The 119,628-nt window shown below is 49.3% G+C and overlaps 2 protein-coding genes across 7 annotated transcripts; one reads left to right on the top strand and one right to left on the bottom strand.

Moving 5' to 3' along the window:
- The first annotated feature begins 244 nt into the window (after window positions 1-244).
- On the top strand, window positions 245-16,380 carry SLC25A29 (solute carrier family 25 member 29). Of its 6 annotated transcripts, none has more exons than XM_030804145.1 (6): window positions 267-593; window positions 6,793-6,836; window positions 10,009-10,183; window positions 10,304-11,304; window positions 12,617-12,700; window positions 12,962-14,885. In XM_030804145.1, the coding sequence occupies exons 5-6, from the start codon at window positions 12,638-12,640 to the stop codon at window positions 13,709-13,711; spliced, it is 813 nt and encodes a 270-aa protein (XP_030660005.1). In that variant the 5' UTR covers window positions 267-593; window positions 6,793-6,836; window positions 10,009-10,183; window positions 10,304-11,304; window positions 12,617-12,637; the 3' UTR covers window positions 13,712-14,885. The 6 variants fall into 6 exon arrangements, 5 of the variants coding, with proteins under 5 accessions (XP_030660006.1, XP_030660005.1, XP_030660007.1 ...); XM_030804147.1 differs by having other exon boundaries at window positions 10,304-11,086; XM_030804146.1 differs by lacking the exon at window positions 10,009-10,183 and having other exon boundaries at window positions 245-593; window positions 10,304-10,375.
- Window positions 16,381-23,257: 6,877 nt separating this feature from the next.
- On the bottom strand, window positions 23,258-68,942 carry YY1 (YY1 transcription factor). The gene is made up of 5 exons (XM_030804148.1): window positions 66,302-68,942; window positions 43,912-44,074; window positions 31,305-31,365; window positions 29,405-29,563; window positions 23,258-28,612 (listed from the first exon to the last, which is right to left on the bottom strand). Exons 1-5 carry the CDS (start codon window positions 66,978-66,980, stop codon window positions 28,430-28,432), a joined length of 1,245 nt encoding a protein of 414 aa, XP_030660008.1. The 5' UTR covers window positions 66,981-68,942; the 3' UTR covers window positions 23,258-28,429.
- Between the last annotated feature and the right edge of the window lie 50,686 nt (window positions 68,943-119,628).

Here is a 119,628-nt window from a genome sequence, read left to right on the forward strand (position 1 = left end):
TCCGGTTCCCGGTCCGGTCCAGAACAGAGCCACCCCGCGTACTCCCGGGGGTCCTCTGCCCAAACCCGCCGCCCCGCGCGTCCCCTCCCGCCGGACCTGCGCACCCAGCGCGCTCTTTGTCTGAGGCGCCCCCGCGCCCCGCCCGCGCGCCCACCACGTCCCCCGCGCCCCGCCCTCCCGCGCACGCCCGGCCAATGAGGCGCGGCGGCGAAACGCAGTGCCCGGGGTGTTGTCCGCGCCGCGCCCGCCCATTGGCCTCGCTCGGCGCCCCCGCCCGGGCGCTGCCGGCAGGCACGAGGGGCGGGGCGCGCGGCCCGAGGTGAGGGACCGCGGGCAGGAGGGGATCCAGCGAGTCCGCCACCGCCGAGGGACCAGCGCGGGCCTCGCCGCTGCCGCCGTCCCCACGATCCCTGACCGCGCCTGCCCGGGCTCCGCGCCAGGAGGGGCGGCCAGACCCAGCCCCGGCACCGCGAGCTCAGGGACCCCGACGGCGCTCAGCCCGGCGAGGGGCCTCAGGGGGAGGACGAGGAGGAAAGGCGGCCTCGCCGGGGACCCGGCCATGGCGCTGGACTTTTTGGCTGGATGCGCGGGGGGTAAGGAGGCGGCGGGCCGGGCCGGGGCGAGGCGTCCGGGGAGGGAGGTCGGCCCACCAGCACGCCCTGGCCTCGCGGCTTACCGCTAGCGGGGGTCGCCGCGCCTGCGAATGGGGACCACAGTTCTCTTGCCTCGGGCGGCTCTCGTGGGCGTAAATTGTCTTCTGGCCCGGGCTGTCCGCGAGGGCAGGTGTCTTTATTCTCTCTGGGCACGCTCGGACGGGAGGTCTGGGGCGCCGGGGCAGCACCGTGGCTAGGCGGAGGCCAGGACTGCCGGGAGGATGCCCCACTGCCCCCCCGCGCTGAGGTCTCGGGCTCATCTCCCTCCCCTCCCCCATCCCCATCCGTTGCGCACTGGGAGCAGGGTCCCCTCCCCCGGCCGTATATTTCGGGGCTGACTCCACCCGGTCCCGCGCAGCCGTCCAGCGGGATTGGGGCTACGGGGCCGACCCCCTACTCGGCTGGCCTTGGAGGGCACTGAACCGCTCTGGCTCCGAGTCACGCCTTGGAACGCCGCCCCTTCCTACGCGGTTTTGTGAGCTGTTGGGGGCAGAAGGGGGGTGGTGAGTGGGTCGGGCGAGCCGGTGTGGGGCACCTTCTCCGAGGCGCAGTCGCGGCTCTGGGGTTCCTCCCATGCAGTTGTCCTCGGAAGGGCCCGGGCGGGCGTGCAGTCCAGGCTCTCCCGTGCCCCGACCGTGGGCATCGGGCACGGCCTTCCCTGTTGGGCCTCTGGCTTCTCTGCTTTTACCTTGAGGGTTAATTTATTCACCAGGATTCATCGGGAGGCTAGGTTAGATATCGGGGGCGGGGGAGGGTGGTTGGCGGCGGGAGTTGCAGAGAGGGCCGGCCGGTTATCCCTGTTTGGTCCCACTTTTCTCCCAGCACCTGCCCTTGTTCTCCGCTCTTCATCTACTTCAGTTTGGCTCGAGTAAACCCTCAGCTCCCGGCTAGCGCTGAGAGCCCTGGCGGAAGAGTGGCTAGCGGTGGCCTTAAGTATTTAAACCTGTGGCGTCGGAGCCTGCTTCTTGGGCGAGGGACTCGTTGAAAAGGGAGTGTGTTGGGGAGGTGATGTGCGCTGAAGGGAGTTAGAACTTCCCGGTCGGTTACCTAGTCGGAAGCTGCGGGGCGCAAAGCCCAGAGTTTGCTGCTAATCGCTGGGGAGTTTGTCCCTAGCGCTGGGTGCCCTGGAGACAGAGGGGGCGTGTCCTCTGCGGATTCCATTCTCACCTTCCCCTCCCGCTTGTGATCTCGCTGTTTGCTCCACCCTTGCTCCCCACCGACTACCAGCTCCAGCAGGTGGGGGTGAGGGGCTGTCCCCAGGCCAACACCTCCTTCCAGCCTTTGGGGAGTGGGGATTCTTTCCCCGGATGGTCAGAGTTCCTTCTGCAGTGGCTCTACCGTCGGTGCTGCTCTCCTGGAAACACCGGGGTTTGGGGCAGGAACACTTCCCCTGAAGGCAGGCCTGCTTGGCGCCTCCCGGCACATCTGTGGTCTCCTCTGCACTTCGCTCGCGCAGGCCTCCTTGCCTGGAATGTCCTTCGCTGTCCATCCTCATAGGCCCACCTGGGAGAGATTATATCCATGCCCCCTGCCCCAGGTTTGTGGGTCAAGGACTGGCACTGTCTGGTGCTGTAGCACTGGGGCACAGGCCACCCCCCTGCCCCCAGGCCCTGCTTTTCGTGCAACCCCCAGGCACATAATGGCCACCCAGCTAAGGCTCTGCAAGCGTAAGCCTGAGCCTCCTAGGTGGACAAGGACAGAAGTCACCTGGGGGCTCACTCCTGGTCTCATCGGAGAAACCTTGGCCCAGAGAGGTGGGGGTACTAGAGCAAAGTCACACCATGTGCTCCTCTGATGGCCAGAGGACGCAGTCTGGCCTCTGATGCAGTCCTCTCTCCCCCTTCCTCCAGGGTGCTGAGGTGGGCCCTCAGGACAGTGAACTGACTGTGTCCCAGACTCCAGGTCCCTGGCACAGCTGGGGTCACACTGACAGCCTGCCCAGAGGCACCCCACCTTGGGACCTGTACCCCAGCAGCCCCTGCCTGGCTCTTTCTTGGGGTGTCCCCAACCTACAGGCTCAGGGCAGATAATGCCAGTGCTTCTCCTTGGTGGCCGGGGAGGGGGACTGTCCACCCCCTACTATTCGCCTAGTGTGGGTTGCGTGTTTTAACTTCTCAGGGAGGCGGGGCCCGCATCTTGACTGACAGCATCCTTGGGGCCTTGCATGGTGGAAGGTTTGGAATGCCTCCCCCTCTCCCCTACTGGGGGATCAACCCAAATCTTGAGGCCACATAGACACTGGGCTCTAGATGGACAGAAACAGGCACAGAGAGAAAAGCTCAGCCAGGGAGTGGGAGAACCCGGGAGGAGAGGTAAACCCCGAGAGGGAGGGGTGCCTCTTTCCACCACCTCTGCTACCAGCCATCCCCAGGACAGTGGTTCCTCCCCACCCCGCCCAGCCCTGAGGACTGTTGGGTGGGGATTGCCCCCGGAGCCTAGCTTAGGGAGGACAGTAGACGGTGGCTTTGGAGTTGGGAGACAGGGTTCTGCTTCTGCTGGTGTGACTGGAGGCCTCCTCGTGCGCTCAGGAAGGTGGTGAGGAGGCTCCTCCAATGGAGGCCAGCCCCACAGCCCACGCTGTTCCTGAGGATGGGTTCTTTGGGGTGAAGGAGACCAAGCCCCTCGCCGACGGGTGCTGAAACAAGTCAGAAGAGAAAGTGGGAACCAGTGCCTCTCCTGGGAGACTTGAGTGGGGCCTCCCACCAGAGGCAAGTGGCGTAAGGGTCTTTCTGCCCTCTCCCTCCCTTGCCCTGTTGCTGTTGCTGTCACCTGGGCAGGTCTGGGGCCAGAGGCGTGACCATGCACCCACAGGAAGGGGACCCCACAGCTGGACCTAGCTTCAGGCGACATGGAGGGGCCTCGAGGGGCCGCCCGCTGGAGGGAGAAGTAAAGTCCAGTGGCACATCCTGGGCAAGTGTTCAGTTTCCAAAACCCAGGGAAATCCAGAAACTTCCCAAGAAAAGAGGTTCTAGAACTAGGATTTTCAGATTTAGAAAATTAAAAAGCTGAAGTGGAAAAGAGGATGGATTTCCTGTTTCCAGGATACAGAGGCCTCCCAGAAAACTCCCAAATGGAAGTCTCCCAAATGGAAGTCACGAAAGAAAAGGTAGGCTTGGTGGTTGCTTCTTCATCCACCTGTGAATGTTAGAGGCTCTGGAGGAAGAAGGAACAGGTCTGGAGATGATTAATATGATGAATAAATAATAGTGGAAATTTTCCCTGATCAGAAGAGGCATGAGTCTGCACAGTGAAAGTGTTGATAGAGCACCAGGCAGGGTTACTTTAAAGAAAAAGACACACCCTTGGCATCTCCTGGTGACATTCTTGAAATCCACAGATAAAATCTCAGCGACCTCCCCCAGAATAAATAAATCATTGACAAAGGAGAAAAAAAAAAAAAAAAATTGGCAGCAGATTTCTCATCTGCAGCACTGAAAGCCAGAGGAACAAGGCTGGCCTGGGCCCAGGATTCTCCACCAGAGCGTTCATACTGTTCCCCAGCCAGATTAAGAAATAGATTTTGAGCCAGGCTTGGTGACTTACACCTGTAATCCCAGCAATTTGGGAGGCTGAGATGGGTGGATCACGAGGTCAAGAGATTGAGACCCTCCTGGCCAACATGGTGAAACCCCATCTCTAAAAATACAAAAATTAACTGGGTGTGGTGGTGCGCACCTGTAGTCCCAGCTACACAGGAGGCTGAGGCAGGAGAATCACCTAAACCCGGGAGACAGAGGTTGCAGTGAGCCGAGATCGCACCATTGCACTCCAGCGTCGGTGACAGAGCAAGACTATCTCAAAAAAAAAAAAAAAAGAAATAGATTTTGGGCCAAGCTTGGTGGCTCAAGCCTGTAATCCCAGCACTCTGGGAGGCCGAGGCAGGTGGCTCACTTGAGGTCAGGAGTTCAAGACCAGCCTGGCCAACATGGCGAAACCCCGCCTCTACTGAAAATACAAAAATTAGCCGGGCGTGGTGGCAGGAACCTGTAGTTCCAGCTGTTTGGGAGGCTGAAACACAAAAATCACTTGAACCTGGGAGGTGGAGGTTTCAGTGAACCGAGATCGCACCATTGCATTCCAGCCTGGGTGACAGAGTGAGACTCTCAAAAAAAGAAAGGGAATAAATAGTAATTTTTCCCAAACCATCAAAAATATGCAAAAGGGAGTAAAATAAACCATTTACATAAAATAAAGTGGCATAAAAATGGCAGATCCCTCAGTTGTTCCAGCAAAATCAGACTGCTTTAGACTGGGTTAGAAAACAAAATCCAGTTATAGTTGCTTACAACAAACATCTAAAAACAAGTTAGTAAGAAAAGGTTCAAAACTACACATTGGGCACGGTGGCTCACGTCTGTAATCCCAGCACTTTGGGAGGCTTGGGTTTTTTTGAACCCAGGAGTTTGCGTTTTCTTGAACCCAGCCTGGGCAGCATGGCAAGACCCGTCTCTGCCAAAATTACAAAAATTAGCTGGGTGTGGTAGCTCATGCCTGTTGTCTCAGCTACTTGGGAGGCTAAGGCAGGAGGGTCGCTTGAGCCCAGGAGGTGGAGGTTGCAGTGAGCCAAGATTATGCCACTGCACTCCAGTTTGGGTGACAGAGTGAGATCTTGTCTCAAAAAACAAAAACACCAAAATTACAAGTTGGACAAAACCATACCAGTCACATGTAACCAAAGAGAAAGCAGAATTGGCAAAGTTAAAGTTAGTATCAAGTGGGTATTAGGGTCCAAAGTTTTTTTTTTTTTTTTTTTTTGAAACAGAGTCTCGCTCTGTGGGTCACTGGAGTGCAGTAGCGCGATCTCAGCTCACTGCAACCTCTGCCTCCTGGGTTCAAGCAATTCTTCCACCTCAGCCTCCTGAGTAGCTGGAACTACAGGCACCTACCACCACACCCGGCTAATTTTTGTATTTTTAGGAGAGACGGAGTTTCACCATGTTGGCCAGGCTGGTTTTGAACTCCTGACCTCAAGTGATCCGCCCACCTTGGCCTCTCTCAGTGCTGGGATTACAGGCGTGAGTCACCACACTTGTCCAGGTCCAAAGTATTAAAGGATGGAGAGGACGTGAGGTAAAGATACAAAGTTCAATTTATGGAGATGCATAGTAACTGCCACAGGCATTAAGTGGAAGAGTAAGAATGGGTTGTAATGTTAGTTTGTTACTCAGCAGATGCCAGCTGTGTTAATTATACATAAACATTACTGGCAGTAAAGGGAGAGCTTGAACAGATGTCCACGTGAAACTCCAGGAGAGGAACATGGGAGTCAGAGTCAGTTACCTGACCTCACTGAGCCTGTTTCTCCTGTGAAATGGGTAATGAGGCTGCCTTACTCACAGTGGTGGCAAGACTCAGAGATGGTTACCACCTGCACAGCGTTTAGGACTCTTGAGAAGTGTTTGTGAGCCATTTTGGCGGAGTGAACCTTTGTCCTTCAAGAGGGGCTGGATTTTTGGCAGGACCTGAAACAATAACCAAGGATGACCCCACAGTCACAAGCTGTCTCCCTGGGCTCAAGGTGGCTCCCACTCAGGGAAGGGGACGGAGGTGTCAGCCAGTGCATCAGGACCTGGGGTCGTCACTCCCAAGGGGCCATTACCCTGTTCGGTCTCCATGGCCACCCTGGGGGAGGGAGGTAAACCTTTACAGGTAAGGAGAGTGAGGCCCAGAGACAGAGTCATTTGTGAGCATGCCAGGCTGATGAGCGGCAGGGGGAAAATTCAAATCTGGGGAGGGTCTGACCCCAAAGTCCAACATCCCTGGAGCCTCCTGCCCATGTCAGGTGTTTGGATTAGTGGGACATCCCAGAAATAGTGTGTGTAGCCTCCCAGGGGACAACTTCTGCTGTCAGCCACCCAGACCAGTCATCCGTGGAGAGCAGCAGCCCGCAGATGAGACACCAGCGCTGAGTGGGACAGATGCTGGCTTGGCCTTGTGATGTCACATGCGTACCCCCACACTGGACGTGAGGATTCCAGGGGTTCATGGGATCTGCCTGCTGCACCCACAGGTGCTTGGTCAATGTCCTTTCCCTGGCAGCAGCTCCTGCCAGTCTTCCTTGTCAGAACCCCCTCCTGCCCAGCACTCTGCACTGTGTTTCTGAGGTATGTGGGTCACAAGTCCCCCTCTCCTCCTCCAGGTGTGGCAGGCGTGCTTGTGGGACACCCGTTTGACACAGTCAAGGTGAGTCTCATCGCTGCTTTTTTTTCCTCGGCGCATACATTGGAGAGAGGCTCACAGGGTTGGGGTGGCTGGAAGCCTGTTTCCGTGTACAGCCCCAGGTGGGCAGCTGCTTTTACACCAGGCCGGGTTGAACCTTCCTCGCTGCTTTGTCCTGGCATCTCCCAGCTGGGGCTGATCCACAAGCTGGGTTCGTGGCCAAGTCCATCCTGAGCTTGGCCAGCTGGGACCGAGGTGCTGAGGTTTTCTCCCACCCAGAGCAAGGGGCACCCACATCGTTCCCATGCAGAATTCCCCCAAACAGTTCCTTGAAAGAAAGAAAAGCTCAGAGAGAAAATACAAAAAAAAAAAAAAAAAAAACTCGTATCTCCCATGAACATGATCTTCACGGAGTGGTGATCATCCTTACAGAGAATCCGAGTGATGGTTTCCCACGTGCCTGGGGGCCTGAGGGAAGGGCCCTGTTAGCCGGTTCCTTGATAACACCCCACACCTCCATGAACCGGACTTCCAGGTTCTCAGACCCCCCAGAACAGAAACCAAGGAAATCTATGTCCTCCAGCTGGAAATTCTCAAATAAATCCCCACCCTCCACTTGTGGTTGGGCTGTATGTCCTGAAAGTAGCCCAGTGGGGCCCTTCTTCGCCCTTTTCCCTGGGCCCCAGGGCAAGCTGTGAGTGGCGCGCACCAGACCAGCCTCGTGCTTGTTGGCAACGCTACATGTGGCCCCTCTTCCCACTGAGGGAAGGCACAGCTGATGGCAAGGCAGGATGTGCACCCTGAGCTAGGTTTGAGGGAGGCTTCTGGTCTCCTTTTCTAGTGAGCCCAGGTGTGTGTTGGCAGAGACAGTGACTTACCATAGGGCTGAGTTGCATCCAGCACAAGAGTGAGGGCCCGGCCTTATGCATTGGCTGTGACCTTAAAAAGCTCTGTTCCTGGGCCTTGTGCAGGTCCGGGTCCCTCTGCCAGCCGGTTTTCTGCATGACCTTGGGCAGGTCCCTGTATCTTTGGGCTCAAACGTTGTCATCGTGCCAGTGCCCAACAGCATAATTTATGTTGGATTAAATACTAGCTCTGAAAAGCACAACTCTTCTATCCACTGTGGGCCAATTTGGGGAGGAGGCTGAAGGGCCAGGCTTTCTTGGCAGGCAGCGGCCCCACGTTTGCTGCACCTGCCTGCCGAGAGTGAGGCTGTGCAGAGCCTGCCCACACAGCCCCCGGCCCCAGCCATGCCCACGCGCTGCCTAGCCAGGCCACCCGTGAAGCCTCCCCCAGGCCAGAGCAGCCCAGGACAGCCTGGCAGTGTCCACGTTGCACTGTGTTTATATCTCGTGGTCATGTGTTGTGAATGTCTCTTGCAGCCAAGAAGTGCTTCACATTCACTTCCTCTTTCCAGCTCCGTGGAGGCCTGGGCTCTCTGAGCTATGAATCGGCCAGACCTGCTGGGCTCCTGCCTGGCCCCCTCAGGCAGCCCCTGGCAGGCCTGGGAGCACTTTCTTTTTTTTTTTTTGAGACAGAGTCTCGCTCAGTCGCACAGGCTGGAGTGCAATGGCGCGGTCTTGGCTCACAGCAAGCTCCGCCTCCCGGGTTCACGCCATTCTCCTGCCTCAGCCTCCCAAGTAGCTGGGACTACAGGCGCCTGCCACCACACCCGGCTAATTTTTTGTACTTTTTTTGGTAGAGACAGGGTTTCACCATGTTAGCCAGGATGGTCTCGATCTCCTGACCTTGTGATCTGCCCGCCTCGGCCTCCCAAAGTGCTGGGATTACAGGCGTGAGCCACCATGCCCGGCCAGGCCTGGGAGCACTTTCGTCCTGGTGCTCCGCCGTCCTGAGCCACTGAGCCCGCGAGCAGCACCCCTGAAGTGACGCAGGGACGGGAGTTTCTCCAGCCCGTGAGGTTTTACTCCCCAGACCCTCCTTCCCCGCGTCTGGAGGGTGGTCTTTGAGAAGATCTATATGTGATCCTTTTTTTTTTTTTTTTTTTTTTTGCCACTGTCGCTCCAGCAGTATCACATCTGGACATACCTACCTTAAAAAGCTGAACTGTTTTTCTTTGAGACGGAGTCTGTGCCTGTCACTCAGGCTGGAGTGCAGTGGCGCGACCTTGGCTCACTGCAACTTCCTCCTCCTGGGTTCAAGTGATTCTCCTGCCTCAGTTCCCGCCCCCCAACCCCCCGGGTAGCTGGAATTACAGGCACGTGCCACCACGCCTGGCTACTGTTTGTTTTTAGTTGAGGTCCAGCACATATAGAAAGTGCACACATCTGGCCAGGCAAGTGGCTCACGCCTGTAATCCCAGCACTTCTGGAGGCCGAGGCGGGTGGATCCCAAGGTCAGGAGATCAAGACCATCCTGGCTAACACAGTGAAACTCTGTCTCTACTAAACATACAAAAAATTAGCCGGGCGTGGTGGTGGGTGCCTGTAGTCCCAGCTACTTGGGAGGCTGAGGCAGGAGAATGGCGTGAACCCGGGAGGCGGAGCTTGCAGTGAGCCAAGATCGCATCACTACACTCCAGCCTGGGCAACAGAATGAGACTCCGTCTCAAAAAAAAAAAAAAAGAAAGAAAGTGCACACATCCTAGGTGTACAAGTCATTGCAAAACACATGTGTGGGGAGCTGCCACCCAGGAGAAACAGAACATGGCCAGCCCTCTGGAAGTCTTCCCTCCTGCTCCTATCAACTCCTCCCTCCCTTTCTTCTGAGGCTTCCACTGGCCTAACTTCCTCCTTTTTTTTGAGACATGGTCTTGCTCTGTCACCCCAGGTGGAGTGCAATGGTGCAATCATAGCCCACTGCAGCCTTGATTTCCCAGGCTCAAGCAATCCTCTCACTGCAGCCTCTCAAGTAGCTGAAACTACAGGCACACACCACCATGCCTAGCTCATTTTTTTTTTAAGTTATTAGTAGAGATGGGGTCTTGATATGTTGCCCAGCTAGTCTGAAACTCCTGGGCTCAAGTGATCCTCCTGCCTTGGCCTCCTGAAGTGCTGGGATGACAGGCCTGGCCCACTGTCCTCACTTCCAACACCACGGGTCCCTTTTGCCTGGTTGAATATAACTGCAGCTGTACCCTAGAATCATCAGGGGCTACCCGAGTCTGTGTCAGTCCGTACTGTCACATGGCCACAGACTATCTCATGGCTGGGACAGTCACAGTTTATTCCCCCAGGCCCTTGGGACTGAAATAATCCAAGATCTGGATCTCCTCTATAGCGCCCAGAACCACAGCCACCGTCCTGAAGCACACGGCCTTCACACATGTTTCTGCATGAAGGGAGTTTTCTGTCCTGCTTCCTTGGACACAACAATAATCAGGGAGCAGTCGTCTTGAACTGTGATGAGGGGTGACCGGCCATCCCTGGGCATGGGATGGGGAGGGTGGGTGGGGGCTGGCTGTGGGGGCTCCGCGCCTGGATGTCATGTTGAAATTTTGTTGCTTTAACCGCCTTTACTTTCTGAGCTAGGGGCTGTCTCCATCCATAGCAAAAGTGTAACTTTGTTGTAGATGGGCGTAAGCCTCACCCTGGAGAGCGCTAGTAAGTACAGACCAGGTGAACCCGACCCCAGCCTGGACCCCACCCTGTCATGCCCATCTCCCCTACCCCAGAGTTCCCTCCGTAGCAGGGGACAGGGAGGGTGTGAGGCAAGCCTGGGCTCAGCACAGGTCCTGGGGTGGGGGCTCGGACTGGTCAAAAACAATCAGCCCCCTCTGGATTGGGGGTCCTCATGTGGGGGTCTCTCGGCCCTATGGGGAGCTGGGAGCTTCCTAAACTTGTGTCCAAATGACTAGTTTCTCAGGGGTGGGTCCATTCCCATCAATCCTCAAAGGAGAGCCTGGCACCCCAAGATTTTAAGAGCCTGAGCTGTAGATGACAAGACTTGGGACACTGGGCCACAGTTCCTCTCCCAGAGAGCGAGGGCTCGTCACAGACTGAGGGGTACTGAGGGGTCAGAAACAAAGTGGGGAGAGGCCTCTGCCCACGTTGGTGGGACAAGCTGAGTTGACCTAAGCCTGACATTCCCCAGCCGGCTGGACTTGGGCATTCACCAGTGTCTGTGACCTGCAAAGACTTCACAACACTACCCAGGTGGCATTGAGTATCCAACCTGGGAAGGGACAGCTCCATGTCACATCAGTTGTACTCACACAGGCCTCTTAGTGCCAGTGTTGGGGCTGCAGGAGGAACAGAGAGATCCCCCCAGAGACCCCAGAACATTGAAGGGAAAGCAGCAAACCTCGCATCAAGGTGCTGGCCAAGAACTGGGCCTCCAGGGTGGGAGGGGTGCTTCGGGCCAGTCTTGAAGCATTGGCTTCCAGCTGTTGAGGTCCTGGGGGTGCTGAGATGGTACTTGTTTCCTAACAAAACATTTTTTGTAAGTGCATTCACCAATAGAGGGCCCACCTATTCTGGTGGAGAGAATTGGAAAAGGTTCCAGAATCCGGGCAGAAGCCTGGCTCTTCCCGGTGAGGGCTCTCCCTTGCCAGCACTCCCTCCCACCCTCACTCTGACCAACACAGCTGCTCATGTCCCTGGAGAGGACAGCTTTGGCCAAGTTGTTAAACATCTCTGAGCCTCAGTCTTCCCATCTTGGAAATGGGGGCAGTTGTCCCAATGCCGAGATAATTGAGTGTGAAGCCCTCCCCTGTCCCATGCTGCCTAGTACCGAAGGTTGTGTGGCCCTGGCTGTAAGAATGATCATTTCTGAGTCAGACCTAGGGAACCAGCCCCTGAGAATGTGACTTGACCTAGTTTACTCCCACCCCCTGCTCTGCAACTCTGAGCCTCCTATTGAGCGATAAGCTCATAGGCAACAAAGAGTGCTTTGACATGGAAGAGGTTCTGGGCCACTGGGCTGGGAGGCGGCGGGGCCTGACCAGCGTCCCAGGCCCCAGAGCTGCTGACGTGGGTCCCCAAGGAGGTTGTTGGCTGTTCTCTTGCCACCACTCTATTATAAACTCATAACTGCTGTTCTCACGAGAGGCTACTGGCAGAGACCAGGCAGGAGCTCCTGGAGCCAAGGTCATTGCTTTTGTTTTTATTTATTTATTGAGACGGAGTGTTCCTTTCTCGCCCAGGCTGGAGTGCAGTGGCATGACGTCACTGCATCCTCTGCCTCACGGGTTCAAGCAATTCTCCCACCTCAGCCTCCTGAGTAGCTGGGATTACAGGCGTATGCCACCACGCTAGGCTAATTTTTTTTACAGACACGATTTTGCCATGTTGGCCAGGCTGGTCTTGAACTCCTGACCTCAAGTGATCCACCCACCTCGGCCTCCCAAAGTGTTGGGATTACAGGCGTGAGCCACTGCACCTGGCCAGGCTTATCACTTTTTGTGCCTATTGCCTCGAAGCCAGTCTCTGATGGGACATTAGGGCAGGGGCCCTTCAGCCTAGTCTGGGACATGGGCCGCTCACTCAGCAGTATGACAAGCATCACCTGGAGAACAGGCCGGTCTCAGGAGGCCCTTCATGCCCCACCGGCAATGCACTCTGCAGCCATAGTGTACACAAGAGGCTTAACCGCAACTGGTCTGAGCTCTTGGGGACCCCCTACCCTGTCTCCAGCAGCCTCTCCCTGTAGCCGTTTGCCTACTGGCACCCCATCCTGAGAAGGCATAGATACCCGGCCCGCCCTGCCCTGGAATTACAAAAGTCTTAGACTGCCTGAGTGCCCGGCCTCCTTGGGAGACCCTCCCAGGCAGCCCGAGCGCCAGACCCGGGAGCTGGGTGCCCTGGCCCTGCCTTCCTGCCTCTCACTGGACGCTCTCCTTCCAGGTGCGGCTTCAGGTCCAGAGCATGGAGAAGCCTCAGTACCGTGGGACGTTGCACTGCTTCAAGTCCATCATCAAGCAAGAGAGCGTGAGTGGCCTGGGCTGGTGGGGCTCGGGAGGCACAGGATGGGGAACTAGCTTCCGGGCTGCCACCACCCCAGACCAGAGAGCCAGGAAGGAAGGTGTCAGGACGGCCAGGAGGCCAGTCAGGACCTAGGTTCTAACGAAATTCTGCTTGGTCCTCAGGAGCCCCTGGGGTGGGCTGGGGCTGCCATCCCCCGACCCCCTTCCGCGTGGAGGGCCCGGGAGGTGCGCGTTGCCGGCTCTGATGGCGTCTCTGTCCCCGCAGGTGCTGGGCCTGTACAAGGGCCTGGGGTCACCACTCATGGGGCTCACCTTCATCAACGCGCTGGTGTTCGGGGTGCAGGGCAACACCCTTCGGGCCCTGGGCCACGACTCGCCGCTCAACCAGTTCCTGGCAGGTGCGGCGGCGGGCGCCATCCAGTGCGTCATCTGCTGCCCCATGGAGCTCGCCAAGACGCGGCTGCAGCTGCAGGACACGGGCCTAGCGCGCACCTACAAGGGCTCGCTGGACTGCCTCGTGCAGATCTACGGGCACGAGGGTCTGCGTGGCGTCAACCGGGGCATGGTGTCCACGCTGCTGCGTGAGACGCCCAGCTTCGGCGTCTACTTCCTCACCTATGACGCTCTCACGCGGGCGCTGAGCTGCGAGCCGGGCGACCGCCTGCTGGTGCCCAAGCTGCTGTTGGCGGGCGGTACGTCGGGCATCATGTCCTGGCTCTCGACCTACCCTGTGGACGTGGTCAAGTCGCGGCTGCAGGCGGACGGACTGCGGGGCGCCCCGCGCTACCGCGGCATCCTGGACTGCGTGCACCAGAGCTACCGCGCCGAGGGCTGGCGCGTCTTCACGCGGGGGCTGGCGTCCACGCTGCTGCGCGCCTTCCCCGTCAACGCTGCCACCTTCGCCACCGTCACCGTGGTGCTCACCTATGCGCGCGGCGAGGAGGCCGGGCCTGAGGGCGAGGCTGTGCCCGCTTCCCCTGCGGGGCCTTCCCTGGCGCAGCCCTCCAGCCTGTGACGCTCACCCCGCCCTCCTTCCCCAGGGCTCCTTCTCAGAAACCCGGGACATAAATTGGCCCCTGAGTCGATTGCCCTGCTTCCTGCTCGGATGCTGGGGGCTGTGGAGTCTATCAGACTTGGGCTGAATTTTGCTGATAAGCTGGGTAGTTTTGGCCAAGAACTTCACTTGCCTCAGTATTCTCATCTATGAAATAAGGACCCTCATACCCACGCTGTAGAGTCACGAAGGTCAGAGATTATTCCCAGCAGCAGCCGGCACCTGGCCTGGCCGAGGCCATTGCACCATTATCCTGGAAACTGAGGCAGACACTCCAGCCCCTTTCCCGGATCCTGGCCACGCCATTGTGCTCCTGCCCTGCAGGCTGGCTCCTGGGGGTCTCTGATGGCCAACCAAGGGGCCACCCAGGGACCTGCACTCCACACATCCTCCACCCGGGAGGGTGGTGGGCCACCCCTCTGGTCTGTGTTAGGGACAGGAAAACTTGGTGTGCCTCCTGGTGTCACAGAACTGGATACTCTGCATACCCCAGCTTCTCCACATGCCACTGCTAGGGGTACCCCAGCTGCTGCCACTCCTGCTGGAGGGTGAACTGGGGACCCTGCACCCTCTGGGAAGCCATGGAGTCTGTTGGAGGCACCATATCAGCCTACGGGACTAGGGTGGGGAGCAAACAGGCCAGCGGTGGAGGTCTCGACAGTTCAAGTGTGACGCAGCTGTGGCAAGGAGAAAAGGAGAAATCCTTCCACCTCTGGGCCTCAGGCTGCCTGTCCGTAAAATGGGGACATGGCCAGCTGATGGACAGCTGAGTCTCTGGCCCACCTACCACCGCCAGCCAGGATCCCCCAAGGTGTGCAGAGGGCTCAGCAGAGAACAGTATGGGACCCCCCCTCACCAGGGCTGGAACACCTCCAGCCACAAAGAAGCCAAAGGTCAGTCCCTCTGCTCCCCAGTAAACAGTGCCTCCCAGGCATTCTCAGTGCCAGGGCTTCATCCCTATGAAGGCACAGGGCCCGCTAGTGGGCACAGGGGTAGCTAGTTGGGGCCTGGGGCAGAAGAGTGCCGCACCAGGCGTCCTGGGGAATGTGCTCAGTGAGGATGACACTGGGCTTTGCACAGCCTGGCGTCGCTGTACAGAAACTGTCAAGGGAATAAAGTGTTCTTTGTTTTTTAAGTGGTGAGGCTGCCTTTGCATATGGTGGAGGAAAGGGCTTCATTCAGCACCCTTGCCCTGGAGTCGAAGGGGCCAGCTCAGGGATGTGGATCCTGACAGCAGCCTTGGCCATGTGACCTGGGCAGTCGCGGATACATCTGAGAGCCTGTTTTCTCATCTGCAAGGCAAGCTAATGAAGGGCTCGAGGATTGGAATGTAAAGCTTATGAACACGCTGGTGCAGCCTGGCCATTCAGCAGATGCCCCTCTGCTATCATCATCCCAGCAATGAGAAAGAGGCCTGTGGTGAGGGGCACTGGCGGGCGGGGCAGCAGGGGCAGGGCGTGTCCCAAAAACAGCTTCCTGGAAGAGGGGAGGTCTGAGTGGAGCTGACCATTTCAGCCACCTGGGCAACTTGGGCACAATTGTACTTAACCCAGCCTAGGAGGTCAGAGAGGGCTTCCTGGAAGAGGGCATCCTGGAGCTTTGCCAAAGGTGTGATGCGGGGGTCTCACTGCCCACCTCACCTGCAGTTCTGTTCAGCCTCCTGGAGTCAGCCCTTGGCATCCTGAGCCTCTGCAGCCACCAGCCCTGGAGGTTCTCCCTCCCAGCTGCTGAGCCAAGAAACTCTGCCCACTGACGAGGGAGAGTCCGGGAGGGGCCCCCATTCATGTGCCTGTTTAATCCTAGTGCTAGCCTGTGAAGTTGGGCTTTACAGGGAGGCAGGAGGCGGGGAGGAAGCTGGCTGTTGACCCCTGGGGTCTCCTGGCCTCTCTCACTTCTCTTTACTCTGAAATAAACCAGGGGAAGCTCCCAGGGGTGGGGGACACACCCTGGCCATGGGCACAGAGAGGGACCCCTTCCTTAGCTCCTCCATGTCCAGCTGTGGCAGCCCCTTTGCCTCTCTAGGCCTGGGTGGCTGAACCTCAGGGCAGCTTGAGTGTGGCCTGCGGCTGTGGTCCCCATCACCCTGGATCTCTCCACACACCTGCACTCTCTGGAAAGGCCCCCATGTGACCCTTGTCAGGAACTGATTTGAGCACAAACCTTTCTCCAGCCCTGCTCACCGTGGGGCTTCTCCACGAACCCTGCGGCTATCTGCCCTCTGGGGACAGCACACAGACAGGCCAGCCCTTCAGAAGTGAGGGGTGGTGCGGCAAGGAGCAAGGTTGAAGGGGTGGGGGGCTTCCAGCTCCCTCCCACTTCCCAGTTCAGCGGCCTCACATGACCAACACATCTGCTAGGCAGGGAGTGGAGTTGTTGTTTTTAATGAATTTATTTTACATTTTCTTTTCTCCCTGATTTGAACTTTTTTTTTTTTTTGAGATGGAGTCTTGCTCTGTTGCCCAGGCTGGAGTGCAGTGGTGCTCTCTCAGCTCACTGCAACCTCTACCTCCCAGGTTCAAGTGATTCTCCTGCCTCAGCCTCCGAGTAACTAGGATTACAGGCGTGCGCCACCACACCTGGCTAATGTTTCTATTTTTATTAGAGACAGGGTTTCACCATGTTGACCAGGCTGGTCTCAAAACTCCTGACCTCAAGTGATCCACCCACCTGAGCCTCCCAAAGTGCTGGGATTACAGGTGTGAGCCACTGCGCCCAGCCTCTGATTTGAATTTATTTGGAATAAGTGACATATGAAGGTGCTAAAAACTAAAAATACTACCAGAACCCAGGCTTGTGCAGTGAAGAGGAAAACCTCCTTCCGGGTCCAGCCTCTCCTCCTGAGTCAAGGACAGTCTCCAGTTCCCAGAGGGCATCCAACACATCTTGGGCAAGTGCCAGCATGGAGTGGCGGAGGGACATCTGCACCCCCCACAAAGTGTGGCCGAGGTCCTGACTGTTCTGTTCTTTGCTGTCTTCCCTTGACAGTGATCCTGGAGATTGCATCCTTCACCTAGGGCTGCTGTAACAAAACACCACACACTGTGGCTAAACAATAGCCAAGTGTCTTCTGGGAGTTCTGAGGGCCACACTCCAGCTGCAGGCAGGGTTTGTTCCTTCTGGGGGCTCTGAGGGACGAACTGTTCCCTGCTTCTTCCAAGCTTCTGGGGGCGGCTGGCAATCCTTGGCTCCCTAGGCTCACAAGCGCATCACTCCGATCGCTGCCACCATCTCTTGCTGCCTTCTGTGTGTCTGTGTCTCCATGTCTTCTCTTTGTATAAGGGCACCAGTCATATGGGATTAAGGGCCCACCCTACTCTAGTATGACCTCATCTTAACTAAAAACATCTGCAGAGACCAGGTTCCAAATCAGGCCAGATTCAGTTGCCTGGAGTTAGTACTTGAACGGATCTTTTTGGGGCCACAATCCAACCCTCAACAGGGCTCTGTATCAGTGTGTTTGAACTGTCCTCCTTCCTGCTGACAGCTGCATGGCATATTTCATCAGATAAACTTTGCTTGATTTGCTTTTCCAGTCAGGTTTGGGAGAGTAACTGGGGGACACGTCTGAGCAGAGTCCTAGAGGAAGAGCAGCAGCGGACGGGGCCGCAGAGACCACTAGGCTATAGCTGGAAGGGCACATGTAGCCAAGGTCTCAAGGTGGAAGGGGTCGGTGGGGGCTGGGGAGCGGGGTGAGGCAGGGCCTGGAGGACAGTAGGGCCAGACATTCGAGAGGGCCACCAGGGTGGGTCACATGGCAGTGCCTTGGGGACAGTGGCAGATTCTCCTAAGTGCCAACTGCTCTTGAAATCTCAACTTGATCTGGGCTTCAGTATGTCCAATCAAAACACCTTCCCAAACTGTCTTTTTTTTTTTTTTTTTTAATAGAGTTTCACTCTTGTCGCCCAGGCTGGAGTGCAATGGCACAATCTTGGCTCGCTGCAACCGCCACCTCCCAGGTTCAAGTGATTCTCCTGCCTCAGCCTCCTGAGTATCTGGGATTACAGGCGCAGCAACCACGCCCTGCTAATTTTTTGTATTTTTAGTAGAGATGGGGTTTCACCATGTTGGCCAGGATGGTCTCAAACTCCTGACCTCAGGTGATCCGCCCGCCTCGGCCTCCCAAAGTGCTGAGATTACAGGCGTGAGCCACCGCGCCCGGCCCCCAGACTGTCTTGCGGCTGGAGCTGGCCATATGTCCGACAGCTTCTGAGAAAGCTGTGAAACAGGTAAAACACACTGTGGCACACCCCTTGACCTCTGATCTCTGACCTTGCTCTCTGCTTCCCACTGAAAAGGGAATAGGATGCCTGGAGGTGCAGTGGGAGAGACCACAGCCGTGAGCCACTGAGCCAGCCTGGCCTTGGAAGGCTGGTCACATCCCTCTCATTCAGCACACTGTTCCTGTCATTTGCAGCCAAATGCACCACCAGCTGCCATGCAGAGCTGAGTTTATTTTGTTGCATCAGCAGCTGTGAGCAGGTTTTACCAAGGGGAGTGACAGGATCCAATTTATGCTTTGAAGACCCCACTGGAGGTTAGGAGGCAATAAGAGGCAGGCCAGGGTGGGGGGCAGAGGCCATGAGGGTGTCCAAGCCAGAGGACATCTTGAGGCCAGGAATGGGGGGGGGGGCGCTCCAGTGGCAGGTGGGCGAGACCACTGGGGAATAAACGGCAGAAGAAGCCCTTGCAGGTGTTGAGGGTACAGTCAAGGGAGGCGAAACTATGTGGCAGGAGCTAGAGTCTGAACTCCGCAGGGATCTGGAGTTTATAGCTCCTTCCTTGACCCCTTAAGGGAAAGGGCAACGAAATGGCACTGCCAAGGCATTTGTCTCTGGGATGGGAAAGGAGGAGGGAGGCTTAAAGCGTGGAAGGGCAGAGAGAAGCGGACAGGTCCCGTGAGGGCTGGTGCTCAGGTCCTTGGTGCAGAGTTCAGGCAAAGCAGTGGCAGTTTGGGGAGTCCAAATCTGAGAAACTGTTTTTCCAATCTCAGAACCCACACCGGGTTCACACACAGACTTCCCCTTCCCTTTTCTTTTGATCCCTTTGGACATCAGGTGCCTGGATCGAATGGAGCATAAGCCTCCTTGTGCCCTTCTCATCACTGGCCTGGGCCTTTAGTGAGTAATTCTCATAAAAAGCACCTGTGAGGCCACACTGACCTGGGACCTTCACCAGCCCTCCTTGTGCTGGGTGGGTTCTTGTGACTGTAGGGACGGCTCGGCCCTTTGCACACCCATCCCTTCATTCTCCCAGCAGCCATACAAGGTCGGTGCTGGCACCCCCATTTTGCAGTGCAGGATACCAGTTGGGGAGGGTCCCTGTCCAAGGCCACACAGCTAGTTGGTGCTGGAGCCAGCGCCGGGAGCCGGTCAGCCCATCCTTTGCCCTTCAGCAGGATCAGATGGGGCGGGCAACCCTGGAGCGGCAGTGCAAGAACCAGAGGGGGCCTGGCCAGGGCAAGTGTCCAGGTCCCATGCTCCTGGGTCTCAGCTTCCTTGCTGCTTCTTGCTTACACACCCCTGACCTCATGGTACCCACCTACCCACGGAGAAGCAGATGCATTGCTAGGTCCAGAGGCCACTTCCCAGGGAACTGGGAAAGGCTTGGTGGGGCCAGTGTCCACCTTGATCAGGGCACAGCAGAGACAGGGCAGAAGCTGAGGGGAATGCGCCTGTGCCCCAGGGGCTCCTTGCTCAGCCTCGCTCTCCTCCGACTTGACCTCCCCCTCCTCCGACTTGACCTCCCCCAGGCCCGTGGGGAATGCCAGACCCCCCGACCAGCGCCCCTCTGCAAGCAACACCCTCCCCCCCCCCCACCAGCCATGCTCTGCCAGGCCAGCCGACACCACACCAGCTGTAATGATGTCCCACAAAGTTTGGGTGAATGAGTAAGTTCAGATCTGGCTTGAATGTCCTCGGGGATGGTGAGGACACAGGACAAAGAGCAGACCTAGGGGAACATGGTGAGCTCTGGTGTGGTGACAGTACTGGCTGGTTTCTTGTTTATCTCCCCAACCTCTACCTCAGCTCCATGAGGGCCAGGGGTGCAAAGTCAGCATGCTGAATGAATGAGCCAATGAATGGGTGAGAGCAGAGGCTGCTGACTACAGAGCCAGGTTGGGTTTTGCCAGGCAATACAGAGACGGGCCAGGGAAGACAGAAGGTACACTGTGAGGCCAGAACATGCTTGGGGACAGAGGGTGAAACGGTGATGGGCTGGAGAGGGGCTGGGGCGGCAGGAGTGGCTCCAGCACCTACAGGCAGGGTGATGGTAGGAGCCCCCGCCACGCCCGTGGTGGAGCTCTCTGTGGGGAGAGGAAAAGCATCCCCAGCTTGGAGGGCTCCAGGACGTCCCTTCGGGCCGGCACCCCAAGGCCCTGTCTCCCCGCTTCCCGGGCCGGCCCTCTAATCCCAGGACCGCAGCCTCTCCCACCCCGCCCTCTAGGGGGCGCTGCTCCACAGGGAGGGAGGCGGCGCGTCCCAGGGCCTTGCTCAGTTGGGGCTCCCTGGTATGTGGCCCCTCCCTCCTCGGGCGTCGCCGCCGCACCGCCCTGCCCCGTGTCCCTGCGGCCCCGGCGGCGGGAGTCTCCTCCGCCCGAGGCCTTGGGCAGGTGGGGTGCACGCAGCCTCCTTCCGCGTCCTTCGGGCTCTGAATCTCCGCCCCCCGTGGCCCTGGGCTCACTTCGCGCGGGGGACGCTCGTAAGCGGCGGCGGCTCGCGGACACCCGACACTCAGGACTTGTGGACAGCCCCCACAGCGCCTCTGGTCCCCGCGAGGTCCGGGCCGCTCCGCGCTGCGCACGCGCAGCCCCTCCCCACAGCGGACGCGGCCCAGCCCCGGGGCCCGCTGGCACAGCGCCCCCCTGCGGCCGGCGGCGGCAGCGCACCCTGAGGGTGGGGGCCCAGGAGCGGGTCTAGAAGCCCCCGGGGCCTCCCGCCGCCCGCCAGAGCAGCGTGGGGGACAGGCCCCTGGAGCACTGCAGGATGGCAGGGAAGTGCTGGGGCAAAGGTGCGGCCCAAGCCCCCAGAAGGGTCTGGGGGCGGGCGGGGCTGCCCGCGCTAAGTGCTGGCCAAAGGCCAGGCGGGCAGGGGCTACGGCTGGCCACCAGCTCCCGGGATATTCCTAGGGTCCGGTACAGACGCACGTGGCAGGCCAAGAAGAAGCCATGCAAACACCTCAGGAGCGTGCTCAGACCCCGTCCTGCCTCCTCTCCCTCCCTAGCCCCCCTCCCACCCCTTTTTTTAGACGGAGTCTCGCTCTGTCGTCAGGCTAGAGTGCAGTGGCGCGATCTCGGCTCACTGCAACCTCCACCTCCCAGGTCCAAGCGATTCTCCTGCCTCAGCCTCAGCTGGGATTAGAAGCATGCGCCACCACGCCACCACGCCCGACTAATTTTGTATTTTTAGTAGGGAGGGGTTTCTCCATTTTGGTCAGGCTGGTCTCAAACTCCCGACCTCAGGTGATCTGCCCGCCTCGGCCTCCAGAAGTGCTGGGATTACAGGCATGAGCCACCGCGCCCAGGCCCCTAGCCCCCATTTATCACAGCCTTTTCCTCCTTCCTCCAGATGTCATGCCAGTGCCAGTAGGGCAATGCCATTCCTGCCTAAAACAGGGCCTGGCACATAATTGCATGGATGGAATCAGTGCCCCTGGAGGTGGAGCGGTAAGCTTTGGAAACGAAAACTCCGAGAGGGAGGGGAGGGAAAGGACAAGAAGTGATCGATTAGGAAAGGCTGAAAAATGAGATAAAGCCAGGACTAGGCTCCGAGGGTCGGTGGGACTGGATTTTTCGGTAGGAAGTGGGGAACCGCTGCAGTTCAAATCAAGTGCTGAGAGACCGTTAGCAGAAAGGCCCAGTGTGGGGAGGTCAGCAAGGACCGAGGGGAACGGCCGCAATGGCGGGCAGTCGGGGAGCCCTGAGGACCCTTCCAAGGCCAGGAGGCACCAGTGCGCCGGAACAGAAAGGGCCGCACACCAGGGAGGCCGATGCACTGCTCCATAAACAAGGGCCAGGGCGTTTTTGAAAGGGGACTGGAGGAGAATTCAGGCTAAGGAGCCAGTGGCAAGCAGAGTACCTTGGAAGCCAGGCAGAATTGGGCTTTGAATTCTGGCTGCCTGGACTTTGCAAATAAATCTGAGCCTGTTCCTCTCTTACAGCATGGTGATACTGCTAGCTAATTCATCAAAGGGTGGTTTGGAGGAGGCCACTGGGTACATCTGTGTTCTCAACAAATGTTATGGGCTGCGCATGGTGGCTCACTGTAATCGCAGCTACTTGGGAGGCCAAGGCAGGAGGACCACTGGAGTCCAGGAATTGAAGGCAGCAGTAAGCTATGATCGTGCCACTGCACTCCGGCCTAGGTGATAGCAAGACCCTGTCTCTTAAAAAAAAACAAACAAACAAACAAAAAAAAACACTTATAGCCAGGCAGAGACACCGGCAAGTACAAAGGAGAGATGCTGGTTTCATCTGTATCTAGGGGTTTCTAAAGAAAGCAATTCCAGGCCGGGCGCGGTGGCTCACGCCTGTAATCTCAGCACTTTGGAAGGCCGAGGCGGGTGGATTGTGAGGTCAGAAGTTCGACACCAGCCTGGCCAACATAGTGAAATCCCTGTCTCTACTAAAAATACAAAATTAGCCGGGTGTGGTGGCACACACCTCTACACCTGTAATCCCAGCTATTCAGGAGGCTGAGGCAGGAGAATCGCTTGATCCCAGGAGGCAGAGGCTGCAGTGAGCTGAGATTGCACACCACTGCACTCCAGCCTGGGAGACAGAGCAATACTCCATCTAAAAAAAAAAAAAAAGCAATTCCAAAGCTTTAGTTCTTTCCCATGTAAAATCTACAGATTTTCCACCCTGACTCTTGCTCGGCTCAGCCCTACTTAGGGCCTTCACTCAGCAGTTCTGGGCTTGCACAGGCCTGCGACTTGCCACCTCAGTAGCATTCTGTCAGCAGCCCCTTCTGTCACACTAGCAAAAAGGGAAAGTCACATGTATTCACGTAATAATGAACTTCACGCCTCACTCGGAACCTTGCTCTGCAGAACATCAGACACCAAGGCCCCAGCCAGGGGGTGGAAGCTCTGCTCTGCATTTTGCTTTTGGCTGAATCCTAAGTAGCTCTCAGTGTATTTGGTCAAGTTCTTCTGAGTCCATCCCAGTTAGCTCCAGAGCTTCCAGGGCTGACATGGGCTCATAGGTCCGGCTGCATGGGCATTTCACTGGGCTGTGCTTTCTGAACAGTGGGTGAGCTCTCTTTAAAATGCCTCCTGCTCCTGAGCCCACCTTGGAGCTGAAAGGTTACAGAAGCATTTCTTGCTGGTGTGAGACCAAATCCTGGGAGTTCCCATTCCTGTGTGTGAGAAAGGAAGCCACAAGAACTGCCCCGGGCAGTTCAGGCAACTCTTAGACCAGGAAGGGCTCATGGCCTGGTTTCATGTGCAATGAAACACTAAAGAAGTGGCTTAAAGGACTGAGGAACAAACAAGAACCACAGGCATTAAAAAGCTTAACATTATGCATTTATTATATTTTATAGAGCCATATTACACATGCTTGGTGCTTCAAACTGAGTTATCAATGTTTTTCTGGATGCAAAGCCATCTGATGCTGGATGCGGATGCCTTAAATACTATATTTCTGCATCTATGACCTATGAGCTAAGGAAAGACCAAGGACAATTCCAGAAATGGCAAAGAACACTTAAGAAAAAGATGTACATGAGACGAAATGCTAAGTCCTTGAGCCAGGGCCTACGAAGTTACCAGAAAGCGAATAAAAACAGAATTTTTCTCACCACCTGTTGATAATAGAGCCTCACATGTCCGGATATGGACTCTGTAGAAAAAAGAGGTTATTCCGTTTGTTATGATGCCTTTCTCCCCTCTGTGATGTGTGTGGACATTGTGCGGCCCCCAGAGAGAGCAGCAGACAGAACAGAGCACAGCAAACTGCCCCCTCCTCAACACATCCTAGTGCTGTTTTTTTTTTTTACAGCGTCTGGGTGTCTCATGAAAAGCGGTCAATTTGATCGAACTTGCCACCTTGTGGAAAATCAATCAGTGTGCTTCAGATGAATGTGATGCCATCACACACACCCTCCTCTGACATCCAGAATGCTGGCGGGGGACATGGGGCTGGGTGCCTGCTCGGCCAGGACCAAGCTCTCCATGTGTCACCTCCCGCCTTACGGCACCCAGTTTGTGGGAGGTTTGCTTTGCCTGCTGACCTGATGCTAACGCTCAGCTTAAAGGCTCCGTTCCAGATTTTATAAGGGGACTGGGTGATACGTGTCAAGTACGTGCTGCCCATACTTCCCATCAAGCCTCAGTACAGTCCCAGCTTAAAGATCCTCTCTGGCATCACACTGATCCCTTGGGCCTGGAGGTGGATGCCAGGAAGCCTCTTGGCCACAAGTCTGTCCTCTTGTGGGTTAGAGGCCAGCCCTCTCCTGCCTGACGTGACTTGTCTGAAGGGCCTGCACTTAAACCATCTTCAGGCAACCAGGGCATCTGAGCATAACCTGAGCCGTAACAACATAAATCAAGGGTCAGTAATTTGGGATGGATGAGACCTAGCCAGCCATCCAGTCAGATGCTGCCGTGCAGGTAAGCATGATTCTGAAGGCGAGGGGTACCTTTTGTCCTGTAAAGTCAGAGAGAAGGCTAAGAAGTGCATGGCCAGAACCCCAAGAAAGTGCAGCTTGGAGTTTTGGCTTCCTTCCCCACTGCTTGGGTTAAAAGTTCGGGTGGAATGCACTTGCCAGGACTTGCTGGGTCTGAACTCTGAAGAAGTGCTGCACTCACATTACTGTCAGTGTATCCAGGACAAAGGTCCCGGAGCCAGACAGGTGCCCCCTACAGCTGAGGGTCCAAGGCAACCCTGTGACTCAGAGCTGGCTTCAGCAAGCCAGAAGAGCAGCTGGGAGGAAGCCTCATGGCATGGCTGTGACATCAAATGGGTGTCTGTGAGCAGCTTGGCTCTCACCACTGTTTTGACCTCTGGGATCCTTACTCTTGCTGGGGGTCAGATGTCAAGAAAATAGAAGGATTATTAAAGAATAATTAAATAATTAAAGATCAACAACATGAATTTCCCAAGCCAAGCTGATTTCCAGGTCGCAGAAGTCAGAGACCCTGGAAGTGATCAACTCTCTCTGCCTATAGTGGGGGTGGGAGGTGGGTAGAATTATCAGGTTTCCTTCTTTTTTTGGAGACGGAGTCTCGCTCTGTCACCCAGGCTGGAGTGCAGTGGTGCGATCTCGGCTCACTGCAAGCTCCGCCTCCCGGGTTCACACCATTCTCCTGCCTCAGCCTCCCGAAATTATCAGGTTTCCAATTCCAAAACTTCTTTCAGGGGGCCAGGTTTTCCTGTGCCACAAACATAAACTCTGGTCTGCGACCAATCTGGGGCACGTCTCCATAGTGTTTTGCAAGGCAGAGTGCAAACGGACATGGGGCAGTTCTCCAATGTATGCACTCTCAAAACACTGCTCAGGCCGGCTTCCCCCGACTAGAAGTGACTCTCATCTACTTGTGAAGACATGAACTTGAACTCTGCTTAGAAACAGGGACAGGTATTGCGCACACTATCCTGTGAAAGGGTCTTATTTAGCAAAATAAGTGACATTTAGAACTTTTACATGAAAACCAAATAGGAAAAAAAAAAAAAAATCCCGATTTTCCTCAAATCCTCAGGCCTTGAATCTAGGCAAAGCACACAAACACCATATGAAACCAATAGCATGAGTTCAGGGTCATCTTGGAAAATAAATGTCACTCTGGGGTGACAGTTCTTTATACAAATAGTATGCTCCCCCTCTCAACCCCACTACCAAAAAGGGGGAAATAATAAGAAATTCAAAAATAGAAAACAACATCTTGTTAAGTGTAAACTTGTCCTCTGGAGTTTTTATATTACATATGCTAGAAACATGCATTTATTTCTGCTCAGATGTACGAAAATATGTCTATCAGTATTACTTATAAATCAGATTAATCCTCAAGACAATGGACTCACTGTTAGAACACCATTTCAAACCTTAGTAAATTACGCCGTTAGCAAAATTATAAATTCTAACCACAAGCAGAATGGGTTGAAGTTACACCCAATGAGAACTACCTCTACTCTTTATATTGTTGCTCATTTGCTAGTTTTCTATTGTTGCAAAGTCAGTGCTATGTTAACAAGGAACTTGTTTTCTTGGAACCCCAGATTAAACTCCTTACAGAAGTTAACGCTGCAGACTGAGAAGACGTGAACAGAGAGAGTCAAGGGGAGTGATGACTATTTCAGAGACAGGAAAGGACAGAAGAGATGACCAAAGGCACCCCTAAGGGATCAAGGCACAGAGGAAGAGGGACTTCATCCACACAGGAGCCTGGCTCCTGCAGGCCATGGCATGGCTCTTGGGGCTGCCAGCAGGGCTCCCCATAGCATAGGTGTGCTCTGCGGTGGGCTCTTGGGCAGAGTCCTGAGGACAGTGCCAGGGCCAGGCTCCAGTGCGGCACAATGCTGGGCAAAGGACTCCTAACACAGCCACGCTGGGGCTACTCAACCCGACAGTGGGGAGGGAAGGTGTGGGTGCTCACAAGGCAGGCATCCATAGAAGACCCTGCCCAGGTCCAAGTCAAAGAACTACACGTTCTCATCGGCACTGAAGACCTCCACCATGGGCTGACCTCTCTCCTGACTGCCAGATACAGCAAAGCCTGGCTTACCCAGAAAACAGCTGGGGTCTTCTGCTTAACTCAGTTCCATCAAACTACCCAAGAGGTAACAGATTCTGGATGAATTTTTTAAAGGGTCTCAAGTTAAATGTTTCATTCATGATTCACAAAAGGCACTTCAAAATTCCACAGAGCCACAGGGTCACTGTTAGTAGGTCACCAATCCTCCTGTACAGGACCGATGGAGAAGCTCTAAGACAATGGGCTATGTGTTTCACCTGATGGGGTCCCTGGCCGTTTGTAAATAAATCTCGGATATTAGCTAGTTTGTCATTTATCTTGCAGTCAAGCATACACAAAACAGAAAGACACACAGTATGTTTGCACTTTGAATAAATGAGATTTTGCTGTATCATGGCAGTTTATAAAGTATTCTCAAGTCTGTCATTTGACCTAAGATCCAACATTATAATCGTAAATTTAAGAGGTTAACAATGTGAGAGGTACTCATTGAGCACAATTTTCTAATAATCTAATCACCTTGCCGATTTGCACCCAGTGTCCATTTAGAAACATGAAACGAAGCTACTGGCACTCAATTGCCACACTGCTAGCATTTAGTAAGGACTCCACTAGATGGAGGAACAAGGGCTCTCAAACCAAATAACCAACGACCACAAGCATTTCCTGTCAGACAAGCCAAGGCCCTGCTGGAGCTGCCTCTGAAGGCAGCCGGGTGATGGACAGGGCTGGTCTTCCCTCTGTGTGCCCCAGTGCCAGGTGGCACCTTACCTTGCGCAGGCGCTCAGGCTGCGCGGTGGTACAGATGCTTCACTCACACTTGCCCGGGGGCTAAAATCACAGCCTATGACCAACCTGGCCTGGGGTGTTCTGAGGTAGTTCCTGAACTCGGGATGCCTGTTACCTACTCTCTTTCAGAAGTCAGGACATGTAGGAAGTATTAAAATATCCATGCATCGCTTTCATCAATAATCACTGTAATTGAGTGCAAAATAAAGGAAACTTGAGTTGCTTTATTTAGCTTCCAATTTCTGGGAGGCTCAAGAATTATAAGTATTCTGGACAACAAAAGAAAATAAGACTGTGCTTACAGATCTGGTTCTGCCATATTCTTGCTTTACGATTGCTATTTTATTGTTGCCCTTTCTGTTACATGGGATGTACACATCAGGTGTTAAAAGGTACAATACATTCTACAACTGAGCACCACTTTCTGTAACTGAACAGGCAAAGAAATTACACTGAACATCAGCATCTGGCAGTATTTTTTTGGAAAAAAAAAAGTGACTAAAATGGGTTTAAATTGATTAACACTATTAAATCACATCTAATATTTGATACTACATGATTCAATACAGCTATACGATACAATTATACAAAATGTGTTAACATCAAAGAATACAACCAAAATTAAGATAGCAAACGAAACCTATATAACTTTTTTTTTTTACAGGAAAATACTTTTGAAGTATGCATGTAACTGCCCATTCTTTTAAAGAAAATCTACTGCAAGCAAAGTTATCAACCTCCAGAAAAATCACACATAGCATTACTAAGCATATCCCCAAAAAAGTGTACAATATGCACACTTGGAAAATACAAAATTAAAAAAATTGTAAGCAACAGGTGAGCTTCATATTTATAAGAATGTGAAAAGAAGTCCCATTTTTAGCACTGTTGTATAAAGAATTGTCTTTTGATGCGAAGTTCATGAATTGTCCTCCTGTTGGGACCACACTTTACAAAAACACTGTGTTTTTGAAACGAGATTACAGAGCAAGATAGAGCATCTTAGCAATGTCATCTTAGTAAAGTTTTCTTTTTTTTTTTAATTTTTACTACTTTATCAAAACATGTCCCTTAGGTGTGTAGGATTCATTTTTAAAATTCTTCCTAGAAATAATATACAAAGGAGAGGCATATTTATTCCCAATCACACTTCTGGAAGATGCTTCCCGTGGTCGAGAAGGGTCTTCTCTCTTCTTTTCACTGGTTGTTTTTGGCCTTAGCATGTGTTAAGATGTGAGATTTCAGGTTAGTTGACTGAGCAAACTTCTTATTACAACCATCGAAGGGGCACACATAGGGCCTGTCTCCGGTATGGATTCGCACATGTGTGCGCAAATTGAAGTCCAGTGAAAAGCGTTTCCCACAGCCTTCGAACGTGCACTGTCAAGGAAAGACCAGAGATCAACCCACTCAGCAACTCTGACCAGACCCTGGGAGTCAGGAGCTCACTGCTTTGCTAGAGAACAGCCTATTTATTTTACCAAACACTTTTCATTCCTGCCCTGGGTGAACTTTGTGGATATATTCTAGAATCAGCAGGCAGGTTGGACAACCCCGAAAACCCGAGGACAGCCCTCACGAACTGTTTAAAACACTTGGCAAAATGGCAAGTCTTCCTAAATGCAGGCTAGAGTCCTAGTGCTGCTGTAAACATTTCCAACAGTAAAATACAAATGATTAAGGGTTCTGGTGTCAGTTGTCAAAAAAGAACCATGTTAGATTTACTAGCTGCACTGCTAGTTCTTTCACTTATTTATGGGCTAAAAACAAAAAAAAATTACCTATACTTACACTCATACAACAAAATTCTAGAAACTTTATCAGTTAGTAATTATACTATTAACTACCAAAAATAAATTACTTCGATCCTGTAATGAATGAAGTAGAAATTGAGTTTTAGGTATGCTCTTCAATCCTGTTCTCCTCCTGCCATAAAGTGTACTCCATCAACACCAATACATTCCGTACCCAGTACCACAGAGTATAGACAAGTAAGTCCAGAGCCCCGGCAACCCTTCCAAGTGACTCCCCAGGAGAAGTTTTGTTTCTCACCGAGGAGTAATAAGACCCCGAGTCTCTGGGCTGGCGCCTCCTGCCTCATCACCACACCACCTACACTTGCAGTGTTCAGACAGGCGAGGCAGTGTGGGGAAGAGAGGGAACTGGCTCTACCTGAAAGGGCTTCTCTCCAGTATGAACCAGTTGGTGTCGTTTTAGTTTTGAACTCTCAACAAAAGCTTTGCCACATTCTGCACAGACGTGGACTCTGGGACCGTGGGTGTGCAGATGTTTTCTCATGGCCGAGTTATCCCTGAACATCTTTGTGCAGCCCTTAAAACAGAGAAAGCAGCTTAGAGGTTCACATTGCAAACTGTTAGAAAGGATTCAACCATTTAACAGCCTTTACTGACATATTAAAACAAAACCACCTCCCCAACCCCCCATTTTAATTTTACTTAGTATTATGGTAGAACATTAATATCGTTTAAGACAAAAAACAGACAGCTGAAAAGTCATCATTTAATGCAAACCCTAGTTTTACAGATGAGGAAACTGAGGCTTAGAGATGTCTTTAAGTAGACTTGCCCAAGGTCACACTACTAGTAGTAGCCAAACTGGGAATAGAACCCAACACCCTGGCTTCCAGCTCTACCACAGCCGCCTCACCCGACTATGTCCCCCAAAATGAAGTAACAGAAGCACTGCTAAGCAAATGGAGTTAAAATGACGGTAGTCCACCACTACCTTTGGTGGCCCCATATTCTGTGCTGCAACAATGGACTGTCATTCTCCATCGCCTACTGTTCCCTCTTCTCTCTTTGCCTCTTTCCCCTTCTTGACAGAGAAAGAAGCAAGAGGGTCTCCAAGGAATGGCAACTACAGAAGAAATTTATTTTGTGAGACACTAGGAAAAGGAAGAAGCAGGCAAATTGATACCAGTGCAGGGCGGGAAAGGCAGATGGATGTGTGGCGCTCGAGAAGCATGTCCTCAACAATTTCTTCTGCAGTTGTTGCCCAGTAATGGAGTGAATGGGGAAATGATAAGACAGCATGACAGAAGGACAGCACAAGTCACTAGACAGCTCACAGGCAGAAGGGAGAGGGAAGCCACAGTTTTTCCACCTTGACCCCTAGGTTGAATTTCCATTTAGAAAATGGAAATTTAAAAAATTTAACTGGTATACAATGTATACATGCATTGAAACATCACATGGTACCCCATAAATATGTACAAGTATTATGTGTCCATTATAAAGAAAACTTTAAGAAGTATACAGAGAAGCTAAAGGGATGGCATAGGCACTTCCAGCCTAACTGTTTTCAAATGCTTGTTATTGCAGCCCTGATGGAGATAGGTTTACATTTCAAATCGCCACAATAAGAATGCTGACAAAGAACAGGAAGGACTTGCTACTGCACAGTCATCACAGGGACAAGACCATGAAACTAAATGTAGCCTGCTCCGATTGTTCACTTTTAACATTCTTTATTCCACTCAATCTCTCCTACTTTGTTCTCTGCACCTACGTGATACTTGATTTTTCTGTTAGTCTTATATCCAATTAAGTTTGAAAATAGTCCCCAACAAATATCTCAAAAGTACTTTTCAGGTTATCCTTTTATTTTAAAGACTAACTACATTTGAAAACAATTAAGTGCCTCTCTAATAACACACGATTATTAAGTCTTTATTTGGCTTATTTTAGCAACATCTAAAATAATTTCCAAATTTCAGTTACAAGCCTACATTCCCATAAAGGTCAATAGGTGAGACACAACCCAGGATCTTAAGACGGATTTGTTAATATAATCCAAAAAGAAATGAAACGCTAACAGTAGAGTCAACACACAGTAATCAAGCAATGGCTCCCTGCAGTCATCCCATTTAACAGTATTTAAATTTAAGTGGCCTTACTAAATAACAGAACTTCATCTCTTGGATTTAGAAACCGAAGATTCTAATTCCTTGCTTCATTTAAATTATCAAAAGCAGAAACAGAAGTGCAAATTTCTTATAAACTCTCTAAAACTTCAACAGTTTAATGAACCCTGTCCCCCTAGCATTACTTACTTTATGAGGGCAAGCTATTGTTCTTGGAGCATCATCTTCTTTAATTTTTCTTGGCTTCATTCTTATCAAAAGAAAAAGAGAGACAGACAGATTTGTAGGAGTGGGTAGACTCAACTGGCATAAATCATATAGTCCCTAAAATGCTTTCCTTATAGGTACCCAAACTAAAATTATGATACATTTCCATGAAGGAGAAAGGATGAGACAACTTGCATTCACTAAGTACCAATGACTGTGAAGCACTCTTCCCATCTTACAGATAAGGATGCTGAGGCTAGAAACATCGAGTTGCTGCCTACAGTCTCACAGCTAATAAGCTGGTGCAGCTTAGAATGGCACTATGATCTGTGTGATTCACATACCTGTTCTTAACTCCAAACCCTTTTAAAAAACACAAAAAATCAACTCAGACAATCAGACGAATCTCCTCGTGAGAGGCAAGGGAAGATATCCAAAAGCAGCTGCTGCGATGATGAAGGTGCCTTATGAAAAAGGAGCGGTGAACACAGGAGTGTCCTAAAATATCCATCTCTATATGTGAAATGGGTCCAATTAGTACTGACACAAATGATCTTTAAAATATATCATTTTAAAGGGTACAGAAGAGTCCTTTTAAATCAAGATTTATAGATATTAAATATCAAATATCTCTGGAAGGACACACGACAAACCATGAGCACCAGTTACTTTGGGGAAAGAGCTCTTAGGGCCTGGCGGACAGATGGGAACACCACATACTCTCATACTGTTACCCTGCTTCTGGATGGGGGCTTGGAAGTTCTCATTTGTACCAAGAGTCCTGGTAATGTGGTAACCGTCTGGCAGAGCCCCATGTGAAATTACTATCCAGAGAGCCTCCTAGTTTGGTAACTTACCTACCTGCTTCTCCACTGAATCAAGCTTTGGACTTTTGTCAAAACTTTCTCTCCAAATATTCCCTATAGATCTGTGTGTGGTAGGGGGGTAAGAAATTAAGCGTTCCTAAAAAAACTAGAAAATAAATTTAAATCTCGGTAACAGATTTTCTTTTTGTCCTTAGTTTTACCCACCTCACACCCCTCCATGATGGTTCATATTTAATAAATAACTAAATCAGCCGGGTATGGTGGCTCATGCCTGTAATCCCAGCACTTTGGGAGGCCAAACTGGGAGGACTGCTTGAGCCCAGGAGTTCAAGACCAGCCTGGGAAACACAGTGAGACTCTGTCTCTACAAAAAATAAAAAAATTAAGCCTGGGCAACATGGACAAAACCCTGTCTCTATCAAAAACAAACCCACAAAAAAAACCCCCAAATCAGCCAGGCATGGTGGTGTGTGTCGATAGTCCCAACCACTTGGGAGGCTGAAGGCAGGAAGATCGCTTGAGCCCAGAAGGTCAAGGCTGCAGTAAGCCACGACTGTGCCACTGCATTCCAGCCTAGGTGACAGAACAACACTCTGTCTTGGATTTAAAAAAAATAAATAAAATAATAATTTAAAAAACTACAGCTGGGCGTAGTGGCTCACACCTGTAATGCCAGCACTTTGGGAGGCCGAGGCAGATGGATCACTTGAGGCCAGGAGTTTGACACTAGGCTGGCCAACATGGTGAAACCCCATCTCTACTAAAAATACAAAAATTAGTCGGGTGTGGTGGCAGATGCCTGTAATCCCAGCTACTCAGAAGGCTGAGGCAGGAGAATTGCTTGAGCCAGGGAGGCGGAGGTTGCAGTGAGCCGGGATTGTGCCATTGCACTCCAGCCTGGGCGGCAAGAAGGAAATGCTGTCTCAAAACAAAACAAAACAAACAAACAAACAAACAAAAAAACCAAACCAACAAAAAACTAGCTGGGGGCCACTATTCTGAGTGAAGTAACTCAGGAATGGAAAATCAAACGCGGTATGTTCTCACTTATAAGTGGGAACTAAGCTATGAGGATACAAAGACATGCAGAGTGATATAATGGACTTTGGGGACTTAGTAGGGAAAGAATGGTGTGGGATAAAAGACTACATACGGGATACAGTGTACACTGCTCTGGTGAGGGGTGCACTCAGATCTCAGAATTCATCAATATAGAATTCATCCATGTAACCAAAAACCACTTATACACCAAAAGCTATTGAAATTTTTTTAAAAGTCAAAGTCAAAAAAAAAAAAAAAAAAAAAAAAGGCCCACCTAAGTGAATCCTTAAAAGCAAGAGCTAATTTACCACCACTCTTTTGTTACAAAAAAATACTCCTTAAAAAAAAAATTAATTCTGTGATCTTTTAAGTTTGTGAAGGCCCTAACAATGTCCTTCTTCACTTATAATCTGGGAAAAGGATGACCTGATCTGTAAACTGAACACATGAAATCACTGGTTAAATTTTCCATGCCCTGGAGGAGTATATGAGGAACAACAGATCTGGTAACTATCACTTATCTCCATGGAGTTGGTTTGAGACTGTACATATTTGCTATTTTAAATTCTACGAGAACATTTCCTTTTTTCCTTTTTTTTTTGAGACAGAGTCTCACTCTGTCGCCCAGGCTGGAGTGCAGTGGCGCGATCTCGGCTCACTGCAAGCTCCGCCTCCCAGGTTCACGCCATTCTCCTGCCTCAGCCTCCTGAGTAGCTGGGACTACAGGCGCCCGCCATCACGCCCGGCTAATTTTTTTGTATTTTTGTAGAGATGGGGTTTCACCGTGTTAGCCAGGATGGTCTTGATCTACTGACCTCGTGATCCGCCCGCCCACAAGAACATTTTCAATTCAGTGTCCTCCCCCTTCCCAGCCCTGTAGATATTTGTCCTTTCTCATAAATGGATTATAGATTGAGCATCCCTAAACATCCAAAATCTGAAACTATCTGAGTGTTAACATGACGCACTCATGTGACAGGGTCACAGTGAAAACTTTGTTTCATGTACAAAATTATTTAAAATATTGTATAACAGCTTGGGCAACAAAGCAACACCCCATCTCTAAAAAAATAAAAAGCCAGTCATGGTGGCGCATGCCTACAGTCCCAGCTCCTTGGGAGGCTGAGGAGATAGAATCCTTTCAGCCCAGGAATTTGAGGCTGCGATCCAACTTCGGTGACAGAACAAGACCCCGTTTCAAAAAAAAAAAGTATAGAATTGCCTTCAGGCTATGTGTATAAGGTGTAATGAAACATAAATGAATTTCAAATTTCGTGTTTAAACCTGAGTCCTAGCCTTAAGATAACTCATTATGCATATGCAAAACCCCAAATTCCAAAGTGCTACTGTTCCTAAGCATTTTGGATAAAGGATGCTCAACCTGTAACACCAGTTAGCAAGTTTTTTTAAGTGCCTGTTGTAAACAGGACTCTGAACTAGCCTTCCTTATCTTAAATACAAATAAATCCGGGAGTTTTGGTCTGAGTTCACAAAATCAGGTAGGACAGAAGTTTGGTGCCACTGCGCCACCTTGAGGTTACATCAGTTTGGAAAACAACAGTGACTGATATGAAAGGTTTCTATTCCACACAAATATCATTTTTTATTTTTAATTAAATTAAGTTAATTAATTATTTTTTGAGGCGGAGTCTCGCTCTGTTGCCCAGGCTGGAGTGCAGTGGTGCAATCTCAGCTCACTGCAAGCCTTGCCTCCCGGGTTCATGCCATTCTCCTGCCTCAGCCTCCCGAGTAGCTGGGACTACAGGCACCCACCACACCTGGCTAATTTTTTGTATTTTTAGTAAAGATGGGGTTTCTCACCATGTTGGCCAGGATGGTCTCGATCTCCTGACCTCGTGATCCGCCCACCTCGGCCTCCCAAAGTGCTGGGATTACAGGTGTGAGCCACCGCGCCCAGCCTATTTTTACTTTTTTTTTTAAGTTTTAGTCTTCCCAATTAAGAGTGAATACTTATTCTTTGAAAATTCTACTGAAACATTGTTTTGTTTTTGTAGAGATGTGGTTTCACCATGTTGCCCAGACTAGTCTCAACTCCTGAGCTCAAGCAATCCACCTGCCTAGGACTCCTTGGAAAACATTCTGTGTTGAGTGTGAAGATGGCTACATGACTGACTGTCCAAATTCACAGAATAGTACATACATACCTAAAAGGGGGTAGACTTTACCATATGCAAATTAAATCTTAGTAAACATGGCTTAGTAAGGTCCTCTCTCATACATTTTCTTTTCTTTCTTTTTTTTTTTTTTTTTGAGATGGAGTTTCACTCTTTTGCCCGGGCTGGAGTGAAGTGGTGCGATCTTGGCTCACTGCAACCTCCGCCTCCTGGGTTCAAGCGATTCTCCTGCCTCAGCCTCCCGAGTAGCTGGGATTACAGGCGTGTGCCACCACTCCTGGCTATTTTTTTTTTTTTTTTGTATTTTTAGTAGGGATGGGGTTTCACCATGTTGGTCAGGCTGGTCTGGAACTCTTGACCTCAGGTGAACCACCCACCTCGGCCTCCCAAAGTGCTAGGATTACAGGCGTGAGCCACGGCACCCAGCCTCCCATAATTTTCCTAGAGTTATTCCTAGTAACTTAATTTTTTTTTTTTTTTTTTTGAGACAGAGTCTTGCTCTGTCGCCCAGGCTGGAGTGCAGTGGAGCAATCTTGGCTCACTGCAAGCTCCGCCTCCTGGGTTCAGGCCATTCTCCTGCCTCAGCCTCCTGAGTAGCTGGGACTACAGGCGCCTGCCACCACACCAGGCTAATTTTTTTTGTATTTTTAGTAGAGATGGGGTTTCACCATGCTAGCCAGGATGGTCTCGATCTCCTGACCTCGTGATCCACCCTCCTCAGCCTCCCAAAGTGCTGGGATTACAGGCATGAGCTACCGCGCCCGGCCACCTAATTTTTTAAAAGATATTTTATCACGGAAATTTTCAAATATGCCCCCAAAGTAAAGAGAACAGTCTCAGGTACCATTTACCCAACTGTTGGTTTGTTATTATAAGTGGTATTATTTTTTCTTAAAATGTCATTTTCAAAATGTGTGCTAGTATTTAGAAATATATTTAATTTTAGAATGAGAGTTTAAAATGCATTTGGACAAATACCCTTGGACTTAAGGAGTAAGTGGAAGATTTAAATGCAGCCACTCTTAAGCTCCTTGGCAAATCATCCTCCTTCACACAGAGTGGCAAATGCAGCAGTATACGTTGGTACTTTTTACATTTTATTTGAATGCCAACAATGAAAAAAGTCATTTTCCAAAAATATACTTAGGTTAAAACAGTGTTTCATTTTGCGAGTAAAGAGTAAAAATCATATACCACCACTGAGAACATCTTCTCACCCTCCTCAACTATTCAGAAGTAACTAAGATTTAAGTCTTCCATTCACCAACTGACACTTTTGAACCCAGAGAGTCCTTTTGAACCCGGAGACAATGATGACAACAGCATAGACATTATGAATGAGGCAGTATGGGATGTGTGACTTGGAGCTGACTTCTACTAGCTGCATGACCTTGAGCAAACTGTAACTTCTCGGCCTCGGTTTCTTATTCTGTAAAAAGGTATAATGCTACCTACTTAAGAGCTGTATGTTAAGCACTTGGGAAATGATAGCTCTTATTACCATTGGCTATGTGTGAAATGGGTCTAGCTAAAAATGAGTTCATTCTTTTTTTTTTTTTTTTTTTTTTTTTTTTGAGACGGAGTCTCGCTCTGTCACCCAGGCTGGAGTGCGGTGGCGCAATCTTGGCTCACTGCAAGCTCCGCCTCCTGGGTTCACGCCATTCTCCTGCCTCAGCCTCTCCGAGTAGCTGGGACTACAGGCGCCCGCCACCACGCCCGGCTAATTTTTTTTTTGTATTTTTAGTAGAGACGGGGTTTCACCGTGGTCTCGATCTCCTGACCTCGTGATCCGCCCGCCTCGGCCTCCCAAAGTGCTGGGATTACAAGCGTGAGCCACCGCGCCCGGCCAAAAATGAGTTCATTCTTAACCACCCTTCGATAAAGGACTGAGAAACTGGAGAAAGCATGGATCTAGGAGGAACACACCCCTCAACGCAGTACATGTTATATGGAGGAGTCAGGCACCCAACGACTCAGGTTTCCTGTCAAACAGAGAGGGAGAATACACTCCCAATGACATGACTGCCCGATTTATAATAGCTCATTCTGGCACACGTGGGAAGAACGTTGTAAAGATTGTGGACTTCAGAACCCAAACTTCTGGCACAATATCAGCAGGGCATTGTGTAAACCGAAGTTCTAACCAACAGATCTGCAAATATCCCAGAAAGGGAGATGAAACATTTTTGGACAAGTGACTCTTTAATGAAAATAAGCCTCTTCCATAAAAAACAAGGTTAGCTGACTTCCAGACCAGAACCATCCTCTGATCTGTGCTGTTGGGACAGAAGTTCCTGCGTCATACGGCTGTCATTTGCAAGCATGATTCACCTCCCTTCTTTGTGAAAAGATAATATTGCCTTAGACAAATAAAGTTTGTTCAATGAATTATCTCTTAAATATTAATATTCATGTGATGATACTGAAGGGTTTTGAGGTATTTTCATCTCCATTATCACATTTCATCTATACATTAATATTGTGAAAGTCTCAGGGTAAGTAGTGAACAACAACAAAAATACCAATTTGGGATTGGCCTAACCATTCTATTTTAATCTTTCTAGACCAAAGGTTTTCAAAGGTCTAACTTTATTTAGTGAAACACATACAAAGGTGGTCACTTTACAGGAAACAGAACTCACTGGACCCCACTCACTGACCACTTTTCGAAATGTTTACTGAACAGACATTTCGGGAAAAAAAGTCATCCATAGACTGTCCACCTTCCCAATGTCAGATTTTCCAATTAAAGTCATTATGGCTTATATTTTGCCCATGTGCGTATGTAACTGATTTACTAGGCAGTCTAGGTTGAGTGCAGCATAAGCCTGAAATACTCTTTGGACAGTTTCAAGTCCAGTCCAGCACCCCATCACCCCAGTGCAGAGAGACAGAAAAGCAGCTTACAATCTAACTTAAGCCAACAGCTGCGGCTCTAGTGCCACTTTGTGAGTGCTGAGGGCGAAGACTGGAGGCCAGCAGGACAGGTTCTATGGGCCGTAATTAGCGAAGATGTGGTCTGGCCCCCAAGAGTTTAAAACTCTTGGTGTCTCTATCTTCTGCTCTCAGAGTCCTGGGCATCAATTCCTGAGCCTCCAGAAAATCCCACTCGACTGTTACACACATCCTCAAAATGTGAAGATCTAACAAAACAGGGCACCTAGGTGCAAATAGTTCTCACCAACACCACTGTCCAATTACAGATATTTGTTTAGATGAACATGAGCTTCAAGAGCTACTGTTAGAGGCCGGGTGCAGTGGCTCACGCCTGTAATCCCAGCACTTTGGGAGGCCGAGGTGGGCAGATCACCTGAGCTCAGGAGTTCGAGACCAGTCTGGCCAACATAGTGAAACCCTGTCTCTACTAAAAATACAAAAATTAGCTGGGCGTGGTGGCGAGCACCTGTAATCCCAGCTAGTCAGGAGGCTGAGGCAGGAGAATTGCTTGAACCTGGGAGGCAGAGGCTGCAGTGAGCTGAGATCATACCACTGCACTCCAGCCTGGCGACAGAGCAAGACTCCATTTCAAAAAAAAAAAAAAGCTACTATGTAGAATGTGGATGAGAGGGAGCCCAACCCTTGACCCACCTCACAGGGCCCAAACTCTGTAACTTTACTTTTTACACTGTCAAGGCGAGCAAGATTTCATTCTTTTCTGTACACAAATGAAATCTTTTAACAGGCTAATAAAAGAAATGCTATTTACATTCATATTGTGATTATGCAAATGTTATTTACTGTGGGGCTAAACAGTGTGCTAGGATCACACTTAATGCTCTACAAGTACAACACAGGAGCTGCAAAGAGAGAATCTTCCCAGAGTCAGGTCAAAGAAGCTCTCTCTTTCAATACTGTCAAAATTAGGCCCCATTTTTCAGGCTACGGCTTTCTTTGCCCTACTCCCTCACCCCTTTTAATGGAGTTTCCAATTGCCTTTTCTCTTTCTTTCTCAGAAGACCCTTTTCCATACCACCAAGCTTCTTACTCACTCTACCCACTACTGAATGAAACCGACTTTTCCTTAAGAAATTCTTACAGCCAGCCAACTTTCTATTCTAAATGGAGTACATTTTCCAGCCTGCTGCACAGCTGTCCTCTTGGTTGTTGTGCACTAGGAAATCTTCCTTCTGATGTTCATCCTCATTTCGCCATATTATATCTTCAAGTTACCTCCTCAGAAAGGGTGCATGCAACATAAATCCTTGGGTCTCTAAAATTGTCATCTCTTGCCCTTGTATCTGACTTGATAGCTTTGCTGGATCAATAACTCTATGTTTACAGTAATTTCTCCTCTCAAAGCATTGTTTTATTGTCTCTAATTATCCTCTGCTACTTTAGAAAAGTCTCATTCAGGTCTATCATTCTTTCCACTTGATGGCCTATCTCACTGAAACTTTTAGGTTCTTCAGCCTTGGTGTTTTGGATGGCTGTCTGGTACCCGGGTGCCAGTCTCTGTGGGTGGTCCCCTTCTTAAGGAGTATGGTCTAAGGTAGCCATGTTACCTTCCCAACAGTAACATGTGTCCCTGGATTTTCTGTTCAGAAGACTGGGGACAAACTTTTAGATCAGCTGTTCCAATGCTCCAAGGAGGGTGAGCAGTGCCAAGGGTCACCAACACCTGATGGCTTTACTGCTCACCACCCATAGATTCCCTCTCTCTTCAAAACCTTTCCTTCAGCCCTCTGCCCCTCCACGGCAACTCCTTCACAATGTATAATCTAAAGAGGTTTTATTCCCCTCTCTCGTACCTCCTGAGTCTCCTTCTATTTGTCTGAATGATGCTTTTACTCTGCCACCGGGACCTCTTACCCTCTGACATGGTTTCGCTGTGTCCTCACCCAAATCTCAACTTGAATTCTATCTCCCAGGATTCCCACATGTTGTAGGTGGGACCCGGGGGGAGGTAACTGAATCATGGGGACCAGTCTTTCCCATGCTATTCTCATGATAGTAAGTCTCATGAAATCTGAGATGGGTTTATCAGGGGTTTCCACTTTTGCTTCTACCTCATTTTTCTCTTGCCGCCACCATGTAAGAAATGACTTTTGCCTCCTGCCATGATTCTGAGGCCTCCCCAGCCATGTGGACAGGGGAGAATCACAATTGTAATTTAAAGTTTCAAAAGGCCAGGCACGGTGGCTCACACCTGTAATCCCAGCCCTTTGGGAGGCCGAGGCAGGTGGATCACGAGGTTAGGAGTTCAAGACCAGCCTGGCCAAGATGGTGAAACCTTGTCTCTACGAAAAATACAAAAATTAGCCGGGTGCAGTGGCAGGCACCTGTAATTCCAGCTACTTGGGAGGCTGAGGCATGAGATCACTTGAACCCAGGTGGAGGTGGTTGCAGTCAGCCGAGGTCATGCCACTGCACTCCAGCCTGGGCGACAGAGTGAGACTCCATCTCAAAAAAAAAAAAAAAACAAAAAACAAAAAACAAAAAAGCTTCAGTGTTCTGGTTTGGGGCTCACAGTAGTCAGTATTTGGTTTGAGATGCTGTTAATAATAAAACATCCATGTTGAACTTGAGGCGGTTTTTAGGAAGTAAGTTGGGGCTGGAGTCATCTAATGAGCAGTGGCTAAAAGCATCAAAATGGTAAGCATGCTCTTACTCCTCCCCCTGCCCCCCACTGAGCACATAGTCAATCTGTTTCTAAATCTTTTCCATTATCTTTTGTAGTTTTTTTCTTTCTCTCTTTTTTTGGGGGGTGGGGGGGTGGGGAAGGAGTTTCCCTCTTGTTGCCCAGGTTGGAGTGCGATGGCGTGATCTCGGCTCACTGCAACCTCCGCCTCCTGGGTTCAAGCAATTCTCCTGCCTCAGCCTCCCTAGTAGCTGGGATTACAGGTGCCTGCCATCAAGCCCAGCTAAGTTTTTGTATTTTCAGTAGAGACGGGGTTTCACTATGTTGGCCAGGCTCGTCTCGAACTCCTGACCTCAGGCGATCCACCACGCCTGGTTCAGTTTCTTTCTTTTTTAGAGACAATTTTGCTCTGTACCCAAGCTGGAGTGCAATGGCATGAGCTCACTGCAGCCTTGACCTCCTATGTTCAAACAATTCTCCCACTCAGCCTCCCAAGAAGCTAGCTGCACATCACCAAACTGAGCTTTTAGAGATGGAGTCTCATCATTTTGCCCAGGCTGGCCTCAAACTCCTGGCCTCAAGCGATCCCACCTCTGCTTCCCAAAGTGTTGAGGTTACAGGCTTGAGCCACAGAGCCCAGCTGGTCTCTTGTAATTTCTATCACATTTATTCCTTTGTTATCTCACTGCCACAATTCTAACTCAGGCCTTCATTAACTCTTGTTCAACTGACCTCTCCCATTTCCTGTGCCTGTATGAATCTAGCCTGCACAGACAGCTGCAAAGGACTTCTCCCAAGTTAAAGCTCTACTCACAGCCCCTTCTCCCCAGCTCAAAGTCTGCAGCAGCTGCCCACTGCATATGAGAAATGTCTGCACAGCTTGGCCCAGGATTCATCGACCTTAATGATCTGGTTCCGGTTTACCTCAACTCGTCATTTCCCTGGAAGTGCCCTAATTCCCAGGAAACCCTCCATCTCTATCAAAACTCTAGGGCCAGCTGGGTGCAGTGGCTCATGTCTGTCATCATTTTGGGAAGCCAAGGTGGGTGGATCACATGAGGTCAGGAGTTCGAGACCAGCCTGGCCAACATGGTGAAACTCCGTCTCTACTAAAAACACAAAAATTAGCCAGGCATGGTGGCATGCACCTGTAATCCCAGCTACTTGGGAGGCTGAGGTAGGAGAATCGCTTGAACCCAGGAGGTGGAGGTTGCAGTGAGCTGAGGTCATACCACTGTACTCCAGCCTGGGAGATAAGTGAAAATCCATCTCAAAAAACAAAACTAACAAACAAAAACTCTTGGGCCACGTGCAGTGGCTCATACCTGTAATCCCAACAATTTGAGAGACCGAGGCAAGAGGATCACTTGAGGCCAGGAGCTTGAGGCCAGCCTGGGCAACATAGTGAGACCCCATCTCTACAAAAAATAAAATAAAATAAAATAAAATAAATTAGCCAGGCATGGTGGCACACACCTGTAGTTCCAGCTGCTCGGGAGGTGTGGCAGGAGGATTGCTTGAGGCTGCAGTGAGCTATCATCATGCTACTGCACTCCAGCCTGGGCAACAAGGTGAGAACCTCCATGTATCAAACCACAAAGGAATTCTTAACGCCCATTTGACAAGTGGGGAAACGAGCTCCAGGTGGCAGGAATTGCCCACCTTGTTTTCGGCAGGGCCAAGAGGGAAGCCAGGACACTGAACGGTCTCCACCTCTACCACTCTGCTCTCAAAAGAAAAAAAAAAAGCAACCCACTCTGTTCTCAGAATGTGCAAGATCAAAAGGATTTCTTTCTTCTTGATCCTGCCCTTGCCAAAATTTCCTGAGCTATTCCAGGTTCCAACCAACCTCAGGTATGGAAAGGCATTAGGCTTTCTGCTCCAGAGTTTATTAGTTCATTTAACTTAAAAGTTTACATCTTTATGGGTATTTTCAGCTCCTTGTACAAACTGCCAAACAGTACTAGAAAGTAACACAAAAAGTAGGTTTCTACAAGAATCCAGCCCACTTTAGGCAAAACAAACACACCCAACCAATGGGTTCAGAGCTTCTCCACTGCTCGCCATGTCCAAGCCATAAATACTTGATCTCCTCCTGTCATGCCAGCTTAAATTAACATACCAGGAGCTTAACTGATGACAAGACAAACACAAATTTATGAAATCCTTCCCAGTGGTCAGCTGGATGAATCAAGTACAGACCCAGGTCTCCAGCAGCATAGACCAATACAACACACCCAAATTTAAAATGTGTACCACAAGCTGGGCACAGTGGCTCACACCTGTATCCTAGCACTTTGGGAGGCCGAGGTAGGCGGATCACTTGAGGCCAGGAGTTCGAGACCAGACTGGCCAACAGGATGAAACCCTGTCTCTACTAAACACACAAAAATTGGCTGGGCGTGGTGGCACACGCTCATAATCCCAGCTACTTGGGAGGCTGAGACAGGAGAATCGCTTGAACCAGGGAGGTGGAGGTTGCAGTGAGCTAAGATTGCACCACTGCACTCCAGCCTGGGCAACAAGCAAGACTCTTGTCTCAAAAAAATAAAAAATAAAATGTGTACCAAGAAGCCATAAGGCAGTGTGGAAGATATCCATTCCAAAATAAATTACGTGCAATTTTATTTACTCACATGCAATGCCTATAAATAAAGGGTATTTGCTTCATCTTACTGCAAGGATCTAAAATTCTGCCACTCACATTGATAGCATAGTTACTACTAAAAATAAAACTGACTGTTAGAATTGCTTGAACCCGGGAGGCAGAGGCTGCAGTGAGCCGAGATCGCACCACTGGACTCCAACCTGGGCAACAGAGCGAGGCTCCATTTCAAAAACAAAAAAACAAAAAACAAACAAACATATAAAACTGACTGCTTTTGTTTTCAGGAATTTCCCTAGAGAAAGAATACAAACCACCATTTTGACTTAGGCACAGGAAAACATAGCTGGCAAGACTCAAGCACTTTCTGTAATTAAAAGAAATGAAAGTTCTTATAACTTACCTAGCAAATTCTGCCAGTTGTTTGGGATCTGAGAGGTCAATGCCAGGTATTCCTCCAGGAGGAAGTTTCTTTCCTGTCATATATTCTGAATAATCAGGAGGTGAGTTCTCGCCAATGATCTGTTCTTCAACCACTGTCTCATGGTCAATATCTTTTTTTTCATCTGAAACACATCATGAGATTGATTATCTTTAGCTGAGTAAATAGATTTTAAAAACTACAAAAACTGCTTTCACCAGTAACTTCTTAAATGGGGTGATTTACAGCCACCAGCTCAATTCGTTTTCTCTCTCTCTTTTTTTTGGAGAACCGGTCTCACTCTGTCACCCAGGCTGGAGTGCAGTGGCCCAATCACAATCAAGGCTCATTCAGCCTCAAACTCCTGGGCTCAAGCAATCCCCCCACTTCAGCCTCCTGAGTAGCTGGGACTACAGGCAGGTGCCACCACACCCAGCTAATTATTTCTATTTATTGTAGAGACAGGGTCTCACAATGTTACCCAGGCTGGTCTGGAACACATGCACTCAAGCGATCCTCCTGCCTTGACCTCCTACAGTCCTGGTATTACAGGCATGAGCCACCACACCCAGCCTAGATTTCAGCTTTTTACTCACACCACACACATTTCCTGGCAACTACCAATTCAGTGGTGCTTATTCAAATCTGATTTCATAGCCTTCACCTCTTAGCTAGTCTCTTGCTACCTCTCCAGCCTCCTCCCTCTTCACTCCTCTATTGTGGCCCTTTAGCTCCCCAATTGTACCATGGCCCACCTACCCTAACCTCAAGGCGTTTATTCATGCAATTTCCATTGACTACAATTTGTAATTATAGCTGTGTGATTTTTGTCATCCTCCCACTAGACTGTAAGCTGCATAAGGACATGGAGGTTGGTCAGTTTTGATCCCATGCATTTACAGAGCCTTGTTCAAAATCTGCACATACCTGGCCCTCAACAAATGTATGTTTGGCCCAGCACCAGTGGTTCATGCCTATAATCCCAGCACTTTGGAAGGCCGAGGTGGGTGGACTGCTTGCAATCAGGAGTTTGAGACCAGCCTGGCCAACATGGCAAAACTCCATCTCTACTTAAAAATACAAAAATTAGCCAGGCATGGTGGTGCATGCATGTAATACCAGCTACTCAGGAGGCTGAGGCAGGAGAATTGCTTGAACCGGGAGGCAGAGGTTGCAGTGAGCTGAGATCATGTCAGTGCCCTCCAGCCTGGGTGACAGAGTGAGAGTGTCTCAAAAAAAAAAACAAAAAATAAAAATAAATAAGCATATGTTCAAAGAAATGTATGACATCTCTACTTGTATGTCTTACTGCCATCTCAAATCCAACAGGTTACAAAAAATAGGCCAAGTGCAGTGGCTCATGCCCGTAATCCCAGCACTCTGGGAGGTCAAGACAGGAGGATCACTTAAGCCCAGAAGTTCCTAGACCAGCCTGGACAACAAAGGGAGAGACCCCATCTCCACAAAAAAATTAAAATTAGCCAGGCATGGGGTGCATGCCTGTAGTCCCAGCTACTTGGGAGGCTGAGGCAGGATAATCACTTGAGCCCAGGAGGTCGAGGCTGTAGTGAGCCGTGACCACATCACTGCAACTTCAGTCTAGAGCAAGACTGCCTCAAAAAAGGGCCAGGCACGGTGGCTCACACCTGTAATCCCAGCACTTTGGGAGGCTGAGGGGGGTGGATCACCAGGTCAGGAGATCAAGAGCATCCTGGCTAACACAATGAAACCCTGTCTCTACTAAAAATACAAAAAATTAGCCAGGCGTGGTGGCGGGCGCCTGTAGTCCCGGCTACTCAGAGGCTGAGGCAGGAGAACTGCTTGAACCCGGGAGGCGGAGCTTGCAGTGAGCGGAGATTGTGCCATTGTACTCCAGCCTGGGTGACAGAGCAAGACTCTGTCTCAAAAAAGAAAAAAAATACATATATATATATTCATATATTCAGACCCCATATAATTCATTTCCCATATCTCAGACACCAAATCCTATTGATCCCCTTTAAAAGATCTCTCGGCCAGGGCACAGTGGCTCATGCCTGTAATCCCAGCATTTTGGGAGTTCAAGACCAGCCTGGCCAACATGATGAAACCCCAACTCTACTAAAAATACAAAAATTAGCCAGGTGTGGTGGCGGGCGCCTGTAAGCCCAGCTACTCGGGAGGCTGAGGCAAGAGAATTCCTTAAACCCAGGAAGCAGAGGTTGCAGTGAGCCGAGATTGTACTCCACCCTGGGCAACAGAGCAAGACTCCGTCTCAAAACAAACAAACAAACAAAAAACACCAGTCTTCTCTCTTTGATCCATTACCATCAACTTATTTCCTATTATCTCAAACCTAAATGACTGTAGTAGTTTCTTAATTGATTTTCACAATTATTTTCTCTAGTGATACTGCAAAAGATAAACTGGCGCAGAAAATATAGCTGATATATTTTCACCCATGGTATAATCCCTTCAGTGCTGCTGTAAATTATTTCAATCTGGCATTCTGGGTCCAATGCTGTCTGGTCCCACTTTAACAACATACCCGGTCTTACCTATTTCTCCTTTGCACATGCCTTCTATGTTCTAACCAGCTTTTCTCACAGGTTAAATTCACCAGTGCATGGCAGGAGGTTTTCAGTTAAGTGTGAGTTTTGCTCTCTCTTACCACCTCTCCTCTCAACCCAGCCTCCCCTCTAAAGTCTAGCTCAAATTCTAGAGAATTTGAGGGCGTGTTGATTTTATCAGTTCAGTCTTGATTCCTACCTTTTCTTTGAGCTCCTAGATTATTCCCTGACAGACTCAATCACTCCAGTTTGAGTTTTTGTTGGTCTTGCCTTTTTTTTTTTTTTTTTTTTTTTGAGACCGAGTCTCGCTCTGTCGCCCAGGCTGGAGTGCAGTGGCACAATCTCGGCTCACTGCAACCTCCGCCTCCCAGGTTCAAGTGATTCTCCTGCCTCCACCTCCCGATTAGCTGGGACTACAGGTGCACACCACCATGCCCAGCTAATTGTTTGTATTTTTAGTAGAAACAGGGTTTCACCATGTTGGCCAGGATGGTCTCGATCTCTTGACCTCGTGATCCGCCCGCCTTGGCCTCCCAAAGTGCTGGGAGCCACAGTGCCTGGCGGGTCTTGCCTCTTAAGGTAGAGTAGAAGTGCCCAGAAGCCAAAAACAAGCCTTCTTCTACCTTTGATGCCTAAATTAGAAATAGGTACTCCGAAATTTTCAAGGCTAACTGCAAGTTTTTGCTTCTCAAACAAATTGTCTGTCTCACCAAAAGTAGTAAAATAAAATATTTCAGAAGTGAAACTGGCTTCAACTTTTATCTTGAATTACCTTTCCACCAGTGTTAAAAATCAAGACCAACAACCAAACCAAAACGAAATCTACAACCACCAAAAACTACATGTAACTGCTTAGCACGCAGCTTTCTGACGTCAGAGCAAAGCTGCAGTATGAGAGGAAGATCAAGATAGAACGTAGGTTCCATTTGATTCAAGTGGTCATTATCAAGTTCAATCACTCTCAGCAATGAAAAGCACTGAATACAATTGTAAACTTTAAATGCCTCTAATTCCACCACTCTTCATTCTAGGAAATATAATTATACATCATTACAAGGAATCACAGATTTTTTTCATTTTACTGAGGAGAATGGGCGGGCACAGAGAGGTTAAGTAACCTGCTCAGGGTTAACTGGCTAGGAAGTGGCAGATGTAAACTCATGAAGTCTACCCCTAAGATTTATATGCTTAACTGTTAAGCTCTGCTGCCTCTTGTTTGGAACCAGAAAGAACACTAGTGATAATATACCCAAGGTTATCCTTTTTTTTTTTTTTTTTTTGAGACGGAGTCTCGCGCTGTCGCCCAGGCTGGAGTGCAGTGGCACAATCTCGGCTCACTGCAAGCTCCGCCTCCCGGGTTCACGCCATTCTCCTGCCTCAGCCTCTTCGAGTAGCTGGGACTACAGGCGCCCGCCACCACGCCCGGCTAATTTTTTGTATTTTTAGTAGAGACGGGGTTTCATCGTGGTCTCGATCTCCTGACCTCGTGATCCGCCCGCCTCGGCCTCCCAAAGTGCTGGGATTACAAGCATGAGCGACTGCGCCCAGCCCCAAGGTTATCCTTATCCGTTCACAGATGAAGACTATCTATCCACAGATGGTGGGGCCTAGGAAAAAAATAGCCGGATGTATTCAGAAAAAGGGACAGGAAATATGGTTACTGACCCTAAGCCAGGACTCAAATTCTTTAATTTCATTCCTGTTCCCAGGGCTGCCTGCTCCTACGACACCCCCTTCACGTGCCTATCCCTCTAGCCTGGGCATAGCTACTTCTACATCAAAATTTTCAAGTGGTACAGAAATACTTTGGTGGCCAAGGAGTTATTTGTCTTCGTGTTTTATATTTCTTTCTTTTCTTTTCTTTTTTTTTTTTTTTTTTTGACACGGTCTCCCTCTGTTGTCCAGGCTGGAGTGCAGTGGAGCAATCATGGCTCACTGCAGCCTTGACCTCCAAGGTTCAAGCAATCCTCCCACCTCAGCCTCCCATGTAGCTGGGACCACAGACAGGCACCACCATGCCCAGCTAATTTTATTTTTTGTAGAGATGTGGTCTCACTATGTTACCTAGGCTGGTTTCGAACTTCTGGGCCCAAGCAATCCACCTTGGCCTACCAAAGTGCTGGGATTACAGGTGTGGGCCATGTTTTATATTTCTGATACAGAATGATAGCAATGCTGAGAATCAGTGCTACTCTGAATAAGCTACTGATGAAAGTGTCTTAATCCATTTGGGCTGCTACAACAAAAATATAGATTGGGTGGCTTAAGCAACATTTATTTCCCACAGTTCAGAAGCTGGAAGTCCAAGATCAAGGTGCCGGCATGGTGGTGTTCTTGGTGAGGGCCTACTCCCTGGTTTGCAGATAGCCATCTTCACACTGTCTTCTCACATAGTGTAGAGAGAACCAGAGAGCTAGCGCTCTGGAGTCTCTTTTATAGAGCACTAATCCCATGCATTAGGGTTCCACCCTCAGACCTAAATTACCTTCCAAAGGACCTACCCTCTAATATCATCACATTGGGGGTTAAGATTTCAAAACATGAATCTGGGAGAGACACAAACATGCAGTCTACCCCAGAAGGCATGTCTCAGGTGTGCTGAGACAGAAGACTGAATGCATGGCATAAAGTAATCACAGGCTAAATGATTATTTTCATTAGTTCTACACATATTGAGGGCCTCCTATGTGCCTGGCATTGTTCTGGGCACTGGGAATAAAAGCTAAAAACAAAGTATCTGCTCTCAAGGAACTTACAGTCTAGCGAGGGAAGTCAAATGAGGAAATACTTCTTGAGTGGGGCTCAGAACCCAAATCTGAGCAATTCCAATATTGAAAGACTGAGGAATACTTTGCAAAGGAGACTGAAGAGGTATATCCACAGGTAGGAAGACAACTAGCTCTGTCTAAAGAGAACTTAGCGACATATCAAGTGCAAGTGGCATACAGTACCAACACTGAAGAATATCAAGAACCCTCAGGATGGTCACTAAAATAATTCAGAATCAGAAACCAAAAAAATATGTGAAAGAAGCCTAACGTAGACGTTGACGAGACTTTATGACCTATATCAGGAATCAGCTAGTACAGCCAGTTGGCCAAATCCAACCTCTGTATTTCCCCGGTTTTCATAAAAAAAAAAAAAAAAAAAAAAAAAAAAAAAAAAAAAAATTGTGGTAAAATATACATTACCATAATACTTATCATTTTAACCATATGTAAGTGTACAGTTCAGTGCCATTAAATACATTCAGAATGTGCAACCATCACCACTATCTATACCCAAAATATTTTCTTCATTCCCGCAAAAAACTCTATACCCATTACACAAGAACTTTCACTTCCCCTCAGCACCTGCTAACCTCAATTCTACTTTCTGTCTCTATGAATTTGCCTATTTCAGGTACCTCATACCAGTTGAATCATACAGTATTTGCCATCCATGCCTGGTTTATTTCACTAAGCATAATGTTTTTAAGACCCACCTGTTGTAACATATAACAACATTCCATTCCTCTTCATGGCTGAATAATATTCATACCATTTTGTCCATCTGTTAATGGATGGAGAAATAAACATGGCTAGATAATGAATCAGATGGGTTGGGGAGGAACAGGGATGCCAAGTGTGCCACCTGAGTTTCTTGCTTGTAATTTTTATAAGATGGTGGTGTCATTTGCTGAGATGGAGGACAAGAGTGGGAAAGAGATGATGTGCAGAAGATTTAGAGTTCCTCTTTGGTTTGAGATATCTGTGCAAAATCTAATGAGCAGACCTCAAAAAGGCAACTAGATATGCAAGTATAGGGGACAAGAAACCTAGGTTAGACAGAATTATATCGGAATCTGTGAGAATCACTGGCATATAGATTTTTTTTTTTTTTTTTTGACAGGGTCTGGCTCTGTTGACCAGACTAGAGTGATCATAGTCTGCACAGTCTGCATGATCATAGCTCATTGCAGCCTCAAACTCTTGGACTCAAGTGAGCCTCCTGCTGCAGCCTCCCAAGTAGGCCCACAATACCATGCCTGACTCAGACTGCATTGAAAGCCCCAGAAAGACATTGTAAGATTATCTACTGAAAAAGAATACAGTCAGAGAGGAGAAGGATTAGAATCAAAACCTGAACAATTCTAATATTAAGACAATGAGGAAGACTTTGCAAAGGAGACTGAAGAGAGATGTCCACAGGTAGGGAGACAACTAGCTCTGTCTAAAGAAAATTGTACTCAGTGACGTATTAAGTGCCAAGTGGCATACAGCAAAAGCAGTCTGCCCTAAGCACAGACAAGAGAGGGCTGCACGGTCTGTACATAATTTTAAAACCATAATAAAACTGGCTGAAAATAAGTGTACTCTTGATCATTACCACATTCCACACTTATTTATTTATTTTTCCTGAGACGGAGTCTCGATCCGTCCCCCCCAGGTTGGAGTACAGTGGTGAGATGTTGGCTCACCGTAACCTCCGCCTCCCGGGTTCAAGCGATTCTCCTGTCTCAGCCTCCCAAGTAGCTGGGATCACAGGGGCACACCACCACACTCAGCTATTTTTTGTATTTTTAGCAGAGATGGGGTTTCACCATGTTGGCCAGGCTGGTCTCTAACTCCTGACCTCAGGTGATCCGCCCAGCTCAGCCTCCCAAAGTGCTGGGATTACAGGCATGAGCCACTGTGCCTGGCCCTCCCACACTTTTAAACAATATCAGTTTCTTGCCTTAAAAAAAAAAAAAAATATATATATATATATATATTTTGTTGGTCTAAGTTTGAAATAATTTTTGTGGTTATTGCACATTCTCATAAGATACAGATTTAAGACACATGTTATCACGCTTATGACTTATTCCTTAAAAAAACAGTGTTCCCTACAAGGAAGATAACTAGAAGAACTCTCCGAAGACCACTGCACAGAAATTGTGAAGAGTGTCAACAAGAAAATATAATAGGCTGGCTGGGCACAGTGGCTCACATCTGTAATCCTAGCACTTTGGGAGGCCAAGGTGGGTGGATCACGAGGGTCAGTAGTTTGAGACGAGCCTGGCCAACATAGTGAAATCCCGTCACTACTAAAAGTACCAAAAAAAAAAAAAAAATTTGCTGGGCATGGTGGCGGGCGCCTGTAATCCGAGCTAACTTGGGAGGCTGAGGCAGGAGAATCGCTTGAACCCAGGAGGCGAAGGTTGCAGTGAGCCGAGATCACACGACCGCACTCCAGCCCGGGCGATAGTGTAAGACTTCGACTCAAACAAAAAAGAAAAAAAAAAAAGAAGAAAAAGAAAAAGAAAAGAAGAAAAAAGAAAAAGAAGAAAATAGGCTAGGCATGGTGGCTTGCACCTGTAATCTTAGCACTTTGGGAGGCCAAGCTGGGCTGATCACCTAACGTCAGGAGTTCGAGACTAGCTTGGCCAACATGGCAAAAATCCATCTTGACTAAAAATACAAAATTTAGCAGGCGTGGTGGCGTGTGCCTGTAATCCCAGCTACTCGGGAGACTGAGGCTTGAACCTGGGAGGTAGAGGTTGCAGTAAGCTGAAATCATGCCACTGCACTCCAGCCTGGGCGACAGAGTAAAACTCCATCGAAAAGAAAAGAAAAGAAGAGAAGAGAAAAGAAAAGAGAAAAGAGAAAAGAAACATACAGGAAAAAGCTGCAAAAGACTTCTAGAGAAATGACAAAAGACACTGGCTTTTGTTGCCAGAAGAAATCAAAAGGACAATATTTGACCTGCCTCATTTTCACAAGCTGGATACACAGTAAAGTAATACATTAAATAATGTCAATATTTGCTATCATTTGGCCATTTTGCTAATTTTTGCAAAAAGAAAATCAGAAGTTTTTACCAAACAGAATAGAAATTTATGATGCTGTAAAATAAGCTAGTAATTTTTATTTATTACATTGCAGGCCATATGTACATGTTTCTTTCTTTGTTCAAAACAATATCTTGGCCAGGTGTGGTGGCTCACGCCTATAATCCCAGCACTTTGGGAGGCTGAAGCAGGCGGATCACCTGAAGTCAGGAGTTCGAGACCAGCCTGACCAACGTGGAGAAACCCCATCTCTACTAAAAATAAAAAAAAATTTGGCCAGCGTAGTGGCACATGCCATGCCTGTAATCCCAGCTACTCAGGAGGCTGAGGCAGAAGAATCACTTGAACCCAGGTGGCGGAGGTTGCGGTGAGCCAAGATAGTGCCACTGCACTCTAGCCTGGGCAACGAGGGTGAAACTCCATCTCAAATAAAGAAAATCAGAAGTTTTTACCAAATAGAATAGAAATTTATGATGCTGTAAAAGAAACTAGTAATTTTTATTTATTACATTATAGGCCATATGTACATATGAGTTTCCTTCTTTGTTCAAAAAAATATCTTGGCCCGGTGCAGTGGCCCATGCCTGTAATCCCAGGACTTTGAGAGGCCAAGGCGGGTGGATCACCTGAGGTCAGGAGTTCGAGACCAGCCTGGCCAACATGGTGAAACCCCATCCCTAGCAAAAATATAAAAATTAGCCAGGCGTGGTAGTGGGCACCTGTAATCTCAGCTACTGGGAAGGCGAGGCAGGAGAACTGCTAGAACCCAGGAGGCAGAGGCTGCAGTGAGCTGAGATCGTGCCACTGCACTCCAGTCTGGGCCAGCAACAGTGAGACTCCATCTCAAAAAAGGAAAATTATAAAAAATAATAATAATAAAAATCTTTGTTAAAAAGTATTAATCCTGGCCCAGCGCAGTGGCTCATGCCTAAATCCCAGTACTTTGGGAGGCTGAAGTGGGCTGATCACCCGAGGCCAGGAGTTCAAGATTACCCTGGTTGGCTGGTTACACTGGCTCACGCCTGTAATCCCAGCACTTTGGGAGGCTGAGGCAGGCTGGTCACCTGAGGTCAGGTGAAACCCCATCAACACTAAAAATACAAAAATTAGCTGGGCATGGTGGCACATACCTGTAATCCCTGCTATTCGGGTGGCTGAGGTGGGAGAATAGCTTGAACCTGAGAGGCAGAGGTTGCAGTGAGCTGAGATCACGCCACCGCACTCCAGGCTGGGCAACAGAGTGAGACTCTGTCTCAAAAAATAAAAAAGACTAGCCTGGCTAACATGGCAAAACTCCATTGCTACTAAAAATACTATTCCCTTCATAATTACTACCGAAAAAGATTTGCTACATAGAGGAAAGTGTTTACTGATCCACTTTGAATGTCAAATTATGCTATGAATGTTGTTGATTTCTATTGACTAGCGATGGGGTAATATCAAATGTACATCTAGGTAAAACATGTTCAGGAAGCAAAGTATCTAAATCTGCTTTAAAAATTGTCTGGAGACACTATAGATCATTAAAAAATTGTTGTATGTCTATTCCTTGCTGGAGTTTCCCTTGAGGACAGGACCTTTTATTGTTTCACAGGACATAGTTAACCCCTATTAGAAGTTTCTATGGGTTTCTTTCTTTCTTTTCCTTTGAGACAGGGTCTCACTCTGTTGTCCAGGCTGGAGTGCAGCGGCACTATCACTGCTCAATGCAGCCTCAACCTCCCTAGCTCAAGTGATCCTCCAGCAACCCCACTCCACCAGTAGTTGAGACTACAGGTGCACCGCACGACCACACCCAGTTGATTTTTTTTTTTTGGTAGAGATAGGGTCTCACTATGTTGCCCAGGCTAGTCTTGAACTCCTGGGCTCAAGTGATCCTCCTGCCTTGGCCTCCCAAATCCCTGGGGTTAGAGGTGTCAGCCACCATGCCTGGACTGCAATGGGTTTCTTTAACCAATATAACTTAAGTTTACAATTGTTAATTACCAGAACACAAGTGGGCAAGGCCAATTAAAGCCAAATCTCAGAATTCCTATTTGGAAAAAGCTGAGGATACAGTCATTGATTCAAAGGGGGTAAGGTGATGTGGGCAACCATCATGTTAGGAACTTCTACCCAAAACTGTCGATTAGGTGACTACAGTGCTCACTAACACTCTGGCTAAATGCAATGACCTAAAACAACTAGACCAAGACTAACTTGGCCTAAGATAGAATGTGTGGAAAAACAAAATCTAGCCAACACTAGTCATATATGGGGAAGGACAATTAACTCACATTTAAAAGTTTCTATTTCTGCATATGGTACTATTCAAAAGGTTAAAGGTATTGTATAAATAAGCCCCTGGCCCATCCCAATCTCCCAGCTGCTCAGTGTCCTTCTATGTTACCAAAGCAATAATCACTCCAAGTCTAGTTTGAGGAGCAAAGCAAAAGACTGAGTTTGTAGACTCCAATTTCCAGTCAAAAAGATATAATTAAGGAACTAAATAAATGGAAAGGCTAGAAGCACTCTACAAGTCCAGAGAAGTAAAAAGATGGAGTCTCACCTGCCCTCCACGCTCCAAGCAAAGTGGTTTTCTCAGTATCTAGTAAAAGGTACTCAATACAATTTACCCTCTTGCCTTCCTCTCATGACCTAACCCCAGTCCACTCTCCAAAACCCGAATTAAGATCTCTTCCCTTCAAGAAGCCATTCATTCCTGTCACTCCAGCCTCTACTCTTAACCTTGCCTGGTTTCCTCATTTATTAAACAATGAGGCCAGGCACAGGGGCTCACACCTGTAATCCCGGCACTTTGGGAGGCTGAGGCAGGAGGATCTCTTGAGGCCAGGAATTAGAGACCAGCCTGAGCAACAAAGAGAAACCCTGCCCCTACATAGAAATAAAGAGAAGAGATGCAAAGGGAGGGGAGGAGAGGAAGGGATAAAGGGAGGGAGGGAGGAAGGATACCACCGATCTTATAAGGCTAAAACAAGGTAATACGTTAAATGCCAACCATCATGTCTGGGAAATTGAGTAGTGTGCAAAAAAAGCCCCTTTATTCCACTTCCCCTCTCTCCTAGGTTTAAGGGGGAACAGTAGGTCTTGTGCCTTGCACGTAACAGGGACTTGCCAAGTTTCTGCAGAATGAAGTATACAGAGGATGCTAGCACATGTATTAGTTTCCTATTACCACTGTAATAAACTACCACCAATTTGGTGGTTTGAAACAGGAATTTATTCTCTTATAGTTCTACAGGCCAGCAGTGAGAATCAGTTTCAGAGCTATAAAGTCGTTGCGTGGGTTCCTTCTGGAGGCTTTAGTGGGGAATCTGGTCCCTCACATATTCTAGCTTCTGAAGGCTGCCTACATTCCTTGACCTCTTCTCTTCACTGCACTCCAACCTCTTGCACCTCTCCTACTTCCTCTTTGGCAGTCAATCTCCCACTGCCTTCCTGTGAATACAAGGACACTTGTGTGATTATATTTGGTACCCACCTGGATAATCCAGGATACTCTCCCTATTCCAAAAGCCTTGGTTTAATCACATTTGCAAATAAGGTTAACACCCACAGGTTCCAAGAATTAGGATCTGGCTATATTGGGAGTCATTATTCAGTCAACCAGTTAATCAGTTAGTCAATATGTTAATCAGAAACATCAAAGGCCTTATATATTATTTCTCTCTCTCTCTCTCTCTTTTCTTTTTGAGACAGAATCTCATTATGTCATCCAGGCTGGAGTGGAGCTCACTGCAGCCTTGACCTCCTGGGCTCAGGTGATTCTCCCACGTCAGCCTCCTGGGTAGCTGGGGCTACAAGCACATGCCACCATGCCTGGCTTTTTTTTTTTTTTTTTTTTTTTTTTTTAAATTTTCTGTGGAGACAAGGTCTCACTATGTTGCCCAGGTTGGTCTCAAACTCCTGGCCTCAGATCCTCCCACCTCAGTCTCCCAAAGTGCACCATGCCCAGCCACGTTCCTTAATACATTTTTTAGGCATCTCTAAGACAGCACTGTGAAATTTGTCACATTGGCTGAAAAATGCCAGTACTACCACTCAGTGGTCCCCTTCATACACAAAGGAATTCATTCCTAAGAAACACTTTATTTCCGCAGAATTAATATCAGATAAAGGTAGTATAAGTTCCTTTTTTTTTTTAATTTTGACTGCCAGTAACCTCATTAGGGTTGACGGTAATTTTTCCTGTGATCCCGATTTTCTATATTCACCTTCACCAACTGAGATATTTACCTATGTATGTATGCAGGTATACGTTTGGCTAGATTTTGTTTCTCCACACCTTCTATTTTGGCCACTCTAGGTTACTTCTGGCAAAAAAAGACAAAAAAGAGTCACCGCTGCCATCACCCAACCTTTCACTGAAACAGGGGAGAGCTAAACATTTGCAATTCACTGCTAAGCAACAGGCAAAAATCAGACATAGGTTGTTTCCCAGTTTTTCCTACTAATAAAGACCTTAAGAAAGGATACTATCCTTTATTAAGTACCTGTTTCATTCTGGCAACTGTTACATTTCTCAATCCAAACAATATCTTCAAGGTATTAAACCCTATGTTTTTGGCTGAAGAAACTGACCTCAGAAATGACAAGCAATGTATCTAAAGAGCAGTAAGTAGGCCGAGTGCAGTGGCTCACGCCTGTAATCCCAGCACTTTGGAAGGCCGAGGCAGGCAGATACCTGAGGGTCGGGAGTTCGAGACCAGCCTGACCAATATGCAGAAACCTCATCTCTACTAAAAATACAAAATTAGCCAGGAGTGGTGGCAGGCACCTGTAGTCCCAGCTACTCATCAGGAAGCTGAAGTAGGAGAATTGCTTGAACCTGGGAGGCGGAGGTTGCAGTGAGCTGAGATCATGCCACTGCACTCCAGTCTGGGCGACAGAGCAAGACTCCGTCTCCAAAAAAAAAAAAAAAAAAAAAAAAAAAAGCAGTAAGTAGCAAATCTAAGATTTGAATTGAGAATTGACTCTAAAAGCCCATGCTGCATCTAAAACAGAACACTTCTGCACCTTCTCTCTATCCCTAATACTTCTTTTCCACCTATACAGGAATAGACCAAAATAGTATTTTGGTATAAGCCCTGATTCTGCCTTACAGCACAAATTCCAGCCATTCATTCCCTCAATATTCAAAGTTCAATACTCTCCTGAAAAGACAGGTCCTGACACCAACAGAACAGCTTCTTGCACAGCAATGGTAGCCCCTTTCCCTGACTCGCAGATCTTCTATTTGAGGAGGGGAATTAATTTACGAAAGAAAGCCAGGCACGGCGACTCACGCCTGTAATCCCAGAACTTTGGAGGCTGAGGCAGACAGATCACTTGAGTTCAGGAGTTTGAGACCAGCCTGGCCAACATGGTGAAACCCCATCTCTACTAAAAGTACAAAAATTAGCCAGGTGTAGTGGTGCAAGCCTGTAATCCCAGCTACTCAGGAGGCTGAGGCAGGAGAATCGCTTGAACCCAGGAGGTGAAGGTTGCAGGTAAGCCGAGATCGTGCCACTGCACTCCAGCCTGGGCAACAGAGCAAAACTCTGTCTCCAAAAAAAATAAAATAAAATAAAATAAAAATAAAAATAAAAAATTACACGAGAAAGAGTCCATCACAAATAACCATTTATATTGTTTTAATGCTTAACCACATCTGATACCACTGTGTAAAACTAAAGTAACTGAATGGCTATTAAGAATTTTACTTGGCTGGGCGTGGTGGCTAACACCTGTAATCCTAACACTTTGGGAGACTCGGGCAGGCAGATCACGAGGTCAGGAGATCAAGACCACCCTGGCTAACACGGTGAAACCCCATCTCTACTAAAAATACAAAAAAATTAGCCAGGTGTGGTGGCGGGTGCCTGTAGTCCCAGCTACTCGGGAGGCTGAGGCAGGAGAATGGTGTGAACCTGGGAGGCAGAGCTTGTAGTGAGCCGAGATTGTGCCACTGCACTCCAGCCTGGGTGACGGAGCGAGACTCTGTCTCAAAAAAAAAAAAAAGAATTTTACTCAAGCTGGGTGGAGTGGCATACACCTCTAGTCCCAGCTACTAGGGAGGTTAAGGCCGGAGAACCGCTTGAGCCCAGAAGTTCAAGGCTGTAGCACACAATGATCATACCTGTGAATAGCCAGTGCACTCCAGTCTCAGCAACATAGCAACAACTTGTCTCAAAATAATTTTTTTTTGCTCAAGAGTTCCTAATATCTCATTTGCCAGGTCATGTTAAAATGGAAGACTCTTGCTTTAAGAAATTGAGTAGGCTGGGTACAGTAGCTCATGCCTGTAATCCCAGCACTTTGGGAGGCCAAGGCAGGCAGATCACAAGGTCAGGAGATCGAGACCATCCTGGCTAACACGGTGAAACCCCATCTCTACTAAAAAATACTGTCTCAAAAAAAAAAAAAAAAAAAAAAAAAAAAAAAAAAAAAAAATTAGCTGGGCGTGGTGGTGCACACCTGTAATCCCAGCTACTCAGGAGGCTGAGGCAGGAAAATTGTTTGAACTTGGGAGGCAGAGGTCGCAGTGAGCCAGATCAAACCACTGCACTCCAGCCTGGGCAACAGAGCAAGACTCTGTAAAAAAGAAAGAAAGAAATTGAGTATATTGTTCTGTTTGTAAATGAATAGAATTTCCTGCTATAAAGACTGAAAGTGACTTTAAGGATACCGCTACCCCAACTCATTTTACAAAGATCCCAAGGTCAGTCCCCTCTAGGGAGGAAATATAATGCTGCTGGCTTTCTGTTCTTGATAATTATTCATGAAGTTAAACAGAATGGAACCTACTGAGAAGATACTTAGAACTAGGAAATGGCTTGGCTCCCCTTATGTGCTGTTTTATTAAAGTCCATCACACATGAAAAGGTGCAAGCCCATCCAACAGTCAGCTAACTTCTAACATCTCCCTTGGCTCTTCCTAATACTCTGCAGTAATTACATGAATGTTATTTTCTGCATCCAAGTCATGATTCTGATAACCCTGTCTCTACAAAAAATTAGCCGTGCCTGGTGGTGCATGCCTGTAGTCCCAGCTCTTGGGGCACTGAGGCAGGAGGACTGCTTGAGCCCAGGAGGTCGAGGCTGCAATGAGCTGAGATTGTGCCACTGTACTCCAGACTGGGTGACAAAGTGAGACCCTGTCTCAAAAAAAAAAAAAAAAAAAGAAAAATTCATTTTTGCTTACTCTTCCTATTGGAAGTAGTAAGAGCACAGAGAGAATAAAAATGGTCACCTGAGCAGATCAAGAGTTAAATAAAAGAATGCAAATATTAAGTAACGTTCATTGCAATAACTTGTTTTGCTAATATAACCTAAGTTTCCCAGCCTTAAAACAGACTGACCTTGTTAAGCAGGTTTCAAAAACAAAATAGAAATGCCTTTTGTAAATATCCACCTAGGAGTCTGACATGGATGTTTTAAAAAATTTACCCTCTTCCAAAAGCCTAAAATACTAACTGTAGATAGGACAGGAACCCTGACCTTTTCCTGATACGGATTTTTCTTTTCCCACTAGGGGGAGTCAGTTGTTGATAATGGAGGGAAAAGGCAAGGTTAATAACCTGGGGTGGAGAGTCTGACAGCACAAGAGGCTTTATTAGGAAGCTAAACCTTTCAGAGCTACCAGATCAGGATTCGAGATCTATGACTTAGGCTACCCTATGTAGGTCATGAGGTTGAAGTGATTATTTTGGAGGGCTTTTTGAGCTTGGCTCCATAGAAATTCATGTTTATAGCATCTCTAGTTAGTGATAAACAGCGCAGTTTTCACTGGGGAGGGAGGGTGTAAAAAACCCACAGAGGAATGGCAAACGGTCATGACTAGTGATTTTTGGCAAACCTGCATCTTCTGAACTTATAAAATTGAGAAAAATTCAATGCATTTCAACTTCCTTGCATTTACTGATTTTGTATCAATGGTTTTCTGGTCTTACAGGTTTTGCTTAATCCAGCACAAGCCGCTTCTCTATTCAGTGTAACAGAATAATAATTATTTTTGCCTCTCCTTCAGCAGTTTAATTTGTCTGCTCTCAGGAGGTCACAGCTCAGGTAGGGTCTCACCACCCCACATCCCAACAAGGTCCAAACAAGGGTTCTCTACCCGAAGCATGAGGCCAATCTGGGCACACCAGGGGAGGGACCATCGACTCCTAGGCATGAAGGAGGTGCCACTCAGATGCCAGCACTTTGAGAAGGCACAGGCCCCCCGCAACCCAAGCTGTACTGACTGGCAGGGGACAGAATTGGGGGGGGCACTGTCCCCGCACCTGTGCTATCCTCCTTAGCCATGGCCAGGCAGTATGCACCTGATGGCCTCGCCTCACAAAACCCATGTATGGAAATGGAAATAGGGTGGGGGTGACCATGGACATGCTGGCTTGTTCCCAGGCTTCCAGGCATCTATGTAGCAGTTTATGCACATGGCAATGCAACTTCTGCTCCGAATTAAAATATCAACAGCCTTAGAGAGGGTCACAGTTTCCCATCACCCGAAATCTCAAGATTTTAAAATCACCTAAATTTCTCTCTGAACTAAATGTTTTAAATTCTCAGTTTTTATCATTATCTTCCCTATTAAATGCAATGGTTAAGTGGCTTAGTTTATAATTAACTAAGTTATAAAACAGTTACTCCTGGCTGGGCACGGTGGCTCACGTCTGTAATCCCAGCACTTTGGGAGGCTGGGGTGGGTGGATCACCTGAAGTCAGGAGTTCAAGACCAGCCTGGCCAACATGGAGAAACCCAGACTCTACTAAAAATACAAAAATTAGCTGAGCGTGGTGGCACGCTCTGTAATCCCAGCTACTCGGGAGGCTGAGGCAGGAGAATGGTGTGAACCCGGGAGGCGGAGCTTGCAGTGAGCAGAGATCGCGCCACTGCACTCCAGCCTGGGCAACAAAGCGAGACTCTGTTTCAAAAAAAACCCAAAAAACCCCACAACAACTGTTACTCCTATGTAATAGCATTATTATCTAGGGAAAAAATATATAGTGCTGTGCCAAATCTGCCAACACTGAAATGTTTATTAATCATATATAGTGAAAAAGGCCAAAGTAAACACTGGCATTAAAGCAACTGATTAAGATTATTCAAAACATAGTTGAAGCTGGGTGTCTGTAGTCCCAGCTACTCAGGAATTTGAGGCAGGAAAATACTCTGAGCCCAGGAATTCAAGGCCAGCCTAGGCAACAAGGCAAGACCCCATCTCTAATTTAAAAAGCAACAACTAAAATACTCCAGATGCACAGAGTTCTCTGACACACTAAACAGCTAAGCATATTCAGGTTAAATATAGAAGAAATTGGAAGGGCGCGGTGGCTCACACCTGAATCCCAGCACTTTGGGAGGCCGAGGCAGGCAGATCATGAGGTCAGGAGATTGAGATCATCCTGGCTAACAAGGCGAAACCCCATCTCTACTAAAAGTACAGAAAATTAGCCGGGCGTGGCAGCGGGCGCCTGTAGTCCCAGCTACTTGGGAGGCTGAGGCAGGAGAATGGCGTGAACCCGGGAGATGGAGCTTGCAGTGAGCCGAGATAGTGCCACTGCACTGTAGCCTGGGTGACAGAGTGAGACCCCCGTCTCAAAAAAAAAAAAAAAAAAAAAAAGGAAAAAAGAAAAAAAAAAAAAAAGCCGATCTCTAAGGATGCTATAAGGCCTAAAACTACTAAAAAACTATTAGATTCCTATGCTGATATTACATTCAAAATATGCCCACCAGAGTGCTCTTACTGTGGGAAATTAAAGGAACATGGCACGCAAGCAAAAGAAACCCATTTGGTTTCCAGAAATATGATGACTCCCACTAATATATATATATATTTCTTTTTTGGAGACGGAGTCTTGCTCTTTCGCCCAGGCTGGAGTGCACTGGCGCTATCTCGGCTCACTGCAAGCTCCGCCTCCCATGTTCACGCCATTCTCCTGCCTCAGCCTCCTGAGTAGCTGGGACTACAGGCACCCGCCACCGAGCCTGGATAATTTTTTTTTTTTGTATTTTTAGTAGAGACAGGGTTTTACCATGTTAGCCAGGATGGTCTCGATCTCCTGACCTCGTGACCCACCTGCCTTGGCCTGCCAAAGTGCTGGGATTACAGGTGTGAGCCACTGCGCCGGGCCAATTTTTTTTTTTTTTTTTGACACAGTGTCTCACTCTGTCACCTAGGCTGGAGTACAGTGGTGTAATCACCGCTGACTTGCAGCCTGGATTTCCCAGGCTCAGGCGATCCTCCCACCTCAACCTACCAAGTAGCTGAGACTGACTACAGGCATGTGCTACCATGACTGGCTAATTTTTGTTTTTTTTTTTTGTTTGTTTTTTTGCAGAGACGGGGTCTCACTATGTTGCCAAGGTTCATCTCGAACTCCTGGGCTCAAGCGATCCTCCTGCCTTGGCCTCCCAAAGTTCTGGGACTACAGGTGTGAGCCACTGCACCCAGCCTGATCTTTTTGCTTTTTAAACCAAGAGGGTCCAAGAAGTAACTAGACCCTCGGGGAATACCCTGTATGTACAACTATTTTTATAAGGATTTCAAGTAACTCAGCTTGGGGCTTATGCAAAACTGTTACTTCACAGTTCATTCCAAACTAAGGGGCTATTTTAGTGAAACTATAGTGTAGTTAAAACCTTCATGCCTAGGATCAAATGAGACCAAGAACACGAAAGCAGTAATGCTGCCCACCATGCTCAACCCATATGTACACATACATACAGATTTACCCAACAATTAACCCACTTTCATTTCTCCACTTGTTATGGAATTATACTGACTATATCATGTCATTTCAGTTCTGAAGACGAAATCACTTTCAGAATTTGAACTTGGGAAATGCAGTTATCCATAAGCTCTTTAGCTTCTCTTTAATAATAATTCCAAATCACAAGGAAAAGGAAGGGGGATAGTTTACCACAAAACACATGTCCAAGAAACAGGCCATCCTATGTTACTGCCATCAAATATTTATAACTACCTTTACGCACAGCGTACTCTACCACACTAGCTAGACAACCAACGCTTTAAAGAAATGGACATTATAGCCAGAGGTGGTGGTGGATGCCTGTAATCCCAGCTACTTGGGAGGCTGAGACATGAGAATCGCTTGAATCCGGGAGGTGAAGGTTGCAGTGAGCCAAGATCGTGACACTGCACTCCAGCCTAGGCAACAGAGTAAGACTCTGTCACAAATTAAAAAAAAAAAAAGAAAAGAAACGGATGTGAAAACAACCCCAAACTGTGCCACCTTAAAAGCAGCCACTTGGCTGGGCGCGGTGGCTCACACCTGTAATCCCAGCACTTTGGGAGGCCGAGGCAGGCGGATCACGAGGTCAGGAGATCGAGACCATCCTGGCTAACATGGTGAAACCCTGTCTCTACTAAAAACACAAAAAATTAGCCGGGCGTGGTGGTGGGCGCCTGTAGTCCCAGCTACTGGGGAGGCTGAGGCAGGAGAATGGCACTAACCCGGGAGACGGAGCTTGCTGTGAGCCGAGATCATGCCACTGCACACCAGCCTGGGCGACAGAGCAAGACTCCGTCTCAGAAAAAACAAAACAAAACAAAACAAAAAGACACTTGCACAGGGGAAGTAATGACTTATAAATGCTCACTTAATTGTAAATTGACTTCCATCAGTCAAGCCCCTCAGACTTTCTCCCCTAACTGGCTGACTTGATACATACCACTTCAGCAAGCAAAGCCATACACTACCAAGTTCTCTGGATGTGGAAAAGTGGACCAGCAATTTGTTAAGATAAAATGCAGAACATGTAAAAATATGTCGGTTTTCTAAATTACTCTAATTCCACACACCATGAGAAAAAGTAAATTTAAGTGGTTAATGTATCTTTACCTAAATATCTAATTTCAAATCGTATTCTGAATTTTGCAAATTCATCAATAACTAAAACCCCCATCCCTTACTCATTGGTATTAACAACAACAAAAAAATGCCCCCTCACCCCTTTTTTTCTGAGACAGAGTCTCGCTTTGTCACCCAGGCTGGGGTGTAGTGGTGCAATCTCGGCTCACTGTTAACCTCTGCCTCCTGGGTTCAAGCGATTCTCCTGCCTCAGCCTCCCGAGTAGCTGGGATTACAGGCTCCCGCCACCACGCCTGGCTAATTTTTATATTTTTAGTAGAGACGGGGTTTCACTATGATGGCCAGCTGGTCTCGAACTCCAGACCTCAAGTGATCCGCCGGCCTCAGCCTTCCAAAGTGCTGGGATTACAGGCGTGAGCCACCGAGCCTGGCCGAAACCATGACTTTTAGTTCCAACATGATCAGTGTGCATATCTCTTGAGCTACCAAAATACATGGAAATTATCTTTTGATAACCATTAAGTACTAAAGTATTCATGTTTCATTTAAACATAGTTTCTGCTAAACTCAAACTACTGTGAGTTCTACAAGGCACCCTGGATGCAGGACAGCGCCTGTTAGCACTTCCTATTAGATTTTGACAGCTCCTAGATCCCTTTGCTCAGGCCTCTTTCAATCACAGATCCACCCAGCTGTAGTTGTCTCATCTTGAGGCCTTCACCAGATACAAACTAGCTTCTTCAGTCTAGCCTTTTCATTTGTTTCATTCATTCCTCCGAATTCTAACGATCTTTTAATACTCAAAGGTCACCATATTTTGAGTCTCCATTCAGTTCTGAGAATTTATGAAGCTTTCAAGTACTTATAGGGGAAGAGGCTCCATCGCTTATATGGAGTACTAAACGTAATCATCACAGGCGTTAGATTAACTACGATGGCAGGATTATTCTCAGTCTATTTAGTATCTCAACAATTTAGCTAGGTAGTATATGAATATACTAATAGGATACTGACCTAAAAAACCAGCATTGAATTAATAATTGCCTTTGAAGTAAAAACTGATTTTACACATGCAAATAAGATCCTTTTGCTCTAGATGGGTTTTCAGGCCTTCGTTAAAAGTAGTATTAAAACAGTAAAACAAAACTCAAAAAAATCCCGCTTTCTATTATCTTTCCTTTTATGGGGAAAATAGATACCTTTCTACAAAGTAAAAAGCATAAAGGCTTAAAATTAAACTACCCGATTTTATTTACTGCCAAATGTCCACAGTTGAGTAAACTAACCCAACCTATTCACAAAGAGCTAAATACTTGAGGGGAAAAAAAAAAAGCTTTCCCAAAACTAAGTGACTAAGAATTATTCGCTAAGATTCACAGGCCCTTTCCACTAGGTACCGCAGAAGACGAAAGGGCCAGGAATTCGCTGGCAACGGCGGTGACAGGCTCCGACTGACGCTCGGAGCCCGCACACGCGAGCCCTACGTGCAGCCCCAAGTCCCGCCCCGCAGCCAACGACGCCTGGGGCGAGCGTGACCGCCGGGGCAGGGTCCAGCCGGGCGCTGGGTGGGCGGGGAGCAAGCAGGCCGCAGGCGCCCACGCGTGCCAAGGCCCCCTCCTTCTGGAAGGTGCCACCGGGGAGCAGTTGGGAGTCCGGGGAAGTTGGGGGCGGGTGGGGCAAGCGCCCGCGGCGCCCTCCAGCGGCCGACGGGGTAACGGCAGCGCCGGGCGGGGGCGCGCGTCCCGGAGGCAGCAATCCCTGGCCCGCGAGGCCGCGGCGCAGCCCCGCCAACGCCCGCCCGCGTCCCGCCCGGGCCGGGGACGCGCGGCTGCCGCCACAACGGGCCGGCGGGCGCGCCCGTTGATGCGGGCGTCGGGGAGCGAGCGCGCCGGCCCCTCCCCCGGCCGTCTCCGCCCCGCGCGGCGCTTCCCCCTCTCGGAGAAACTACGCCATTGCGGCCTAGCCGGGCGGCGCCGGCCCCTCCCCCCGCGGCCCGCCGCCCGCCGCCATCTTCGCGGCCCGCCGCCCGCCGCCGCCGCCGCCGCCGCGCCCCCGCCGCCGCACGGCCCGCCATCTTTTGGGGCCGCCATACTTGCCCTGGCGAAGAAGATGGCGGCGCCCATCACACACATAAAACATGGCTTCCCTTCAAAACAAAAACATCCCGGGGCCGGGGCGCGCGGCCGGCGCTCACCTGAGGACCACATGGTGACCGAGAACTCGCCCTCCAGGGTCTTGATCTGCACCTGCTTCTGCTCCCACTTCTTGTTGCCCGGGTCGGCGCCGCCGCCGCCCGCCGCGCCGGCCCCGCCGCTGAGGTAACTCTTCTTGCCGCTCTTCTTGCCGCCGCCCTTCTTGACGCGGCCGCCTCCCGACGACGACGAGCCGCCACCGCCGCTCTTGCCGGCCGCCGCCACGGTGACCAGCGTCTGTTCAATGTAGTCGTCGTCGCCGCCGGCCGGCGCGGGCACCGGGATGAGGATCTGATCTTCGAAGCCGTCCTCGGCGCGCAGCCCGTCCGAGTCGTCGCCGCCCACCACCTCCTCGCGCGTCTGCACCAGGATCACCTCCTGGTGGTGGTGCACCTGGGTCGGGTCGTCGGTGACCAGCGGCTGCAGAGCGATCATGGGCGGGTGGTGGTGGTGGTGATGGTGGTGGTGGTGGTGGCCGGCGTGCCCGTGGCCGCCCCCGCCGCCGTGGTCGCCACCGCCGCCGTCCTCGTCGTCGTCGTCCTCCTCCTCCTCCTCGCCCACCACTGTGGTCTCGATGGTCTCCACCGGGATGGTCTCCACTTCGATCTCGTGCAGCTCCACGATCTCGGCCGGCATCTCCGAGCCGTCCGTGGCGATGTAGAGGGTGTCGCCCGAGGCCATGGCTGAGGGCTCCGCCGCCACGGCCGCGGCGGCCTCGGCTCCTCGGCTGCGGGCGGGCGGGCGAGGAGGCGGCCGGCCGTGGGGAAGGAAGGCAGAGGGAGGAAGGCGGCGAGCGGGCGGGGGGAGAGGGGGCGGGCGGCGGGGGAAGGGGCGGGCGCGGCGGCCGCGGCGGCGGCGGGGCTTCCCCGCCTCCCTCGCCTCGGTGCGCCCCGCGCTCGCTCGGCCGCTGCTCGTCCCGGCTCCCCGCCTTGCCTCGCCGCAACCGCCCGCCCTGGCCGCGCCTCCTCCCGCCCTCCGGGCCGGCGCTCCGCTTCCCCCTTCCTCCTGCGCCTCCGCCTCCTTCCACACAAATACCAACTCCTCAACCCGAGCCCAGATCTCGCCGCCGCCGCCGCCGCCACACTCTGGTCGGGCCCGGCCTCGCGAGACTTCCGCGCTGGCCTCAGCCCGCCCCGCCTCGCTGCCACTCGCCCGTTCGCCCTCTAGATTCTCCTCTCGGCCAATCGATCTGTCCGTTGGCCTTTGCGGCCCCGCCCACCCGCCGGGCTCCTCCCGGATTGGGGCCGATGGGCCCGGGGGCGGGGCGGCTCGCACGCGCGCTGGCTGTCTCGCGGCGCGTGACGTCAGCGCGCCGCCGCCGCCGCCTCCGCCTTCCGCTGCCCGGTGTCGCGCGGCTCCCGCCCTTCGCGGTGCAACAGCCACAAAACCCGCCGCCTCGGGCCGGGGCCGCACTCGGGAACAGGGCGTCGCCGCTGCAGCCGCTGCCTTGGGAGCCGGTGAGCGGTTCGCACGGCCCCGGGCACCACGGGGGCGGGAGCCTGAGGAGAAGGGAGGGAGGGGCCGGCCGGGCGCGGAGTTGAGGCGGGTGGGCGGCCCGGTGGCCGCGCGGGGAGCGGCTGGCGCTTGCGGGGCGGCCCCGTCGCCCCAATAAAATCTGCTTTGACGAGAAACGCCTGTGCTTCCTTTTTCGCGTCGGGCGGTGTTTGCTCTTGTCGCCTGGCTTCGGACGAGCGATGGCCGCAGGGTGAGTGGGGAGGACCGAACGGACAAAATCGGGCGACGCGGGCAGCGTCCGGCATCTCGCCACGAGCGCTCGGCTGGGTGCGGGGCCGAGCGCGGGGTCGGCGCGAGCTCGGCGGAAGCGCCCGCGGAGCCGCAGGGCCACCGTTGGGAGGATGTCCGTTATTCTTTTGTGACCCGCGGAAACCTGAGACGCAGCCGTTGGGTGCCTGTTTCCCGGTAGATCTTAGAACTACAGGGTCCTGGCGGCTTTCTAAAATTTTCTTCTGAGCTTCCCCTTCTTCGCTCTCCAGCCAGCCATTGTTTCCCTTGCCCACCATTTCCCCCTATTTGTCACTTTCATAGGTGCTCTTTCTTACGCCCACCAGGTTTTGCATTTGTCTCATTGAAAATTCCAAATTTTTTCAGCCGTGTCCTCCATTGTACCTGCAACAGAGCCTAGATTTTTTTTTGTGGCACGGATTAGCGGCAAGTTAACCCTTCTTGAATGAGTTATATTGCAGCGAAGTGTTTCTGCTCTTATCTGTCCTTTTGGTCGACCTGACAGTTTGCCTTAAAGCAAAACAAAGATTTCCTGATTTTTAAGGAAACTGACAAACTGAAGAGTTAGAAAGATATGTCTTTGTTGTACTCGTTTGGCCGATTTAACGCCTCTGTGAATCTGTTCAACTTGAATATTCTCAACATTTACTGTTTTGTAAGTGTTCATGCAGTTGAGGCCCATGATTTTCTGAACTGTACGCAATACATTAATCTTAGGCTCAACTTGTTAAAACAAGTAGACTATACATTCTCATTAAAAGGCGACTTTATAAATCCTAGTCCTTTCTTGTTGCTAAATCGCATTGGACTTGATTTTTGAGAATATTAGTGTAAGGAGTGACAAATTAGATCGTTTCCTCTTTGAATCTGAGCTTTCAAACCTGAATAATTCCCCTTGGAGTACTGCACCCACACAGTTTGGAAAAGTCAAATCTGTTGAATTAAGTCATTTCTGGCTTTATAGCTTATAAACTCTGCATAAATATTTCATGAATGAAAACCAGTTGTGGGAGAACTTTTACATGTCTTAATGCTTTTTAAATTTCACTTTCCCCACTCTCTAGTAATTGATGGGGAAATGTCACTGCAAGTAGTTGATACTTCCCCATAAACACCAATTGTGAGAGCAAGAGAAATGAGGGAATTACCCATTAAGCATCCTGGCTTCTGAGCTGTATATCTGTAGGTGTTCACATTCAAATGGAGAAAGCCCAAAAGGATTCAAAGCTTTGAGGAACGGTAGTAGGTCTGAAAGCACTAAGATGCTCCTGAAGGCTCTCCTAGTACCTGCTCCAGAAAATAGCTTTTTAAACTTGTCCCATAGGAGGTGACCTGTTAGGCCTTAAGTTTTCTCTAGTGGGAGATATTCTTGTTTTCTACTGTTTAATTGTGGAGTATCTTACGACTAGACATGCAAAGATAATGTGTCGTGTGGCTCTCGCCTGCTTGCACTTGCTAAAGGTAAAAATTATTTTAAAAGGACAGGTCAAATTGCAGTTTCAGAATCATGGGATTCTGAAAGTGAGGATAGGCTGGGCGTGGTGGCTCACGCCCGTAATCCCAGCACTTTGGGAGGCTGAGGTGTGTGGATCACCTGAGGTCAGGAGTTCCAGACTAGCCTGGCCAACATGGTGAAACCCCACCTCTACTGAAAATATAAAAATTAAGCTGGGCGTGGTGGTGCACGCCTGTAGACCCAGCTACTTAGGAAACTGAGGCAGGAGAGTTGCTGGAAACCAGGAGGCAGAGGTTTCAATGAGCCGAGATCGTGCCACTGCACTCCAGCCTGGGTGACAGAGTGAGACTCTGTCTCTAAAAAATAGTAATAAAAGTGAGGATAAGTTAACTGCTGTATTTTGTTTTTGTTTTTCTGAGGCAGGGTCTAGCTTTGTCTCGCAGGCTAGAGTGCAGTGGCCAATCATAGCTTACTGCAGCCTTGAACTTCTGGATTCAAGCAGTCCTCCCACCTCAGCCTCCCAAAGAGCTAAGGATTACAGGTGCCCCACCACATGCCCAGCTAATTAAAAAATTTTTTTTGAAAAAATTTTTTTTTTGGATGTGAGGTCTTAAGGGCTCTGTTGCCCAGGCTGGTCTCCTGCCTTGGCCTCCCAAAGTGCTGGAGTGCACCTAGCCTCCCTACTTTTATTCTGTTCTGTTTGTACAAAATGCATTGGGATTCCCTCTGAACTCCTAGAGTCCTTTTATTTTGGCAATAATTGATTATTGTCTCTCAACCCTATCTGAGCAAAGGCCATGGCTTTGTCTGTCAGCTCAATGCCTTGTACATGAAGTGATGCCTTGTACATGAAGCTTGCTTTTTTTTTTTTTTTTTTTTTTTTTTGAGATGGAGCCTTGCTCTGTCACCCAGACTGGAGTGCAGTGACGCAATCTTGGCTCATCGCAACCTCCGCCTCCCGGGTTCAAGCAATTCTCCTGCCTCAGTCTCCCGAGTAGCTGGGACCATAGGTCCACGCCATCAGACCTGGCTAATTTTTGTATTTTTATTAGAGATGGGGTCTTGCCATGGGTGGCCAGGCTGGTCTTGAACTCCTGACCTCAAATGATCCACCCACCTTGGCCTCCCAAAATGCTGGGATTATAGGAGTGAGCCACCGTGCCTGGCGATTGCTTGCTTTTTGATTCATGCAAGGACATGAAGTTTAAAGCACCATGACAGACGGGAATTCTGTGTGATATTACTTGACCATTTCTTAGTCACTACAACCTCCGTCTTCTGGGCTTAAGCGATTCTTACTGTGGTGAGCCAAGATCATGCCATTGCACTCCAGCCTGGGCAACAAGAGCAAAACTCCGTCTCAAAAAAAAAAAAAAAAAAGGGAAATTGAACATCAACAACTATAGAAGAAATAATATTAGATACATCACAACAGTTGTGCAGAGCTTTCTAGAATCTCCAAGAAATCAGAGCTCACTAATGGCTGAGGAGATGCAGTGACAAATATTCTACAAGGAATACTCCTTTGACTACCTTCTCAGCACAGCAGCAGGACAAAGATGTGGACTGTCAGCTGACAACTCTTTTGCCATCTCCTCACCTCCCTCATTTCCCATTCATTCATTTTCTGAAACTTTCATTAAATACTCAAACTTGGGTTCAAGGAAGGAGGGTGAGGGGTGAGAATAAGTGAAGAATAAAGGCTATTAAGAGATGCTGATACCTCTCCTTCCTTGCCTAGTCCAGACAGTGTCTTCTCTATTGATTACACGGAGGCTATTAAATCTGATTCGGCTATATCTAGATTGGGATTGATTCAAGTCATGAACTCATGCTAAATAATTTTCCTTATCACAACTAATTTGGCTGCCTCATGAAATTGCTTGTTGGTTCTAATGTTTAGTTCTTTCGCGGTTCCTTCAAGTAGGAAGGAAATAGGTGCTCTGCATCAGTTACAGTATTGAGACCGTTAGAGCCAGATGGGGCATCTGGTCCAGACTTCATTTTGCAGACAAGGAAACCACCTAACAGAGGAGATGTGCTCAAGGTCACATGGCGGTGTGGTAAAAAGATAGTGATTGAGGTGAAAAGCGAGAGCTTGACTCTCCTGCCTTTTGTGAGACTGCAAAACCTATGTAAGTTTCAGTAGTGTGATCCTGTTCCAATTCACATCCACGCCCAGTTTTCAATAAAATGTTTACAAAAATCAGAATGACAATTTTTGTGCATGCATCCAAATTAGTTACCCCTAGTTTGGATCCAAGTTAAATGAAAAACTAGGTATGTACATGTTCTTAACTGTCTAAACTATAGATATCCTTCTTGGTTGTGGAATCTTTGAAACTATTAAAGGGATACTTTTCCCACCAAATCAATGCATATATTAGATTTGGAGTTTAAATTATAGTGAAATACCCTGTGTTTGTTTGTTTGTTTTTTAGGGTCTTGCTGTGTCACCCATGCTGGAATGCAGTGGTGTGATCTCTGCTTGCTGCAACCTCTGTCTTCTGGGCTCAAGTGATTCTCCTGACTCAGCCTCTTGAGTAGCTGGGACTGTAGGTGCGTACCACCATGCCCTGATAATTTTTTTATTTTTAGTAGAGACGGGGTTTCACCATGTTCCCCAGGCTGGTCTCGAACTCCTAAGCTCAAGCAATCCACCTGCCTTGGCCTCCCAAAGTGTTGGGATTACAGGCATGAGCCATTGTGCCCAACCTCTAACTATATACTATATATGTTTATATGGGGGGTTGTTTGTTTTTTTTGAGATTTCTCTGCCACCCAGGTTGGAGTACAGTGGCACAATCTTGGTTCACTGCAACCTCCGCCTCCCGGGTTCAAGCAATTCTCCTGCCTCAGCCTCGCAAGTAGTTGGGATTACAGACACGCACCACCATGCCCTGCTATTTCGTTTTTATTTTTAGTAGAGACAGGCCTCATCATGTTGGCCCGGCTGGTCTTGAACTCCTGACATCAAGTGATCCACTGGCCTCGGCCTCCCAAAGTGGTAGGATTACAGGCGCCATCCGCCACACCCAGCCTCCTAACTATATGTTAATAGGTGAAATCTCACATCTATAAAGCTGAGACCCTTTATGTAGTATCTTATATCCTTTTATAAGATCTTAGTTAAATTCTTTTTCTTGGGCCAAGTGGTTTATTACAATGATTGAACCTGATTATTGCCCATAAATACAAAGAAAGTTGAAATCTTTAGTAATAGATTAGCCTCTGTTTTTCTCTGCTTTGCTAGTATAACGTCCCTCCAGAGAAGAAGCTAAATCAACTTAATTGTACTGCAGTTGCTCCTACTGCCTGCCCATCCCAACAAATATGGAATGTACAATTAAACAGAATGAATTGAATTTTTTTTTTTTTTTTTTTTTTTTTTGAGACAGGGTCTCACTCATTGCCCAGGCTGGAGTGCAGTGGCAGGATCTCAGTTCACCGTAGCCTCAACCTCCCCAGCTCAAGTGATCCTCCCTCCTCAGCCCCCCAAGTAGCTTGGACTACAGGCATGCACCATCACGCCCAGCTATTTTTTGGAGAGACAGGGTTTTGCCAAGTTGCCCAGGCTGGTCTTGAACTCCTGAGCTCAAGGGATCTGCTCCTATCAGCCTCCCAGAGTGCTGGGATTACAGGCGTGAGGCTGGCCAGAAATTCTTTAATCCATGGTAACTTTCTTTTTTTTTTGAGACAGAGTTTCACTCTGTTGCCCAGGCTGGAGTGCAGTGGTGGGATCTCGGCTCACTGCAAGCTCCACCTCCCGGGTTCACACCATTCTCCTGCCTCAACCTCCCGAGTAGCTAGGACTACAGGTGCCCGCCACTGTGCCTGGCTAATTTTTTGTATTTTTAGTAGAGACGGGGTTTCACCGTGTTAGCCAGGATGGTCTTGATCTCCTGACCTCGTGATCCACCCACCTCAGCCTCCCAAAGTGCTGGAATTACAGGCATGAGCCACTGCGCCCGGCCAATCCATGGTAACTTTCATAGCCACACTTGTTTTCACAGAAGCACATTTATTGCAGTGTGGAAAATGCAGGAAGTCGATTCAGGTATTTGTGTGTGTGAGGCAGGTGAGCGTGGTGGAGTGGGAAGAGCTTATGTGATTTGGGAGTTAACGTGTCCTCTCTATGAAACTGGGCAGTAACCTTTCTGATAGGAATTTTTTTCTGTTGGGCAGAAAGGAGTGACGCCCCACAGGGAGTTAGGTGAGACCAGCTGTTCAGTCACCATTTACCTCGCACTTGCAGTACAAGGCCCAAAGGGTAGATATAGCTGTGAACAAGAACAAGACAAGCGTGCCTGTCTTCACGAAGTCTACAGGCCACAGGGAGTTCAGCTGTGAACAGATAGTTCATAAATACATATCTAAAAAAAAAAAAAAATTTTTTTTTGAGACAGTGTCTCACTCTGTTGCCCAGGCTGGAGTGCTGTGGCACAATCTCAGCTCACTGCAACCTCTGCCTCCCGGGTTCAAGCAATTCTCCTGCCTCAGCCTGCTAAGTAGCTGGAACTAGGGTCATGCGCCACCACACCTGGCTGATTTTTTTTGTATTTTTAGTAGAGACGGGGTTTCACCATGTTGGCCAGGCCGGTCTCAAACTCCTGACCTCAAGTGATCCACCTGCCTCGGCCTCCCAAAGTGCTAGGATTACAGGCATGAGCCACCGCGCCCAGCCCATACCTAATATTCATTTATAGAAGTCCTACAAAGAAGTGAGAGTTTGGGGACAGAGAATCTAGCCTAGCCTAGCAAGGTAAAGGCCTTCATGAGAAAGGGACATTTCAACTGTGACTTGAAAGTTGAACACAACAAGAAGTGCCCATCCCAGTGTTTGGCTTTTTTTTTTTAGTGTTAATATCTGTGTGAAACAGGAGTAGATAAAATAAATCAGGTGATAGATCTGTAAATATTTTGAATAAACCCAGTGTGCTCCATATAAAAGGGCTGTATTTAGCCTTGGAAAATCAACAAATTAGTTCACTGAAACTGCTACTGAGGATGGCTGTTGATTAACATTAGGCACTTGATTAACATTAGGTCCTACTTTTTAATTTTTACTTGTTTTTTATAAGCCATTTCTTCCAAGTTCCCATTGAACTTGGGGGTTGATAGTGGAAATTGTTTTGGAGTTCTGGGCCTTGGAAGGTAGACCAGCTGCCAAGAGAATTAGAAAGGTACTCAGCTGCAAAACTGGTAAATGGGAAGAACGGAACGTGGAGTCACACAAATTTGGGTTCAGGTCCTGGTTCTGCCATTTATCATCTGTGTAACTATAAGAAAAACTTGTAACTAATCAACTTATTTTTTCAGCTGTAAAACAGGAATAAGCCGGGTACAGTGGCTCACACCTGTAATCCCAGCTCTTTGGGAGGCCAGGGTGGGTGGATCACTTGAGGCCAGAAGATTGAGACAAGTCTGGCCAACACGGCGAAACCCCGTCTGTACTAAAAATGCAAAAAAATTAGCTGGGCGTGGTGACACATGCCTGTAGTCCCAGCTACTTGGGAGGCTGAGGCAGGAGAATCGCTCATACCTGAGAGACAGAGGTTGTGGTGAGTCAGAATCACACCTGCATTCCAGCCTGGGCGACAGAATGAGACCCTGTCTGAAAAAATAAATAAATAAAACGAATAAAAATATCAGTCTTCAGGAGTTATAGAAATCTGTAAGGGTAAGTAAAATACCTGAATCGGGTGTGCAAATTAAGGAAGAGGGCCCAGTGTTTGTACTCTCCAGGACTGGTTCTGTTTCCTTCTTACCCTTGTTGTTCATAGGTAAACTGGCCTGCCCACTCACATCTCAGCATCTGTGTTTGTTCTTTGCATTCTGGCACTGCTGGCCTCAGGACTAATGTTTATAGACAGGACCCAGTGTTCACTTAGTTTCTTAGGGTAGATGAGGACACATTGCTAGTCAGACCTTTCTTTTCTTCTTCTTTTTTTTTTTTTTTTTTCAGAGATTTGCTATATTAGTGATAAGTTTTTAATCTCTGAGCCACCAGAACCTGATGCGTTTACCTTCTAGGTATCTCTCAAACCCAACTCTTCTCCATGCCTGTGACTACTGTCCTCACACGGGCTCTGGCTCTCTCCCCTCACCTCTGCTGACCAGCTGCTCTAACTGCCTCCAGTCTTCCTTCCCCAAGGCACTCCTGGATTTTCCTAGCATTAGCATGTAACCATATCACTGCCCTGATCAAAGTCTTCAGGGGCTTCCCAGGGCTTCAGCTCCTCAGCAAGGCATTCCCAAGCCTTCCAGCCTTATTCCCTGTCCTTCCTATTACCTCGAGGTGTGTGGACCATGACAGTTCCTATCTTTGTTTTCAGAGCGATCTTTTCCTCTGCCTAAAATATCCTTTCTCACCTTCTTCAACTTTATACTTCTTCCCAGACAGCCTGGATGACCTCTCTAGGACACTTTCCTTGGAAGGGTGTTTCCATGGCACTCTCCCCAAATTGTTGTCATTGTACTTACATTATAATACATGTGTCCTTATATTTTAATACATGTGTCCATTAATGTTTTTGTTTTCCCACAAAAGCACACAAGGTTCTTCGAGGGCAGGGATGGTGTCTCATTTGCCTCTTATTTCCAGAGGTAAAAGAGTCAGCCCAGTCTGGACACACGGTGGGCTCTACCTGAACAGAGATACCTGCTGATGCTACTGCGTCTGCCCTCCTTCACCACCTATTGCCTGTAGGGTAGTCCAGAAAGCCAACATGGTATGGCAAAGAAAAAAGACCTGATTTGAATATTTATTGACTATTTAGTCCATTGACTAGCTAAATGATCTTAGAGGAGTTTCTGAATCTCTCTGGGCCAATTTCTTCATCTGTAAAAAAGGAATATTACTGTTCAATATTGTTATAAAGTGTGATTGAAATAACATGTACAACACTCCTGGCACGTAATAGGTGCTAAATACATTTCCTCATCTCTTACTATTTTTCTTTTTTTTTTTTTTTTTGAGACGGAGTCTCGCTCTATCGCCCAGGCTGGAGTGCAGTGGCGCAGTCTCGGCTCACTGCAAGCTCCGCCTCCCAGGTTCACGCCATTCTCCTGCCTCAGCCTCTCCGAGTAGCTGGGACTACAGGCGCCCGCCACCATGCCTGGCTAAGTTTTTGTATTTTTTTAGTAGAGACGGGGTTTCACCGTGGTCTTGATCTCCTGACCTTGTGATCCACCCGCCTCAGCCTCCCAAAGTGCTGGGATTACAAGCATGAGCCACCGCGCCCGGCCCTCTTACTGTTTTTCTCCCTCCCTCCTGCACTATTCTGAGCAGCCTCCACCCGCGCCACACACACACACACACACACACACACACACACACACACACACACTCTGAAGTCACAGACGCTCCGTTGTTGGTGAATATATCCCTCCATTTTTCATCCCTCCACTAAGGGATGCCTTCTTCACATCCACCTGCCTCTCTACTCTGTTCAGATCCTGCCTGAACTAAAGGCTTGCCCAGATCCTGCAGTTAAAAGGAATTTCTTCTCATTCCTTTCCTGGTCTATTTCCCTATAGCATGTAATATTTCTAACTTAATAGTCAGCTGTCTTATTTTAACCACTTGAAGATAGTTAACTGGGTTGGAAGCTTCTGGGGGAAAGGATGTTTCTTCTGCATTTTTGTAGCTCATTGTGGTTCTGAGCGCTCTGGGTCTGGAACATGTGAAGTGTTAAATAAATGGTTGTTCACTTTAGCCCGGGGAGTTGGGGATGATGGGAAAATGCTTCTCAACCTGGCTAAACAGTGTCTTCAGAGTCTTAAAGGAATCAGACTCTCTGGGAACTCAATTTTAGCTTGCTTGTCCTTAAGACTTTTTGAGTGGTATTAATCTCTACGATATCTGGAAATTAGACATAATTCTAGAAAATCCATTTCAAACACAATGAAAAATCAGTCTTGGACTTCGTTTATAATGTGATGAAGGTAAAGAAGATTGCTTACCCCAAACCACATGAAAGTGATATATATTTCTAATTATGTTCTCAAAGGGATAATTGCAAAAGGAGTTAGTGCTGCAGAAATCCTTGAAATAGACTGTGTTTTGGGAAAATCATTTCGACAAGCTCAGATTCAGCTGGCACAGTCTTCCATACAGCCTCCTGAAAGCAAATGGTATCACAAGTACCACAACAAAGAAGGAGGCCATATAAAACAATGATTTCCAGTCTTATTGATGGATGTATTAAGCCAGTCGTTAGCAGGGAACAGTGTGCAATCTGTGTTACAGGTAGTTAGGGATGTTTTATAGATGTGCTCACACATACCTCTTCTAGCCATTAAGTAGTAATTTCCCTTGGACTCTGCTTATCCCTTTTTTTCTTCAAACCTTTAAACTCTAGATGCAAAGCTTCCTAGATGGAGAATAGAACTGTTCCACTTCTGGCTTCTACCTGGAGTAAATAGCCATGTCCAGCAGTGAGTTCATGCTGTCAAGATTCCTTAGTACCCATCTCTTCCAGTGTTCAGAGTCACACATGTGTAGCTTGTGTGACTGCTTGCCCTCACACATGTGTAGCTCTTAAATCACATTTCCTCATCCTATATTTGGACTATTGTTCTTTTAGGGTCCAAATTTAGTAGCTTACGTATTACATAATAAATGTAATGTGTACATTTTCATCTTATTAGCTATATCTGTCGTACGAACCTACTGATGTTGGGGGGGGGGCGTGTCTTGACTCTCATTCAAAAATGTGTTACCTGCCAGCTTGATATGAATAATAGCAGCTAACTCTCATGTAGCCCTTACCATGTGCCAGGCATTGTTCTAAACACACATATTAACTCATTCGGTGGGCACAGCCGTGAGGTATAGGTACTGTTAACTCCATTTTATGGTTTAGAGATATTCAGATGTGTGATCAATATACAGTTTATGGGGTGCTTTTTCAACATTAAACTTAGTAAAACCTGGGTTATGTGTCATAAGTACCTTCTAGAAACCACCTAGGAGAAATGGTTGGATACACTATTGTATATCATGTGCATGTGTGTGCATTCATCTGTGGCAGTCACTTTGTTGCCTACCCAACTATTTGTTTTTTGTTTTTTGTTTTTTGTTGAGATGGAGTCTTCCTCTGTCACCCAGGCTGGAGTGCAGTGGCAAGATCTCTGCTTACTGCAGCCTACACCGCCGGGTTCAAGTGATTCTCCTGCCTCAGCCCCCCAAGGAGCTGGGACTAGAGGCATGTGCCACCATGCCTGGCTAATTTTTGTATTTTTAGTAGAGACAGGGTTTCACCATGTTGGCCAGGCTGGTCTCTAACTCCTCACCTCAAGTGATCCACCCACCTCGGCCTCCCAAAGTGCTGGGATTACAGGCGTGAACCACCACACCCAACCCCAACTACTCTTTCAGCAACCAGTGTTCTTTCCTTACAGAGCCTTTTTCAGATACAGAGTAGAAATCTTCTGATGCCTTGAGGAGAGGGAAAGAATCTACCTTAGCTTGAGAGGTGAATCCTGATTGGTTCAACAATCAAGGCAATCTTACTCCCTTCGGCCAGTGGTGGATCTGCAGAGTAGGGGAGAATGTGACCCAGTTCTGGCCAGTGAAATGTAAAGGAAAATGTGTTACTAGAGAAGCTTCTCTTCCCTAATAAAAAGATAAAACTTCAGAATACAGCCCTCTTTTTGCCTGCCTGAAAACCTGTGTGATGGCCAGGGTGGCGGCCACCACCTAAAGAAAAGGCTAAGAGAATTACAGTCATTGGTCAGGCACTATCAATCATGAACTCACTACCACTGGGCTGCACATGTGAGCCACTGTACAGGGGTGTTGGTAACTCGAAATGGACCTATTCCCAACTGATAGTGATGCACATCAGACTGTCAGTAGTTCCCTATGGAAATGGGGGGTGGGGCATTGTAAGGGGAGCTAACTCTTCTGTATGGCGAAAGAGTCTCCTCTTGGGAATTTTATGGGCTACCTATGTGCAATCCACTGGATATAAAACCATAGATTTTATAGATGGTTTTAACATGAAAAGGGACTGTGATAAAATGAGCAAAAATGTAATGTAGTTTGCTTCTGCAAACTAGGATTTGGGTAATTGGGTTTATTTTGTATTTTTATTTTTTTGAGATAGGGTCTCACTCTGTTGCCCAGGCTGACTTGAATACAGCTTTCTGCAGCCTTGACTTCCCAGGCTCATGTGATTCTCCTGCCTCAAGCAATCCAGCCTCCTGAGTAGCTGGAAGCACAGATACACACCACCGTGCCCAGCTAATTTTTTTTTTTTTTTGAGATTGGTTTATCACTCTTTCAGCCAAGCTGGAGTGCAGTCGCGTTTTCATAGCTCACTGCGGCATTGACCTTCCTTGGTCAAGTGATCCTCCCACCTCAGCCCCCTGAGTTGCTGGAACCACAGGCACACACCACCATGCCCAGCTAATTTTTGTATTTTTTCTAGAGACGGCCTCACTATGTTGCCAGGGCTGGTCTTGGACTCCTGGGCTCGAGATCCCCACGCCTTACCCTCCCAAAGTCCTGGGATTCAAGGCATGAGCCACTGTGCACAGCCAATTTTTAAATTTCTTTTGTAGAAACGGGGTCTCCCTATGTTGCCGAGGCTGGTGGGCTCAAGCAGTCCTCCTGTCTCAGCCTCCCAAAGTGCTAAGATGACAGATGTGAGACACTGCACCTATTCGTTTATTTTTTACTTTGTGTGTAGTAATCAAACGTGCATTTAAAAAATTTTGTTATAAAATGCACATAACAAAATTTACCATCTTAACCATTGTATGTATTTTTTTTTTTTTTAATTTTGTTTTTTGAGACGAAGTCTCGCTCTGTTGCCCAGGCTGGAGTGCAGTGGCACAATCTTGGCTCACTGCAACTTCCGCCTCCTGGGGTTCAAGCGATTCTCCTGTCTCAGCTTCCCAAGTAGCTGGAACAGGCACACACCACCACACCCAGCTAATTTTTGTATTTTTAGTAGAGACAGGGTTTCACTACGTTGGCCAGGCTGGTCTCAAACTCCTGATGTCAGGCGATCCACCCGCCTCGGCCTCCCAAAGTGCTGGGATTACAGGCACGAGCCATAGTGCCCAGCCTATTTTTTTTTTTTTTTTTTTTTTTTTTTTTTTTTTTTAGACAGAGTCTCACTCTGTCGCCCAAGCTGCAGTGCAGCGGCGCAATCTCGGCTCACCGCAACCTCTGCCTCCTGGGTTCAAGCAAGTCTTGTGCCTCAGCCTCCCAAGTAGCTGGGATTACAGGCGTACACCATCATGCCCAACTAGCGTTTGTATTTTTAATAGAGATGGGGTTTCACCATGTTGGCCAGGCTGGTCTCGAACTCCTGACCTCAAGTGATCTGCCCACCTCGGCCTCCCAAAGTGCTGGAAGATTACACGCGTGAGCCACCAGGCCTGGCCATCTTAACCATTTTTAAAATGTACAGTTCAATACAATATGAATTGAGTACATTCATATTGTTGTGCAGCCATCATCACCATCCATCTCCAGAACTCTTCAACTTGCAAAACTGAAACTGTATATCCATTAAACAATAACTCCCCATTCCCTCCTTCTCCCAGCCCTGGTAACCACCATTCTAATTCTTATCTCTATGATTTTGACTACCCTGGGTACCTCATTTATATTGGTAGACTCATACAGTATTTGTCTTTTTGTGACTGTCTTATTAGGACTTAGCATAATGTCCTAAAGGTCATCCATGTTGTAGCATGTGTCAGAATTTCCTTCCTTTTTCAGGCTGAATAATATTTCATTGTATGTATCTATCACATTTTGCTTATTCATCTGTCATTGGACACTTGGGTTGCTTATATGTTTAACTGTTGTAAATAATGCTGTTATGAACATGGGTCTATACATACACAGTTTTTATATGTTTTATATTCAGAAAAAAAAATTTAAGCTGTGAAAGCCAGCTGTGCATGGTGGTTCATGCCTGTAATCACAGCACTTTGGGAGGCTGAGGCAAGAGAATTATTTAAGTCCAGGAGTTCAAGACCAGCCTGGGCAACATAGTGAGACCCCGTGTCTACAAAAAAATACAAAGACAGACATGGTAGCATGTGCCTATGGTCCCAGCTACTTGGGAGGCTGAGGTAGGGATCCCTTCAGCCCAAGAGGTCAAGGTTGCAGTGAGCTGTGATTGCGCTGCTGCGTTCCAGTCTAGGGGGCAGAGTGAGACCCTGTCTCTCAAAAAAATATATTAACTAAAAAAATAAAAGCTGTTGAAGCCAAATCATCTATTTTGAGTTTATGCTTTTTCCCTGATTTCTCATTTTGGAGCCGGTCTTTCGGCAACTTTAGCCAACTGTAACATTTCCCCACCAGAAGGAAAAATTACGGTGGAAAGCTGGTCTCCCTGTTTAAAACCTAATAGTGTAGTGACATGGTTAACTGTGTTTTGTGGTTAACTGAATTCAAGAGCTCTACCTGCTTCCTACTTCCTTCCCTCCCTCCCTCCCTCATAGCTAAAAAGTTTAACTTCTCACCGCCTGTATAATTCTCTAAAAAAGTTTGACCTTCTTTGCCTCTTTGTCTCTGAAACTGTTCCCTGGAGAGTCACTGTGTGCCCATAGTCTGGGCATTCCTTCATTGTACTAACTATGTTGTAATGGAATCATCAGTCTGTTTCCACAGTGGACTATATAGGAGACCAAAAAAGCAACTAATTCAGTTCACTAAATATCAAGTGCTCCCATGTGGCAGCCACCACTGGGCACCCAGAGCTCAGTGATGACGAGCCAACTGGGTACCAAGACACTCTTCATGGAACATCTCTTTTTTAAGGTGGGAAGAAGTGGTATTTACATTTACTGATTTGGTGGGCATCATAGAATTTGAGTGAAAAGAGACCCTGGAGCTGATTTAGTCCAGTTACTTGATCTGTAAGCACGGTCCTGAGATCGGCTGTTGAACTGCAAGAGTTTTTCTGCTTTCATCCTGGTTGCTCAGTGCGCTGTAACGAACGCTGGTTTTCTTAAGTTGGCTCTCTGGCCCTGATCTTCCTCTACTCAAAAGCCACCACCCTTCTGCATACATCTTCCTGGCAGTTACATCACGTTATCTGCCATGTCCCAGCTGTCTCCTTGCTTTGCCTTCTACCTGGAATGTCTTCCTCCCCACACTCTGCCTCTGGATACTTAATCCTTCAACTTCCGCCTAAGATGCCACTTTCCCAGCATTCCAGCCCGATGTAAGCCCTCCCTCTTGAGCGACCGTATTCCCCTGATCAGCATGGTATGTGTGTTACACATGGCTTTGGGCTTTGAACTGTACTTGTATCTCTCTGTTGAAACCTGCCACTCCTATCAGTCCAGCTAGCTGTGTTGATATGTTACGTGAGCGCAAAGAAAGGAATGGGAGATACACACTCATTAGTTAATAATGGTTACCTTAGGCAAGGCAGGGGAGAGAATAAAGAATTAAAGATGAAACTCATCCACTGACCTCCCAGCAAGTGTGTGCAGTAAGAGCTCACTATTCAAAGCTAGGAGACGTGGCCACATTTGGGTCACTGGGAAGCAGATTGAGAAGTGCATCTAGGCTGTTCCAGCTGGTACAGGTCACGTCAGCAACTCAGCTGAGGATTTAGAGACTGCTTCCAGAAGCATGGGATAGCCTTTACAGTGAATCAAACAGAGCTCCTACTTAGGGAACAAAGAGCAAAATCACTCCTCGCACCTCCTCGCATCTCTGTGTCTTTGACTGCAGCTGCCTATTCACTAGTTCTCATCTTGCCTGTGACCCAGCTCTCCCGTCTTCCCCTGTAGGTCTCTCGCGGTCTCTTCCTGTCCTCCTCATGGTGTGTTAGTTTTTTCTTTTCCTGTCCCCGGTATGTCTGTCTTCCCACCCTGCTTCACCCCCTCCTCCCTTTTAATAGAGGCACTGTGTGTATTTCACACTTGTTCTGTTTATTGGCGATGGTTTGTGTGTTATTAATAGAGCCAGTGGCCAGCAGATGCATTGTACTTTGGAGCTTTCTTTTCCCCCTTGAAAAATTCCAGCCTAAGTTATTTTTCAGTGAGTAAACAGGCTTTAATTGATTTCTCTCCTCGTGGGTCAGTGATCTATAGAGAAGCACTGCCTCCCCGGTCCCCTCGAACCACAGGGCTGGAAAAGGCCAGAGCCTCTGGAGCTCTGCATGGGCCCCCACAGCTGGACCCGTAGCCTGCCCTCGCACCCTGTCTTCCTTCCTTCCTTCCCCCCATCCACCCACTGTACAAATCAGAGCCCTGGGGGCCGGCCTTCGTCTCCACACCTACTCCACGGACAAGCCAGGTCTCTGCGGTGTTTCTCCTTCTCCCCTCTTGGGTGCTGGGAATGGGATGGGCTGGGCCTCCTCTTCGGCATTTCCTCTGGGTCTGCAGACTGGCAAAGTAAAAACTGTCTCTCAAACCCTCTGGGAACTGGGGTCCTGGAAGAAGACTGGGCTTCTTCAATCAGATGTCCAGTTTGGGAAGGCTGAAGTCAGGTAGATTAATAGTCTTCCCACTATTTTGTTTTCTGGCAAGTTCACGGAGACATGGAGCTCATTCCGTGTCTGTGCCTCGGTTTGTGGGAGCCAGGAGGAAGTTGTTGCAGGAGTGGTCACATTGTTTTCTGACCCCCTGGTCACCCCGCAGCTGCACACTCTTGAACTCAGTAATGCCAGTGGAGGCCCTCTCATCCCACCTTCCTGACTTGGCTCTTTTTGGTGGGTCAGCCATTCCCGGATCCCCAGCCCATTGTTTTCAGCCTATCCCGTAAGCTCCTAATTCCCTGTATTAACCCTTGTCAGTTTAAATACTGAGAGTAATTTCCTACACTTCCCACATCAGACCTGCACCCCAAGCGCCACCCCCGGGGCTCCCCTGTGGCCTCCCAGCTTCCACTCATCACTCACCCCCACAGCCCATGGCATTTTAAAGACAAATCTAATCATGGAATTCCCTTGCCAAGAACCCTTGAAAAGACAGTTTTACTGAAAAGGAAATGCAAACCCCCGACCAAGGCTTAAGGCGTAGCTCCTCCCCTGCCTGCTTCAACTCCTGTCCTATGCCCCTCACACAGGCCAGATTCCTCAAACACACCACACTCCTCCTTCCTCATTGCCTTAGCACATGTGGTTCCCTCTGCCTGGAATGCTTTTCCCTTGCTGTCCTGTTTCTTTGCTCTGCAAGTTCCTCTTCTCCAGGTCTCAGCTTAAATAGCTCCACTGCAAAGAGCCTCTGCTTACCGCGAGCCGGGCAGCTCCACCCTCCCCAATATTCCTTCTCCCTCACCCCATCTGTGTTTTCATAGCAGCGCAGTTTGCAGTTCTGTGCTGGTTTGGGTGCTTGGTTATCTCTCCCTGTTGATTGTGTCGGTTGCTACTTGATTCCACTGCTGCTTACAAAGAGCGGCTCAATCAATGCTCCTGAAGTGAAAGCCTGCCGAGGCAGTGAGGCCACGCCCAGTTAAGAGCAGACTTTGGGGCTGCGGTTGTTAGCAAACAGCTAGTATCGCAAGCCTTGCACAGAGAGGTGCTCAATATCTGAACTGGATTGAAAGTCACTTCCCCTCTGGGAGCCTCTTTTTTTCCAGTTCCCAAAACTCAAGGGCCCTGGTTCTCCTCCCGGGAGAACCAACTTCCTGCTGTAAATTCAGCCTGTATTTTACACATTGCATATGCTTGGGCTTGGTTTAAACTGCCCGGCCTGCTTTAAACCAAGTTACAAGGGTCAGATCCTACAAACAACCAAAAGAACTCCTTAGCAGAGTGGGGCCTGGGTCATGGATGTAACTCTCTCCTAAGGGCAGATTTATGGGCCTACCTTGGGGGCAAAGTAACAACTCAGCCTTAAATCATAAAAGTTGTGAAAGCAGTAAGGCTGCTTCTGGAGTGGGCGACTTTCTCGACTTTCTCGGAAGCTCCATGGTGATGGGGAGCCTCCTGGACGAGCTGGAAGAGGTCAGGGCAGATGTGAGGGAGCCAACTTCCTGGGGCACCTACTGGGTAGCAGCCTCCAGTGTCAGCTATCCTGTGTCTGCCTGTATTTTATTATTTATTTATTTATTTATTTATTTATTTATTTATTTTTTGAGATGGAGTCTCGCTCTGTCACCCAGGCTGGAGTGCAGTGGTATGATCTCGGCTCACTGCAAGCTCCGCTTCCCGGGTTCATGTCATTCTCCTGCCTCAGCCTCCCGAGTAGCTGGGACCACAGGTGCCCGCCACCATGCCTGGCTGTTTTTTTGTTGTTGTTGTTGTATTTTTAGTATAGACGGGGTTTCACAGTGTTAGCCAGGATGGTCTCGATTTCCTGACCTCGTGATCCGCCCGCCTCAGCCTCCCAAAGTGCTGGGATTACAGGTGTGAGCCACTGCACCCGGCTTATTTTTTATTTTTCAACAGTCATGGTCTCACTCTGTCACGCAGGCTGGAGTGCAGTGGCACAATCATGGCTTACTGCAGCCTAGTACTCCTGGGTTCAAGTGATTCTCCCATCTCAGCCTCTTTAGCAGCTGGGACAACAGGTGCACACCACCACCATGCCTGGCTAATTTTTTAAAAAATATATTTTTGTAGGCCAGGCATGGTGGCTCACGCCTATAATCCCAGCCCTTTGGGAAGCCGAGGTGGCTTGAGGTCAGGAGTTTGAGACCATGCTGGCCAACATAGCGAAATTCCATCTCTACTAAAAGTACAAAAATTAGCCAGGAGTGGTGGCACATGTCTGTGATTCCAGCTACTCAGGATGCTGAGGCATGAGAATCACTTGAACCTGGGAGGTGGAGGTTGTAGTCAGCCGAGGTCACACCACTGCACTCCAGCCTGGGCAACAGAGCAAGACTCTTTAAATAAATAAATAAATAAAGATATGCCATGATCGTGCCACTGCTCTCCAGCCTGGGTGACAAGAGTGAGACCGTGACTTGAAAATATACATATACATTTTTTTTTAAGAGGCAGGATCCTGGCCAGACGCAGTGGCTCACGCCTGTAATCCCAGCCTTTGGGATGCCCAGGTGGGTGAATCACAAGGTCAGGAGTTTGAGACCAGCCTGGCCAACATGGTGAAACCTCGTCTCTACTAAAAATACAAAAATTAGCTGGGCATCATGGTGGGCGCCAGTAGTCCCAGCTACCCCAGAGTCTCCAGCAGGAGAATTGCTTGAACCCGGCAAGTGGAGGTTGCAGTGAGCCGAGATCGCACCACTGCACACCAGCCTGGGCGACAGAGCAAGACTCCATCTAAAAAAAAAAAAAAAAAAAAAAAAGGCAGGATCCTGCTGTGTTGCCCAGGCTAGTCTCAAACTCCTGGGCTCAAGGGATCCTCCCACTTAGGCCTCCCAAAGTGCTTGGATAACAGGAATGAGCTATCATGCCCAGCCCTGTGTCTGCCTTTAAAGTGACCTTTGACTTTGCAACAAAAACACAGGAGTTAACTGGGACAAAGAGGTATGAAAAAAAGGAAACTGATACCACAAGGAGAAGAGAACACAAGGCCCAGCAGTCTGGGCTTGTATTAGCTCATGGCCTTGCATAGCATTGGGCCCTGTGCCTAGAGCCTGAGATGACTTCACCTTTGGGGGAGTGAGAGCTCTGAATCTGGTGGCGCTTTGACATTTTAACAAACTGGCAACAGTGGTGCCTCTTGTGTCTTCCCAGCACCTGCCCCCTTCAGCTCAAATTCCTTGCTTCTGTTACTGCATCTGAAATGATGTCCGAGCTGGAAATGAATAGAAAGAACACAGAACTGCTCCTGCTTCAGTCCTCACTCTTACTAGCTGTGTGACCTTGGACAAGTGACCTAACCTCTCTGAGCCCCAGCAGAGAAGCAGGCCTGGCTTTCAAGGTGATTGTGAGAATGAAGTTAGGTGGTACATATAAAGTAACTTAGCTTGGCCGGGCGCGGTGGCTCATGCTTGTAATCCCAGCACTTTGGGAGGCCGAGGCGGGCGGATCACGAGGTCAGGAGATCGAGACCATGGTGAAACCCCGTCTCTACTAAAAATACAAAAAAATTAGCCGGGCGTTGTGGCGGGCGCCTGTAGTCCCAGCTACTCGGAGAGGCTGAGGCAGGAGAATGGCATGAACCCGGGAGGCGGAGCTTGCAGTGAGCCGAGATTGCGCCACTGCACTCCAGCCTGGGCGACAGAGCAAGACTCCGTCTCAAAAAAAAAAAAAATAAATAAATAAAGTAACTTAGATTGGTGCCTTCTTCCTGGTATATCCTAAGTGTGTTTCCATGAAGAGCACTGGGACGTTGCTATGGAAGCACAGAGCAGAGCAGAGGAGGGTTGAGCACTGGCCAACAATCAGGAGACCCGAATTCTACTCACCATGCTGCCAATGCAGTGTGACCTTGGGTACATCCCCTCTGGGTTGAAATAGATTTGTATGTATGAAAAGTGCCCTAAAAAGTCACAACTGGGCTGGGTGTGGTGGCTCATGCCTGTAATCCCAGCACTTTGGGAGGCCAAGGTGGACAGATCACTTGAGGTCAGGAGTTCACGACCAGCCTGGCCAACATGGTAAAACCCCATCTCTACTAAAAATACGAAAATAATTAGCTGGGGCTTAGTGGCACACACCTGTAATCCCAGCCACTCCGGGAGTCTGAGGTAGGAGAATTGCTTGAACCTAGAAGGCAGAGGTTGCGATGAGCCAAGATCACACCACTGCACCCCAGCCTGGGTGACACAGTGAGACTCCGACTCAAAAAAACAAAGTCACAACAAAAAGGGCCCATTTCTGCCAGCTTCCACGTGGGCTTTCATAATAATTTACAGGAGCTCACTGGGTGCGCTCAGGATCAGGGTGGGGAGACTGAAGCCTGTGGAGCAGGCCACAGCAGGACCAGGCAGGGCCTCCTACGTGCTGTCCTGGAGGGCCTCCCTCACTGAAGACGCCATCAGTCAGGCCATCATCAGTTTGCCCAGAAGCTTGTGAGCACCAGGAGACAGGGCCACCTCTCTTTTACCCTGTGCCTTGCTAGAGTCAGCCGGGGCTAGGAAAACAGCGGTTGATGCAAACAGACATGAGTGGCAGCAGGTGGGCAGCTGCACTGAAGCCAGGCTTCTAGCCCAGGACCAGCAGGTTCTGTGAGCAGGTGCTGTGCTGTCGACCAGTGCCATTCCTGTTCCAATGAGTCATCGAAGCTGGCACAGGGGGCTTTGCTGGGCTGCAACGGGTGTTCAGGATGGGGTTCAGAGGTTGGCACTTGGCAAGCAGAAGGGGCACGAGCTGGCCAGTAGAACAGTGCTGGGGTGCACGAGGCAAGAGGCCTAGATAAGTCACTGAGAAGGGCAGAAGTAGGGGGACCTGTTTCCAAAGCACTAAGGCTGGTGGCAAGAGCCCTGCTGGCTGCATCAAGTCAGGAGAGCGCGCTCCTGGAAGCATGGGCAAGCGGGGGAGACTCAACCTTAGTTCTGAGTCCAGAAATAAAATGGCCCTTTATTACACAGTTATCTTTGACTCCTCAAGCCCCTCTTGCTTGTAAATTGAGTCACCAAATGCTGTCCTTTTTCTGATCGTCTCCACATTTTATTCCTTTGCTTTCAATTTGGTGAGAAAGGTATACATACAGAAGTGTATACAAAACTGTGCGAAGAAGTTAGAGAATAATTGTATCATGAACCAGCACCCAGGTAAAGATATAAACACAGCCAGCATCCCAGAGGCTGTGCCCCAGCCTGACCATGACCTTTCCTTCTCCCTACAGGTCCTAGTGCAGTTTTGTAATACTCAGAGCCTTGCGTTTCTTTATCGCTTTGCACCATTGGGGTTTTAATTGCGATTGCATGGATCTTATAAATCACATGGAGAAAGTGGACTTCTTTTAATGTTAATCCATGGACACCGTATATCTCTCAAGTTACAATGTCCTCTTTGTCTCACAATCAAGGTTTCTGATTTTCTCCATAGAGATCTTGTACTTTAAAAAAAATTGTTTTCTTGGCTAGGCACAGTGGCTCATGCCTGTAATCCCAGCACTTTGGGAGGCCAAGGCAGGCAGATTACTTGAGGTCAGGAGTTTGAGACCAGCCTGGCCAACATGGTGAAACCCTGTCTCTACAAAAATACAAAAATTGGCTGGGCGTCATGGCGGGCGCCTGTAATCCCAGCTACTTGGGAGGCTGAGGCAGGAGAATTATTTGAACCCAGGAGGCAGAGGTTGCAGTAAGCCCAGATCATGCCATTGCACTCCAGCCTGGGCGACAGAGCAAGACTCTGTCTCAAAAAAGAAAAAAAAATTGTTTTATTTTATTTTTTTCCTGAGATCTCTGCATGTACTTGTTTTATTTAGAGGTCTGTGATATTATTATAAATAATTTTTTTTTTTTTTTTGAGACAGAGTCTTGCCCTGTCACCCAGGCTGGAGTGCAGTGGCACAATCTCGGCTCACTGCAACCTCTGTCTCCCGGGTTCAAGCGATTCTCCTGCCTCAGCCTCCTGAGTAGCTAGGGCTACAGGTGTGTGCCACCATGCCTGGCTAATTTTTTGTATTTTTTAGTAGAGACGGGGTTTCCCCGTGTTAACCAGGTTGGTCTTGATCTCCTGACCTTGTGATCTGCCCACCTCGGCCTCCCAAAGTGCTGGGAGTGTGAGCCACCGCACCCGGCCTATAAATGATTTTTCTTGCTGGATGTTTTAACTGTTACAGCTGGAATTTTAAAATGCAGCTGAGAGTGCCTATAGTCCCAGGTACTCAGGAGGCTGAGGTGGGAGTATTGCTTGGGCCCAGGAGGCTGCATTCCAGCCTGGGCAACATAGCAAAACCCCATCTCAAAAGATAAATAAAACTTTTTTTAATGAAAATGCAGTGGGCTTGTGTATATTGATTTTTATATCTAGCAAGCTCACTAAACTCTCATGGTAACTTACCTTGTGATTCTTTGGCTTTTATATCATCTCTAAATAATGACAGTTTGTTTTTTTCCTTTCAGATCTTTATATCCTTTCCTTTTTCCTTGCCTTTCTTCCCTGGCCTGGACTTCCAGTACAGTTTGCACCCTACTGGAAGTGGTGACAATGGGCATCGTTGTCATGTTTCCATTCTCACAGGGAAAGCTATCATTGTTCTTCCACTATCCACAATGTTTGTTATGGGGTTTTACAGCTACCCTTTGTCAGGGCAAGGAAGTCCCTTCCATTCTTAGGTTGCTAAGAGTTTTTCTCATGAGTGGATCTTTAGTTTTCTCTACGAGCCTAGAGAGGATGGTGCGACTTTTCCTTTTTTCCATTAAAGTGATAGATGATGCTGAGTTTTCCAATGCTGAACAGACCCTGCACTCCTGAGAGAAACAGGCTTGACTGTGTTGTATTGTCTTTTTTAGAAGCTGCCAGATTGAGTTTGTTACTCGTGTGGGATTTTTGTGTCTATTTTTCATGAATGAGATTGCCCTGTCCTTTTTCTTTTTCATATTTCCCTTATTAGGTGTTGGTGTCAAGGTTATAATTGCCTCAGAACCAGTTGGGCAGTCCCCTCTTTTTCTGTGTTCTGAGTTTGTGTAAAAGCGGAACTCTTTGTTCCATACATGCATATTAAAACTCACGGGGGATGCCATCTGGGCCTGGAGTTTGCTCTGCAGGAAGGTCGACTCCTGATTAACTTGTACTTTCATGAACCTCCCATCCTCCCAGACCAGACCACCTCACCAGTGGACCATGGTGGCACCCTAAGGAGCACTGCCCCAGGCCTCCTCCCCAGCCAGTCTTCCTGATCCAAGCTCTCTCCACCGGTCCCCACTGTCCCCTGATAAAATCTAGATTTACTGTCAGACTCAGGGCCCTCGCCTGTGGCCAAACCACTTGCCTATCCTACTCTTCTGCTGTGTCCTGCTGAACTGGAGGCACGCCTGGGCCTCCTGTGCTGGAGCCTCCGCCCACGTGTGGCCCATCCAGACTCCTCCTGCCACTAGGGCCACCTCTTCCGGGAAGCCTGCCCCTTCCCTTTAACTGCAGGGCCCTGTCTCCTCTAGCTCCCAATTTCCACGTATGATCAAAACCGCTCTGGGGTAGAATTAGAATCACTCCCTACTCAAGTGAGTGATCTGAGAGGATGGGTATAGGCTTCCAGTCATTTGCTTATCCGGTCAACAAAACATACGAAGCACCAGGCACCATATGGAGCTGGAATACATCAATAACCAAGACTCACAGCTTCCAGTCTCCAGAGCTCTCCAGTGAGTGGAAATAAGACAGCTTTCACTCGACAGGTGAGCACTGAAAAACGAGTTTTAATCACCCAGAATCCCACTGCTAATGGATGAGAGCATTTCTTCTCCGCTTTAAAAAGGCAATTATCTACCTGAGTAGGTACAAGCTACACACTACCCTAATTTACGGATAAGGAAACCGAGGCGTGGGGCACTGAGGCTGAAGCTGGCCCGGCTTAGGAATGCTTGGGGTCTGGGTTTTGACTCAGCAGCCTGACTCGGAGCCTCCCTGCCTTCTTGAAAAAATAGAATGTGTGTTGAGCTGTGTCCTCGTTTGGGCCTCGAGTTTCACTTATCTTACTACAGACACCACCTTGGGAACACGAAATGTGCATCTCGCCCCTATCTGGGTGTCACCCTCACCGGCTCCCTTGCTTTCTTTTCGGGCTGTGGGGGCAGAACCCAGCCCGGGAGTCTGGAGCCTGGGCTCTCCCGGCGCTGCCACCAACTCCCTGCAGTCCCAGCTGGTCACTCGGCCTCCCTGCGCCTCTTTCCACCTGCGTTAGGCGGGGCTGGGATTCCGCCCCTGGCGATGGGCGTGGAGGATCCAGCACAGCCGGGGCGGGGCTCGGCGGGCGCGGGGGGCGGGGGGCGGGGGGCGAGGGGCCCCGGCGAGGAGGGCGGGGCGGGGCACGAGGGCCCTGAGAGCCGGAAGCGCGGGGTGGGGCCTGTGCCGGGTGCACCTCGCGAGTTCGCTGCCGCTGCGCCTCTGTCGCGGTGGTGCCCTCAGCGCCGAGAGCCGCTGCCGCCCGGGGCCTTCGAGGGCTCCTCGCCCCTGCTTCCTGGGAGACCCTCTCCGCTGGGAGAGTCGCAGTCACGGAACCGGGGGACCCCTGTAGAGGCAGGCGGCCGGCGAAGGCCCGGCCCGAGAGGAAGCGGGCCCCAAACGCCGCAACTGCCTGGGAAGCGGCTTTGCGTGTGCGCGGCGAGGGTAGCGGGGCCACTGCCGGGCCGTCTCAGGCGCCCGGGGCACCTCCGCCCTTCTTCCTGCCGCAGCTTCCTCGTGGGCACGGGGAAGGGCGGCGGGAACGCAGGCGCTGCGCCGGGCGAAGGCCGCGGCCCTGCTCTCATCCTCAACAGTTGGGAGGCTGGGGCTGGGCTACACCGACCCGAGCGGGGGCCGGGAGCGGGCCAGGCTCCTCCCTCCTCTCCGGCTCCGTGGGCCGCGTGGCTGCCCCTTGGCAGGCTCTGCGGGGTCCTTGTCCCTGCCTGGGTAGTGTGCGCCCTTGCCCTCCCGCCCCGCTTCAGGCCCTGCGGTTGAGAACACGTTGCCCCCCGCCCCAGCCTGGTCCTCGCTCTAGATCCCGACCCTGACGCAGCCTGGGGAAGCCTACAAAGCCCTTCTCAAAATATTTTTAAATGAATAAAATAAGATTAGGAAGGAAGGCTACTATGGTAAATAGTTGGCCGGGCGCGGGGCTCATGCCCGTTATCCCAACACTTTGGGAGGCCGAGGCAGGAGGATCGCTTGAGCCTAGGAGTTGGGAGACCAGCCTGGCCAACACAGTGAGACCGTCTCTACAAAAACTTATTTTTTTTAATTAGCCGGGCGTGGTGGAGCACATCTGTGGGCCCAGCTACTCGGGAGCTGAGGCAGGAGGATCCCTAAAGCCTGGGAAGTCAAGGCTGCAGTGAGCCGAGACTGGTGCCACTTCACTCCAGCCTAGGCGACAGAATGAGACTTGCAGAAAGAGAGAGAAAAGAAATACAGTAACACAGTTAATAAAGTTCTTAACACACATGTAATAATGTATTTTACTCACACATTAAATAACAAAACTAAAGTTGCAAGTCTAATGTTCACCATGATTTTGAAGTACCAGTGAGTATAAATGATATTTAGAGATTTCTGCAACAGCTGAAATATGATATGAATATATCTGGGTTTCTCTTGGTGACAAAGTCAGGGACAGCTAACACCTACTACTGTGGGAATTTTAATATCAGAGGTGGGTGAAAATGAGATCGCATACATTCCTTCAACCCAACTTCAGAAGCCCCTTGGCTTCTATCCTCTGACCTCCCTTCCCCTCCCCTCTCTCTGTGGATCCCAGGTTAAGAACCCCCACCCAGGTGACGGGGTGTGAAGAGCTCAGTGGGAAGGGCAGAGAGGAAGAGCCTCCCTGACCCCGGTGTTTGCCTAAAGAGAAGCACAGAGCCAGTTTTCATACTCTGGGCCTTTGCACATGCTGTTTCCTCTGCTGGGCCTTCCCATCCCCCTGCCCCCTCTGCCACCCCAACCTCCTGTCTCCTTGAAAATACCCTACCCCACGCCACCCCCAGCATGGGGTTTCCTCTCTTCTCTTGCTGTCTAGTATCTTCCTAGCTCCACACACAGCCTGTGTGTTGATCTCAGGGGTTTGTGTTCAGGCCTGGCCTCCTGCTGGGCTGAGCTAGGCAAGACCTGGGCTGGGGCTGCTCCATCCCTAGGGCCCATTTCAATACTGGTGCTCAACACATGTTTATTGGATGGATGGATGGATGGATGGATGGATGGATGGATGGATGGATGGATGGAAAAGGTCATGCCCACCATGTTTTCTAAGCACCTTGCAGTCAGCAGCCGCCTGACTCATCTTTGGGCTCCCTCCCCTGGCAACAGCAAAGGCTGTGTCATCAACCCCTCCGACCAGGCTCCCGAGGGGGGTCTTGCATACCTTCTCACAGGTCGTGTCCCAAGATCCCATCTCACCAGTGGGGAACCTGGCCCTCGGAAAGGTCAAGGCTGGCTCCCTTGGTCTGGGAGCTGGCAAGTGGTGCATGAGGGATTCCACCCAGCCCGCCCTGGCCACACTGCTGTCCGGTACATAAGCTCAAAGGGCCTCTGCAGAGGCCAAGGTGATGGGAGAGTTGGCCACATGTGAGAATAAGCCCATGCCCTCTGGAGGGGACTCTACTTTGAGTGATAACACTTCTTAAAATGGTTAAGTCATCATTAAGACAAAAACCAAATACACTTCTGATTTCATTCACCCTGTGCACCCGTGGTCACCCCAGCCAAGGGAGACTTGGTGATGCAGGGGATTGAGAAGCAGCCACTGTCTTGATGCTCCCAGCATGGTGGGGGAGCCAGGAGTGTGAGCTGCAGGGGGAAGGAGAGGGCAGGGACCACTGGGGCAGGCTGGGAGGGCTTCACAGAGGAGGTGCTGCTTGGGTGAGGCCTAAATGTCAGTAGGAATTACCTGTATGCAGGAGAGGATGGAAGGGAGGAGGAGGACACAGTAGTCCAAAGGCCCGAGGGGTGAACCTGCAAGTCCCATTCGGACAACTGAGCTCAGCTTGGGGAGCTCGGCCCTCAGGAGCCTCCAGCACAACACACGAAACCAGTCAGCCACAAAACCAGGAAGTGGGTGTTAAGTTTCTTCTACCCATGCAGGTAAAGTTGAGAGAACCAGGCCGGGCGCGGTGGCTCACGCTTGTAATCCCAGCACTTTGGGAGGCCGAGGCAGGCGGATCACGAGGTCAGGAGTTCGAGACCACGGTGAAACCCCGTCTCTACTAAAAATACAAAAAAAATTAGCCGGGCGTGGTGGCGGGCGCCTGTAGTCCCAGCTACTCAGAGAGGCTGAGGCAGGAGAATGGCGTGAACCTGGGAGGCAGAGCTTGCAGTGAGCGGAGATCGCACCACTGCACTCCAGCCTGGGTGACAGAGTGAGACTCCGTCTCAAAAAAAAAAAAAAAAAGTTGAGAGAACCGTGAACTGGTTTCCTGTGGAGAGGATCCTGGAGCGGAGTCCACACCAGAGCCTCCAGACCTTGGGTGTGAAAGGTAATGATGGGAGAGGGGAGGACACTCCAGGAAGAGGACACAACCTGGACACAGAAGTGGAGACTGGATTGGGAGTAGAGGAGTGAGGCTGCCTGGTGCCTCAGAGCAAGAATAACAACTGAGCCTGGACACCTGGGCTGGGGCAGGACACCTGGGACACTAGGAAGAGCCTGGGGCACCAGGCTGAGGCACCTGGGGCTGGCTGGCAGGCAGGAGGGAGCGTACGGGGGGAGCCACGGAGGCCTTTAGATACTCTAGCACTGTGTGGAGGATGGCAGAGAAAGGCTCCCACAGGCCCCCTGAGCCCAGCATGGGGATCCTGGGTAATAACCACACCCACCTACCTACCCAGTGGGTACAAACCTTTTATCTCATTCGATGCATCCAACATCTTATGAAGAAGGCAGAAAAGTTTATTCACTTATCCAAAAAACATGATCTGTTTAGATCTGAGCTGGAATAACAGAATTTTCTTTTTCTTTTTACTTTTCCCTCCCTCCCTCCCTTCCTTCCTTCTCTCTTTCCTTTCTTTTTTCACAGGGTCTCATTCTGTCGCCCAGACTGGAGTGCAGTAGCACAATCAGGGATTGCTGCAGCCTCAACTTCTGGGCTCCAGTGATGCTCCCACCTGAGCCTCCTCAGTAGCTGGGACGACAGGTGTGCACACCACACCCAGCTAATTTTTGTATTTTTTGTAGAGACGGGGTCTTGCCGTGTTGCCCAGGCTGGACAGAGAACTTTCACATTCTGTATTATATATTTCAGAACTATTGTAAAATTTGATAATGAGCATATATTACCTTTATAATCAGAAAAAAAGACAATAAAGATTTTTTTAAAATAACGATCCAGGCCAGGCACAGTGGCTCAAGCCTGTAATCCCAGCACTTTGGGAGGCTGAGGCGGGCGGATCACGAGGTCAGGAGATCGAAACCATCCTGGCTAACATGGTGAAACCCCGTCTTTACTAACTTTGGGAGGCCAACGTAGGCGAATCACTTGAGGTCAGGAGTTCGAGACCAGCCTGGCCAACATGGTGAAACCCCATCTCTACTGAAAACACAAAAATTAGCTGGGCGTGGTGGCATATGCCTGTAATCAAATCCCAGCTACTCCAGAGGCTGAGGTGGGAGAATCACTTGAACCCGAGGTAGAGGTTGCAGTGAGTCGAGATTGCGCCACTGCACTCCAGCCTGGGCAACACAGCGAGACTCCATCTCAAAAAAAAAAAAAAGATTCAGGACGAGGATACAAAGTTGACTCTCTCCCCAGATTAGCTGGATTTTCCAAACATCCAAATATCACAATGCACATCCTCTCCATTCACACAGGCCCCTTCATGGAGACCCACAGCAGAGGTTTCCCTGAGGTCTCAGTAATTGATAAGATTCTTTTTTTTTTTTTTTTTTTTGAGACGGAGTCTTGCTCTGTCACCCAGGCTGGAGTGTAGTGGTGCGATCTCGGCTCACTGCAAGCTCCGCCTCCCAGGTTCATGCCATTCTCCTGCCTCAGCCTCCCGAGTAATGGATAAGATTCTTAACCTTAGGATCCCTATCTAACCCTGTTTCTCTTTTGTACTGGCCACCAGGAAGCAGGCTGTCAAATGTGAATTTCCCCTCCTTCCCCACTTGGCATTTGTGCAGGACCTTCTGCCATATACTTTTGTTGTGTTTTTAGAGACATGGTTACTATGTTGTCCAAGCTGGTCTCAAACTCCTGGGCTCCAGGGATTCACCCACTTCAGTCACCCAAAATGCTGGGATTCCAGGCGTGAGCCTTGACCAAGACCGGCCTGCCGTGCACTTTTGCATACTAACTATACTCCTTTGTCTGACTCCTCTACCTTTATTTTACTTTATACTCATTTTTACTGAAGCTGCCTCTTCCTTTTGGAATGACACAAATTGATACTTTTTTTTTTTTTATTTTTGAAACAAAGTCTCAATCCATCATCCAGGCTGGAGTGCAGTGGGCTTCAGCCTCCGACTCCCCAGATTCAGGCAACCGTCCCATCTCAGCCTCCTGAGTAGCTGGGACCACAGGCGCACACCACCACGCCTAATTTTTGTATTTTTTGTAGACGGGCTCCACATACCCAGCCACCATACAGAAGCCACCATATCCAGCTGATACATTTTTTCCTTAAAAACCATAGAAAAGCGGCTGGGCGCGGTGGCTCACGCTTGTAATCCCAGCACTTTGGGAGGCCGAGGAGGGCGGATCACGAGGTCAGGAGATCGAGACCACGGTGAAACCCCGTCTCTACTAAAAATACAAAAAAAAAATTAGCCGGGTGTGGTGGCGGGCGCCTATAGTCCCAGCTACTCGGAGAGGCTGAGGCAGGAGAATGGCGTGAACCCGGGAGGCAGAGCTTGCAGTGAGCCGAGATTGCGACACTGCACTCCAGCCTGGGCGACAGAGCGAGACTCCGTCTCAAAAAAAAAAAAAAAAAAAAAAAAACCATAGAAAAGCAACTGAAAGGGAAAAAAAACCTAACTAAAAGAGAGCAAGCACATTCGCTGAGTGCAGTGGCTCACACCTGTAATCCAAGCATTTGGGGAGCCGGGGTGAGAGGATCCCTTAAGACCAGAAGTTTGCGACAAGCCTGGGCAACATGATGAGACTTCATCTCTACAGAACATTAAATTAGTTGGGCATGGTGGAACACACCTGTAGTCCAGCAGCTTAGGAGGCTGAGGTGGGAGGAATGCTTGAGCCCAGGAATTTGAGGTTACAGTGAGCCACAATTGCACCACAGTACTAAAGTCTGAGTGACAGAATGAGACCCTGTCTCGAAAAAAGAAGGCAGGGCATGCTGGCTCAGGCTCATGCCTATAATCCCAGCACTTTGGGAGGCCGAGGCAGGTGGATCACCTGAGGTCAGGAGTTCAAGACCAGCCTAGCCAACATGGTGAAACCCTATCTGCACTAAAAATACAAACATTAGCCAGGCGTGGTGGTGGGCGCCCCTAATCCCAGCTACTTGGAAGGCTGAGGCAGGAGAATCACTTGAACCCAGGAGGCGGAGGTTGCAGTGAGCCGAGATTGCACCACTGCACTCCAGCCTGGGTGGCAGAGTGAGACTCCCTCTCAGAAAAAAAAAAAAAGAGAGAGAAGCAGGCTCTTGGAAGGAGGCCTCGCATAATGCCTGAGCCAAAAATAGTATCCATCCATTTCCTTAAAAAATAATATGTTTTGGCCAGGCGTGGTGGCTCACACCTGTAATCTCAACACTTTGGAAGGCTGAGGCAGGAGAATCACCTGAGGTCAGGCGTTCAAGACCAGCCTAGCCAACATGGCAAAACCCCTTGTTTACTAAAAATACAAAAAATTAGCCAGGCATGGTGACAGGCACCTATAATCCTGAGAGGTGACAGCGTGCTGGCAGCCCTTGCTCGATCTTGGTGCCTCCTTGGCCTCGGCGCCCATTCTGGCCACGCTTGAGGAGCCCTTCAGCCCACCGCTGCACCATGGGAGCCCTTCTCTGGGCTGGCCGAGGCCGGAGCCAGCTCCCACGGTTTGCGGGGTGGTGTGGAGGGAGAGGCACGGACGGGAACCAGGGCTGCGCGCACGCTTGCGGGCCAGCTAGAGTTCCCGGTGGGCGTGGGCTTGGCGGGCCCCGCACTCGGAGCGGCCTGCCGGCCCTGCCGGCCCCGGGCCGTGAGGGGCTTAGCACCTAGGCCAGCAGCTGCGGAGGGTGCGCCGGGTCCCCCAGCAGTGCCAGCCGCTCGATTTCTCGCCGGGCCTTAGCTGCCTCCCCGTGGGGCAGGGCTCGGGACCTGCAGCCCGCCATGCCTGAGCCTCCCCGACGAGCGCCGGCCCCTGCTCCACGGGGCCCGGTCCCATCAACCGCCCAAGGGCTTAGGAGTGCGGGCGCAGGGCGCAGGACTGGCAGGTAGCTCCACCTCCAGTCCCGGTGTGGGATCCGCTGGGTGAAGCCGGCTGGGTTCCTGAGTCTGGTGGGGACTTGGAGAACCTTTATGTCTAGCTAAGGGATTGTGAATGCACCAATCGGCACTCTGTATCTAGCTCAAGGTTTGTAAATGCACCAATCAGCACTCTGTGTCTAGCTCAGGGTTTGTAAATACACCAATGGACACTCTGTATCTAGCTAATCTAGTGGGGAAAGTGGAGAACTTTTGTGTCTAGCTTAGGGATTGTAAATGCACCAATCAGCACCCTGTCAAAACGGACCAATCAGCCAGATAAGCTTGCTGCAAAACAGACCAATCAGCTCTCTGTAAAATGGACCAATCAGCAGGATGTGGGTGGGGCCAGATAAGAGAATAAAAGCAGGCTGCCCGCGCTAGCAGTAGCAACCCGCTGAGGTCCTCTTCTACTCTGTGGGAGTTTTGTTCTTTTGCGTTTTGCACTAACTCTTGCTACTGCTCACTCTTTGGGTCCACCCTGCCTTTATGAGCTATAACACTCACTGTGAAGGCCTGCAGCTTCATTCCTCAACCCAGCGAGACCACGAACCCACCGGGAGGAAGGAACAACTCCAGACACGCCGCCTTAAGAGCTGTAACACTCACCGCAAAGGCCTGCAGCTTCACTCCTGAGCGAGTGAGACCACGAACCCACCAGAAGGAAGAAACTTCAAACACATTCCAATATCAGAACGAACAAACTCCAGACACGCTGCCTTTAAGAACTGTAACACTCGCTGCGAGGGTCTGCAGCTTCATTCTTGAAGTCAGTGAGACCAAGAACTCACTAATTCTGGACACAATCCCAGCTACTCGGGAGGCTGAGGCAGGAGAATCACTTGAACCCAGGAGGCGGAGATTGCAGTAAGCCGAGATTGTGCCACTGCACCCCTGTCTGGGCAACGGAGCAGGACTCCATCTCAAAAAATAATAATGATGATAATAGTATGTTTTGAGAGGCTGAGGCTTGTGGATTGCTTGAACCTAGGAGTTCAAGACCAGCCTGGGCAACATAATGAGACCCCTGTCTCTACAAAAAATACAAAAATTACGCGTGGCGGCATGTACCTGTATTCAGCTACTCAGAAGGCTGAGGTGGGAGGATGCTTGAGGCTGGGAGGTGGAGGTTTCAGTAAGCCGAAATCGTGCCACTGCATTCCAGCTTGGGCTAAAAAAGATAGGTAATGCATTCACATGAGATCAATTTAAAGGCACAAAAGGCTAGTGTTTCAGAAAGACTGAAGCCATGTTTTTCCCCTGCTCTCCCACCAACACAGCAACAATCAACACAGAAGACTTTTGTGACCCAGAAATACATGGGGATTTCTCCCCATCAGCAAGCAAGCAATAAGCAATCAATTCTGCAGCAGATGCCATCTGGGTGTCCTCCAATTCAATTCCAACACCATGTACCTGGAGCTAGCATCAGATCTCACGGGTAGCCACCCCCCTTCTCACGCCAGTCGCCGAGTCTGGGCCTCTGGAGCTTCTGGCTTCAAATTGGGGTTCCCACGATCTCTGCTCGGGTTTAATTTACTGGCGTGGCTCACACAACTCAGAGGAACCTGTACATTTGCCAGTTTACTATAAAGGATATTATGAAGGAGACAACGAAGAGAGGCATCGGCGCGGTATTGGGGTAGGGGTGCAGAGCTTCATGCCCTGCTGGGCACACCACCCTCCAGGAGCCCCCACACGCCCAGTCATCCAGAAGCCCTCCCAAGCCTGTCCTCTGGGGTCTCTATGGAGACTTCCTGATGTCAGCATTTCTGCCCCCAGGGTATGGGGTGGAGTCTTCTCTGGAATGAGGGTCTTATGACCCAAAATCAGATTAGGGTCCTGCCTTGGGCAGGTGAAAGGAGGCAGGAGAAGGTCAGAGAGATTCTGTTTCCTGAGGCCTAACACTCCCAACATTCTTTTTTAAGTTATTCTTTTTATTTATTTTTTACCTTTCCAGTGGTGCTGACACTCCCAGCATTCTAACAAAAGACTAACAAGGGCTCTGGGAGTTATGAGATAGGAACCATGGATACATACATACACACACACACACACACACACACACACACACACAAATATAGCCATGGGTAACATGGCTAAACCCCATCTCTACAAAAAAAAAAAAATTAACTGGGTGTGGTGGTGCACCTGTAGTCCCAGCTACTCGGGCGGCTGAGGAGGGAGAATCCCCTGAGCCCTGGAGGTCAGGGCTGCAGTGGGCCAAGATTGCACCACTGCACTCCAGCCTGGGCATGGGAGTAAGATTCTGTCTCAAAAAAACAAAACAAAACAAAACAAAACGTATTCTCATCACACCATAGCTAGTCAGTGAAAAGCCAGTCTTCCCCCAACTCTTGTCCCCCAGCTCACCTCTCCAGAAGGGACCACTCCTAGCAGTTTCTTGGGTATCCCCTCCAGAGACAGTTTTCACAAATATATGAAAACACATACGTAATATTTTGCACTTTGCTTTTCACATAACACTGGGGTGGAGATCTTTCCATATTACAATACAGAGCTTCCTCACTGTTCCTGGCTGTGCCATTAGCCACTGGGATACACTGGGGTGGTAGGGTGGTGCACCCCAACTCCAAGGGACAGAAGCTCTTGCACTTGGGACCCTTCCAGACCTTGCCCTATGCACCTCTTCATAGGGTGTTCATCTGTATCCTTTATAATCTCAACCCTAATTAATGACATTCAGAAATTATGATTGGGCCAGGCGCGGTGGCCTGTAATCCCAGTACTTTGGGAGGCCAAGGCAGGCAGATCACCTGAGATCAGGAGTTCGAGACTAGCCTGACCAACATGGTGAAACCTTGTCTCTACTAAAAATACAAAAATTAGCTGGGTATGGTCGCTCATGCCTGTAATTCCAGCTACTGGGGAGGCTGAGGCATGAGAATCCCTTGAACCTGGGCAGGGAGGTTGCAGTGAGCCGAGATTACACCATTGCACTCCAGTCTGGGTGATAGAGTGAGACTCTGTCTCAAAAAAAGAAAAAAATATATGGTTGAATTAAGACTTGACTCCAGGCCAGGCGTGGTGGCTCACACCTGTAATCCCAGCATTTTGGGGGGCCGAGGTGGGCGAATCATGAGGTCAGGAGTCTGAGACCAGCCTGGCCAACATGGTGAAACCCTGTCTTCTACTAAAAATACAAAAATTAGCTGGACATGGTGGCACGCGCCTGTAGTCCCAGCTGCTCGGGAGACTGAGGCAGAAGAATCACTTGAACCCGGGAGGTGGAGGTTGCAGTAAGCCAAGATCACACCACTGCATTCCAGCCTGGCGACAGAGTGAGATTCTGTCTCAAAAGAAAGAAAGAAAAAAAAAGAGTTTACTCCAGCTCAAAGCTTGAGGCTGTCCACCTGGGGAACACTGACTTCAGAAGAATGAATGGGTCAGGTCAGCTTCCAACGTGGAGAAGGGAAGGTTTTGTTTACATAGGCAGTTCACAGGATTGCAACATTTTCCATGCAAGGTCAGTACATATGTTTTAGCAATTTGATTGGTTATAGCTTATCACATTCCAAGGAAGATTGCTTTAATATTCTGTGAGGAGGGGTGCTGATTCAAGGGGATCTATCTCTGGAGCCACAGTGCTTTTTCTAATCATTTATAGGAAAAGGCAGAAGCTGTAGAAGCTGCTACCTGACTTAGGCCACATAGCCACATTCCTCTCAAGGCTCAAAATAGTTTTGGCTGGGTGCCATGCCTCACCCTGTAATCCCAATGCTTTTGGAGGCCAAGGTGGGAGGATAGCTTGAGCCCAGGAGTTCAAGGTTACAGTGAGCTATGATCACACCTCTGCATTCCAGCCTGGGCAACAGAGTGAGACTCTGTCTCTATAATAATAATAATTCAAAGTTCCAATAGTTTTAAGTTTGAATTATTTAAGTTCATAATAATAAACCAGCATATATAAAGTGTTTCATTGAGTTTGTTTGTTTTAGAGATGGGGTCTCACCATGTTGCCCAGGTTGGAGTGCAGTGGCTATTCACAGGCATGGTCATACACAATGACTGCAGCCTCAAACTCCTAGGCTCGAGTGATCCTCCCACACCTTCTCTGTCACCTATGACTACAGGCACGTGCCCCCATGCCTGCCTGGCTCTATTTCCTGAAGGTTTTTTTTTTTTTTTTTTTTTTTGAGAAGGAGTCTTGCTGTGTCACCCAGACTGGAGTGCAGTGCTGCAATCTCAGCTACTGCGGCTTCCACCTCCTGGGTTCATGCGATTCTCGTGCCTCAGCCTCTCAAGTAGCTGGGATTACAGGTGTTCACCACCATGCCTGGATAATTTTTGTATTTTTTGTAGAGACGCAATTTTGCCACGTTGGCCAAGCTGGTCTCGAACTCCTGACCTCAAGTGGTCCACCTGCCTCGGCCTCCCAAAGTGCTGAGATTATAGGCATGAGCCACCGCAGCTGGCCCTATTTACTTAAGTTCTATGAGTCATTCTAGCCAATAACTGAACCAGAGGAGGCGGTCTTGGAAACCTCCAGCTTACAGTCGCTCAGTCAGAAATATGTGAGGATGGATTTACACTTGGCTTCTGAAATGGGGGCAGTTTTGTGGGACTGAGCCCTTAATTTGTGGAATCTGATGTTAATTCCAGGTAGATAGTGTCAGAATTGAATTGAATTCTAGGACACTCAGTGTTGGTCAGAGTGGGGAAAATTCACACACGTGGTATCAGAAGTGCTCTGTGTGAGTGTAGACAAACTGTTTTCACAATGTGTGACCCAGGGATGCTCCTGAAACTTCATCACCCATGGGTGTCTTTCATTTATAGAGTTTCCTTGGCACAGAATTTAGGTATCGGATGCTGATTGGTGATTGACTTGTGACTCTGAGCAATGGCCATGTGGAATTCATACTCTGAAATCTGTGATACTGAAGCCTGCGATTCATCCTTTCAGTTTCCCATAGTAAAAACTCAGGAGGAAAACAGCCTGATTCTAAATGGGGCAGCTCCGCTGGGAGTTGGTAGATAGGACACCCAAACTGCAGAGAAAACCTGGAATAAAGTGAAGCTCATTTTAAGAACTCTTGAGTCCAAAACCTTAAAAACACATGCACTTTTCGGCCCAGCAATTCCACTTCTAGGACTTTCCCAGGGTGATAAACCAGAGACTCAAGATACTCCCCCAGGGTTGTTTCCAATCACTTAAATTGGAAAAAATTTCAGTGTCCACAGAAGGGGAGAAGGGGGGTGCAGAACAGGGGCAATGGGGTTGTGGTTAAGTAAATGGAGATGTAGCCCTGGGACGGGTCCCCTAGGGCAAGGGAAACATGAGCAGGAAATGGATAAATAGAAAGATAATCAAGTTTTAAGCCCCCAGAGAGAAGGCTGGTTATGAAATAGTATATACAAGGTGATTTTTTTTTTTTTTTTAATTTGAGAAAGAGTCTCTCTGTCACCCAGGCTGGAGTACAGTGGTGCGATCTCAGCTCACTGCAACCTCTGCCTCCCGGGTTCAAGCAATTCTCCTGCCTCAGCCTCCCGAATACCTGGGACTACAGGAATGTGCCACTATACCCAGCTAATTTTTGTATTTTTAGTAGAGACGGGGTTTCACCATGTTGGCCAGGCTGGTCTCGAACTCCTGTGCTCAGGTGATCCTCCCACCTCGGCCTCCCAAAGTGCTGGGATTATAGGCGTGAGCCACTGCACCTGGCCAGTAGAATTTATCTTTAAGAACAAGTTAAAAACAATGTGTAACTACAATGAAATATTATTTGACTAAAAAGAGAAGTGTGGATACATGCTGCAATATAGATCAAACTTGAAAACATTATGCTGGCCGGGCGCAGTGGCTCACGCCTGTCATCTCAGCACTTTGGGAGACCAAGGCGGGTGGATCATGAGGTCAAGAGATCGAGACCATCCTGGCCAACGTGGTGAAACCCCATCTCTACTAAAAATACAAAAAATTAGCCAGGCGTGGTGGCGGGCGCCTGTAGTCCCAGCTACTCGGGAGGCTGAGGCAGGAGAATCACTTGAACCCGGGAAGCGGAGGTTGCAGTGAGCTGAGATTGCGCCACTGCACTCCAGCCTGGTGATGAAGAGAGACTCCGTCACAAGAAAAAGAAAGAAAGAAAACATTACGCTAAGTAAAAGAAGCCAGACACAAAAGGCTGTGTAATCCCATTTATGCAAAATGCTCAGAATCAACAAATCCATAGAGGCAGAAAGCAGGTTAGTGCTTCCCAGGGGATGAGGAAAGGGGTTAGATAACAGGATGTGACTGCTAATAGGTACCAGGTTTCTTGTAGAGGAGTTGAAAATGTTCTAAAATGAGATAATGGTGATGGCTGCGCAACTCTGTGAATATACTAAATCCTTGAGTTGCACATTTTAAAAGGGTGACTTTTAGGCTATGAGAATTATATCTCAATACATATGTTATTCAAAAGTGTATAGAGACCAGGCGAGGTGGCTCATGCCTGTAATCCCCACACTTTGGGAGGCCAAGGCGGGTGGATCACTTGAGGTCAGGAGTTCAAGATCAGCCTGGCCAACATAGTGAAACCCTGTCTCTACTAAAAAAATACAAAAATTAGAATGAGCGTGGTGGCTCATGCCTGTAATCTCAGCACTTTGGGAAGCTGAGGCAGGCAGATCATGAGGTCAGGAGTTCAAGACCAGCGTGGCCAACGTGGCGAAACCCCGTCTCTACTACAAATACAAAGATTAGCCGGTCGTGGTGGTGTGCGCCTGTAGTCCCAGCTATTCAAGGAGGCTGAGGCAGAAGAATTGTTTGAACCCAGGAGGTGGAGGTTGCAGTGAGCCGAGATAGCACCACTGCACTCCAGCCTGGGCAACAGAGCAAGACTCCATCTCACAAAAAAAAAAAAGTGTGTAGGGCTGTTTGCCTGAGAATGGGAAGCCCACACAGGGTCCAGTGAAGCACACTTTAATGACACAGGTGCAGCAGAGGGACACCTCGCAGCATCGATGTCCTCAATGGGTAGCCCCCGGGGCCAGCAGCATCACCGGGGACCTGCTGGAAACGTAAGCCCTCAGGCCCCACCCCAGAGCTGCTGAGTCAGAGACTCTGGGAGGGGGCCCAGCTATCCCTTTGTCAGGCGCTCCTGAGGATGCCCACTCTCCTCCAAGGATCACAGCCCTAGGCCCAACCTGGGCAGCAGAGGGAAGCCAGCAGCATGAAAAGGGAAACTCTCCACCATGCCACAAAACCCAGGCCTCTACACCCAGCTGAAAAGCCACCTCTGCAATAATTTCTCTGAAATTCTTCATCGCTTCATCACTGTGGCTTCAGTGTGGTTCCAGATCTGAGTCCATATAGAACATGTGCAGGCAAGTCTCACCAAGGCTTGGGACCTCTGACCCAGCTCTTTATACACTTGGGCCTGTGACTCCCTACAGTCAAGGGCCCTGATGGACAGAGTGTGACAGCAATGAAGACTCCAGTGTTCCGGATGATTCTGAAGTACAGTGAAGAGGAGAGGAAACAAGAGGACAGAGGACAGTTCCTTGGTTCTATTCTTTTTTCTTTTTTGAAACAGTCTCAGTCACTCTGTTGCCCAGGCTGGAACACAGTGGCATGATCATGACTCACTGCAGCCTCGACCTCCCTGACTCCCACCTCACCCTTCTTAGTAGCTGGGACTACAGGTGGTGCCACGACACTCAGCTAATTTTTTATTTTTTGTAGAGACAGGGTCTCACTTTCTTGCCCAGGCTGGTCTCGGACTCCTGAGCTCAAGCAATCCTCCTTCCCCAGCCTCTCAAAATGCTGGGATTACAGACATGAGCAACTGTGCCAGGGCTTTTTTTTTCTTTAATTGAGAAAATACCACTACCAATACCACTTTTTAATTCTGGACAGTTTTTGTAAACCCCAAAGAGAAATTCGGACCTGTTAGCAGTCACTCCCATGTCCCCTTCCATCCAAACCTTGGCAACCACCATCTACTTTCTGTTTCTTTCTTTTTTTTTTTTTTTTTTTTTTTGAGACAGAGTTTCACTCTTGTCTCCCAGGCTTGAGTGCAGTGGCACAATCTCGGCTCACTACAACCTCTGCCACCAGGGTTCAAGTGATCCTCCTGCCTCAGCCTCCCAAGTAGCTGAGATTACAGGCATGTGCCACCACGCTGGGCTAATTTTTGTATTTTTAGTAGAGATGGGGTTTCACCATGTTGGCCATGCTGGTCTCCAACTCCTGACCTCAGGTCAGGTGATCTGCCCACCTCAGCCTCCCAAAGTGCTGGGATTACAGCTGTGAGCCACCATGCCTGGCCTTCTTTCTGTTTCTATGGATTTGCCTCATCTGGACATTTCATATACATGGAATTCTACAATAGGTGGCCTTTTGTAACTGGCTTCTTCAATTTAGCATAATAAATTTGTTTTGTTTTTCTAAAAATGTATGTAGCAAAATCTCCACACCTCTCTGTCGGTTACCACATGCTCCTGCAATGTGGTTCCTGTGTAGAGCTGGGCAGTGAGATTATAGGTATCGTGTATTTTCCATAAATATGTGCTATATTTGTAATTTTTTTTTTTTTAATGAGACACAGTCTTGCTGTGTCGCCAGACTGGAGTGCAGTGGCACAAACTCGGCTCACTGCAACCTCCACCTCCTGGGTTCAAGCATGTAATCAGTTTTTTTAAGTTTACTTAAAAAAACCCCCCAAAGCCTTGATTCTCTTATTGCTGCTGTAACCAGTAAAAAGAAAAAAACAAATGGTCCGGGCACGGTGGCTCACGCCTGTAATCCCAGCACTTTGGGAGGCCAAGGCGGGCAGATCTCTTGAGGCCAGGAGTTTGAGACCAGCCTGGCCAACATGGTGAAACCCCATCTCTACTAAAAATACAAAAATTAGCTTGGTATGGTGGCAGGCACCTGTAATCCCAGCTACTCGGGGGGCTGAGGCAGAGAATTACTTGAACCTCGGAGGCGGAGGCTGCAGTGAGCCAAGATCGCGCCACTGCACTCCAGCCTGGGTGGCAGAGCGAGACTCCATCTCAAAAAAAAAGAAAACAAAAAAAAGCATTGATTCTTGTGTATATTATGTTATCATTTATATAAAAAGAGGTAGGAGAATACAAACAGATACATTTTTACTTAATAGAGAAAGAAACAGGTTTCTAATCCCAGCGTTTTGGGAGCCCAAAAGTTTGAGATCGGCCTGGGAAATGTAGTGAGACTCCATCTCTACAAAAAATCTTTTTAAAAAGAGAAAGAAATAGCAGAAGGGAAAACCGGGATATAAATGAAGTGGCTGCCCAGCAGCCTGTGATTTATGACTGCTATCCTGGAGGTGGGTCCTGGAGGGTCCATCAGACTCTTTTTTTTTTTTTTGAGACAGGGTCTCGCTCTGTCACCCAGGCTAGAGTGCAGTGGTGCAATCATAGCTCACTGCAGCCTTGAATTCCTGGGGCTCAAACAATCCTCCGACCTCAGCCTCTTGAGTAGCTGGGACTGCAGGCATGTTCTACCTCACCCAGCTCATTTTAAAATTTTTTGTGGAAATGGGGTCTTGCCATGTTGCCCAGGCTGGTCTCGAACTTCTGGATTGAAGCCATTATCCTGCCTTAGCCTCCCAAAATGTTGGAATTACAGATGGGAGCCACCAGGCCCAGCCTTATCAGACTCTTGATTCTAGTTTTGCCTATGTTTGAAACTGCTGTAGGCCGGGCGTGGTGGCTCAGGCCTGTAATCCCAGCACTTCGGGAGGCCGAGGCAGGCAGATCATGAGTTCAGGAGTTTGAGACCAGCCTGGCCAACACAGTGAAATGCTGACTCTACCAAAAAGACAAAAATTAGCTGGGCATGGTGGCGTGCACCTGTAGTCCCGGCTACTTGGGAGTCTGAGGCAGGTGAATCGCTTGAACCTGGGAGGCGGAGGTTGCGGTGAGCTGAGATTGCACCACTGCACTCCAGCCTGGGCAACAGAGTGAGACTCCGACTAAAAAATAAATAAATAAATAAATAAATAAATAAATAAATAAATAAATAAATAAAATTTAAAAATAAGAAACTGCTCGGCCAGGCGTGGTGGCTCATGCCTGTAATCCCAGCACTTTGGGAGGCCTAGATGGGCGGATCACAAGGTCAGGAGATCAAGACCATCCTAGCTAACACAGTGAAACCCTGTCTCTACTAAAAATACAAAAAAATTAGCCGGGCATGGTGGTGGGTGCCTGTAGTCCCAGCTACTCAGGAGGCTGAGACAGGAGAATGGCGTGAACCTGGGAAGCGGAGCTTGCAGTGAGCCGAGATTGTGCCACTGCACTCCAGCCTGGGCAACAGAGCGAGACTGTCAAAAAAAAAAAAGAAACTGCTCATAACAAAAATTTTATTTTATTTATTTTTTTCAGACAGGGTCTCACTCCATTGCCCAGGCTGGAGTGCAGTGGCATGATCTCGGCTCACTGGAACCTCTGCCTCCTGGGTTCAAGTGATTCTGTCACCTCAGCCTCCCCAGTAGCTCTACTGGCATGTGCCACCACACCCAGCTAATTTTTGTATTTTTTGGTAGAGAGTGGGTTTCACCATGTTGGCCAGGCTGGTATCAAACTCCTGACCTCAAGTGATCTGCCTGCCTTGGCCTCCCAAAATGCTGAGATTATAAGCATGAGCCACTGTGCCTGGCCCAACATTTTTAAAATTTACTTACACAATTTAGCAGATGTTTATGACTGAGCAGCTGCATTGATTGAGCGCCTGCTGGGTGCTGAGCACTGTGCCATGAGCTCCAAGTATCCAGGAGGTCATTTCATCCTCACACCGGCCCAAGGAGAGCATACACGTTACAGATGAGAGTCTAAGAGGTGGTAGACGAGGCAAGGAAACGTGTAGGTATTTGAAGGGTTTTTTTTTTTTCTTTTTTTTTGAGATACAGTCTTGCTCTGTTGCCCAGGCTGGAGTGCAGTGGCATGATCTCGGCTCATTGCAGCCTCTGCTTCCTGGGTTCAAGTGATTCCCTTGCCTCAGCCTCCCAAGTAGCTGGGATTACAGGAGCCCGCCACCATGCCCAGCTAATTTTTTTTTTTTTAGACGGAGTTTCACTCTTGTTGCCCAGGCTAGAGTGCAATGGCGTGATCTCTGGCTCACTGCAACCTCCGCCTCCCGGGTTCAAGCCATTCTCCTGCCTCAGCCTCCCAAGTAGCTGGGATTACAGGCATGTGCCACCACACCCGGCTAATTTTTTTGTATTTTTAGTAGAGATGGGGTTTCTCCACGTTGGTCAGGGTGGTCTCGAACTCCCAACCTCAGGTGATCCGCCCACCTTGGCCTCCCAAAGTGCTGGGATTACAGGCCTGAGCCACTGCGCCCGGCACGCCCAGCTAATTTTTTTGTATTTTTAGTAGAGACAGGGTTTCACCATGTTGGCCAGGCTCATTTCGAACTCCTGACCTCAAATGATCCACCCGCCTCGGCCTCCCAAAGTGCTAGGATTACAGTTGTGAGCCACCGCGCCCGGCCTATGCGAAGGTTTATCTAAGCCCTCACCTCTCAGTGGTAGGCAGTGATTAGATAATACCTCAATGTGAAAAAGTCAGTAACCATTAGTACTGTGTAAACCTGTCAATTCCACGTATGGAGGTGAGAACCTGAAGAAACATCTAGAAGAGTACAAAGTGGCTGCCTCTTTGGGGAGAACCCAGGGTGGGCAAAGCAAGGCAAGGGACTGCCTTTTTTCATTGTAAGCCTTGTAGTTCTATTTGTTAAAAATATGTACCTGTTATTAATTTTATTGAAAAGAAAAGCTGAAGTAAAAAAGAAAAAAGTAAGAAAATGAAGGATCAAAGAGGTGAAGTAATTTGCCCAAGGTAACACAGGATTCAGAACTAAGTGTGTCTGAGTTCATATTTGGGATAGCCACAACCCTGCAGCCTTGCCCAGCCCTTGGCGTGATGCTGGAGTTGGGGTCTACGGGACCAGCCTCCAACCTTGAAGACAGATCACCTTCTGCTATGAGATGTTGCAGAAGTGAGAGCCTGTTGGAGACGTTCACCTGATGAGCCGTGATGAAACAGAAAGGACTTTTCACATGTCTGACCTTGCAGGCTGGTTTGTGGGGATTCAGTGTCCACGAAAGCCCCAGCCCAGTGCCAGCAAATCAGTAGAGTGTTGTCGAAGTCAGCGGCATTGTTTTGCGAGCCCATGGATGAGCTGTTCTCCAAGGTCAGCCACAGATGTGTCAGAATTCAAACCCAGGGTCTGGGTTTGATGATCCTCAGCACAAATGGTGGGGCCGGTGCTGAGAAGTACATGGAGTCTGGAAAGTAAGGCCTGGTCTTGGCAATGTGGTGGAGGTGGGGCTGGATGGACCCTGGAGAGAGCAGCATGTGAAAGGCCCAGATGCATGGCCTGGGAGCTGACATGGGTCAGTGTAGCTGGAGAATAGAGCACAGGGTGGGAGAACCAGGAGGTTGCAGCCAGAGACGGTCAGAGGTGGAAGCAGGGCTTTGAAGGGCCTTGTAGGTTGCCATTGGCTCTGATGTCAGGGTAGCAGCGAAGGCTTGTGGCCATCACAAATGCCTGTCTATGCTCACCTTTCCCCTCCGCTTGCCTTCCCACCCCCACCCCGCCCCCGCAGGCCCTGACTCTCCCTTCCAGGGGCCTGCCCATCAGTTTTCACCAGCAGAGCTTCAGGCACAAGGCTGCCTGGTATGAGGGTGCCCTCAGCTCCCCAGGCCTGTCCCCAAACAGTCCAGCTGGGGGACCCAGACAGTCATTCAGCCTCTAGGGGCCTCCACTGACTCCCCAGGAACAAATGAGCCTTTGTGCCTCCCTCCCAGGGCTGCCATGGGCCTGAACGTCAAGTAGCCTCTAAAGTACCTGGCAGGGGGCCTGGTACTCAGATGATGCCCAGGGATGTTAGTTCCTAGCCATCATCCCGCTCCTTGGTGTATATCAACACACAGGTATTAACGTGCCTTCTGTGAGCCACTCTGCTTACTGGGGAGATACAGAGATGAAAAGTCAGTGGGCGTAGACAAGCAGATGGCAGCCCAGAGTGGGGTGGTCGATGCCAGTAGGAGGAAGATGCACAGGGTATGAAGAAGCCCCAGAAGGCCCTTAACCAACCCCAGCCGGGATTGCAAAGAACAGTCGGAGCAAGCGAGGGGGTGGGGAAGGGGGGAAAGGTCGTTCTGAGCAGAGGGCACAGCCTGGGTGAGTCTAGGCCGGCAAGGAGCACGTGGCAGGCCAGGGGACCTGGCGGGAGGTCTGGCAAGGATTGGTGCCTTTATCCCCAAAAAGCCACTCCAGGGTGTGAAGCACCGCCGCTAGGTGGAGAAGGGAGGCCAGAGCAGCGGCTCCAGGGCACCTGGGCGAAAGAGCGGAAGCGGCGCCGCTTAGATCTCCGGCCCCGCCCTCTGGCCGAGGTGTCAGACCTGACGCCCCGCCCACAGTTCGCTGAAGGGCTACGGGACGCGCGGGATAGGACTTTGCCAGGCCACGTGACCCAGAGCGGCCAATCCCCGCTCCTCAGGGACCCATGCCCACTATTTCCGAGCCCTGCCCTCCTGATTGTCCCGCGCGGGAGCCGCAGGGAGACTGGTCGGCAGGGGGCGACAAAGGGCAACTTGAACCGCCAGGACGCGGTTGTGGAGGTCCCAGAGCTGCCGGGCAGTAGCGATTTCCGGGACGGCCGGGCGGCCAAGTTCGATGACCTTTCTATGGCGTGTGCGGTCGCCCAGGCTGCCCCGCATCTGACATCCCCGGGACAGTGGGCCCTCCTTGTGTGGCCTGGCGCATGGTTGCTGGACCACCCCGCCCTGCCAGGCCTCAGTTCCTAGTCTCTGAGGGTCTGGGCTTCTGTAGGGACTTAGGAGTTACAAAATGCCCCCTCCGCCCATGTCCCCCCATTTTTTGAGGTCTTGACCTCTACCTCCCAGAGCTCACGCTGCCTGCTCCAGGAAGCTTGTCCCGGATCCCCGGGACGAGACTCGAGCCCCACCCCTGACCCCTGTGCTCTCGGGCCCACAAACAGGTCCCTGGGCCTTGACGCATGGTCATCTGGGGACGCCTGTCCCAGAACGCAGAGCCTGGGCAGAGTCCCCTCCCCAGCCATGGCCCCAGGTTCGTTGGGGGTCCTGAGGCTGGTAAAGGCCGCCTTTCGTCAGGCTGAGGCCATGAACTTGGCACGGACCATCACCACCCACAGCCGACTAGGAGGAGACGCAAAGGGAGAGGCCCCTGCCGAGGCCTGAGGTCCCCGTGAGGCGCGGGGGCTGGGCAGCCGAGAAGCCGACCTTGATGGAAGGCCGACCTTGATTAATTAAGGTATCTGGCAGAAGAAATTTATTTCTTCTCTTTTTTTTCTTTTATTTTCTTTTTTTTTTTTCCCCCTGACTTCTCCCACCCCGCCCTGAGCCCATCCCTATCTGGACTTAAGCCCTCGACCACTTCGGAAGTGGGTGAGTGGTGGTGGGGGGTGGTGATCATTTGCCAAGACATGCACAAAACACAGCTTCTGGAAACAGGCTCTTCCAGAATTCAGCAGAGCCTGCTGGGAAGGCCACTCACCCCCGCGGGAGCAAGGGTTTTGCCAAAAACACTGGACACGGAATTAAGCCTTACCGATTTATCTTGGTGATAGCCTCTCCCAGAGAAGGTCAGCTCTAAAAGGGAAGAAAAGTATATCCCCGGTTATAATTTTTTTTTCTCTTTGAGACAGAGTCTCACTACGTTGCCCAGGCTCGAGTGCAGTGGCGCAGTCTTGGCTCACTGCAAGCCCCGCCTTCCAGGTTCAAGCGATTCTCCTGCCTCAGCCTTCCGAGTAGCTGGGATTACAGGCACCTGCCACCACGCCCAGCTAACTTCTTTGTATTTTTAGTATACACGCGGTTTCACCATGTTGGCCAGGCTGGTCTCAAAATCCTGACCTCAGGTGACCCGTCCACTTCAGCCTCCCAAAGTGCTGGGATTAGAGGCATGAGCCACCGCGCCTGGCCTGTTATCATTTTATTGAGTGTAGTATTTTATATTTTATTCCTTTAGCTAGTCAAGAAAAAAAAAGGAATAAAATATAAATCCAGGAGGCAGAGGTTTTGGTAAGCCGAGGTCACTCCACTGCACTCCAGCCTGGGCAACAGAATGAGACTCCGTCTCAAAAAAAAAAAAAAAAAAAAACAACAAAAAAGACAGCCTGGGCGTGGGGGCTCACAAATCCCAGCACTTTGGGAGGCTGAGGCGGGCGGATCACAAGGTCAGGAGATGGAGACCATCCTGCCTAACAGGATGAAACCCCGTATCTACTAAAAATACAAAAAATTAGCTGGGCGTGGTGGTGCATGCCTGTAGTCCCCGATACTCTGGAGGCTGAGGCAGAATAATCGCTTGAACCTGGGAGGCGGAGGTTGTAGTGAGCCAAGATTGTGCCACTGCACTTCAGCCTGGGTGACAGAGCGAGACTCCATCTCAAAGAAAAAAAAAAAGAATAGATTAATCCATTCGTGGGTTAATAAATTAATGGATTAGCATGTGAGTAGAACTACATACATCCCTAAGAGCTTGATGGAAGGCTGACCTTGATTAATTAAGGTATCTGGCAGAAGAAATTTATTTCTTTCTCTTTTTTTTCCTTTTCTTTTCTTTTTTTTTTCTTTTTTTGAGACAGGGTCTAGCTCTGTTGCCCAGGCTGGAGTGCAGTGGCACAATCTTGGCTCACTGCAACCTCTGCCTCTTGGGCTCAAGTGATCCTCCCACCTCAGCCTCCCAGTAGCTGGGACTACAGGTACATGCCACCATGGCTGGCTAATTTTTTATATTTTTAGTAGAGACAGGGTCTTGCCATGTTGCCCAGGCTGGTATGGAACCCCTGGGCTCAAGTGATCTTCCCACCTCGGCCTCCCAAAGTGCTGGGATTATAGGCTTGAGCCACCTTGCCTGGCCAGAAGAAATTTCTAAGTGTGAAGTGAAATAAAATACAGAGACAAATCTCTAAATTGAAAACGTTTTATTTGAGAAGCAAGAATGGCAATTTGGGGCATATAAACAGACCAGGTAGTTTTCAGTATGTCTGAAGAACAAAGAGAAGATTGGACGTTTTATAAAAAAGAAATATTATGCGTTGTTTTAAAAGGAAGTTAATGGCTATTAGTAAAGTTTTGGGGAGCTGATGAGCTCTGGTGAGCAATGATGATGACGCAGGTAAAACCAGTCTTAGAGTTGCACCAGGTTGTTTCAGTAACAGGTGGGTAAACTGGTGTCAGGTTACAACAGGCAGTTTCAGCAGCCAGGTTTGCAGAGAATGACATTCTTGGAGCAATGTTATGTGACCCCAGTGCTTTTTCCTCCTGGCCTCTCAACTCTGTTTTAGTTGGGTCTGACAACAGTAACCTGGTTGTATGATCAACTTTCACATTAGCAAAATAGAGACGGAGCTGCGTGATGACTTATACTAATAATTCTTTTTTTTTTTTTTTTTTTTTTGAGACAGAGTTTCGCTCTGTCGCCTAGGCTAGAGTGTAGTGGCATGAGCTCCGCTCACTGCAAGCTCCGCCTCCTGGGTTCATGCCATTCTTCTGCCTCAGCCTCCCGAGTAGCTGGGACTACAGGTGCCCCCCACCACGCCTGGCTAATTTTTTGTATTTTTAGTAGAGACGGGGTTTCACCGTGTTAGCCAGGATGGTCTCGATCTCCTGACCTCGTGATCTGCCCGCCTTGGCCTCCCAAAGTGCTGGGATTACAGGAGTGAGCCACCACGCCCGGCCCTTTTCTTTTTTTCAAATGAAGTTTCGCTCTTGTCACTCAGGCGGGAGTGCAGTGACGTGAATTCAGCCCGTGCCACCACACCTGGCTGATTTTTTATTTTTAGTAGAGTTGGGGCCTCACCATGGTGGCCTGGCTGGTCTTGAACTCCTGGGCTCAAGTGATCCATCTGCTTCAGCCTCTCAAAATGCTGGGACTACACGCTGGGACACGGTGCCCAGCCCTGCCTAATTTATTTTAAAAAGGAATTTATTTCTTACAGTTACAGAGGCTGAGAAGTCCCAGGTCGAGGAGCCACATCTGGTGAGGGCCTTCGTGTTGAGAAGTCCCAGGTCGAGGGGCCACATCTGGTGAGGGCCTTTGTGTTGGTGGGGGCTCTCTGCAGGGTCCTGAGGCAGTGCAGGGCATCACATGGTGAGGGCTGAGCATGCTAGCCCACTCTCATGATAACCCGTCAATCCAATAGCACACTGAGCCCTCATGACCCAGTCACACCCTAAATGCCCTACTTCTCAATATTGCTACGTTGAGAATTAAATTCGAACATGCATTTTTTTTTGTTTGTTTGTTTTTTGAGACAGAGTCTCACTCTGTCACTCAGGCTGGAGTGCAGTGGCACGATCTTGGCTCACTGGAACCTCTGCCTCCCTGGCTCAAGTGATTCTCCTGCCTCAGGCTCCTGAGTAGCTGGGATTACAGGTGCCCACCACCACGCCAGGTTAATTTTAGCATTTTTAGTAGAGATGGGGTTTCACCATGCTCACCAGGCTAGTTTTGAACTTCTGACCTCAAATGATCTGCCCACCTCCCAAAGTGTTGGGATTACAGGCGTGAGCCACCACGCCGGGTCTGAACATGCGTTTTGGAGGGGACAAATATTGAAACCATAGCTTTCTGCCCCTAAGTTCCCCAAAACTCATGTCCTTCTCACGTACAAATATACTTATTCCATCCTCGTAGCCCTTGTGCCGTAACTAATTCCAGCACCAACTCAAAAGTCCGAAGTCCAGAGTCTCATCTGTAATCCCACAAAATCAAAACAAGTTATCTACTTCCCAGATACAATGGTGGCACGGGCATAAGGCAGACACTCCCATTCGAAAGGTAGGAAGAGGCAACATGAAAGGAGGAACAGGCCCCACGCAGGTCTGCAACCCAGCAGGGCAGACATTAAGGGTTAAAGCTGGAGAATGATCTCTTTTGACTCCACATCCTGCACCCTGGATACACTAGGGCAGGTTGGGCCCAAGGCCCAGGCAGCCCGACTCCTATGGTTTTGCTGGGGGCACGTCTGGCTGTCTGGGTTGGAGTGCAGTGCCTGAGCTTTTCCCAGGTGGATGTGGCATGCCGCCCGGGCTGCGCAGTTCTGGGGGCCCACAGTGGTCCCACTCCCATGGCCACACTAGCCATTAGCCTGGTGGGGACTCTGTGCTGCAGCTCAGACCCTACATTTCCTCTGGGCATTGCTCTATGGGATCTCTGTGGTGGCTCTGCCCTTGTGACAAGTCTCTTCCTGGGTCCCCAGGCTTTCTTTTGCAATCTGGGTGGAGGCTGCCAAGCTTCACAGCTCTTGTGTTTTGCAAGTCTGCAGAATGAGGCTGGGCACGGTGGCTCATGCCTGTAATCCCAGCACTTTGGGAGGCCAAGGTGGACGGATCACGAGGTCAGGAGATCGAGACCATCCTGGCTAACATGGTGAAACCCCGTTTCTACTGAAAATACAAAAAAAAGAAAAAAATAGCCAGGGGTGGTGGCGGGCACCTGTAGTCCCAGCTACTCGGGAGGCTGAGGCAGGATAATGGCGTGAACCTGAGCAGAAGAGGTTGCAGTGAGCCGAGATCGCACCACTGCACTCCAGCCTGGGTGACAGAGCAAGACTCCATCTCAAAAAACAAACAAACAAACAAAAATTAGCTGAGCATGGTGGTGGGCACCTGAAGTCCCAGCTACTTGGGAGGCTGATGCAGTGAAGCAGGAGACTCGCTTGAACCCCTGGAGGCAGAGGTTTCAGTGAGTCGAGATCGCATCATTACACTCCAACCTGCGCAACAAGAGCTGAACTCTGTCTCCAAAAAAAAAAAAGTCTGCAGAATGAGCACTATGTGAACCTCTGCCAAGGTTTACGACCTGTACCTTCTGGTACTGCAACAGGAGCCGCACCTGGGGACCTCTGGAGCCACAGGTGCACCAAGCATGCAGTGCTGTGCAGGGGTGTGGGGATCAGAGTCCCAAGGCAACCCTGGGCAGCGAGCCCATGGAGAGCCACCCCCACCCCCAGGTTTGTCCCCTGACACCACTCTCCCTCCTAGGCCTCTGGGCCTGTGACAGGAGGGGCGGCCTCCGTGCTCCAGGACTCTGCATGCCTTTGGCAGTGTCTTTCTGTTGTTGTCTTGAGGCATGGCACCTGGCCTCTGTCTACGTGCTAGTCTCTTTAGCAGATATTCACTGGGCTACACCCATGGTTTCCTCTCCTGAACGTACTTTTCCACCCTCTATATGGCCAGGCTGAGAGTACTCCAAATCCTGCTGCTCTGCTTGCTGTTTGCCATTTTTTTTTTTGAGACAGGTTCTCACTGTGTCATCCAGGCTGGCGTGCAGTGGTGTGATCTCAGCCCACTACAGCCTCAACCTCCTGGGCTCAAGCGATCCTCCCACCTCAGCCTCCAGAATAGCTGAGACTACAGGTGCACACCACTGCACCTGGCTAATCTTTTGTATTTTTAGTAGAGACGAGGTTTTGCCATGTTGCCCAGGCTGGTCTCAAACTCCTGGATTCAAGGGTTCCACCCATCTCCCCCTCCCAAGTGTTGGGATTACAGGCGTCAGTCACAGGGCCCCGCCTCTGCTTTCCTTTCAATGATTAAATTCTGTCTTCAGATTATTCCTCTGCTCCTAAATCTTTTTTTTTGTTTGGTTTTCTTTTCTTTTTTTCTTTTTTTTCTGAGACAGAGTCTCACTCTGTCGCCCAGGTTGGAGTGCAGTGGTGCAATCTTGGCTCCTGCAACCTCCGCCTCCCGGGTTCAAGGAATTCTTCTACCTCAGCCTCCCAAGTAGCTGGAACTACAGGCATCTGCCACCACGCCCGGCTAATTTTTGTATTTTTAGTAGAGACGGGGTTTCACCATATTGGCCAGGCTGGTCTTGAACTCCTGACTTCGTGATCCACCCGCCTCAGCCTCCCAAAGTGCTGGGATTACAGGCGTGAGCCACTGCAGCCGGCCTCCTGATTCTTATACTAAGAATAATTAGTGGCCGGGCGTGGTGACTCACATCTGTAATCCCAGCACTTTGGGAAGCTGAGGTGGGTGGATCACTTGAGCCCAGGAGTTCGAGACCAGCCTGGCCACCCATGGAAAGACCCCATCCCTACTAAAAATACAAAAATTAGCCAGGTGTGGTGGCGTGGGGCTATGGTCCCAGCTACTTGGGAGGCTGAGGCATGAGAATTGCTTGAACCAGGGAGGCAAAGGTTGCAGTGAGCCAAGATCACAGCACTGCATTCCAGCCTGGGCAACAGAGAGACTCTGTCTCAAGTAATAAAATAAAAT

Source organism: Nomascus leucogenys, chromosome 22a, assembly GCF_006542625.1.
Source record: "Nomascus leucogenys isolate Asia chromosome 22a, Asia_NLE_v1, whole genome shotgun sequence".
Lineage (NCBI taxonomy): Eukaryota > Metazoa > Chordata > Mammalia > Primates > Hylobatidae > Nomascus > Nomascus leucogenys.

Bases quoted from the DNA above. Each gene is read 5' to 3' on its own strand.
- SLC25A29 (XM_030804143.1), top strand. From the start codon at position 560: ATGGCGCTGGACTTTTTGGCTGGATGCGCGGGGG. The intron at 594-6,792 runs GTAAGGAGGCGG...CTCCTCCTCCAG, and splicing joins TTTGGCTGGATGCGCGGGGG to GTGTGGCAGGCGTGCTTGTG. The intron at 6,837-12,616 runs GTGAGTCTCATC...CTCTCCTTCCAG, and splicing joins ACCCGTTTGACACAGTCAAG to GTGCGGCTTCAGGTCCAGAG.
- YY1 (XM_030804148.1), bottom strand. From the start codon at position 66,980: ATGGCCTCGGGCGACACCCTCTACATCGCCACGGACGGCTCGGAGATG. The intron at 31,366-43,911 runs GTAAGTTATAAG...TCTTTTGATAAG, and splicing joins CAACTGGCAGAATTTGCTAG to AATGAAGCCAAGAAAAATTA. The intron at 29,564-31,304 runs GTAAGTAATGCT...CTCTGTTTTAAG, and splicing joins CAATAGCTTGCCCTCATAAA to GGCTGCACAAAGATGTTCAG.